This window comes from Pelmatolapia mariae, linkage group LG1 (genome assembly GCF_036321145.2).
Source record: "Pelmatolapia mariae isolate MD_Pm_ZW linkage group LG1, Pm_UMD_F_2, whole genome shotgun sequence".
NCBI classification, from domain to species: domain Eukaryota; kingdom Metazoa; phylum Chordata; class Actinopteri; order Cichliformes; family Cichlidae; genus Pelmatolapia; species Pelmatolapia mariae.
Window position 1 is genome coordinate 14,413,165 of NC_086227.1, and position 108,944 is coordinate 14,522,108.

At 40.0% G+C, this 108,944-nt stretch overlaps 4 protein-coding genes and 1 pseudogene across 8 annotated transcripts; 2 read left to right on the forward strand and 3 right to left on the reverse strand.

Annotated features, from left to right (window-relative positions):
* Positions 1-12,870: 12,870 nt before the first annotated feature.
* LOC134636605 (uncharacterized) lies at positions 12,871-15,355 on the reverse strand. Its single transcript, XM_063486702.1, has 3 exons — positions 14,304-15,355; positions 13,877-14,159; positions 12,871-13,749 (listed from the first exon to the last, which is right to left on the reverse strand). Exons 1-3 carry the CDS (start codon positions 14,729-14,731, stop codon positions 13,078-13,080), a joined length of 1,383 nt encoding a protein of 460 aa, XP_063342772.1. The 5' UTR covers positions 14,732-15,355; the 3' UTR covers positions 12,871-13,077.
* Positions 15,356-26,243: 10,888 nt separating this feature from the next.
* On the forward strand, positions 26,244-39,589 carry LOC134627304 (phosphorylase b kinase regulatory subunit alpha, liver isoform-like; annotated as a pseudogene).
* A 6,412-nt stretch (positions 39,590-46,001) lies between these two features.
* ppef1 (protein phosphatase, EF-hand calcium binding domain 1) lies at positions 46,002-57,858 on the reverse strand. Of its 2 annotated transcripts, none has more exons than XM_063486910.1 (18): positions 57,804-57,858; positions 54,640-54,767; positions 54,497-54,557; positions 52,979-53,142; positions 52,774-52,888; positions 52,262-52,308; positions 51,776-51,942; positions 51,633-51,669; positions 51,362-51,511; positions 49,335-49,434; positions 49,281-49,297; positions 48,928-49,164; positions 48,638-48,823; positions 47,468-47,610; positions 47,210-47,316; positions 46,936-47,099; positions 46,439-46,523; positions 46,002-46,347 (listed from the first exon to the last, which is right to left on the reverse strand). In XM_063486910.1, the coding sequence occupies exons 1-18, from the start codon at positions 57,856-57,858 to the stop codon at positions 46,118-46,120; spliced, it is 2,193 nt and encodes a 730-aa protein (XP_063342980.1). In that variant the 3' UTR covers positions 46,002-46,117. The 2 variants fall into 2 exon arrangements, with proteins under 2 accessions (XP_063342980.1, XP_063342900.1); XM_063486830.1 differs by adding an exon at positions 56,761-56,793 and having other exon boundaries at positions 48,928-49,168; positions 49,283-49,434.
* A 2,915-nt stretch (positions 57,859-60,773) lies between these two features.
* rs1a (retinoschisin 1a) lies at positions 60,774-66,382 on the forward strand. The gene is made up of 6 exons (XM_063473309.1): positions 60,774-60,900; positions 61,121-61,146; positions 61,370-61,490; positions 63,544-63,685; positions 64,287-64,482; positions 65,223-66,382. The coding sequence occupies exons 1-6, from the start codon at positions 60,846-60,848 to the stop codon at positions 65,373-65,375; spliced, it is 693 nt and encodes a 230-aa protein (XP_063329379.1). The 5' UTR covers positions 60,774-60,845; the 3' UTR covers positions 65,376-66,382.
* A 44-nt stretch (positions 66,383-66,426) lies between these two features.
* On the reverse strand, positions 66,427-108,630 carry cdkl5 (cyclin dependent kinase like 5). 4 transcript variants are annotated; one of them, XM_063473278.1, is made up of 21 exons: positions 108,339-108,630; positions 105,046-105,413; positions 101,394-101,428; positions 89,922-89,967; positions 89,707-89,843; positions 89,199-89,319; positions 88,826-88,885; positions 87,848-87,938; positions 85,352-85,454; positions 83,018-83,104; positions 82,478-82,558; positions 82,165-82,340; positions 78,676-79,520; positions 78,113-78,453; positions 76,719-76,820; positions 76,287-76,392; positions 75,934-76,069; positions 74,025-74,130; positions 73,466-73,627; positions 71,775-72,032; positions 66,427-70,315 (listed from the first exon to the last, which is right to left on the reverse strand). In XM_063473278.1, exons 2-21 carry the CDS (start codon positions 105,080-105,082, stop codon positions 69,905-69,907), a joined length of 3,441 nt encoding a protein of 1,146 aa, XP_063329348.1. In that variant the 5' UTR covers positions 105,083-105,413; positions 108,339-108,630; the 3' UTR covers positions 66,427-69,904. The 4 variants fall into 4 exon arrangements, with proteins under 4 accessions (XP_063329348.1, XP_063329340.1, XP_063329357.1 ...); XM_063473270.1 differs by having other exon boundaries at positions 108,159-108,630; XM_063473287.1 differs by lacking the exon at positions 76,719-76,820 and having other exon boundaries at positions 108,159-108,630.
* Positions 108,631-108,944: the final 314 nt, after the last annotated feature.

Genomic DNA, 108,944 nt, shown 5'->3' on the forward strand with positions numbered 1-108,944 from the left:
CAAGTTTCCTCTTGTGGTCTCCTTCTGTTCCTGCAACAGAAGACACACACAGAGATGCGTCCACACCTTTGTCAGGTGGGGGTTAACTTCACACAATGGTGTTAAGTCAGTCAATCTTGTCAGCTTTTGTCAGTCAGTTTTTCCACTCATTCTTTCATTCTTTCTTTCTTTGCTGATAGTGGAAACTATCGTCGAATTCCGTTTCCACCCACAGCAAAGTGACGTCATTTCAAAAGGAAAAAGAAAAACTTTAAATCGGATTACCTCTCTGAATCCTTTTTGGCAGGGACTTGTTTTCTGATTGTCCCAAATAAGTGGCTTTCTCCTAAGCCTATTTAAATTTTTGGAGAAACTCACTTTTACAACAGTTTTCTTGACGACGAGTCGTATAGCATTTCTGTTCTAATCGTGCATATGTGCTCAAACAGAGATCACCAAACGAAACTTTCAGTGCACCATGAAAGTAACAAAATAAAAAGAAAAGAAAGAAAAGAAAGGAAAAAGAAAAGAAAGGCCTTGTTTAAATCATGACACGTGTTCTTCATGCCAGGGGGATAAATCATAACAACCCATTTGGCAGGCTCAACTTAGTAACAAAAGACAAATCAACAGCTAGATCAATTTCAAACATTCATCCAATCAGCCACACACAACATACAGCATAACCCTGTTGTCTCATCACATAATAAGTTTCTTCTCATGTAACCAAACGTGTGCCATGGTAAAACTTCTTCACACACCAGAAACTCACAATCAGCTCACTCATTTAAAACCCCTCATCAGCATTCTGTTTTCTCCCTATGATGCGGTCATCTGTCCTCCTATAATATTCAGTCCACTAGTCTATGTATCACTTTCATCTTACTAGTGACTTGGACAAGATGACAAACAGAATCTCATGCTTAAGATGCTGTCTGGTCTTCATGAGTATCATTTATTGTGTATGTGCATGTAGGGTTAGTATGGTTGATGCATTTTCTGTATGTTTTTGTGTTCCTCTCATCACATTTTCATTAATCTCATCACTGCTTAAAACAAAACACATCTCTCTCTCTCTCTCTCTCTCTCTCTTTTTTATTTTTTAACTGTCCTTTTCTCCAAAACAGAAAATAGCATTACAGCTGTTTCAGGCTGAGAAACACCAAACACTCTTTGTGTTATCATTCATCCACACAACTATGTTATTTCTTTGTCCGCTGGGCAGGTGACCTACAGAATCACGTCTGCCCCAGCTGGACACCTTTTCACACACACACCGTGACGTCAGACACACTCACACTCACTTCTGCTTAGAGCACAATTTCACTTCATTCTTCAACGATCCACACAACACGTGCTGCCCAATAAAAACTTTGCAGTGTATTTCATCCTCTTTCAAGGCAGACTTCTTTTATGTTTGCAGCAGGCAACGCGACTTACACCAAAACCCAGGCTACGTGTACACAACAGGTCACAGAATTCCATTAACACCGCTTAGGTTTCCTTCTGTGCTGCTGCGTTCACTTACTGGCACTCACACACATATATGCTCATTCACACTCTTTTTAGGCCCATAATCCCCCTTACTGCGGCGAGCTCTTTCCTCCTTACCATTGGTGGAGAAACCATACACTCAACGCCCTTAACTGCGGAGAACCTTTTTTTTTTTTTTTTTTTTTATCTTTATAGAGCTCTATCCTCCTTTCGGTGGAGAAACCGTCCTTACCCTCCTTCTATTCGGTGGTGAAACCTCTTTAAACCTCCTTCGGTGGAGAAACCGACTTAACCCTCCTTAAATAAATCAAAAAGATTAATAACAAAACAAAAACACTGGCGGAGAAACCAGGCAGCTTGTGTCTACACGCACAGCTTGCGCACTCACGTACCTGCTTTAACGCACGGGCACATAGCCGCTCTCTAAGGCCTTCTGTACTCACTGTTCGTGTTGTTTCCGTTCATGGGAAGAGTCTCTGTTCCCCATCAATCGCCATCCAGAGTGCATGTGAGGGGTGGAAAGTGTCCTTCACACGTCGGATGATGTGTTTGTCATAGAGTTGGGAGATGGGCGGGAGAGGGCCTCCAATGATCCTCTCTGCTGTCCTCACTATCCGCTGCTGACCTCTGAAGAAAATGAAGACAATCAAAATTCAAAAGCCTCAACAGTAGAGAACACTTTGGCCTTTTCACATTTACAGTCTCTGATGCCCCGTAACATTAATAAAAATAAATAAAGTTCTTTAGTTAAAAAGAACTTTTTAACTAAAGGTTTTTAGCTCGTGGAATTTACAGATGAAAACATGAATATATTTAATGTAGAGGGTCAATATGCATAAATAATTAAATATTTAAATAATGAATGAAAGGTCTCATTAACTAATGTATTCTTTATAGTTAGTTTCATCATGTACAGTTAATAGTAGAATATTATTTAGTCAATTTTAAAAAAAACAAAACCAAAAAAAACCATACCTATTAAATTGTTTCACTATTTCAGTAGTTATTTCATGGTGCCTGTGCCATAGCACCTCACCCATCAAACACAGCCTACTTAGCAGGTACACAAAGTTCACAGTGAGACAGCAGCTTGGCTGTTTACTGCCTTTTCACCCTAATGTTAACAAAGAAAATAGTATATAACAGCGACAGAATGGGTGTTTTCTTATTTTTATTTAGCAGACTGATTAAAATAGAGAGAAAAGAGTTGGATAATTATTTTTAAAAACTGATAATATGATCATTTCTGATGCAGTTTGATATCTCGATATAGGATATCCACGAACTGCACCAACATGCTGCTCCAGATGACAATGCTATCACTTTCCTCATTGTAATAAAATATTGTTTTAATAGTTAGTTTAAATTGAACGTGCACTAGTAAACAAGATTCAGAAATTATTCCATTCAAAAGACTTTAATAGTAAATATCATTTCAGTGAGAAATCTCATAGACACTGAAATTACAATGTGAATAACATCAGTAAGAAACTGTTCGAACATTTGTTGTTTCCTGAAAGTTAACTATTATTATCTTTCAGAAACAAGCTACAGTTTGTAAGCTTTGTTTCCCTATCCTTTAAAACATACATACCTATTACTGCCAGCCAAACTATCAATATTGTGAGAGGAGGAAAATAATACAGGGCTCACAAACCAGAAGGAATAACATAAAACTACATGTATTTCAGGCATTGGGTCTAAAATACAAAATCCTCGATTTTAGAAGCTAAGCGAAGTAAATATCCATGATGAAAGGCAACTAAATATCTTGAAAGGCAGGGAGAACACAAGAAGAGGGCAGGACCACAGACTATTAATACAAACTGACACACTTGGACTAAGCAGGAAATGGGAAACAGGTTTGGAACAAGGAACCCCTGAAGACAATTAAGAAAGCAAAACAAAGGAACCTTGAAAAGCATATAGAACATTTTTCAATATTTGCATTTGCAAATATGTTTGTAAATATCCTCTTTGTGCCAAATTTGATGAATAAATATTAAGCACCTGTTCACCTGACATATTCGGCAACTATTTAAGTTTAGCCATTTAAAGAGAACATGTGCAGTATAGGTTGGGTTTAAACTTTTAATTTGGGCAATTTAAATTGTATCATTATTATTATTATTATTATTATTATTAGTAGTAGTAGTAGTAGTAGTAGTAGTAGTAGTAACATTATAATTATAATTATTATTATTATATTTACTGATAACTGTACACACTATACCAAAAGGACAGCATACTGTTTTGTCCTACGTGGTGCATTGTTCATTAGTCTAAACACCAAATGGCAACTCCTTGGCAAATAAATAAATAAAATAAAAATGATGAAATAAAATGATGCGACCAAGACAAAACCTGTGGTATTTTGTAAATATGACAAACGCGAATTCACTGTGTATAACTTTATTAGCAGTGTCCTCCAACAACATTGAGACTAACGTCCTCCTCTCTGCCCCTTTATGCTCTCTGGTCGCTATGGTAACGCGTAAATATTTCTTTAAAAATAAGACACACAACTACTACACGGAAAAAGACCCAGGGAAACCGAGTTAACGACAAAAGCAAAAAGAAACCCTGAAAACCATAAATTTTACGCTGAGCCTCAACTCTCGTGGTGTGGTACCAAACGACGCACGGGCCGGACCGGTTGGGGACCGCTGATTTACACAGTATATTCAAGGTTACGTTACGTCAGTCCCACCAATCACGAGTTGCAAAGCGAGAAATACATTTGACACTCACCGCGTTGTCCAATTAAAACTCTGACTTGTGTTTGGTGGTTGTAGAAATCTTTTTATGAGCTTTTAGCTGAGATTGAGAAGTCTGAGTGCACCACACATGCCTGTCTATATTTACACAGCAGACCTGGCATTACAGCCGGTAAAACCATGCGCAGTTGCCCCCGCCCGGTATCGCGGGCCTTGCCCTAGGTTAGCTACCTGACGCCATCTTGATAGCAGCGCTATCAAATGCTAAGACTAGCTAAAAGTCCATGGTGCATAATATACACATATGCTACATTTCATACCCCAAAAAACGCTTACCTGTATGTTCTTAACCCTTTAGCGCATCCATTAGGCTGCTCCGAACACGAGGACATTTAATGTTCAAACATGTCTTGCTTTGCATACTAATAATCAAGGAACTGACCTCACTGTTCATTCACTGGGCTGGCTTCAGTTATTGTGCAAGTGTACTGTTTATAAGGTTGGGGAAAACCTGCAGTCAGCTGAGACTGAAGTCCCTTGGATGAGTGACTAAACGTTTCTCTCACTGAAAACAGAATCAACCTTTTGGAAAGGTTTAAACCAATGACTGTTGGTTTAAACACCTACAGCGGACGGCCTTTAGGCACCGCCCAGCCAAAATGTCATGTGACCTTTTCTTTATGACATCATCACTCCTTGGTTTAGAGTGATGATGTCATAAAGTCAAATTTAGAATCTTAAATCCTTTGAAGTTTTTCCTTAAATAGGACTGAGAAGCAGCAATGTTTAGTCAGTGTTTTCACAGCATTCAAACATTCACCAGAGAAACGTCTGAAAACCTTTTCAAAGTCACTGTAGTGTATACAGCCATGAGTCCACAAAAACACCAAAAACGACAAAACACATCCCTGTCCTCTCTTCGCTCTGTCAATCAAATAAAAAAAGTTGTAAAACGCCCAAAAAGAATACAGAATAAAAGAAAAAGAATCTTAAACATCCGAAGGGCATTAGAGACAAGGAGGAAGGAAAATTACGATCTACAAAACAAACTTAAACGAGCTGAAGAAGAGATGCTTGGACTTCAGGAGAAGTGCATAGAAATGGAAGCACAAATTAAAAGCCAGCCTGACATAGAGGTCATTAATGAAGGCTGGGGAATCAGGTATGGTAAAGCCCGAGATGAGCTTTGTTCCCTGAAAAAACAGTACAGGAAACATGTACGTCTTATACAACTACTGCCCCAAGTGTTAAAAGCAGATAGTGCTAATATAGACAAGTTACAAGAAGAGCTCAAACACGAACACAAAATTAATGAGGAGCTCCAAGAAAACCTCTACAAAGCGCTGGAAAAAAATAGAGAAATCCTTCAACAGAAGGAAGAACAAGACATAAAGCAAAGAGACATGCAGTGCAAACTCAAAGACATTGAGGAAAAATACAGAGAGTCAATGGCTGAATTTCAGACTGCAGTCTCTGTCCTCATTACTCCAGAGAATATCTTACCTGCTGTCAGTGAGTGTTTCAATCGGTTCTCCCGAGTACAATGGGGGACGATTGAACATGGAGTCTGGGACTCTGATCTCCAAGCAGCACTGGCTGACATGATAACTGAAATAATTCAGACAGTTTCTACTGGCATCCTGAACTCGGCACTTCCCGTAGTTCAGAAGTTTATGACACATGTGTCCCAAACAGATATTAGCATACCTGTGGTAAAAATAGCTCCGTCGCTGGGAGACTCTCTCTCAATGAGCATTGCCATCTCTCTTAACATCCCCCATGACAAGTATGAGTCCATTAAGACGCTGACAAAACTGATTGAAATGGAGATTTCAGAAAAGGTCAACTCGGCTGTGACTCTACTTTTAAACAACCCGGATTTACGGTCAGATCCCGCTGTTTATGTCAGCGGAAAAATTACATGCATAAAAAACCTTCGACGCATGGTCTCTCATGCAGCCTCGTATCTGAAGAAATGTGCAGGTAAGCTAAGCTGCCTGTGCATGCGAAAGGGGGCCAGTTCGAGTTCCCCTAGTCCCTCTGATTCAAGTGCAGAGAGTACTAAATCAAAGATCCGTGAGAGGGTGACACGTGATGAGGTCAGCATTGCTCTCACCAAATGGAGCACAGATGCAGCAATCACTGAGGACAAAATGGAAAGTCTAACCAAAGTGATCGCAGCTGATGCTGTCAATAAAATACTTGACAATCTGAATTATTTAGCTGAAGATGCCACAGGAATAGAGCAGTGCACAGATGCTGTGGCTGCTGAAAGTCTGCAGCCTCCCAGCACGCCAGAAGAAATAGCTGCAGCTGATATTGTCAACACAGTAATTGATAATCTGCAGTCTTCTGATGGTGAAGATGTCACATCTAGTAACAAATGTGGCTCTTGCAAACCTTTTAATGTGCAGCTAATTATCCAAAAGGTGAAAAACTTTTTTGCCTCATGCATCCCACCCCTAAAAACCAATGAACAAAAGCTGCACAAAGACCACTTCTGCAGCTTTGCCAAAAAGCAGTTTTATAAAGTGATAAGAGAGATAAAACACCTGGTGAAGAAAAACAAAAGGTTCTTCATCTGTCTCCAAGATCCGGTCAAGTCACCTGATAATCAGAGAGCAGATTCTATGGACAGCTACAGTTCTTTCTGTAGGTATGTAAACACACCAACTATGCATACCAGGTTTAAAAGTTCTTCCTCAGTTGATTTTACCAGTTTCAACCCTTATCTTGATCAACTGTTTAATAAATTAAAACAGACAAAACACCTTAACCTTATCCAGAAACCCATGGAAAACGTAAATGCATTTGTTGAAGTTGAGACGTTTTGCAGGGAGTTGACAGATAAAATTTATGACCATCTCCAGTCAACTCAAAGATATTCACTCCCTGTGATGCTACTGGGAAGAAGTCTTTCAGACTCTGTGATTTCTAGGTCTCCAGAGCCAACAGGTGAGTTACCCTTTTCGCCCGAAGTCCTCTATGTAACTGTAGAAGACTCAGTGCAAAAGTTTTTGCAAAACATTCTTCTGTGGTTAGAGAATGATGCTTTGGATGAAACTGTCCAAAGTGACAAAGTTTCTGGTGCCGTGGAAGACATCCAGGATGTGATTTTACGAGCACTAACCCCAACAGAGCAAAGAGAATGCGACAGACTGTCTGAACCAGAGTCAAGTCCAGTTTCTCCTCACAAAAATCAACCCATCTCCTGTGTGAGTGTACTAGAGCAGGACCTACCTCCAGAAAAAAGCCCTGAGCCTGAGCCAGTCGCTGACACTGGGCCTACAGAAGGTCAAAGTCAGCCATCAATCTCTAAAAACTTACAGGAGGAACCTTCAGAATTTTTTATATCACCTTTTGCTGCTGAGAAAATTGCCAAAGACTTCAGCGCCGTTCTGTTACCGAGTCTCCTCGAGAAATGCAGTTTTGACACAAGAAAGACAGTGAATACAGAAAAAAGAAAGGCCATCACCAGGCGTCTTACACATCTGGTTTTAGATAACGTCAGAAGCTCAGAATATCTGAGTGCTCTTGAAAATAACAAACTTCAGATTGTAAAGAAAATGACTAAAGCCCTTAGAAAGGAGCTTGGCTCTTTAGATCAATTCGTACATTCTGTTCTTACACCAGATGATTCAACATTTGCTCAACTTTTTCTGGCTCATCTGGAAATCATTATTGAGGTTGTACTCAATCCCCCAATAAAGTCTAAAATTGCTAGGTTCTTTCGAGCAGTGGGAAAAGCTTTAATGAAGCCGTTCAGCTGCTGCTTTAAGGGCAGCAGTGATGACTAAATGACCATCTTGACTTTTTTCCCCACTAGCATGCTTCTTTAGAGATCTTGAAGCATTTGGCCATCAGAAGTATACTTCATCTTGTCTCCCTATATTTTCTTTTCACACCCCCAACCGGCCGCAGCAGATGGCCGCCCCTTCTTGAGCCGGGTTCTGCTGGAGGTTTCTTCCTATTAAAGGGAGTTTTTCCTCCCCACTGTCGCCAAATGCTTGCTCAAAGGGGATCTTTTGATTGTTGGGTTTTTTCTTGGTAGGACAGGGGTGGCCAACTCCAGGCTTCAAGAGCCCATGTCCTGCAGGTTTTAGATGTGTCCTTGATCCATCACAGCTGATGTAAATGGCTACATTACCTCCTCAACATTTCTTGAAGTTCTTCAGAGGCCTGGTAATGAAGTGATCATTTGATTCAGGTGTGTTGACCGAGGGTGTTATCTAAAACCTGCAGGACATCAGCTCTCGAGGCCTGGAGTTGGCCACCCCGCTGTAGGGTTTTCACCCTACAGTATAAAGCACCATGAGGAGACTGTTGTTTTGCCGTGATGCTATATAATCTTGAATTTAACTGAATTTTAAAAACATCTATTATAGCATCAAAGTAAAAATAAACGACTAAAGTATACTTCATTCAAATGAATCAAAACCTGACATGAAGAAAATATTATTCAGCATCAAATAAAAATCCAAATCACAAATACATTCTGATTTTCTTGTGTTTTATTGTGTTGTCAAGTATGAAAAAAAGTGTTGCATTTGTGCGCTCTGATCATCAGTACTGGCAGTGGCGGCTATGGTTAGTGTTGCAAAAAGCAATTTCACCCCGGTTCGTGTATTCGTCAGGCCTCCAGAAAGAACACCGGGACTCAGTAGTCAATTAACAATATTTTTATTAATACACACTTATTGATTATACCTTCTAGAAGGGAGATGTACAGAAGGGAGATGTACAGAAATCTGCAGATTTCCTCTGCAGATCTCAACTCCTTTGTCTGTTACATGCAGTTTTGTATAAGTGACCCCCCTTCTAACCCTTCTACGAGGTGCCATAAAACTAATCACCATGTTTACATGTTTGTGTGTGTGCGAGCACGTGAATGCCTACATGTGCGTGCTCCCACGTAGCTACGTGAGTGTTCGTGAGTGACTATGTGCGCCTACCTGTGTGTATGTGTGTGCACGTGAGTGAGTGTGCATGTGGGTGTGGGTGCGTAAATTAAAGCACTGTAGGTGTGTGTCTCAATGTAGTGACTTCCCGGAGGTCATAAAAACCCATCTCCGTTCCAGACCACCGTTATCAGGTCACAAATGTTGACACCCCCACCTAAGTATACCCTGAGGAATTTCCACTTTACTCCTTTTGTCTTAGTTTCACAACTCAAGTGGGGGAGGGCCTCCTAAAATCTACTTCTAAGTTCATGACACAATCAGGCCTTTATTACATTGAGGGCAGTGTCAGTGTCTTTACAATAATTCTACATTCTAACTAACACATTCCTAAACTTCTAAAATAAGCTAAACATCCCTACATTAGCTAACCCTAACAGCTGGCTGAAAACTTCATTCAAGTAATTGTTTTTTCCTTTAACGTAATTCTATGATGAAAATTCTGAAACTGTTACATAATTTATTCTGTTCATTGTTCATTTGGTGTAAAAATATAATGTTGGGTCTAAACTCAGACCCCGCTGTATCCAGGACTTATTCCCATGAAAGAAAAACAAGGCTACAGCGTTCGATTGATTACTTGCGCAAGGGAGGCCTCATCTGTGTCCAGCACGAAAGAGACCCCAAATCCGGCCTCCTCTCGCTGCCTTTTATTGAGAGACAGTTCACACAAAAAGTAATGCCCACATAGTTTCTAAGACAAGGCATTGTGTGTGAACTTCTATATGTATGTAAGTGTGTGTGTGTGTGTGTGTTTAATTACAATCAATAATTTGACTGTTTTTAAGTTATACATTAAGATTTTAAACACCATTATATTTCAAGAGACAGACTTGCTAACTAGAAAAAAACACGTAGCACATTACCAGCCTTTTTCTTCAGGCCCGTCCTTGGTAGTGCAGGGGTCCTGCAGAGCAGCTCGACCTCATTCACAGGACAGAAGAGAAGTGAAACTGTGTTACCGAACACGTGGCAAACATGAATAATAAAACGCCGGTGTAGCTTTCGGAAATGGCTCCTCTCTCTGGTTTCTCCTCACAGAGTCACACTTCTGATGCCTGCGTTCAGACCCGCAGGGAGTCTGACAAGCGGAGCTCCAGGCTGGACCGCCGGCGGGCTCGATCGGCTGACCTGGAGAAGATAAGACGCTCGCAGCTGATGGTGGTGGACGACCACTGGATGACAGAGTACATGCGCTGTTTCTCCGCCCGGCTTAGGTAGAGATGGGCTCCACCTAGAATCCCTAAATAACAAGTTTCCTTACGTGCAAATATCAGGAGGAAATCATGTATCATTTTAATTAATAATACAGAGAGAGAACCGTGTTGCCACAAGCAAACACCGCTCGCTGCGTTGTCTCCTTAGTTGACAGAGAAATAACAAATAAAGTGAAGAAGTGACACGAAACAAATCTAATTAACTTAAAATTAATTTAATTCCCTTCTCTCTGGGATCTTAGATAACTTCTCTCAGTTACTGGGTGAATTAGCGCTTCAGCCAGGAGGGTGTCACTCCTCATATGAGAAAGGAACAGTGTTACACGAGTGTGTCTGATCATTGAGCAGCAGTTATCAGCTAGACTGCAGAGTCCTTTGGAAGATGTTTGATGTAAGATGTGCCCTTACATCAGCGTTTATCTGCATTCACGACCTTGCTGCTTTGGCTTCCTGATGGAGACAAAAAGCTCTTAAAAGCAACTGTAGCAGAGGACAGACACAGCTCGCAGTTGTTAATGCGCCCCCAAGTGGTCAGAAGCTGCAGCTTTAAGCGCTAAAATGCTCCAACGCTCTTTTTTTAATTCAAAATATTTTTATTGAGTATTTGTGGATATAGTTTACAAAGAAAAAAAAGAAGACGGAAAACACAAACTGTTTACAATGAATACAAAACAGAACTTCTCATGTTGGAACATTTTTCCCCCTTATTATTTACCAAACAAGCAACGAGAAAAAAGAAAAAAAAAAAAGAGAGAGAAAATAAACGAATAAACATTTATTATGACTTGTGATGGTGTGGTATAGCCTTTCCCACATCTTCACTTGATGTCAAATTACACGGGATTATTTATGATAAACTGTCGAGACAACAGGAACAGTGTTTTTTTTGCTCCAGCATCCTGTCAGAGCGAATCGCTGCTGTCGAGAGAGAAAGAAAAATACTATCCTTAAATTTCAGACTAAAGCCCATTTATGCAAAAGTTATTAACCATCACCTTTCTTTAATTTTCTTTTTTTGTTGTTGGCTTTCCCTATGACAGTAACGATTGGATCTGCAGGAACAGTTCAGATTTCTGTTTCTAAACACTTTCAGATGAAATTGACTGAACTGTGTTTCTTTGGTGTTGTTTTTTGTATGAGAATGAACAATAAAAATGACTCTTTCTTAGATTTTCTATACATATATCTACAAAAAAAAAAAACACATCCACGTCACTTTTGAATGTATTTAGTTTCTCAGCATGAAAGAAAGCTCAACTGCTCTGCTTTCATTTAGAGCTCATTTCCAACACAAATTCTTTTTTTCAGTTCTCTCTCATGAAGCCAGCTGTGTATTTACACCTCAGAGAGTTTGATCGGAGAAAGGCCCAAACTGGAATTTTTGATATCTGTGTATTTTGGATATGAGGAGCTCAGCTTAGATTAAAAGAAGTTAGAAACACATGATATGTCAATTAAAGCTCAAATCTAAGGTATTTTAACAGAAAAGGTTAGTATATTAAATTGTAATCATTGTAATTATTTAGATCAGGTAGCTGTTAAGCATACAGTATATTTATTGCAGAGTGTAGTTGGTGTGTTTTCACTTTGGGCAGCTTCTTTTTTTTAAATTGATTTTTAATCAGAAATAACCTGCGATTTTGACACAGTGTGTAGTGAATACTCCACAGGAAAAAAGCTTTTAGGGTAATTACGCAAAACTAGATGTTTCTAAAACTTTTAAGTGAAATAAGGAGCAGTCATTAAAAAGTATCGCTGTACTGCTGTCACTCTTATTTTTTTAAAGACAGCCAGAGCGTATCAGAATTCCAGTTTAAATCCAGGCGTTTCTGCAGCGTCCTGGTCCACCAGGGCTGAAACAGAGACCTACATGTTTCCATCAGCGTGAAGAAAAGCGCACGTGTTAAAGCGTTCTGAGTTTGTGGCGTCTGTTATTTGTTGATTTTAACTCAAGATTGTAAATACACTGTGAGGTCATGGCTGTGTCTCATGACTCAAACTGAGGGCTAATCGTCATTACGTACCAAGTTTACAGTTTTGCACTCAAATTCACTGAGAATGCTTGTTGTTTTCACACCAACCGAACCTCCTCACTCTGAATGTTCACAGCTCTTCATGTTTGTCCTGACACCACAGGAAGACTCTAGTATTTTCTAACAGTCCAACTTGTAAAAAACAGTGTTTGTGCTGTAGGTGGTGACGGAGATGTCCACACACTTTACTGAAGTAAAAGCACTAATGGTTAAAAAAAAAAGACTCAGTCGTGACTAAATGTTTTGTTGTGTAAGAGTAGCAAGTATGATTTTGCAATTACAGTTTTTCTCGATTGCTAAAACACATTTCTTGAAACTACTCCTCATATCCGCACAACAGTAAACACAAATCCATAACATCTCACTCAATTCCCCAAACATCCTATTTCCAGGTCAAAATGAAGCTCTACACCCAAAACTATTCACTCCTGCTGAAAAACCAAACTTTGCCCTCAGACATCAAACACAAGCCCTCAAAAACACACACACTGGTAAAAAACCACAGAGTTTTGCACACTGGTACAATTAATTCAAAACAATAGTTCCAAAACAATTAGGTTGCTTATGGTTCTCCCCTTCAAAACCCTTGTCACATGATAAACACAAAAGACGCAACCAATGTATGTACAGTGGCACATTGTCATTCATGTACTATACAGTACAACACACACCAGAAACATTATCCCACCACAGCATCTTGTCTTTGGTCTGGGTCAGGCCAGAGAATCTCATCCACATCACAGGCTATATTGGCCCCAGCCAGGCAGCGGGGGTAAAATCCTCTTGCATGCCTGATCCACCCCTGGCATGCATCTACTGATATGTCTAGGCAGGCCTCTTCCATGGCCTGAAGGAGGTGAACACGGACATAAGGTTCTCGGTCATACACTTTCCACCGCCATGCCGAAAATAACTCCTCTATCGGGTTTAGAAAGGGGGAGTATGCAGGCAGAAAGATATTAGAAAACCTTGGGTTATTGGTAAACCAGTCACGAACCAGAGCAGCGCGATGGAAGCTGACGTTATCCCACACAACAACGTAGTGAGGCTGCTCTGGCTGTGCTGGTTCCCTGTAGTCCAGCTGGAACATATGTTGTCTTAAACCATCAAGAAAAGCAAGGAGAAGCATAGTGTTATAGGGTCCTAGTACGGCATGGCGGTGGAGTACCCCTCGTTGGCTGATGGCTGCGCACATAGTGACATTCCCCCCACGCTGACCAGGGACATTTACAATAGCCCGATGGCCAATTATGTTCCTCCCCCTTTTCCTTCTTTTGGTCAGGTTAAAACCTGCCTCATCCACAAAGATCATTTCATGGGGAACAGGCCGTCCTTCAATCTCAAAGATTCTCTGCAAAACACATAACACAGTAGAGTCAATCGGTACCCTGAACCAAAGTTCAAGAGTGCTGAGATGGCAGCATAAACTGCCATGCTGTGATGGTACACAATACCTTATACAGTATCAAAACTCATACCTGAACATATTCCACACGTTGGTTTTTCACTCTGTCAGAGTTTCGTTCGAAAGGGACTCGGTATGCCTGTTTCATCCGGAATTGATTCTTTCGGAGGATGCGGTCAATTGTGGAGAGGCTGATGGCATTTATGCCTCGAAAAAGATGATCATCCTCAATCACTCTCCTTTGAATCTCTTGCAGGCGGATTACATTATTTGCAATTACCATGTTTACAAGTTCCCTCTCTTGCTCCTCCGACAAAAGCCTTAACCTGCCTCCACCAGGTGGTCGTCTCTGTGTCCTACAAAAATAGAAGCACTCATTACTGTAACTGTCACACATTCATTTTACAGGAAAATAATGGAAACATACTGAAACTCAAGACACATAAATTCAGTAACTTAAACGTTACTGTACAAAGCAGTCTTACTGCAAGTACACCTACCTGTTTTCCTCCCTGAAGGTTCTGATGATGGAGGCAACAGTGAAGCGACTCAAATTTGGTTGTACTCGTTGCCCAGCCTCCCTCATAGTCATCCCATGGACAAGGACATGGTCAACTAAAGTGGCTCGAATTTCATCCGAGACTGACTGTCTTCGTGCCCTTGCTCTTCCCCTTCCTTGTCGCCGTCGTTCTCCACCTCCACCTCCTTCACCACCTCCTCCTCCTCTTCCACCACGTCCTCCTCTTTCACCACGTCCTCTTTCTCCACCACGTCCTCCTCCTTCACCACGTCCTCCTCTTTCACCACGTCCTCTTTCTCCACCACGTCCTCCTCCTTCACCACGTCCTCTTTCTCCACCACGTCCTCCTCCTTCACCACGTCCTCTTTCTCCACCACGTCCTCTTCCTTTGCATCTCTTTGGATCCATTGTTTCAAACCTGAATGAGCTGACTTTGGCCCTTTTATCTATCCATCGCAGGTTCTGATTGGTGTGTGCTAAATTTTGACTCCTAGTGTTTCCACCTGGTTAATTGTGTGCTAATTGGGCTCAAGCTATGCTGACTTAAGTTAACATTATTGCATGCTAGTGCTTTCTACATGACTACATGGTGTAAGCACTGTAAAATGTAGGGATTTGTGTGTAGAGTTTTGCAGTACCAGTTCACCAAATTTGAGTCATGTGTCAAAGCAGGGAATAGTGTTTATAGTTCAGGGAAATGGGTGAGCTTTTTGACCAATAGCGTTTATGGTTTTGAAATTTTAGTTTAGAGGCCTGGTTATAGTGTTTAAGCAATCGAGAAAAACTGTATTGAACAACAACCATGTTCTCAATGAACCCAAAAAACTCATTAATATCAAAGCTGAATGTTTTTGGAAGTAGGTTTTAGTTTGTTTTAGCTATTTTAGGGGGGATATCTGTGTGTGCAGGTGACTATTACTGTGCATAATTATTAGGCAACTTAACAAAGAACAAATATATACCCATTTCAATTATTTATTTTTACCAGTGAAACCAATATAACATCTCCACATTCACAAATATACATTTCTGACATTCAAAAACAAAACAAAAACAAATCAGCGACCAATATAGCCACCTTTCTTTGCAAGGACACTCAAAAGCCTGCCATCCATGGATTCTGTCAGTGTTTTGATCTGTTCACCATCAACATTGCGTGCAGCAGCAACCACAGCCTCCCAGACACTGTTCAGAGAGGTGTACTGTTTTCCCTCCTTGTAAATCTCACATTTGATGATGGACCACAGGTTCTCAATGGGGTTCAGATCAGGTGAACAAGGAGGCCATGTCATTAGTTTTTCTTCTTTTATACCCTTTCTTGCCAGCCACGCTGTGGAGTACTTGGACGCGTGTGATGGAGCATTGTCCTGCATGAAAATCATGTTTTTCTTGAAGGATGCAGACTTCTTCCTGTACCACTGCTTGAAGAAGGTGTCTTCCAGAAACTGGCAGTAGGACTGGGAGTTGAGCTTGACTCCATCCTCAACCCGAAAAGGCCCCACAAGCTCATCTTTGATGATACCAGCCCAAACCAGTACTCCACCTCCACCTTGCTGGCGTCTGAGTCGGACTGGAGATCTCTGCCCTTTACCAATCCAGCCACGGGCCCATCCATCTGGCCCATCAAGACTCACTCTCATTTCATCAGTCCATAAAACCTTAGAAAAATCAGTCTTGAGATATTTCTTGGCCCAGTCTTGACGTTTCAGCTTGTGTGTCTTGTTCAGTGGTGGTCGTCTTTCAGCCTTTCTTACCTTGGCCATGTCTCTGAGTATTGCACACCTTGTGCTTTTGGGCACTCCAGTGATGTTGCAGCTCTGAAATATGGCCAAACTGGTGGCAAGTGGCATTTTGGCAGCTGCACGCTTGACTTTTCTCAGTTCATGGGCAGTTATTTTGCGCCTTGGTTTTTCCACACGCTTCTTGCGACCCTGTTGACTATTTTGAATGAAACGCTTGATTGTTCGATGATCACGCTTCAGAAGCTTTGCAATTTTAAGACTGCTGCATCCCTCTGCAAGATAGCTCACTATTTTTGACTTTTCTGAGCCTGTCAAGTCCTTCTTTTGACCCATTTTGCCAAAGGAAAGGAAGTTGCCTAATAATTATGCACACCTGATATAGGGTGTTGATGTCATTAGACCACACCCCTTCTCATTACAGAGATGCACATCACCTAATATGCTTAATTGGTAGTAGGCTTTCGAGCCTATACAGCTTGGAGTAAGACAACATGCATGAAGAGGATGATGTGAACAAAATACTCATTTGCCTAATAATTCTGCACTCCCTGTACAGTATTCTGAAGGTCTAAAATGTCACTGTGTGTGCGTGCATGTGTGTGTTTTATGTATATGGATTTTTGAATTATTACTCATAATATAACATTGTCCAGACATGGCTGGTAAGGACATGAGGAGGAAACAGTAGGAGCTGTGTGAGGTTACTAAAGGCAGTGGATCCCTCAGCAGCTGGATTACAAAGAGCACAGGTAACATTAACACATGTACCAGTTGTTGGAGAGGTATTCCAGTATAAAAATAATAATAAGCACAACTGAAATGTTTTGCTTCTATAACATTTTTCTGTCATCATTTTATTATAGATTAAGTGTAAGAGTTGTTAAGTGTGGATAATTAAATAATAGTGTATTGCAATAGCAAGTTGTGCCTTGTTCTTAGATGGACAGCAAGTGGAGAGTGATAGATGAAATGAGGGGATGGAAGGAGGCACAGGCAGGGTCTAGTTTATTTCTCAGTTTTTTGTTGCCTTATGGTTCCAAGTGCTGTCACCAATCTTTGCATTTTGTTATTATCTCATGACACTTGTTTAATCAGCTACCATCTCTCCTATGGACTTTTTAATGTCTACAGTCTCAGATCAACACAGCGCTGCCCTCCAGCACTATCAGCAGCAGGAGCAGCAGCAACCCCTCAACAGCAACATTGTACCCATCAGGTAAAACATAGGCTACGTTTGCTTTGCCTCACAACAGTGATATAGTATGATGCGATTCCATATTAGATTCTTGATGAATGTGTGTTGTTGTTATTCAGCCTGGTTCAATGTGCCCCTTTTTAGCTTTGAGCACCCGCCCCTATAAACGTCTCTGCACGGCCCTGGTTGAGATGATGGATAGTTAACACAATTATTTACAGAGTTTGTCAAAAACTGTAGATTCATCAAACTTTAATAATTAGAAGGTCAGAGACGACTGCCCATAAAACAACAAATGTGACCTTGATAATGAGTTTATATTGTGAGAGCTCTCATTGTGTACAAGTTTGATTAAATAATGACCCACACTGTAGGAGGAGTAATGACTCATGTGAGCAGACAGATGGACGACGGACGGTTCCCCGTGGCAGGAGCTCATCGGTCCTGCAGCCGGATGAGCTGAAATGTGACTTAATGCTTGAAGTGGGGACTCGTCTCTCTCTCTGATTCCACTCCTCGTGTCTTGTTACCGCTCACCAGAGATACAAGCAGAGGAGTAGGCAAGCAGAGACACAGGGAGGGAGACGTTGAGGCAGCAAACATTTAAGAAAATGTTTTCCTGATTTTTGAGCCTCATTTTGAAGTTGCATGAATAGTTTGTTATAGTCAAATTACAGCTCAGCTTGATACCAGTGTCAATTTATTTAATATATATATTTTCAATAAAATCCACATCACTCTCAAGATGTTATTGTCCTTTTAAATTCTCTTTTAAATCGTAAAGTGCAAAAACTCTGAACACCTTAAACAGCTGAAACAACTTATGAATATAAAAAGGACAAGTTGTTCCAAAAGTCCTCCTCCCTCTGTGGTTTGGTGTCTGATGACACTACATGCATGATACATGCTCAATATAAATCTTGCCACCGGTAAGGATCTCAGTCACAAAGAGAAATCCTCAACACATAATACTCACAATACATGAATCACACCTGTCATCATGTGCACCAAAAAGAGATCAATAGTGTGTTTCTCAGTTCTTGCAGCACTTCCTGTCACCTAAAGTCTGTTGACGTCTCCAGACCAGCCCTAAAGAAGTGCTCCCTGATCTTTGAAATTGAATACACTGAGAGTGTCTGAATAAATCAAATTACTGTCAAGCCCCCGAGATAAAATCATATATGCTCTCAGTTTGTAGTTTAATTAGAAATCAGAGCTAATATTCTACTGAAAGCTTAGGGGCAGCCATTGCACCCTCCCAAATAGTTAGTTATCTGTCGTTTGACAAAATCAAGCTTTTGTTAAGCCCCCTTTTGTTAAGCCCTCTTTTGTTAAGCCCCCTTTGTTTGGCAAACCTTTGAGGTTTGCCAAACAGAAACTTCTGTAATAAATGTTTCTAACAGTAAATATTTTTCAGACATTTTTTCCATCTGTCTATGTGTTGTCCCTTAATCTGAGCTGTAACCAAATGAAGCAGAGTGTAATTACTTCCTTCAAGCCATCCTGTCACAGTGAGTGTAATCTACAGTATAATATACTGGCTCTTTGTGATTTACAATGTAAGCTATTCATGGTGACCTGAAACAAGTGTGTGGTTGGCAGAGTTGGTTTATTGTGGTGCTTTTCAGTGTTTCTGCAGGGTCTTGCACATGAGCACAACATTTCACAAACAGAAAACAAAGACTGAGAAATTGCTTTTCAACTTTTTTGGACAGATTAAACATCTTAGGCTACAAATAGATTATCAGTGCGTGAACTCACAGTTGCCTCCAACACAAAATCCTCCATTTTCCTCCATTTACCCTAAGCTAACAGCCTTTCCAACAACAACTACAACCTCGCTGCAGTCCAAGATGCATGTGAGGATGAAGATATAGAAGAGATGGAACTTCAACAAAATATGGCAAGACCCACGGGCGACCACACTCCGTTACCAAGTCCCAATCCCAAAAAACTGAAAAGCAAAACTACTGGGAAGCAGGTGGGCAATGAGAATATATATGAAGTCTTGCTAGCCTTCACAAAAAGATGTGAAGAAAGATTTGATTCACTTAACAAGACACTTTGAATGAAGCATCAAAGCAAACACAAAGGCAAACAAAGAAAACAAAGAGGAAATTGACAAGCTAAGGACAAAGATGGAGTCGCTGATGAAGGAAAACAAAGAGCTGAAGGAGAGCTGTCTGGAGAGCGCACGGTACCGCAGAAGATGGGACCTCAGGCCTGACAGAGAAAGAAAATGAGAATACATGTGAAACGGTGATAGGCATTCATAGACCTTGAAGGAATTAATATATTTGATACTGAACTAAAAAGACGTCAGTTCCCAGATGACACAGTAATGTTTTTGAAGGATTAATCAATGCTTGATAAAGCTTTGAATGGAATTTCAGTTTTTTCTAAAGCTTCAGACCTGAATCTAAAGAAATGTTCACTTTATAATTGTTGGAAAAAAGCATGAGGACGATTGCCGTGAAAAGTGACGTTAAATATTTAGGCGTTTATTTAAAAAAGATATCAAAAGTCAAAAAAGCTAAAAGATAAAACTGATGGTATGTCCAAAACACTAAATCATTGGCTAATGAGAGATATTACAATTTTTGGATGCAATCTATTATCAAAATCAGAGGGTGTCTCAAAGATGGTTTATCCAGCTTATTCATTATACATTACCCCGCAAAGTATTAAAAAGATGAACTCCAATCAATCACTTCACTCAATGGCTGGAGTATTTAAAATAAACTGGATAAAAGCCTTCCTCTCAAAACCTGACTCCATATCGTTCCAAGGTGATCAGCAACACAGGGGCACCACAGGGGACTTTCCTCTCCCCCTTCCTCTTCACCCTCTACACCACAGACTTCAGCCACTGCACAGAGACCTGCTATCTTCAGAAGTTTTCTGACGACTCAGCGGTGGTTGGATGCATCAGCAGGGATGATGAGACGGAGTACCGGGCTGTGGTCGACTCCTTTGTCACGTGGTGTGAGCAGAATCATCTGCAGCTCAATGTGGCAAAGACCAAGGAACTGATCGTGGACTTCAGGAAGACAAGGAAACACTTGACCCCTGTTTCAATACAGGGGGTCAGTGTTGACATTGTGGAGGACTATAAATACCTTGGAGTCCACATTGACAATAAACTGGACTGGGCTAAAAACACCAAAGCACTTTACAGGAAGGGCCAGAGTCGTCTCTATTTTTTGAGGCGACTGAGGTCCTTCAACATCTGCCAGAAAATGCTGAGGATTTTCTACGAGTCTGTTGTGGCCAGTGCGATCCTCTATGCTGTGGCATGCTGGGGGAGCAGGCTGAGGGTCGCAGATGCCAACAGACTCAATAAACTAATCCGTAAGGCCAGTAATGTTGTGGGGATGGAGCTGGACTCTCTCAAGGTGGTGTCGGAGAGGCGGATGTTGTCCAAAATAAAGACAATGTTGGATAACACCTCCCACCCACTCCATGACATGCTGGTCAGTCACAGGAGCACGTTCAGTGAGAGACTGAGAGTACCGAAAAGCACCACTGAACGACACAGGAAATCATTCCTGCCTGTGTCCATCTCCCTATACAACGCATCTGCTTAACACACTGTTTACTGCTACAACTACATGTTTCTTTCCAGCTATTTATTAATGTGTGACTTATATATATATATATTGTACTATTCTTAGTTAGCGTGTTGTCTGTTTTGTTAATATTGGTTTATAATGGAGCACTGTAACAAAAAAATAATTTCCCCCAGGGTTCAATAAAGTATTCTGTTTCTGATTCTGATATCCCCAAAAATATTTTCAAAAAGGTGGGAGGGTTGGATTTTCTTCTGAAATGTGATTTTGATATTTGGAAGTTGCCTGTCAAACTGTCAGAATATCATAAGCAAGTCTTATCTTATTGGAAGATGGTTTTTGCCCATGACCTCACGCCCCATGGCTCCACCTTGTGGAATAACAGGACCATTACAATTAATAGGAAGTCGCAACCATCCCTCCATAAATCTGAGCGTACACACTTTCTGTCTGTCCTAGTCTTCCATCCACCAGCTGTTAGGGTTAAATACCTAACAGCTTTACTTTAATAAAGAGGCAGAGATTAAAAAAATAAACCCTTTAATAATAAAAATAAAATTTTGTTTTAAAGTCTATATCTTCAGGCAGCGGCTCTTGCATGAATCCTCCGTTGTATGTGTGCAACAGCAGCACTGAGCTCTCTCCGAGTGATGACTTTCAACCTGTTTGACTTGGACAGCCGAGAAGCCTCCGAGCCTACAAGCCTGAGCAGGACCAGTCTGGGGACACCATGCCTCCTGGTCAGAAACTCAGGACTTCTCAGTCCAACAGGACTAACCTGCAGAAGAACACCAAGAAAGAAGTGCATGTGAAACCAGTCCCTCATCACATAGGAACATGTACAGGCCAGATGGAGATGTAGTTTTAATGTTAAAGTCATTAAAGATTAAAGAGCACAAACAATTATAGTGTGCGTTCTAACCTCTTTATGAGCTCTGTAGATGAGAGTGGAGTAAGCATGAATCCTCTTTTTGGTGCGTGGAGGGATCCTACGCATTACATGAACAGTCGCCTTCATGTTTGCTGTGTCAAGTTCCTTGAAGGAAAAAAAAAAAGTCATGAAGAGAAATCACCCAGTGAGACTTGCAGAATCTCTTTTATAAGGCCACTGGTGATGAAAGCAAAAGGGCGCACAGGGAGTGAAACTCGTACTCTAATCAGCACAAATTGGAAACAGCTTAGCTTGATTAGGCTTAATTATTTTTACCCACCTGGCTTTAAAACCCTGAGTGGGAGGAGGGAGAAATGCCACGCTCAAACAAAAACAGGAGCAGGGGCCCGTTCTTCGTACCTCGCTAAGTAAGTTAGCCGGATTTGAATGTTGACGATTTCGCGTGATCTTGGATCGTTCGGTTCTCCGAAGCTCATCTGGGACTTGCTGTCATAGCAACAGATCCGTAAGCGTAAACCTGCTCGGGAGCAGGTTTACTTTATGTAAACAGGATTAGATCGCGGCCACTCAGGTATGTCCGCTGCAGTTATATGAAAGCAAGAGCGATATTTCTCCACTGTTTTACCATAAATAAATATTATCAATATAACTAAAGATAATGCAGCATTTGATTCTTGTATTGATTTCATACAGATACATACAGGTCATTTCCGAAAAAAAGGGAAATGTACTATTAATCATCCTATTACATGTAGTAGATCATGTCAGATGTAATTCATATTTTAGAGTAGTAATAGTAAATTACTACGTGCAATCAAGATGAGAGACCATGACTATAAAAGCGAAGGTGGATTTGGGAAGTCTGTCGCAGCCATGTCCTGTCCGTTTGTACGCGAGCAAGGAAGGTGCAAGATTGATAAGGAGAGTTTACAGAATTTAGCGTATATTGCGGGATAGACAGGATCCTTTAGCTCAGCGCGACAGTGTGCTCATAGAGAGATATCGAGAGAGAGTGAGTGAGTTGCGGTCAGGTGTAATTTTTAAATTTTGATGATTTCTTTGAAATGTTCTTTTTCCAGGGTTGAATGATTGTACAGCGTACATCTTTAATTACTTTGAGAAAAAAAACTAGAACTGGTGCACAAGTTTGAATTTATTTTGAATTTCTGAATTTCCACAGGGTGGAAAGTACACATACAGGTTCACATACATACTTACACCCCCACTAATATCTGGTTAACTATTTGCCAGTTGCAGCTTGACCAGATGCGTTTGGTTGCCATCAACAAGCTTCAACAATGCTGCATAATTTTGGCTCGATATTTGACCACTCTTCTCGGCTGAAATAGTGGAGTTAATTTAAATTGGTTGGTTTCCTGTCACGGATCCAGCTTTTAAGCATAGTCCACAAATTTTCAAAAGGATTGAAGTCAGAGCTTTGGGAAGCAATGTTCCCTCTAAGCTGCGCACGTGCGCAATTGCGCACTGTTGGCACGGTCTCTGCGCAGAGAAAATCTGCGTTGCGCACACAAAAAAAAATTCTAACCTGAATTGAAATTAAAGTAAATATGTGCCGACACCGGTGTTTTAGCTAGCAAAGCGTGGCTGATGTGGAGTGAAGCCACGTTAATGACAACGTGTACAACCATTGGAGATGTGAGCAGGACAGACGGAACAATTGACGGAAAAAGTGTGGACTTTATACCAGTTTTTAAATTGTGTTGAAAGGCCACGTAAAACCAGAGTTATGATTTTAAAAAAAATGCAATGTTTGGTTTTCTTCCTGAATACTATCGTTGTTTATATTCACTGCGTGAAGAAAGGGTAAAAACGGCGTTTTATAAGGAAAACGCTCGAAAGCACTCTCCGCCTGTGAGCAAAGACGAAACCAAAACACCCCACACCCTTTCCCATTGGTCGCAAAATGTACCATGTCGACCAATCAAAACATGGCATTTAGTTGTTAAGAAACGGGGGGAAGTTTTAGGAGTGACGGCGGAGTTTTGAGATGTGAGAGATTTGCGACGTTTAGCGCAAATCTTGTGTAGTTAGTGTGTGGTGTAGTCAATAGTTTTGTTGTGTGTGTCAGAACAATGAGGCGACTGCTGAATGTTACAGGTGTTACAGGAGTGATACATCTCCTGTTGTCAGGCCTGCAGGTATCAGGCTGTTGTTCTCCTTTATCTGATAGTGGACAGAAATTAATTTTTGGAGTGGCACAAATAATTTGTGTGGCATCAGATTTGATGCAGAACAGCTGATTGTTCTGTAAGTATTTTGAAATGTTTGTTTAAAAAACCGCCTTGGCATCATTATTAGGTAAACAGCTGCAAAAAAACTTGTTTGCAAAGCTCAGTCACTTTTTTGAAGAAGTAACTATATAATTAATTGCCCAACATTGGTCATTATATACTGTATTTTGCAGACAGAGAGTTACAGGACTCTCTCACAGACCACAGACTCATAATACAAGTCAGAGTTTTATTTTTTTAAAAAAGAAGAAAGAAAGAAAGTTGTGTTTTCAAAATTGGAGTTCAACTTATTTTTACTTCCAATAGTGTTAATATACTACACAGGTCATGAACAAGATTTTTTTTTTTTTTTTTAAACTTTAATTGTAACTGGGCTAAAGCAGTTAATTAAAAGTAGTCTAACAGAAATGTAAATGCTGTAATTTTATTTTATTTTTTTAATTTTAATAAACCATGTAACTTGGATGGATTCAATGCTGGCGAGACCACAGTGCACACGTCTAATGTCGCTCACAGTGATCCAAAGGATCGCTCAGGGAGTTTGTGTGTTCGCTCAGACACATGAAAAATTAGAGGGAACATTGTTGGGAAGACCGCTCTAGAAGCTTAATGTTAGCTTGCATTATTCATTTCAAAACCAGTTTTTATGTGTGTTTGGGTAATTGTCCTGTTGGAATACCCAGTTGTGTCTAGCTGTTGATTTCACTATCTGTGACCACATCCTCATTTTAGTTTTGACAGCATTTCTAATAGATAATGGAAGATGGCTTGAGCATGAATTGAGGCTGCAGTTTGGGGAACTGTTTTGCCTCAGAGGGAACTGGTGGTGGCTCCTGAGCCAGGCAGATCCCCATGTACTAATGACAAGTATATAAATTGAAAAAGGAAGGGAGGGTCAGGCACACAAAATGCAGCTTGTAGTGTCTGGGGGCCATATTTAGCAGAGAACCAGAAGGGAGGTGTATGGAGATGTGGTCCCAGTCCTGAAATTCAGATAAATTTATCTCTAATTGAGGTGAAGTTGACAAAGTTGGAAGTAGTCCTTCTTCTTCATTATTCCAAAATAGCTTCAGAGTATGATGCTACCACCACCATGCTTGACAGTTGGAGCAGTTTTCTGTAAAACATGTTCGAAAGGGGTTCAAATCCATCATCTGTCTCGGCCTTTCTATGTGGCGTTTGTATGTTGTCCTGGTGTTTGCGTGAGTTCTGAGTACTCTGGCTTGCAAATTAGTGGCTTAAGTTGATAGGTTAATCTAAATTGCCTACAGGTGTTATGTGTGTGTGTGTGAATGGTCTTCTGTCTCTGTGTATCAGATGGGTGAGCTGTCCAGGGTGTACCCCACCTTGCCTTGTGGCAGATGGGATAGACTCTAGCCCCCCAGAAAATCCAAAATAATTCTGAGCTTGTGCACCCAATTCCTGTTTTTTCTTCTTTTTTTTTAAACAACCATTAGAGACATACGCTGAGCAATCATTCCTGGAAAAACAACTTTTTATGATTTGAAGAAATCATAAAAAGCCTCAAATTACCATGACATCTTTTGACCACATATTTTATGCATTTAACTATGTATATTTAAATTAAATGCTACTTTTAACTGTTCTTTACTTTCTCTGATTTTGAAATCAAGATATACTGGAGATACATTTACTTGAGTACTGGACTAAAATACTGAATCTGCACTACAGTACTGTAATATAGACCTGGTATACATAAATAATAAACAACAAGGGAAGTTTATGTCTATTTGTTTTTTTTTTTTCTGCTGGTATATTTTTCTCAGATTATACGTAAAAAGTAGTCTAAATACTGTCAACATTTACACAATACACCAACTGTATATTCTTTACAGTGATGATGAATTTAATGGCAAAGAACAATGCATGAATTACATTTTAAGTAATGTGCAAAAGTACAGTTCTGTGGTACTCAACGAGTGTTTTCATTTAATGCTGCTTTAAAATCGAGGGAAATAAAGGGAAACTAGCTGAATGCATTTAATAGCTAGATACTTTAAACTATTTACTTTTTGTATATAAAATATAAACCCCCAAAAACCCAACAGTACATGTAATAAATCTAATGTTTATGAAACAAGCCATATAAACTAGCAGGATACTCGGTCAGTTTTCCCCATTTCTAAATAAAGTGAATACGCTTAAGGCTTAAAGCCTTGGAGTAGAAGGAACGAAAGTGATCTGGCGCCCCCTGTCGGCGAGCAGGGAAACAACAAGAACACAATGTTTTGTTTTGTTTTTTTTTACAGATTGGATGTACAGTCGCTCACAGACGTTTCTGCCCTCCAGCCTCTCTGTGTTTGTGAGACCTCACGTCCTGTCCTCTGCGAGCCCTGACTCGTCTTATTAGGCACTTTGACCGGGCCGTGTGGTCGTGTGTGCCTGAAAATTTATGCTGCTAGCTTAATGTTACATGTTGATATTGTCAAAAAACAGCTGGATGCTACCCGGCTAGCGAGCGCTAGCAGAGCAGCCTCTGCGGGGATCGAGTCGGCGAAACAGGACTGGGAGGATGGGTCGCTGCCTGGTAAGACAGCCTACCTAAGTTATTAAGCGAGAGCCGGTGGTGTTCGAAGCTTCGTTTACAAACAAGCAAATACCGAGTTTTAAGCGGTCGCTGAGACTTAAACTGTTGTTGTGTGTGCAGTGATCAGAGAGGATGAGGAGTCGCAGTAACTCAGGAGTGCGGCTGGACGGCTATGCCCGGCTGGTCCAGGAGACCATCCTGTGCCATCAGGTGAGTCCAGACATACACCAGAGACGAGGCAGCGCAGTAAAGCTGGAGCACTTCCGCAAAGGTGGATTTTCGTTTTTAGGCAGGAAAAGGGAGTGAGGGCCACTTTTTTCGCAATGTTATTGAGAAACGTTTGAATGAAGCAATAACTCAAGATCTAAATGTGGAAGCACTTATTTCAAAATGAAGTATGTTGCATACTGTGATTACAGTTATTGATGCGTCACTACCTGTGTACTAGTTTAGATGTTGCAGAATGTACGTGGTTGTATATGAAATACTGTCATACATTATTTTGGACACTATAGTCCATTTGAACGTTTAAGTCATGCAAACTTCAAACGAGACAACACCAGGACCCAGTGTTATGGATTTCAGTTATGCACATATCCTTGATTTCTCCTTCAGAAGCATGCTAGGTATGGACATGTTTTGTAGCCCATATAGGTTAGGGTTCAGCCAAAAGTGAGCTGCACAGAAATAAACAAAGTGTGGGCAAAGTTCAGGCACTGGAACAGGCTGAGGACTGGAAAGCTATGTACTGTTATCTACTGGCTCTTGAGCTCACATGAGGCACCATCAACAGCTGTCTATGCTAAACTGTGACCCAGAGAGTACTCAGCTGATAGGAAACGGCATCAGCTTTCCACGCATAGCATGTACTGACATGTCGGGGTATATATGTTTCGTGAGAGAGGAGGGGTGACACAATGATGTCTCAGGCTCCTCCAAATATAAACTGCAACTGCTGTATTATTATTATTGGGCACACATTAACTTTTAGTAACTTTCAGTGAAAGGATTCTGATACTTTTTAACAATTTCAGTTTGAATTGTAACCAGCGGGACCATGCTTCCATTCATTTTCAGCTCTGCTCATAGGAGATCACAATAACACATATAAGAATAATAGCTATGATTCTGTGATAGGTGAAGAAGAATCACGCCTCGTTGGCTTAAAGTGTGTATTGGGTCCTGTCTGTGTGTTGTAGTCGTTGGTGGAGTGTTCAGCTGCTAGCTAAAAAGCTGCAGCTGTGTATCTGTCGTGGATCTTTCACACATGGATTATAGAAAAAAGCTCCTGCTCCTTCAAGCTTGACCGAAATTTGCACCAGCCCACATGGACAAATCAAATACTCTCTGGAGAAAAATGTTGTGGTCAGATGAGACAAAGATTGAGCTGTTTGGACACAATGGCAAGATGTATGTTTGGGAGAGTAAAGCTGAGGCTTTCAAACCTAAGAACACTTTACAAACTGTCAAGCATGGTGGTGGTAGCATCATGCTCTGTAGCTATAATGCTGCTTATGATACTGGTGCATTGCACAAAGTGGATGGAATAATGAAGGATGACTATCTTCAAAATTTTCAGCTTCACGTCAGATCAACAGCTAGAAAGTTGAAACTTGGACACTGTTGGGTTTTCCAACAGGACAATGATCCCAAACACACCAGAATTGGTTTTGGAATGGAGCTTCTGTAATGGGCTTCCCAAAAAACCTGACCTCAGAAATGTTAAAGATTTGTGTTCGTGGTACAATCATTCAACTCTGAAAAAAACCCAACCTAAATCACAATTATGATCACATTCAGGCTCATGATGAGTGCAGGTAAACTATTGACCACAACTGTATCCTTCATACCACCCCTGTCTTTACTATTGGTTAACATGTCACATGTGTCTTGGTTTCAGAACCCAGTGACAGGACTTCTTCCTGCCAGTGCGCAGAAGAAGGACGCCTGGGTGAGGGATAATGTCTACAGTGTCCTGGCGGTGTGGGGGCTGGGTATGGCCTACCGGAAGAATGCAGACCGCGATGAAGACAAGGCCAAAGCTTACGAACTGGAGCAGGTGTGTTTGCAACATAAATAGAGCGAGTAAAAAAGGGGCCTGTACATTCTTTCAGTTATGACGGGTTAAATATTTGAGGATAGCAAAACATAGGAAAACTTTAATGAATGTGGGCTTTAGTTAAGCTAAAGTATCACATTAGCTCAACAGAAAATATTGTTTTACTCTTAAATAGCTTGAAAGGGAATATAAAAGAATCACATTTGTTTTGGTCAGCACTGCGATCGTAATGTTTTAGTAGGCTTTAGGAAAAAAGAGGATTAAAGAAAGAGGAAAGGATTATTTCACTCTGGCATAACATGCACTGAACATGCACAGGCTTTCACCCATACATACAAACCTACAGTGGATGTACTGAGTGCCATCAATCAACAAGTACCACTCTGCCCCTAATTATAGAGTAAGGTGTTATAATATCTAACTTTAAAATCAGGCCAGCACTGATAAAAGCTCCTGATTGAGATTCACTAAAAGAATTGCTAAAAAATTATCTAATGTGTATGAAAAAACCCCCAATTCATAGTTCTGTTAGAAATTATTAAGTACATTTTTAGCTCTTGTAACTTTGAGTCAGTGTTTAATAGTCCAAGCTGATAAATTTGCTAACCTGTTTGATAAAATACAGCATATTGCAAAAGTCTCGAGCCGCCCTCCACGAGTTCTTGTGGGAAATGTGAGAATAAATACATAGAGCCACAAGAGATGATTGTAGCTGTTTCCTTTCTAGCTTGCTAGAAATAGAAAATAAATTGCATCACGGTGAGATTTTTGCCGTTTACTTATAGAGCTGTTTTTGTTTGCTGGCAGAGTGTGGTGAAACTGATGCAGGGGCTTCTGCAGTGCATGATGAGACAGGTAAGATATACCCTGGGTTTGAGTATTGGACTGCTGGGCAAACAAAACAAACGACTTGATGACGTCACTTTGTACTGTGAAATTATTGACGTTGCTGATTAGCTTATGAAGAAACTCATTATAAACTTTGCTAAAGCTATCGACAAAAAACAATGAGTCTTTGGTCATGTGTCTCCAGGTGGCCAAGGTGGAGAAGTTCAAACACACCCAGAGTACAAAGGATTGCTTGCATGCCAAATATGATACTCCCACTTGTGCCACAGTGGTCAGGGATGATCAGTGGGGTCATCTCCAGGTGGACGCCACCTCGATTTACCTGCTGATGCTGGCACAGATGACAGCCTCAGGTACAATAGCGATGCAGACTGCTTTTTTTTATGTATATATATATAATTTTTGCCTTTTCTTTGCCTTGGTGTTGTAACATCATGTTATTAAAGAATGAGTTTTCCTTTGTTAAAACAGTCACTGAGCGCTGAACATAGTTGTTATCTCATCCCGCAGGTCTTCGTATCGTTTCCAACCTGGACGAGGTAGCCTTCATCCAAAACTTGGTCTTCTACATAGAGGCTGCCTACAAAGTAGCGGTGGGTAATGTTTTTTAGAGGTCTTGTTTGGGTATGTGGTGTCTGGAGGGTGACATATGAGTAGTTACATGAAAAGACACAGAATAAAAGCTGCTCCCAAAGTAAGTGCATGTCGAGTCTTCTACTGTAACACATCCAGATGTTTGGAAACACTTCTGGGTTTTGGACTGACTTCGGGGTAGTGTAACCACAGGTTTTTGAAACAATGAATGAAAGAAGAATTGGTAGTAAAAAGTCCGAGGTTTGTTTGTTTGTTTTTTTTTGTTTCTGTTATCATAGTTGAATGATAAATCAGTGGGATAGGCTTTTCAGTGCCATGATGAGTTTCAGTACTGGAGAGTTGCTATAAAGAAAGAAAGCCATGACCATTTTTACCACTGCAGGACTATGGAATGTGGGAACGAGGTGACAAGACTAACCAGGGCATTCCTGAGCTCAATGCCAGCTCTGTAGGAATGGCTAAGGTACAAAGGATATGTGTTATTTAATAATTATCAGCATTTATGATACACTGTACTGTCCATTCATGGATATAGGGATTAATCTGCGTATGCACGTTGCAGGCAGCGCTTGAGGCTATAGATGAGCTGGATCTGTTTGGTGCTCACGGAGGGCCGAAGTCAGTAATCCATGTGTTGCCTGATGAAGTCGAACACTGTCAGGTATCATTTTTAATTAGCCTTTAGCTATGGTAGCATCACCTCTGTTTGTCTTTCTTGTATTCAGTGTGCTGTTTTTCCCCTTCAGTCTATTCTGTGCTCCATGCTGCCAAGAGCTTCAACTTCAAAGGAAATAGATGCTGGTCTCTTTTTTTTGTCTACTACATTTCTTTGGCATATATTTCAATTAAATCACTGCACCTATTTCCCATTTTCCTAGTGAAATATACAAAATGATGGGGGACTCAAGATTGTGAATTAGTAGAAGATACAAAATTGAGTCTTTCATGAAGAATACTTTTAAAATGTCTGTTGTAATATGACATAGGAGCAGCTTTTACATGTGCAATGCTATTGTAGTGTATTATTTTATATTTTTTCAGTATCAAGTTTAACCATAATTAGTTGCATTGTCCTCTAAAAATCAAAAGGAAAAAAAATGGTTGTGCCCAAAAAAATGTTTTATTTATTATTTATATATTTACTATTTGTTTTATTCTTGTTTCACAAAATAGTTTGTCATTAAACTTTGTTGTGACAAAGACAGGGACTGTTTCAGTGTATATATCTGTTTATTAAGATACCAAAAATACCAAGATACCAAAAAATATGTACCTCTTGCAGGTTGAGGAGGAGTATAGCAATCCTCACTCAGTAGACAGGGTAGCCATGGGTCAGCTGCCACACATGTGGGGACAGTCACTCTACATCTTGGGGTGCCTTCTGGCTGAGGTAGGTCCTGAGCTACACACTACCTTAAATGTTAGCTAGCCACAAGGCAACTGTTTGTTATCAATGTGTGTATGGCAGACAAATTGGGAATAATGCAGTATTCTAACAGACATTCAATACACAAAAACCACCTCACTTTTTATACGTATAAGCATTCAACGAATGTTATAAATCTTCTGCTTCGTCTTGCCTTTTCTTTTCGGATTAAGGGTTTTTTAGCACCAGGAGAGATAGATCCACTCAACAGGAGATTCTCTACAAGCTTCAAACCAGATGTTGTGGTACAAGGTTGGTGATTAATTTGTAGGAAACAACTGATATGGGCTGAGAGTTAAAGTCTGGTACATTAAGTAAGATATTAACTAAGCACTGCTTTGAAAATAGAGGGACTTTCAGCTTCAGTAACCAATGTCGCATTTCTGAAATTAGTCATTTCTGATGTTCTAAAGTCAGCATATTTTTTTGTACACACCAATGCACCAATGTGCACACCAATTCATACAAGCACTTTTTTATGCTTAAATGCTTTTTATCTTGGGTGGCTGTGGCTACAACATAGCTTGCCATCACCAGTGTGTGAATGTGCGTGTGAATGGGTGAATGACTGGATATGTAAAGCGCTTTGGGGTCCTTAGGGACTAGAAAAGCTCTATATAAATACAGGCCATTTAACACTCACATTCCAATAAATACATCGGAGAGCAACTTGGGTTTAGTAACTTGCCCCAGGATATTTGGCATCCAGACTGGAGCAGCTAGATATTGAACTGCCAATATTTTTTAATATCTTTTAAATATCTAAATTGCTTTTTATATGTTGTGTTGTTTTTTTTTTAGTTTGTGTTCTAGCAGAGTCGGAGGAGATCCAGGAGTTGTTAAGAGATCTGGGGATCGAGGTACAGACGATGGCAGAAGTTCTGCCCATCAGGGTCATGCCAGCTCGCATCCTGAGCCACGTCTATGTTAGACTGGGTAAACAAGCACTCTTTTCCTTATGTACAGCTGTGCATGTGAGTTCATATTAAAATAAATAAGAGTACCATCTGGTGTCTCTGCCACAGGGAACAGCAAGAAGCTGAATCTGAGTGGGCGGCCATACAGACACATTGGTGTCTTGGGAACATCCAAATTCTACGAGATCCGAAATCGCTCTTACATATTCACCCCTCAGGTAAAACTAGGGCACGTTGTGACCTTGTTATGTTATCCACATTAACATTAATAATTGAACAATAAATATTTGAATTTCTGCTTGGGCCCCCCTTTGTTCAGTTTCTGGATCAGCACCATTTCTATCTGGCTCTGGACAACCAGATGATTGTGGAGATGTTACGGACCGAGCTGGCCTATCTCTCTTGCTGCTGGAGGATGACAGGACGGCCTACGCTCACATTCCCAATCACCCGTAGCATGCTGGGTAATAACCAAAGCATATCAGTCTGTAATTGTTCTACATAATATATTTAATAATGTACTGTATTTTTTTTAGCGAATATAAAAAATAAACTTAGATGTTTGGACTGCATGTTCAAACAGGAGATGACACTGCTGAACACATGAACTGTGAGTAGCTCCTAATTTTTTACCTGATGAATGTCCATCTTTTTTCTGTCTAGATGAAGATGGAGAAGTAATTGATTCATGTATCCTGTCAACTCTAAGGAAACTGCAGGATGGCTATTTTGCTGGAGCGAGGTTTGTTTCTCTCTATAGCTTAAAACAGCAGATGATGTGAATTTTGTGATTAGAGAAAAGTTTGTGTCTGAGTACTTTGGCTGACCACTACAGGGTGCAGATGTCAGACGTCTCCAGTGTCCAGACCACTTCTTTTCACACTCGTCTCAGCTTCCTGGATGAAGAGAACGATGACATATTACTTGAGGATGGAGGCGATGATGATGATGGATATGGAAAGGAGTATAATACCTGTGGTCCCTCGGGTAATTACTTATTGTCCCAGAACTGTACAGCAGTTGAGTGGCACGATTAATTTGTCCTGTGTTTAAACATGGTTCAATTCTATTTAACTCTAGAGGACTCAGAAGATGTATTTGACCAGTACCTCACCCAGCTCCTTCACAGCACCACTACCAAGTGCCATCTTCCTCCCATCCAGAGGGGGCAGCACCACGTCTTCAGTCCAGAACATACCACAAGAGACATCCTGTCTTTTATGGCGCAGGTCCAGGGCCTGAACGTTCCCAGTGAGTTTCTCAACAGTGTAATGACCAAGCTAGTTTTCATGCTAGTGCAGATACACTAACCATAGTGTGTATTTAGAAGATGCATTTGGTCACCATGATGCCACCAATTGGTTTGTGAAGCCTTGTCTTGAGCATTTTTGTTGTTTTGTTTATCTGAGACAAGCACAATGTCAGTGTGACTGAAAATGTTTGCTGAGGTCCCACATTAAGCAAGGACTTGGGTAATTTTCTCGTGAACGTCATTACAATTAGTTCAATTGTTTTTCACCCCCTGCTGGCCATTAGAAAGACAGGCAGGTTTATGGCGCTCGAGCACTGGCTTCACCCTCCTAGCACATCCGTCTTTTATAAGCAGTCTGTAATGATATAATAAGACTGATGTTAGATTTTTTGACATCAAAGACTCACCAAATCTTGTCAAAACACTAAGCCGTTGTCAAGCCTGTCAAACCTGCACAGGTCTGGTCTACCTCCTGAACCCAAGGGACGAGTCATCACAGTGCAAGCTGTTACTGCAGTAAAAACTGTGATTGAATGAATTTTCTAATAATAATCCAGTAATAATCAAAGATATCCTCCCTGTTTAACAGCAAAGCAGAGACCTTAAAAGGCATTCTTTTGTAATAATCTGCCAGTGTGTTAAAAAGCAGAGACTCTCTTTTTAATGCTCTGTTTTAATGAAACATATTTTCAGAGTCTTCCATGTATCTGCCTGTGACTCCGGTCAAGAGCAAACATCGCAAATCTCTCAACCTTCTTGATGTTCCTCATCCTCAGCACGTCCCACAGGCGAAACAGCACAAGGTAGGCACAGCATATCCTTCTACCAGCAAACTCATTTCTCTCATGACTTCAGTATTGCTGTGAGTACATTTGTCTAACCCTGGCACTTTTCCTTTACTAGCCACACTCTGCTGCTGATCTTCATCTGCCTCGAGACTCTCAGGGCAACACGGACTTTGCAGCATTGGTCAGGCAGCTAAAAGAATGCCCCACTCTTCAGGACCAGGCTGACATCCTCTACATTCTCTATGTGATGAAGTATGATCATCAAGACAAAAGTAGAGCAAACGTTTGATTAAAAAATGCTGCTTTTGTAATTGCCCATCCTGTGTTTTTGTTCTCTTGAGCAGAGGAGCTGATTGGCCGGTGGAGTTGTCAGGTCCTGGGCAGGGTGGGGTCAGTGTGCGATCACTGTTGGAGGAGCTGTACGTAGAAGCCGGAGCCTGCAAAGAGTGGGGGCTCATTAGGTACATCTCTGGAATACTGCGCAAGAGGGTGGAGGTCCTCGCTGAGGTCAGTGTCTTAGGAAAAAGGTGGCTTAGCACCTGGTTAGAGATTATTTTAAACTAAGTGTGTCAGCAACTTGCAGCAGAGATTACGTGCTTGACTTGGACACCACTAAGTAGTAAGACAGCACTACCACCAAGAGCATGATGATGCCATTCCACATGTAGCCACAAATTGACCTTACAAACATATACCATAAATCCTTTATACTTATATAGTCAGTCTTTAGCCGTGTCATTGGTATCTTCCATGTGGATCAGTCACTGTGGTCAGATTTCTGGACTCTGTTCTGATCCAGTGTTGTTGAATCATTGCTGTCTGTTTGTTGACCTACCCTATTCCTCCTGCAACAAACAGCTTCAGTCACTCACTCATGCTGCAAGTAAGAATTAGGAAGTTCCTAATAGGTGTGTTTTGAACAGGATCAACAGTGTCCATGGCGATTTATTAATAATTCACTCCACGTGTATTTGTCTTTTCTGCAGGCCTGCACAGATCTGATTTCCCATCACAAGCAGCTGACTGTAGGTCTACCTCCTCAACCCAGGGAAAGAGTGATCACAGTGTAAGCCGTTATTGCAGTAAAACAATGTGGCTGAAGAAATTTTCCAGTAATAATCCAAGGTCTCTGTCCTGATTCTTTTCAGCCCTCTTCCACCGGATGAGTTAAACAACCTCATCTACGAAGCCAGTGGTCAGGACATCAGTGTAGCAGTGCTCACTCAGGTAAGTCAGTCACCGTTTGGACTGTTTGATGATTTTTTTCACACGCTGATCTTACAGCTCTGAACTGTGCGTGTCTGTCATGTAGGAAATCATGGTGTATCTAGCCATGTATGTGCGCTCCCAGCCCGCTCTGTTCGGGGACATGCTCAGACTCAGGATAGGACTCATCATGCAAGTGATGGCCACTGAGTTAGCTCGCAGCCTGCACTGTTCTGGTAGGAAAAAAACACCCAAACACAACGTACACATACACATGCACGCATAACCGAGTGGATGAGCAAAGGAATTAAGTCTGCAGAGTGTGCAATATGAAAAGCTTGTAACGTCTTTATAGGGGAGGAGGCGTCAGAGTTTGATGAGCCTGAGTCCATTTGGCATGAAGAACCTACTGCATCACATTCTCAGTGGCAAAGAATTTGGGGTGGAGAGAAGCAGTGAGTTTTGTTGTTCCCTATGCATCCATCCCTCATCCCTCAGGAACAGCTGAACACCTTTGTAATAATCATGGTCATATATATTGTTGCTCTCACACAGAGTCTATGTATTCTACACCAGATCATGAACCTTGTTACTTAAAATGATTAATTAGGAAAAAAATGTATTTGACTTCCCCTTAAACAATCCTGAATCTTTGACCTGTGACTCTTGTTTTTTTTTCATCAGTGCGCCCAATCCAGTCTGCAGCCACTAGCCCTGCGATATCCATCCATGAACTAGGTCACACAGGAGCTACAAAGACTGAACGTACAGGAATACACAAGCTAAAGAGTGAGATAAAACAGGTGGGAATAATAGGACATAGAATTCTAAGTATTGTAATTTAAGTACGGTATATATATTTCATCTGCTTCAAGTGCCTTTTTATCTATCTATCATGTGACTTTTTCTGACCTTGGTCTAAATGACTAAATCAGTCTAAATCCATAGCTGGAGTGACTCTCATCCCATCCCATGACAGTAGGAGAACAAGACTTGGACTTCAGATAACTTTTCTGCAGTTTGATGAACCAGTCCAGACCTTCATTAAGCTGTTTTCCCCCCACCCCCATAACCCATCTTGTTATAGCATTTGGTCATGGATTGGCATGGTTTGTTTGTTAAAGGATTTCTGTTGTGATCAGCCCTGTCCAGCTTTCGTTTTGCTTACAGCAGTCCTTATCGTGTGCTGATTTTCGCAGCTCTGTTGTAATTTTTACCCATGCCCTTGCTCTGTGTGGCTCCAGCGCCATCATATTTGCAGTGTGACAGCCGTGTGAACCATCTCAAACTGTTCTCTGTCATCCATATCCATGTGTAGATCTTCAGTGGCGGTTTTTCCTTGAGTAGCAATGTCACATCTCCTCGCTCTACGGTAAACCATTTCACCTCGCCTGCTTCATATCACCTTATTTGTTTTAAGGTTGCAATAGGAGGTATGTGTAGACCAAACAAACTTCATTCGGATTTCATAGTTTATGTAGATATCTTACAGTTTACTCGTGGCTTTACTTATTTAAGGATGAGGATGCTGTTATTTTGTAATCTATTATTATTAACAATGGTTAATGAGAACACAATCGCTCACAAATGTACCGAACTAACAAGTATAGTGTGTTAGATCTCGATTGATAACTTTCATCGATTTATAAATGATGAAACAGTACATATCAAGACAAGATTCCAATTCTTTGCATTATGTTCAGTTAAAACAACATTGTTATTTGATCTCATATCAGCACGGGCTCTACTGTGGCTGAAGCCTGGGGTAGCTTGTGATCATAAATCTCTGGGTCTGGGAGACGTCTGCATTTATAATAGCTTGACAAAAATAACCCTGGGTGTGTTTATCATAATGAAGCAATGTGGCAGCTGTTGCAACAGTATACAGTATCTTTTCTGTGTTTGGAAGATAATTAGTGAAGGCACAAGCTATATCAGGCTGTTACTACGGCTACAACACTAGTTAGTAAGCTCTTTAGAGTATTTATCATTAACACCAATAATACAATAATAGCAGCCTTGTCCTTCAGCATATATACTAAAGTGCTTTGTTGCCAAGTTTGATGGAGTGTCAGTATGCATGGATAACTGCATGAAAGGTGGAAAAGCTATCATTTTGTGGTTTGGTGAGACAAAAAAAAGTGCTACAATATTTCAACCTTTTTTACATGCATTTAACCCTAAATATGCTACTGTCTGCACATTATAAATATCATTCATCATAAAGCCAAGAGTGGGAAGGTGCAGTTCTTTGCACCTTGAACTGGAAATGAGCTCAGATAGGAGAAGGTGCTACTGAAGAATCAAAGTGGCGTGATTAAAAACTGTGCTCTTGCCAAATGCGACAGTATACATAACAAATAGATTTGACCTACATGGAGACAAGGTTGAAAAAAAGAACAGTGCTCCACTAAATGTGCTTTAGCAGTGTCTTCCTTTTGGCTTGCAGCGTTGCAGCAGCCCTTCCACTCCCAGTGGAATGCTGTCCCCGGTGAGCACTTGTCCAGGAGACGGCCAGCTGCACTGGGAGGAGAGACAAGGCCAGTGGCTGAGGAGACGCAGGCTAGATGGTGCCATCAACAGAGTACCTATGGGTTTCTACCAAAAGGTGTGGAAGATCCTGCAGAAGTGCCACGGTCTGTCCATCGACGGATACGTGTTGCCCTCTCCTACCACAAGAGAGGTAGATACTCGCAGACCTGCTGCAGATTTGGACTTCCTGCATATGTGTGTGTTTAAATTCTGTGTTTTCTGTTTAGATGACAGCAGGAGAGATTAAATTTGCAGTGCAGGTTGAATCTGTGCTGAACCACGTCCCACAGCCAGAGTACCGGCAGCTGCTAGTGGAGACTGTGATGGTTGTGGGCCTGATAGCGGATGTAGACGTGGACAACATCGGCGGCATCATCCACGTGGATCGCGTGTTGCATTTGGCCAATGACCTTTTCCTCAGTGACCAGGTACTACCAGAGAAAGGTTTTTGGTCTGTTGCAAGTATTTGTTCACTGGGCTTCACTCTGCGTTACCTCTTCATCTTTAGAAATCCCACGGCGCCAGTGAGTATTTCCTTGAGAAGGACCCAGCAACCGGAATCTGCAACTTTTTCTACGACAGCGCTCCTAGTGGTAGCTATGGCACCATGACCTATCTCTCCAAAGCAGCAGTCACTTACGTCCAGGACTTCCTGCCAAGTTCCAGCTGCCTGATGCAGTGAATAGGCAGACTGGTGTGTTTTACCAACAGACTCTATAAACACCCGAAGAGGCATGTTTCATAAAACTAACTTCCTGTTATCACCTCATACTGTTCATGCGGTGCTTGTAAGTATACTCTTTAATAAGCTGTGTAGCGCTCATATAACTGATCTAACATCATAGCCTTAGCTGCCAGTGCAGACCTCTGTATTTCAGTTTATTTAGTCTTTGTGAGTCTAGACTGTAAACCTATTTATTTTGTGAACGTGCTGCTCAGACGTATGTTTATGACACTTACAATCTTACTCTGTTGTCTGTCTTGTAATTTATCGTATGTTACAGTTCTATTCAGGCCCAATATTTTGATCATATGTGCACTACTTATTCCTCATAAATCAGATCAATTTCTGCTGTTATTATTTATTTTTTACTATGTAACATTGTAATTTATTGTTCTGCTGTAATTAATGAGATAATTCTCCAGATATGTGGGAAAAAAGAGTAAAATTTACAACTTGTGCCCTCAGATTAGCTTTTCACTCTCACATGACCACATTCATAACAACACATGTATTTATTTTTAAGTGTGATAGTTTCTTTATTATTTTGTTTTCATGGCAGCCAATTATGTTTTAGTCCTAACAATACTCTGTTTGGGAACAGTTTTTTAAAAATCTGTGTTGTGTGTGTATAAAGAGTAAAAATCAGTCTATTTCTGCAAATCTCCAGGGTTATGCTACTGATGTGTCTGGTCAAATTTACCTCAACATATACTAAAGGTTTGTTCGTTTAGCATGAAATAAAAGAAAAAAAATCTTGTGTCTTTTTTAATATGCAAATCCATTTTCCTGTTTCACAGAAAGGACTGCAGTGTAGTAATTAATTTACAGCAAAAGTAAGTTAACGACTACCCAACAGGTGGAAGTTGGCCAGGTGTTTTCCTTGGCATAGACTAACAGTGGGTGTCTAGTCTGTTTTCCCAGCTGCTGAAATTATAGTAGGCCTCTTGTTGCTGACATTTTTATCTGCAATAGTAGCGCAGTAGAGTAACCACATGTGCAGTTAATGATGGCTCAGTGTCACTATTTCTTTTCGAGATAAAATTTAAAATAGGTTGTTTGCTAATTTCTCTATTATGTGTAAACACAACACCGGTTTGTCAATTCAGTTAGGTGCCATTTTTATGCTTTAGTGATTCATAGATGAGTGTTAAATATCTTAAATTTAAAAAAGCATTCCTCTGAAAATGGTCAGGTAAAAAAAAAAGTTGCAAAAAAATAAGTGAAAAAGCAGCTAATGTCCAAAGAAAAATGGAAAGATCTTCAGAAAGCCTGGAGAACTATTTCTCAAGACCACTTTAAAAATCACAAGACAGTGTGGCTCATTGGATGCAAAATAGGACTTCTCCACAGTGCTGTGAGTTTATCAAGAAGTGAAGTACAATCGCTTTGAACCAACTCACTGCTATAAAAACCAACTCACAGTTGTCTACAGTTTGAATTTTTGCATGACATGATCATGAAATAAGATGAAAAATACTTTATTCAGTCCACAGCTGTGCTCACCACAACAGTACCCTGGGACTTTATTCCTTCCCCACATCAACATCCTTTCCCAGGAAAGAGTCGCACAGTTGTCCTCTGGTCCTATTCACATTCAGAAACAGTTGATTTTCCCAAGACAACACCACAAAATCATCCACTAGTGCTCTGTACTCCTCCTGCCCAACACTATTACATTCAACCACTGCATAATCAGAGTATTTCTGCAGGTGGTATGACCCAGAGTTGTGCTAAAACTCTGAGATACAAGGTGAACAGGAATGGACACAGCACAGTCTGCAGCTCCTGTACTGCTGACAAACTCCAGGCTTTAATGTGGGACTCTTATTTAAAGCCTAAAGTCTGCGTGCATGAAGTCTGTACTAATGTTAGTGTTTGCTTTAAACTTTGGTGAAAAACAGTATTTAAGCAGTGCTCAGAGTAACAGTAATATAGTTAGTCAATTCAGTAAGTTATATCAAGCAAATGTTCTGCAACCTTGGCAGAGGCTATCTGCAATCTGAATGCTGTGGTCTGCAGGACACAGGCAGTGGAAGCTCCCAGGAGTGTTAGCATATCCAAACACGGAGCCTGTGACAGCTGCAGGCAATAGGCACTCAACCACATCTGGAAAGCTGGAAAGTGGTGTACTATGCAATGTTCATCGACATAAATGATAGAAACAGTCACAAGTGCACAAATACACACAGCCACTCACACACACCTGTACAGCAGGCCTGGTCATGAGTTAGCCTTCATCGCAGCCACACTTAAAAGAGCCAAAACATGTTGCAGCATCTCAGCTAAATCTACATTTAGACAAAACTATTTAGATGATTTGAAGACACTGCAAACAAGGTTACATCCATAAACTACATAAAGTCCTGCATTGGTTTACATGGAGCGGCACTCAGACACACACACTTGTGCATTGACAGTCTTAGAAAAAACAGCCTGCACTGAGATAAAAGAGAAGAGCAGAAGATAAAAGCTGATCATGTCCCTCACTGCTCTGAATCAAACTGGAGTCTGAAATCTCATTGATGTGTCTCCATGCTTGCCTGCTGTTGTGGTTTGTAACAAGCCATAGCAAAGATGTTTGCTCGCTTCCTCTTCAGTTTTCCCACACTTACAATTTTCTGCACATGTGCCCTTTCTTTGCATATGTTTATGTCCACTGGTAGCCTTCAAAGGTTATGAGATATCAGGGAGCAGACATAAACACATAACACATGTTAAGGAGCTTCCCTGAGGTGCTGTAACACGCCTCAGTGCACACTGTTGTGTAATCAGAAAGAGCCCGAGGGCATCTAGAGAGGAAGAAAAACAACAACTGTTCACTGGTCAATGAGCAGCAAAACTCCAGGTCAGCAGTGTCACCGAGTCCTGGTTTGGGCCTGGCCAGAACTTTGAATTTAGTGGGAGTAGGAACACATCTGGGAACAGCCTTCATTGTTTATGGTGTCAGTTCTGTATAACAGAAGAACTGATATAACTAAAAACAACTACATTAAAGATTAAGGGAAACTTATTGTGCTAATTTCCAACTCTATAAAAATCCTCATGGACTACTAGATCACGATTACATGATTCACGTTTGACAGTAATTCTTTGTACTGAACTTTGGTGCAACCTGTGCACATTCACTCTCTATAACAAGCTTTTATATCACCCTCCAAGTCAACTTCCTTTTGAGCAACTTCTCTTAGAAAACAGAAGCTTTGAACAGCGCCTCGAGGCAACTGTTGTTGTGATTTGGCGTTATATAAATAAAATTGAATTGAACAGCAGGGGAGTGTAGCTGCTGATGCATTTTGGCATCATAAAGATCTAAGACTCAAAGTGTGCATGTCCAGAACCACTCCATTTTCCAAAACAGTCCCATCTTTTATTAGAGACTTACAAAACTGTCCTAGTCATATGCAGGACCGATTTGATTATAAGACATAAGTCAGACTATCTCAGACCTACTAAGACTGCTGTTTTGCAGCTTTTAACCTTTTACTGGGAACTTGAAATGCTTGCACATGGCAAATTTCACAACCCTAGAGTTACTGGAGGATATTACAAGACTGTTACCTTTTATCGTTCCTTAAAAAAGGTCATTGTTAAGATGCAAATCAAGTAACTATTTATGATTCCTTGCCAGATAAAGCGTTAATTGAAAATATAAATATTATATTACAAATTGCTATATTCATATAGCTATTTTCTTAAAGTTGCAAAGTGCTTCATAACTGAAATTTTGTAAAACATTAAAAAAAACAAAACAAAAAAGTTAAAAACGTATGTTTAAAAAAATCTTTTTGATTCAAATAAAAAATAAAAATAAAAAATAAAAATGTTACCAGGATGTTGTTGTTCAGACATGGGGCTAAAATCCTGAGATGTGATAAAAAACAAACAAACAAACAAACATTGGGATTTGAATAACATTTGTGCAAAATGTTAACTCACTGCAGCTCGTGGACATTTCTGAATGTTTGCAAAAACTCAAGCGCAAAAAAAAATCCACCTATACCCAACCTCATACCGGTGTAATATAATTTCCCCGAAAGATGGCAGCATAACAGTGCTACTGTGATGTAAAGGTTTTCAATTGTCGCTAACTGCTACCAGAGATCCTTTGAATAGCACTGGTCTGATAAGCACACTACAAATCCCATGTCACTGGTATCTGAAAAGATCTATGGCCTGTGTCCCTGTTCTTCTTCACCAACATTAGCTTTTTTGTGTGTTGTTTGCTTCTAAAATGCAGTTGAACGCTGCTGTGTCGACACAGTTGTGCTGCTTTCAAATACTGTCTGTAAAATCTGTCGTTCAAGCGATCTCCTTTTATCATATAATTGCTTCAAATTTAAGCAAGTAATAATAATAATAATTATTATTTATTATAATTATAATGATGATGATAAAAATACACACTCCTTATTTTTTCTATAATTATAGTTGTTGGAATTGATATTTCTTATATTGTCATGTGTGCTAAAATATATAGATATATAATCATTGCCTTTATGTGTCCTCTAATGGCTATCATCATGAAGAAAAGGCCAGACAGTCAGAGGATTTATTTTCAACCTTCTAACATTTCCTTTATCTGTGTCTGTGCTGACAAAATGTGCTTTCTTTCTTTAGAGTGCAGCTTAGTGCAGAGATGAGCTATGTTATACATTTGGAAAGCACCATGTTCTGTTTCTTGAGGTGCAAGACTTCACACCTTTAAATGTTCATTTGAGATATGACCTATTGCAAGTTCCTGTTTTTATGTTTAGCAAGACACTTACTTCTGCTTTTCTGCATACCTCATACACACAGTTTAAGTTCATTGAAAGGTCGTATGTCTATGTATGGTATAGCTGGAAACACACACACCTACATGCACCTACACACACAGAATACAGACACTGATGTTGTTCAGATATGACTGCTTAAGAATGTCACGTGTATTTGTAATTGCATATTCATGAATGATTGCTTGCTGTCAATAAAAAGGGCTGTAGCGAAGGAATCAGTTGAAGTTGGCTAAGGACAGGTGAAGGCCTGGGCTGACTTCCCTCGCGAGCCACAAAGACAAAAGAGCTCTGTCTTGCCTTGTTTTGTCGTGCAGTTATTGAGTGTCTCGTGTTCCAGCGGGGTTTGTGCCTAGATAAACCCAACAATAGTTATTTAGACCAACTAGTAAATGAAGAGAAAATGTGTGTATACAAATGATGCCAAAGCAGTTTCTAGCCTACTCTCCATCTCTGACGGAGACAGCAATAGTTTAACTAAACATCTTATAGTTTTGGACAAATAATTTAGGGATCTCCTGCTGGATATTTATATTTTACAATTTAAGAAATAATCATAAAAAAATCATCAAATCATACTGATTACTTAAAAGCGCTCATATAACTTTTACATAGTATTATAGTGTGACATTTAACGACAACATAACCATTAGAAAAAAAACACACTAACAAAACTGAAACACAAATTATTTAAAAATGTTTGTATCATAAATTTATAAGGTTGCTTTGGAGGAGCCCAGCCAAAAATAGTCTTGATCTTAATCTAAATTTGGGGTGTGGGACATTTGGTCCTTGGAACTCCTGTGAGGTGTGACATAGCCAGGAGCCAGTGTCATTCCAGTGAGCATGAGTGAATAATTTAAACATGTAGGCAGTAACAATGTTCCAATCTCTCATAGAGAAACAAACTACTCGCCCATCAGAGCTTCATGTTTTGGGCCTTGTGCTCAGCAAAGTCCCAAATCCTTCCGGTGTACTCAACATGCTCTCTTTTCAACTTTTTAGTTTTCTTGCTAAATATAATCATAAGTGCTGCTGCACTGGTTAACCTTAAGACACTCGCAGGAGAACATTTCAAAGGTGACGTCAACAAGTTCACATCCATTTTCTACAAGTGACAGGGAGCAAGGTCAGGAATTAGAAGTAATATATTTCCACCCACAGCCAAAACTTTTCAGAAAAGGTGGTTATAATCTGTCCACTTTAATGCAGTAACATAAGTACCACAGTCAAGACATCTCGGTTCCTTTTATCTCCTGGTCCCTGGGGTATTATCAATCCAGTCAAATGTGTATTATTAATACATCAGTGGAGATTTGAAATCTCTGAGGCCTGCTCTAGAGTGACCATCAACACTTTCTAATTAGTGCTGTGTGTTACTGAAAAATTTAGTATTGATACCACACCACATAAAAACAGCCAATAATGCCAATAACAAGACTTATAACAGAACCTTGTGTGGGGGAAGAACAGTGTGTCGTGATTTATGAGATAAATGATCATCATCAATTTGCAAATTTTGAAAACATTTTAGTGGGTTTTACTTTCAACAATAATTATTAAATACAACAAAACACATCTTTCAGCTTCTTGTGTATTTTGTTTTTGTTCTTTGGAGACCTGGAATGTAAATGTGCCTCTCTCCAAAGCACTTTGGGTACTTTAGAGAAAATTTAAATTGTTGTGACAATCAACACAAAAAGGTTCAGACATTTTTCCATAGTGCATTCAGTGGGCTTATTTTACTTTGAAAATCCCAGGGACTTCTTCCTCTTTCTAAATGTATTTCTTGAGCAGACGGATTAAAGTTCAACAGCTGAACTTTCTATCAGCTATGAGCCAAACACAGTTGAACATTCAGTCTGTCTTAGACACCTGTCCATATTCACACACACAAATATTATTTTTATTTTATTAAGAAAAAAAGAAGAAGCCTTTTTTACACCAATACTTGTAAACCTACATTCAGTCAAGTTTATTAGGTACAGCTGTACAATCTTTTTCAATCACACCATAATTTTCAGTTCAATTTCTGTGGAAGAAAATGAATAAAAGTAAATCAAACAGTGCCTGAAGTACACAACGCCTCGAGAGCTTCTTCTGATTTTGTAGCTGATTTATTTTTAATCATCTCACTCTAAAGGTTTTTCCCTCTATCGTGCTGTTCTTTGAAATATTCATTTTACTAGAGCCAGCAGTTGTTAAGACGTTTTTTTTTCCACAGTCAGCCCCTCTAAAAAGCTGGTGGTGCAATAAAAGACATAATAAAATTAGGGATATATCACTTTATTTAAATATCGGCATTCCCAGAGCCATACCCCTCCTAACCCCAACCCACACACCACAATTGAGAAATCTGCTAATGAATCATGACCTAATCACATCCAGTGGTATTGTCTTCAAGTATTCTGAGATGTATATGCTGTCCTTTGTTATATCCTACAGTATCCTACACTGGTACTTCCACAGTTTAGTATTCAGCCTGTCCTCTTCTCTCCATCCATCTTTTCATGCAGTTGCTGATCTTTGCTGTCCAGTTTGTGTACCACTCTAAATGCCTCTAGGAACTCAGTGAAGTCTATACTGCCATCCTTATTAAAGTCAATACTCCGGGCCAGGTCATCAATGGCACTGTCGTCGATGGCAACTCCCAAGTGAGCGCTAAAAAGACGCCAAGTTTGACGAAACTCCTCAATGGAAATTAGACCTACAGGTTAAAACAAACATCACTCACATACAAGTCAGTTTTGGCTTATTTGAAACATTATCTCGAAAAAGATTTTTTGCTTTTTATTTACCTGAATGATCTTTGTCTATGATGTTGAATATTATCTCAATGTCTGTCCTGTATCTGAACAGAGTTTCAGCCAAATTTGGAGTGACCTGAAAGAAAAAAAACAGGAGTCCTTCCAGCTGTGTTTAACAGCAGCGCTAGGAATATGTACTGCAAAGCGAGAAGTAACTGTACCACTAGGGGCAGAATCCCTCCTCGCAGATACAAGTTCGACATTGTAGACAAAAGAACAGGATCAGGAGTAAAATGGACTCGTTTTAAAAGTGCAAATGAGAAAGAACTGCTATGTAAAAAAAATGCTGTGAAGAGGTAATTAGCCTTTCAATAATCTGGATGTTTGTGACTGGAGTATTGTATAATAAGACAAAGGGATGTTTATATTAAGCGTATAACTTCAGATGAAAACAGTGAACTTTAACGGTTTTCCTTCATCTCCTTTTTCCTTTAAGGTCAGTACTCGAGCGAATGTACGTGTTTCCTTTGTACCCCTTCGTTTCTGACCTGCGGCAGAGGAATCCCTGGTCCCATATCCTCGAAGCAGGACTGATACTCCAGGCTGCCATCGGGTGCCAGACGGGCTAAGTGTGGACGAAGCGTCCTCCACGGCAGGTCCAGTCTCAGTACAGACTCCAGAACCAGAGCCCACTCGCAGACCGACACACGACCTGAAGCAAGGCGTGTGCAAATGTAAAAACTCTGCATGTCAGCCTGGGAATCAAACCTGAATATTAAAACAACATGAAATTTATAAGAAAATGGAGTGAGAAGAGAGCACCTGTGTTATTCTGGTCGTACTGCTGGAAGCCGACCATCAGCTCGGAGCGGTGAGCGAACAGCTTCTCCTTTAAGGCTCTGAGAGCAGAGCCCTCAGCGGCTCGCACTCTGCAGACACAAACGTTAACTTAGACCAACTTTCTTACACATTTAATAGAATTATAAAATTATGCACAAGATTTTGTCATGATTAGTTTCAGTGCTACTACCCTGAGCATTGCTTCATCAGCCCCACAGTACACACAGACACCCGTGTTACCTTTGTGTCAGTGTAAGTTTGCGAGTAGACCGGCTGACTTGGTACTGGTAGAAGCGAGGCACCAGCTCTCGCCCCAGTTTGACATAGGCTCCTCGGTTGCTTCCCTCCTCGTAATAATTGGACGCAGAGAAGATGGTGATCACCTACAATATAGAAATAGACTCAACAAGGCAAAACCTTTAGACAGTGAACAACATTTTTTAGAATTTTTCAGAATTTCTTTTTTAATTTATTGGAATTTCAATGCACTTTATTTGAAATTATAATGTAATTATATTTACCTACAAATACCTAAAGGTAGGCACACTAGAATAAGAGGTAACAAGTCAGGGCTTCAGAGGAAATTACTATACTGTAAGCAAATTTAAGTACTGTGAAATTTCCTGGCAAAAACAAACAATATTTCCTCATCTGACATTGTAAATATGTTGTATTTTTCATGGTGTTGGCGGTATTATGAAGTGGATTAATCTCGTCTTTTACATCTTTACTAAGTATTCATTATGTTGATGCTCATGATGAATGTTTTATTATTCAACTGTCCTTTTACTTTTCCAATATAAATGAAATGACTGTTCCGCCTTAACGACTTACAAGGAAAATTCTCAGGCCTATGTGACCTTATGATGGAGCCAGAGTTAAGCCACTGCATAACACGGCTGGTTCCCCTAAATTGTACAATGTAAGATGGGAAAATATTGTTTGTTTTTCAGCAAAATTAAGAAATGATGCAGTACAAAATTACTTTAGAAGTACTTAAAATGACATACAGTGTAATTTATATCTCCTTTCCTGTACTATATCTAGAATTTAGGCACTACTAAATTTACTTATGCACTACTTAAATGTAATTACATTGTAATTATTGCTTCTTTAATGTAAAATACCTTACGTTATACAAAGTTTAAAGTTCCTCATGCGCTATTTAAAATTACTTAGACATTCATTATAATTATTTAAAGAGTACTTATATTTGCTTAGAGTATAATTATTTCTTTAATTTGTGTAAAAATATTACTTATTATCCTCTTACCCGAGGGTACCTACACTTAACTGTAACTATAATTACAGTGAAATTCCATTTAATTACAGGGGAATTAAGCTCTTAGTCTTGGCTGTATTTTAAAGTGTTAGTGACACTTTTAAATGAAATGATTGCACCTTGTCTACCTTTCCATTGTGACAGAACTCGTATCCTTCTTGTTTGCACTCATGCGAGCGGATGAGCAGCTGGAGTCCGTGTTGGAGCAGTAGTCTCTGGGTGACGTCAGGGCCAAAGTAGCAGCCTCCACCTCTAAAGGTGTTGGGACTGCAGCCATCTTGGATTTTAGGGTCACTCCACAATATATCCACTATCTGCTCCAGAGTAAAGCAGATAAAAGTGTTGACCAAGACAAAGAAGGAGCTCATCAAATGAGCCGATTATTAAACAGTGTTAATGTGTTCTCTGCTGCTCTCACCTGCTTCCATTCCTGCTCATGCTGCGAAGGTGACGGGAGGGGAACGGAGGACAGAGAGTCCAGGAAAGGCACTTGGAGGACGTTAACAGAGTAAGGCATGCAAGGAGAAGATGGAAAAGCATGCGGGGAGAGGCAGGATGGGGTTCGAGGAGAGCAGAGTGAAGAGGAAGACGAGGAAGACGAGGAGGAGGAAGAGGTGGAGGCGGCGCTGTCTTGTCGGCTGAGCCTGCATCGCTTCTTCCTAGAGAAAAAACAAACGGCGGTAGAAAAGAGGCCCTGTAGCTGTTAACAGGAGCTAACTGCACACTGACCTTACTACATAACACATGTGAGTGTCTGTGGGCTGCGGTCACACCTCGTGTTGGGTGTCCTTTGGTTCTTGTTTTGACTGCGACTGCTGCTGGGACGAGAGCTGTCTGTGGATCTCGTTCTTTTGGTCTGTCTGCAGGACTGACTGATGTCCAGGTGCTCCAAACTGCACCTGGGAAATCTCAGGGCAGATTTCACCTACAAGAGGAAGGAATGGGAGGTAGCAGTGAGGTGGAAACAACATGCTGACAAACAGCAAAATGTGAAGACATAAAAGGAACATAAAAAGAGGGTGGAAAAAAAGTATATACACATCTTTAGTGCAGTGTTTAGCAAGCAGTAAAGGAGTATTTTAATCTAAAAAAATAAACAAATAAATCAATAAAATCCACCTTAATGATAACTTTCTTACATATTAAAACATTCTCTGAGATACCTGTGATGACCATTCATGCTCTGTGCTTTCTGCATTTTAAGAGAATAAATGCCATAATTTATTCAAATACAATTTTATTTTTGTGTCATTTTCTTTCAAAACCATCACTCAAAATAAAAATAATAATAGTAAAAAACAATAAAGTAGCATAGCTACAGGACAGAGTGTTGAAAGCTGCCATTATAGAAGCATTTAAACATCGTTTTGCAATTGTCTGAGACACTCATGCCAGAAGAAATCTCTGTGAAACTGAAACTTAGTGAACGTCACCTGAGCACCAAACAGTGAAGCAAAGTCAAACTACTCTGTATGGGTCCTGCAAAATAATGTGAACCCTCACAAACTGCTTCTCTTAATCCCTGTGCATGAGTCCCTGCTTTTTTAACCCCTCTGCTGGAAACCTGGCCTCTTTGCTGCTTCATTATTCAGCTAATCCTAGTGTGAAACACTGCAGTGTCGCAGAAACCTTCAAAATTTGTCAGGCTAAATATTTTGTTTTTTTATCAAGCAGGAGTCCATTAATTGGACTTGGAGTAGCAATCTTGAATGCAGATTGATACCATAATAAAAGCCCACAAACTGGGGTTAAAGTGGGCTGGAAGTGTCTGGAAAGGCATTGCGGCACTTTAGATTAATGAGCAATTAAACGTGTCTGCTTACACCATCAACACATCCCTTTTTACCTCTCATCTCTGTGATGTGTTCAAGGTGCAGATGTGAATAAAGTTTGTTCATGATGGCCTAATTCAGAATCTAATCAGCGCTATAGAGGATGAGTGAGCATAAACAGAGTAATCATGCAGGGAATTTCAAATGCAACTTTTCAAACAGTTTAACAAACACACAAACAGGTGAACTTTACAATGATGCTGTATGTTGGACTGCAAAGCACACTTTGCTTTTGTTTTCAGTGTTCGGTTACATCAAGGACACCAGATTTATGGTGCTGATTAGATTCACTCACCAAATTCTACTTTTTTTTAACTTTTACTTTTTACCAGCTTTATGTTGTCTAGGGGTTGGAAATCAGCCAACCAGCTCACGAACATCTGCTTAGATCTTAATGAATTCAGCTGGCTAAATCCACAAGGAGCAGTGAATATTGGAACAGCAGCAGAGGCCAACTGATTATAGGCAGCATACAAATAAAATTTAACTAGAGCTTATGTGACTGATATCTAACATATACATCGTACACAGAATCACACTACTCAGGGTTTAGCATCTTGCTTAAGGATGCTTCGGCACACAGACCGGAGGAGTCCGGGATCAATCTGCTACCTTTCCAGTGGGTAAAAGTCCCATTTCACCACCTGAGCCACAGCCACCCCTACTGAGAAGTAGGGAAAGTGATGCCTTTCCCCACACCGCACTCCGACACCCAACCTTAGGGTCTCCCCACCTGCCAAATCCCATTTTAACCCCTATTCACACAGTAGCAGACACAGAAAGAAGCTACTCTAAAAACTTGTCAATAACTGAGCCTTGCAGCTGTTACTGAGAAGCTGCTGAACCAACATGTCTCGATATGAGTCTCAGGAATCTGCCTCCTGTTGCTGGATAAAACTACAAACCACTTTTTTCATGCTGCACACAGCTACATTGTTGTGTGGTGGGTATGAGTGTGTCGGCATGTAAAAAGTTGTTTTTTCTGACCCCTGGAGGCCAAAGCTGATTGATTCCGCTGACCTTGTGTCTCTCTATGGAGCTCAGGAAGTCCAGATCAGTCTGGTCTGAAATTCCTCCGTGAACGATCAGAATCTTTCCGTCTATAACTGTTGCGATGGGCAGGAGGCTAAAAACGTCCTGAAACAGCTGAAGGATCTCACGGCCATGAGTCTGCAAACAGGCGAGAACAGTAATTTTAAAAAAATCAGCAGTGACAGTCACCAAGCTGCAAAGTGCTTACTGAGTTGTGGACATAACAAAATCAGACTGACGGCATGTATTTGGACTTTACCTTGTACTTCTGCATGACTTCCTTTGTGAACCCGTATCTGAAAAAAGAAAACAAACCTTTAAACCCTGATAGTCTATTCTCCTCGTGTTCGTGGTGAACCTAGACAGGTAAATATTTTTCACTTCACCCTTTTCCAAACTTGCCTGAGGTTCATTATGTGGTCTTCATGGTTTCCTCGGTTCAGGTGCATGTAGTCTGGGTAAAGCAAAAGGAAGGCAAACAGCAGGATAACCACTTCAACTGACTTCTTTCCACGGTCCACAAAGTCCCCATTAAACACGTACAGTGTTTCTGCAGAGGGAAGGCCATTCTGAGAAAAACAAAAACATGAAAACAGTCAGATCTTCAGCTTTTACTTATTTAACCGTCTGAGGTTTGTCGTCATAGACAACCCCCTGCAATGACCTACAGTCTAAAGAATGACTGATGCGTGTCAGTTAGTTGTTCTTTGCTCTCTGACGGGCAGAAGAATTTATTAAAAAATAAAAATTACATATAGCGACTGCTTAGGATTTAACCTAGAGGGTTCAGTCTTTTATTTATAAAAAATCTACATGAAATCTGATATTGCTATGAGGTAGATGATGCACGAATGATGCTTAAGAAAGCTGTTGTACGGGCAACCTTACCTTATAAAATATAAGTAGTAAGTCATCGAGTCGCCCATGCAGATCACCTGTACAAAAAAAAAGTCACTGCAATCAAGAAACTGAAGTCCTGTTGCTTTATGGGTTTACAGAAGTGGTCTAAAACTCCCTAATCATAAGGATTGCTCCACCTCAGCCTTATGAGTGTGTGTTTTTTCATTTTTGTTACTCAAGTATTCTTGAGTTTAATGACATGCAAAGATAGGAGGAGGAAAGCTGTGCAAGAGGAGTCAAGTGGCTGATCAGTGTGCAAATAAGTAGGACTTACCGTTCTTGGGAAGCTGCCAGTAAGATACAATCAACTGTATTTAAACAACAACAAGGCATCATCTCTCATTTAAAAACTACGGAGATCATTCATTTGGTCTGTGCTTCACTGCAGTGTAGCATAGGCTACAATGAGATTAAAATATATATGTTTTTAATTTTTTGTTTTGTGGTCCTGAAAGCTTATAATTTTGAATCTTAAATTAACAAGAGACACTGAGACCCACCACATATAGTGATCTCTTTGTAGTAGGATGTCGACAAGTGGACTATGTTTGGCATCTGTTTGAGGAGCTTTTTGGTCTCATACAGCAGCTGGAGAACATATCTGGCATGGAGAGTCTGTGTGGAAAAAAGCAGTGAGCACCCCAAATCTAAACCAGCAGACAATCAGATGTTTAAGAGACAAAGTGAAAGGCTCATATTTGGTACCTGCTGATCCTTAAACGCACTCAGAAGCGCATTTGTATCGGCGACGGAGAGAGGAAACGATAGTCTAGGTCCGGTGTAGGACTCTGGAACATGGATCAAGTTGTAGCAGGTTTCTCTGTCTAACCATGGGTCGACCACTGGATCCAGCAGCTGGGAGATCAAGTCTGAAACGCAATTTACATATTATATAATTTATTTAAAATGAAAGCTAGATGTCCACAAACATGAAATCTTTCTTTGTCAAGAAAAAAAATTAGTAAATGGTATATATGTCCTGTACCTTTTCCTCTATCCTCACCTTTACATCCTTTAAATCCAAAACAGGAATGCACAATATTTGGTTATATGAAAAAATTAAATAAACCCTTAAAAACCTCAGCTAGCAATCAATTATTAATGCCAGCTCACGTGAGATGATGGCTTAGCTGATGCCCTTTTAAGCATCCCAGTGCAAAATGTTTTCTAGGTGGTGCTTTTTAACCTGCTTTAACATGACTATAGGTGCAGCACATCTGCAAGCTGCTTTGCAACCCACCCACCACACAGCTCTTCTTTTTCTGACTTAATCAATCTTAATCCTCTCTCTTGTAGTCTTAAACTACAAAAATCTCATATACAGGTGCTATACTATAATCTCATATACAGGTAATATAGGATATACTAAATATTCTTCTCATATTTGAGACCTCACTGAAGTTTCAAATATAAGAACAAATCCTGACAGTCTCTAAATTATGCAAACAAACAGTGCTGGGACAGATGTCTACCCAGAGGCCCATTTCCTTCTCCTATTGTGTTATTTCCTCTATAGTGTCTCTGACAAACAAATATAAAAACACAGATCCTGTACGTAGTAAACCGAGACAGCAGAGTCTGGCCTCTTTGCATCCCTTATGTAGACTTAACGTAAAACCCATGAAGAGGATGTTCAGGAGATGATGAGCAAAAAAGGGCTTCCCTGAGGATTAGCTTGTCAATGAAGCATTATGCTTTTGAGCTGGAAGAGCGGGTCAATACACACTTAAGCCACAGCTGTTTCAGCGCACCACACCGACACATTGGCCTCCACATTCACAGTAGTTGCTAAGCAACAGGGTATACGCAATGGGTTTCCTCGTCTAGATCAAAATATCTAAAGTACAGTGGCATAACAAACAAAATGGTGTTAATTTAAGCAATGGGGGTGTTGGAAAAGTTAAAAAGAACAATCATTAAACACCAACTGATAAGAAAACTAATGTTTCTTAAAATTAGGCACATTTATTTAGCTGCTACAGTGTGATACGTTTGTCGTTTCTGCATACACTGAAACCCAGTGAGATTCTGTCTACATAGCAGGACTAGGAAATGATATTACATTACTTCAGCAGTTCCAAATATTATAGGCAAAAAATCTCAGTTTTAGACATGCAAAATAATAATAATAATAATAATAATAATAATAATGATGATGATAGTGAAAGTAATAATAATAATACACCCTTTTACGCTGTAGATATTAGAATTTTCTCCCCTAACCTGGCCCATTCCCATTCAGCTGAGTGAAGTTGTCCAGCATGAAAGTGAAGAAACTAGAGAGCTGAAAAAACAAAAAGAAACACATGTTTAAGCTTTATGATACTTCTGAAATTTGCAAAATAGATGCCTGTAGTGAGAGACACCTGTAGCTGGTCTTGTTCCCCGGCGTATTCAATAGACTGAAAAATGTTCCAGGTGTACCTGCGTCTCATCTCAAGACGGGCCATGTAGCGCCGGTACCATCGCTGGATCAAAACAGCTGCCTTCATAGCTGCAACAAAATGTTGTATTTTTTTTTATTTACAGGCGCAACATGTGAGAAAATACACTCACTAGGCACTCTATTAGCTACACCTGTTCAACTCATCATCAACACAAATATCTAATAAGCCAATCACATGGCAGCAACTCAGTGCATTTAGGTCAAGATGACCTGATGAAGTTCAAACTGAGCATCAGAATGCAGAAGAAAGGTGATGTAAGTAACATGGTATGGTTGTTGGTGACAGACGGGCTGGTCTGAGTATTTCAGAAACTGCTGATCTCTGGGTGATGCCAGAGCTCAGAGGAGAATGTCCAGACTGCTTTGAGCTGATAGGATGGCAACAGTAACTCAAATAACCACTGGTTACAATCGAAGTATGGAGAAGAGCATCTGTGAAATAGACGGGCTACAGGTGGCATTCCTGTCAGTTAGGAACAGGAAACTGAGGCTACAATTCAAGGATCACAAAAATTGTATGATAGCAACATGCTACATGCGGAAACATTCAAATTGTAGGGCTAAAATTTGTACCCTTGTGATGGCTGCTTCCAGGAAGACAACGCACCATACCACAATGCTCAAATCCCAGCTCCCTCAGGATGTGGTGGAACAGAAAAGTCACATCATGGATGTGTAGCAGGTGAATCTGCAGGAACTGTGTGATGCTATCATGTCAGTATGGATCAAATCTCTGAGGAATGTTTCCAGCACCTTATTGAATCTATGGCATGAAGAACTAAGGCAGCTCTGAGGGCAACGGGTGTACCTAATAAAGTGCCCAGTGAGTGTATGGAGTAGCAAACAAAGATGAAAACAGATGAAAATGTTTAAAACGTTTTTTTTCCGCTATCTCCATCTCACCCCAATCCCTAGCATCGTCCTCTGTCACACCAACCCTCTGGATGTCCTCCTTCACTACATACATGACCCTTCTGTGGTCTTCCTCTTTCCTACTGCCTGGCAGCTCCATACTCAACTTTATCCAATATATCCACCATCCCTCCTATGAACATGTCTGAACTATCTCATCCTCGCCTCTAACTTTGTCTCTACTCAACCTGAGCTGTCCCTCTGATATACTCATTTCTAACCTTGTCCATTCTTGTCACTCTTAATAAAAATTTTAGCATCTTCAACTTTGCCATGTCCAGTTCCACCTCCTGTCATTTTGTCAGCACCACCGTCTCCAAACCATACATCATAGCACAAATCACAAATCACTCCTGACATTGTGCGCTGTCCATTGCTTTGCATGGCTGAACCCAAATATTTAAACTCGTGCATCTTTACTACCTGTACTCCTTGCAGCTTCACTGTTACACCTTTCTTCCTCTCATTAACACACGTATTGTCTTGCTTCTACCTACTTCCCCTCCTCTTCTCTCCAGTGCATGCCTCCATTTCTCCAGGCTCCACCTGTTCCCTCCTCTCATTACAGATCATAATGTCAGTGAACATCATAGTGTATGCAGACTTCTGCCTGAGCTTCATCTCTCAGCAAGTCCATCACCGCTTCGAACAAAAAAGGGCTCAGAGCTGACCGCTGATATAATCCCACCCCTACCTTGAACCCTTGTGTCACTCCTACTCCACATCTCACCGTCCTCATATATTTCCTACACCACCCTAACATACTTCTCTGCCTCTCCTTACTTCCTCATACTCTCTATATCCACAAAGACAAAGTGAAGCTCCTTCTGACCTCCCCATACATCTCCACCAGCACACTCAAAGCAAACATCCCATTTGCAGCGCTCACTCATAGCATGAAACCATACTACTGCTTAACCTTGCTTCAACAACTCATACCTCAGATGCCTATGACTCTTCAGCTGTTATTTACACATTGTTTTCTTTTTAGTTCTACAGAACTCCACAGGCCACAGGAATCCTCTGTTACTCTTGCAAAATGTAAAAATGCAGACAGACAAGCACACAAACGCAGATATACATGCCACATAAGTAAAAGCCTGACAGTTAAGGATGAGCGGGGTCTTACTCAGAGCCGGGCTGGGAGTCTTAACTGGTTCATCTGTATGAAGGGAAAACTACAATTCAGCGAGAAAACGTGAAACGTGTAATTGAATAAAACTGTGTGCAGATGAGCATATACAGACACACACACACACGGTATGAGAGATAACAAGACACAAGGGAGGTCGTGTGCAACAGTGGTATTGGGAAAACTAAGCAAATTAAGCAAGCTTCTGGGAGCAGCAGCACTCATTAAAGAGAAGAAAAGACAGACTGCAAAGGAGGGAAAGCATCATCTGTCAAAATCAGAGGCATATTTACTGCAGCAAAAAAATAACTATCATCACCTTGCTGCAGCAGAACAGGTTAGTAACTTACTAAAGCATAGTAGTAGCAGTACTAGCATTACAAAATGCCTTTGCATAAACACAAACACTCAATAACACCTGGAGTACACCCTGCAATTTAGGTGAACTGACTGCAGTCATTTTTAATAAGGGGCAACTGTGTGTGCCTGATGTGTAATCATTTATTAAACTATCTTGTACTCGAGTAACGGGAAATCAAAGTCTCTGTAAGGGTCCAGAAACAGTAGAGGTGGGCGGATCAATTAAAAAATATCGATATTATCACTGGTATCGGTATTGGTACAAGCGCGATGGGATCGATACTTTGCTTTCATCTTCTTTGTTCAGCATGTAGCTCACTGAATTATATTAATCATTTGCTAAGTCGCCGCTTTTCCCAACATAAGCTGTCTTTATAAGTTAAAAGTATCGGTATTGGTAACATTGGCAGTGTATTTACTTAGTATCGGATCCATACCAAAATTTGCAGTATTACACAGCACGAATAAATATGCTGTTTAACATCACATGAGCTTTGCTTTCCAATTATTGTTTAACACCTATGGGCTGTTTCGTGTGTGTGTGACGTCTTTGCATGTGGGTTTTTCCCACCTTTCACAGGAGGAACAAATCTCTCTGGAGACAGTATATTTTGGAGGGGGGGCAATAAAAATCCCAATATCCGGTGTACTCCAGCATTAAACCACCTACACATGCTTACCCTGCTCCAGCGTTTCCCCTTGCTTTTCTGTGGCGACAGAGGTGCCACATCCCATGATGGCTAACAGAGAGGGTCCAGAAGGGCTCACATTAGCCGCTTCTTCCACAGCTGTTTGGTGGCATTTGGTGACATGACACTGATTGATATGAGGACGTGCTCCCTTTATAGAGACACATCGTTAAAGCAGTACTCGATTATCATGTTGCGTTCAATGTATTCAAACAGTGCAGGATTGGCTTCAACTTACAAAAATAAAACAATACAAAAAAAAAAAAAAAAAAAAAAAAAAAAAAAGCGACAGTAAGAATTATCCTGCTAGTTAATCGAGTCAAATCATACCAAAATAAAACAAAAACGCTGCTCATAGTCTTACTGTGCGTTACCTTTTAGGACAGCATCGTATTCCAACGAGGTGTTTGGCAAAAATCATCAGTTCAAACCTACCTGTAGCTCTTATCCGCGCGACAGGGTCATGCAGTTCATTCATACCAATAATAATAAAATACGGTTGCGCTCTATATTCCCTTAATAGCTTATGAAATCGTTTTAAGCGTAAAAACAGGTCGATATGTGGACTCCGGAGCAGCTCTACATGCAACAGGAGCTACTGGTGCAGGAGGAGAGCTCACCGAAGAGGCGGAGGCATCAGGTGGAGTGAAACCTCAACCCGGGAGGGGCCGGTGTTTGACGAGTGAGAAGTCTTGTTTTTCCTTTGACAGCGTTTTAAGTTTTCAGATGCAGTTTAATTAGCTTGTTATCCAAGTATGAGAAGAGATTTCGGCCTGAAAGCGGATGTGTGTATTCTGTCCTCCTGAAAAAAAAACAAACAAACATACATTTACTCAAAATAGTCTGGTTTTCATCCTAGTTATGACAAGAGAGCCTTTATTTGGGGGCAGCCTGGAAAAATCCCCCCCACCATGACACACTTGCACTTAAGGTCATGCCACAGCATTTCCCCAGGGTTAAGGTCAGGACTTCGCCGTTTCAAAGGATGGATTTTTTCTTTTAAGTTTACTGATGTTTGAACCCTATTGTTGAATCATCCAGCCTCTCCTGAAACTTCAGATTGGACTGAGAAAGCAGCTGTAAAAACCTACTTCAGTGTTTCTAAGCCACTTTAGGGTGAGGATTTTCATACAAAACAGTATCATTTTGTTTTTGTAGTCAGACAGTGATCCTGAAGCCCGTTAACACTGATCTCACCACATACCACAGGGTGGGCAACTCCAGAACCTGCAGGACACCGGCCCTCGAGGCCTGGAGTTGCCCACCCCTGACATACCATATTCACAATTTCCCTCTATAAATGTGAGCGTACACTTTCTGTCAGTCCTAGTCCTTCCAGCCACCAGCTGTTAGGGTTAATTACCTAAAAGTTTTACTTTAATAAAGAGGCAATAAAGATTAAAATAAATTATTTAAAACAAAATTTTATTTTTATTATTAAAGTGTATATCTTCATGCAGCGGCTCTTGCATGAATCCTCCGTTGTACGTGTGCAACGGCAGCACTGAGCTCTCTCCGAGTGATGACTTTCAACCTGTTTGACTTGGACAGCCGAGAAGCCTCTAAGCCTACAAGCCTACAACCCTGAGCAGGACCAGTCTGGGGACACCATGCCTCCTGGTCAGAAACTCAGGACTTCTCAGTCCAACAGGACTAACCTGCAGAACTAAGAAAGAAGTGCATGTGAAACCAGTCCCTCATCACATAGGAACATATACAGGCCAGATGTACAGATAGTTTTAATGTTAATGTCATTAAAGATTAAAGAGCACAAACAATTATAGTGTGCATTCTGACCTCTTTATGAGCTTTGTAGATGAGAGTGGAGTAAGCATGAATCCTCTTTTTGGTGCGTGGAGGGATCCTACGCGTTGCATGAACAGCCGCCTTCATGTTTGCTGTGTCAAGTTCCTAGAAGTTTAAAAAAAATGTCATGAAGAGAATCACCCATTGAAACTTGCAGAATCTCTTTTATAAGGCCACTGGTGACGAAAGCAAAAGGGCGCGCAGGGAGTGAAACTCGTGCTCTAATCAGCACAAATTGGAAACAGCTTTGCTTGATTAGGCTTAATTATTTTTACCCACCTGGCTTTAAAACCCTCAGTGGGAGGAGGGAGAAATGCCACGCTCAAACAAAAACAGGAACAGGACACGCGCTTATTTTGTTTTTAAAAGTTGCTTCTGATTATAATTATCCATGTGCTTGTCTCTAAATTGCTGTCACCTGCAGCATTTCAAATCCCCTCAAAAACAAAATAACTAAATAACATGAAATAAAATAGATCTATAAGCAATATATACAAGCACGCATTCATTTTGAATAAAACAGAGTATGTTTATGAGAGACTTTTGCCTACAGAAAAATGGTTTATGATTGAACAATGATACATTGATACATTTGTGAAATAGTAATATCACAGTAATATGTACTTAGACTCTTAATTGAATTCTTTTTTTTATTTTCTTAATTTAATTTTTTTTTTAAATTTTTTAAAACATTTTTTAAATAAAAATAAAATAAAACAATAAATACGATACAATTTTATGTCACTCTTGTCACATCACAGCAAAGAACCAAGTGTTCTTTCCTTCAAACCTAACGTGATATTATAGAAGAAAACTGCAAACATTTGAGGATGACATCCAACTGCAGGTCCTTCTGTCCAATCATATGGATCACTAGGCCCAGCATCAGCCACCACCAGCATCCATCTCTCTTACTTTCACTCTTGTACACACACACCCACACACACACAACTCCAGTGTAGCAATTGGCCGCGCTGGTGTCTTTTTTTTTTTTTTTTTTAAATGCAGGATTTTTGACTTGACCTCTGTGACCACATGGAGATTTTCCAGGTATGATGGCATTAATGGTGATGGGTGAATAGCTGTAGGAGGGGCTTTGTTAGATAAGGATGGCATTAGATAAGGCCATTAGTGTCCCGTGGATTATTGTAATCCAGCCTTCCTATCACTACTAGCTTGAATGCTCAGTCTATGGTCAGTCTGGTCTGGTTTGGAGCGGGTTAGAAGATGGCTCTCATCATACAACATTTCCTGCTGGGCCTCCTTCTCCTGGGAACAAACGGTACAGTTTCACTCTTACACTTGCACTGATATTATATTTTATTACCAGTGTGTGTTGTGTTTATTTACCTTTTCTTAATGTGGTTAAACTAACAGATTGATTCACAGATTTTAGTATCCAGAAAGGGTGACTATGATGTCTTAACAGTCCTGTTTTTTTTCTTCTTCTTCTGTGCCTCATCAACTGGCTTTTTTTCCCTCCTGTCCATCTGGCTGAACAGTGTTCATCAGCATTTATGCTCAGGAGGTATGATAAATCTCAGCAACCCAGCAAAATGTCACAGATGATTTAACTGTCACAGTGTTAGGTTTTGCTTGTAAAGAAAAAGAAAGAAAAACAACATCAACAGCAAAACACAGATAACAGCCACACCAGCGTTATTATTTAAATTATTCTCCTTTTATCATTTGTAAATGAGCTCTATGTCAATTTTCAGCTAACAAACATTGTTTATGTGTGTCTGTATAAGAACCCTGGGGCGTGGACTAACAAGTCCTGCAAATGTGATTGTGATGGAGGCGAATCGCAGACGGAGGTTTATTCCATTGGGTCTGGCTCATCTTTGGTGCGAGGAGTGGACTGCATGCCGGGTGAGAGCCATTAAACGTCACTCTGAGTGGACATGAATCATATAAGTAGCTTAAATTTCAATCATTACTTTATTACTAATGAGATTTATTATGTGACTTTTGCTGATCTACAATTGCACCACTAAAGTGATAATAGTTCTTAAAAGGAGAAGGGAAGGGTGTGTTAGATAGACAAGAATTAACTGTTGTTTAACCTGCTCAAAACTGAAAGGTCTGTACTTAACAGTGATTTTTATTACTGATTAACCTGCTGCACAATCAGAGAATTGAAGCCAATTCAACTGAAGACAAAGTAAGACTGCAAATCTTCATATTTGAGGAGCTGAACGCTTTAATTTTCTGGGACTCTTGCTTGAAAATTGCTCAAACGATTATCGCTGCTGATACAAGTAGATGGACGGTTTCAGTGTGTGCGCATTTGTGTGTCTATAGTTCGTGTTCATGCAATGAGTGCATTAGGCTCCAGATTTGACGCCGCAGGGTGGATGGACATGCTTCACTGGACATCCTTGGAGAAAGGGAAGAAGAGGGGGGGGGGACATGTGAAGAAACAGAAGCTACCTGTGATAACACTGCATAGTCCTCCAGAATTCCCGTTTCAGTAACAGGAAATCTGCATTTGGATGTTTGTCAGAAACACTCAAAAATAATCTCACTGCAGCGCCCATTAATAGCTGATCTTGAGTTTTCAATCGTACCATATTCATCCTCAAACTGAACGCTCTCTCTCTGAAGCTCTCTCACTTTGCCGACTTAGCCTGGGATTTAGCTTTTAAACTAAATCCCAGTGAAATCTGTAAACCTGTTTTGTTTTCCTATTTTTTTGGACCTCCTACAAAGAAACTACAAAAAAGGTCTTCTGACAGCCTCACTTGAGCCTGAGAGCTAAAGATCAGATCTGAATCACGTCTGACTCGATGAGGAGAGGAGCTGACAAACGAGTGAATCCGTGTGTTTGAGCTGAGCCGCAAATCACATGGCAACCAGAAACAGATAGGAGGAAGAAGTTCTGCCGACTATCATTATATTAGAGCATGATTCGGAGATTACGGGGCTCATAATAGACCGTGCTGATCTCACAATTACAGAAACCAGCAATTACCGCTACGTGGATGAGAACTGATGAGTGAGAAAGACTTTCCTGCCCGCTCTGCGTCAGGGTTCGCAGAGTTCCTCAATCCACGGAGTCTCACCTCGCAGTTTGCCTGTTGATTCAGCCATCTGAATATGTGTTGTTTTAGTCAGGAAACACATTAGGGAGGACTACAGAGGCATTTGCATTACTGTTATGTAAACACTTATCTCCTGACTCACACAGACGCTTCTGCCGGGTGTGTTGTAATACTGGGATTAGACAGGATGCAACCCTGTGCCAGATAGGCTTAAGCCAGTAGTAAACAAAAGAGCAGCAGGCTACTTCTACTACAGTTTCTGTTCCATGTGTCCACAGCTGATGTTTTTCTCACTCATGTACCACTGTCTCTCTCTCTCATTCACATATTTAAAGGCTTTATTTACCAAGTAAAGGAGTGGCTCTCGTGTGATTTTAAAGGAAGCGAGGGAACAACACGGAGCCAAAGCCACGGAGAGCAGAACATGGCCATCTGTCCGTCTGCTGCCCTAATGGACATCACTGATCTCTTACCGTGGAGAATTAAACTGCAGGATTTTAGGATGGGATATGGGTCACACAAAGGCTCCTAACAGTGGGGGCCACGGGAGCGAGAGGGTGTGATTATGGGAATCTGCAGGGGTTAGGAGAGAGGAAAGGATAGCAAAATGGAGAATTAAGGAGAGGCTTAGTGGTTTGTCTTTCATATATATATATATATATATATATATATATATATATATATATATATATATATATATATATATATATATATATATATATATATATATATATATTTGTGATGTACTGCTTGGCTTAAGCTAGCCGTTTGTATTCTCTTCTCTCAGGGTGACGATATTAAAATCTCATGGGCAGTAAAAGAAGACATATTACCTGAAACTAAGAGCGCTCATATTAAGTTGTCTCCGATCTCCTTTGCAGAGTGTCCCTACCACAGACCTCTTGGCTTTGAGGCTGGATCAGTGAGTCAAGAACAGATTACCTGCTCCAACCAGGACCAGTACACTGGCTGGTTCTCCTCATGGGTACCGAGTAAGGCGCGACTCAACAGCCAGGGCTTTGGGTAGGTGTATTTATATATATATATATATATATATATATATATATATATATATATATATATATATATATATATATGTATATATATAGGCCAGCACCACACAGCCAACTGTTGTGTCTCTTTAAAAAAAAAGATCATGCTTACCATCTGTGAGGAAAAGGGTAGTAAACACACTCCTTATGTATATTTTGCATAAGGAGTCCAACCATATGGTCACAGAGGTCAAGTTAAACACACCAAAATGCTCTTGCTTAAAAAAACCATATAGATGAGACAAAATGGGAAAAATACATACTGTAAGAAACCATACAGAATCTAGTTGGACTTTTTAAAAATGCTAAATATTGTATTTTTTAAGCATTAAGTTCAATCCTTTCTTTCATTTTCTCTCTTTCAGAAAACAAAACATCATATCGCATGTTAAAAACTGTCAGTTTTCCTGCGAACACAAAACAACAGGATTTTATCTTTAGAGGAGATATTGTAAAAACAGCACAGGCAAAGTAAATTTCTCTGTCCTGCATTGTGCTAAACTGTCGTGACCAACTATGATATTTGTTGTAGAAATCAGTGCTCATATTAAATGTTTTTCTTTCTCCTCCAGCTGCGCCTGGCTGTCTAAGTTCCAGGACAGCAGTCAGTGGCTGCAGATTGACTTAAGGGAGGTGACGGTGGTGTCAGGGATTCTCACTCAGGGCCGCTGTGATGCCGATGAGTGGATTACCAAGTACAGTGTACAGTACAGAACAGATGAGAAGCTCAACTGGATCTATTACAAAGACCAGACTGGAAACAACAGGGTCAGTTCAGTGCACTTTGGATACACTGAATAATGTGACGTTCAACACTTCAAGTATGGAGGCCTGAAAGTCCCTAAATTAATAAATAATATGACATGAAATGTATGAAAATATAATATAAAAAATAAGGAGTCTGTAGTAATTGACCTACATTTCCTTTTATTTTTTCATCTTTTTTGTTTATGTATTTATGGAGTATTTGGTAGCTGCATATAAATAAAATACTAAAATGGAACACAAATAAACAGAGGAATCAATATAACAGTAACCTAATTCAAAAGACATTTATGTCAGCGAATTTAATTACTGCCAACATTTTTTAAATATATTTTTTCTATGTATTAAATGATTTTTAAATTTATTTTTTGAGCCATTTATTATTCTCTTTATTTATTTTTTTTTAATGTAATGCCCTTCATACTCAGACACCGGAGGTTTCTTTTTGACTAGGCTAAGAATAAGGCTACATAATTCTTTGTCCACGCCTCTTTGCATGAAACAGGCATTTTATATTTGCCTGATACTGACGTCATGAGAAGTCATATTTTAGAAGTGATTTAAACCGTTAATCAGTCATTAAAAAACCAACTGAATGATAACTGTTTGCAAGTCAGCTACCATGTACCTGTGGTTCTAGAAATAATAGCTTTAATGCAAACCCCCCCCCCCCCCACACACACACATATATGGTCGGTTTTTACTAATCTACACCTTAATCTTGCCTTTCTGTCTTTCCTCAGGTGTTTTATGGGAACTCTGACCGGTCCTCGTCTGTGCAGAACCTTCTGCGGCCGCCCATCGTTGCTCGCTACATTCGCATCCTCCCTCTGGGATGGCACACACGCATCGCTCTGCGCCTGGAGCTGCTGCTCTGCATGAACAAATGCATGTAACCCCCCCCCCCACTTCCCCCAACCCCCACCCCCTTTTAAAAATACAAACAAGACAGCTAAAACACACTTACATAAATGCATTAAACCAGGTTTGTTTGATATGTACAATGAGCTCTCATTCACTCCACTCTGCATTGTCTGTATTAAACCAGTCTCACTATGGGGACTTCAATTTGGGGAGTTCTCAATAGATTGCTCCATTTGCAATGAAAAGGCATAAACTGAAAGCAGTAATTAGGCATGGAGAGGGAGAGGTAGCGTTGCTATGGCGGTTGAATCTGCGCTCATGTTAGAAATCCAAATCGTTCTGTGATAGGTCAATAAAATTCTGTCTGCTTCTCCTGATAATCTGAGCGTAGCTGGGAATTTACACAGTAATTCTCCCCTCCTTATTTACCTTAATGAATCAGTGTGGTAGTAGTCTGCATTTTTCATATTTTCAGCAAATCCCATGAAAAGACCGACAACAACAACAAGGTCATCCTAATTACAATTATTGTTTGCATTTACAGCATTTTTTTAAATTCATATTTTATTTATTTAATTTTGAATGTTTGTTTTGTTTTTTTACATTTCTAATTAATTATTTGTCCAAATATAATATATAGTAAACAGTCATAATATAATATATAATAAACATAATTTATCATCTGGTGGGTCAAATTAGAACAAATGCATATTATTCTGCAGCTTAAACACCAGTCACCACCAGATGTTGTGCACAGCTGTTAGATAATCAGATAGGTGTAACTGTCTTTGGTCTTTTCAATGCATTTGTTAGTATGGATTTTTTTTTTGTTGGTCTTATTGCCTCATTTGAGTTACTGTTTTTGATTTTTTTGTTGTTGTTTGGTGCTGTTGTTAAAAATTCCTGATTGCTTTCTTTAATGTTATATTTGAATTTCCCATTACACTTAGGAATACATTGCAGAGCTGAATTGCTCTGAAGATGTTCTCTTTATTGTATTTTTAAACCATGTCCTTGAATAAACAAATATGTGTCTGTTTTTATGTTGTGTCTGTGCTCCAAAACAAACTCCGAGACATTCAAAAATGTACAGTTGGCATTTATTATGAGACCCTATCATTTTTAAAGTAGAACGGTCAGTATAGATACTCTGTTATTTTTTATTTACACCCTGTCAGAAGTGGGAAACAGCTTAATGACAAAAAAAGAGAATTGATGTTATAGGAAACACATTCATATTTCTGAACAAAAAGTCTTCTTCTCATCTCAGTTTTCAGCGTGTGCGACCTGCTGAGGGTTGAAGCCTTCATTTCCATCTGACGCGTTGAGTCGATAAACTAACGTAAGGCTTCGGGTCACTAGCAAGGTAAACATCATCACTTTGCCCCATTAGTGATATAAACAAACCCATGTCAGCAGTCATTTACAATCATTAGCAATGAGGATTTTGTACACACGCGCACAACATGGGGCAGTTTTACCTTCTGTGGGATAAACCTAAGAAAAATGTAAAAAATGTATTGCAGAATGATGTGATGTCACATACCAACAGTTGCCAACACTTGCTGTAATCACAGTCTCCTGCAGGAAATCCTTCTTTGTGCTATATTTGGCTCAAATCCATCTAGCTGCCGATTTGGCTAATACAATCTGCATCACTCCGAGTCTTTTTATGAGTGTTATTGCTTTCAGTCAACCATCAAGTTACTGTGATTGATTCTTATTTTCACCAAATGAGGATCCAAACTTTTCATGGACCATTCTTCTTTTCTTTGTTCCGTTTGTCTGTGATGGCATTTGGAATAAATTTTTTTGCTTTATGCTTTCAAATCACAAAGGTATAAAAGGGAATTAAGGCCACTGAAGAAAAAAATTTGAGGTCATGACTTTTTTTTCCTTCAAAATCCTGAGGGAAAAAAAATCTTAAGTCTAACTTTAACCTAAGAATTCTCTGAGAGAGAGATTTGTTTGAGAGTTAATCATAATTTTGAGAAAAATTACTTCAAAGAGTTTTGAAGAAAAGACAGATGTCTGATAAAAGTCAGATTTTTGAGGAAAAGGTCAGAATTCTTAGATTAAAGCCAGACCTTTGAGAACAAGACAGAAGTTTGAGAAAAATGTCTAGAAAAAAGATCAGAATTCTCAGATTGAAGTCAGAATTTTGAGAAAAAGCCTGAATTGCTACAATCAGAATTTTGAGAAAAACAAAAAAAGGCAGAAATTTGCAAATGAAGTCAGATTCTTGAGGAAAAGGTCACAGTTCTTAGATTACATCCAGAACTTAAAGAAAAAGCCTGAATTGCAAAAGTCAGACTTTTGAGAAAAAGTCAGAATTTTGGGAAAAAGCCTGAATTGCTAAAATCAGAATTTTGAGGAAAAAGTCAGAATTTTGGGGAAAAGCCTGAATTGCTAAAATCAGAATTTTGAGAAAAACAAAAAAGTCAGAATTTTCCAACTGAATTCAGATTTTTGTGGAGAATGTTAGAATTTTTAGATTAAAGCCAGACTTTTGAGAACAAGTCAGAAGTTTGAGCAAAACGTCTGGAAAAATAGTCAGAATTGTCGGATTAAAGAATTGTGCAAATGAAGTCAGATTTATGAGAAAAAGTTAGAATTCTCAAATTAAAATCAGAATTCTGAGAATAATGTAACAAGACTGTTTTTTTTTTTTTTGTTCCCCCCCCCCAGCGGCCTTAATACTGTTTTATATTAAGGAGGACAGAATGAAGAATAATGGAAATACTGGGGAAAAACAATGCTGTATACTTCCCCTAGGCCACAAAATGTTTTTCATTCTACACACCTCAGCTTTACATTGCCCACAGATCAGAAGACAATTAGTAAATGCTTTAATGAACAATCAAGTTAAGTAAAATCATCCCTGATTATGACTGTTAATGTTAATAGTAATGCAAATTGGAAAATCAAATTCAGATTTACAAAAGACTTTTACAAAAATCTTGATAACACAAGCTTTTAAAATGCACACAGGAAATGTAAACACATATTATAGGATAAGTCTGGTGTTATTTCATATAATTCATGACGTCAGCAAAGTCCTATGAAAAGCCCACACCCAGCCAGTGGGGGAATGTAAGTAACCACATTCACTCAAGTACTGTACTTACTATATTAAAATGAGCATATTCTCTACTTTAGTCAATAACAAATTTCCTAACATGAATTAAAATGAATCTAAAGATTTTTAGAGCACATACACCCCACTTTGGCTGCACAGACAATGCATTTGGAATTTCTGACAAAATAAATAAATAAATAAATGAATAAAGATAAAGTATTACCAGACTTATCCTTTAAGATCTTAAAGGTTGCAGGTGAGGTATGCCTTTTTGCAGAGAGCTTCCCTGCCGTCTCAAAACACTTTAAATTTTCAATGTCATGTTAGGTAAACCTCCCTCACTAGAGCTGCGTGATGTGGGCGAAGATGCCCGTTAAATGGTTTTTAAGGCTGTGGACAAAACCAACATGGCAGCAACAAGATGCTGGAAAGCTGTTTGTCACTAAACGAACTGAGGGACTGAAAAATGGGCAAATTTGAAAACTGCGACAATGGAATGTAAGATAAAATGACCTGACAATTACAATATGTGAAGCACAGAGCCTAACAGTCTCACTCTGGCTGTTCTGCTACCAAACCCTGCTAACAAATAGCCCAACTTGTCACAAAACGTCAAAACTGATGTCATGAGGGTGATGGGCAGATTTGCACTATTTGTAATATCAGATATTTTATATATTTGTCAGTATTTCTTTTTACATTTTGATGAAACAATCAGAAAAAAAGGGTAAAAACAACATAACATGATAATCTGCTAATAACATATCAAATCAAACAAACAAAAAAAAAGACATTCACCATTATTAAATATTCCTTGTGACATATTGTATTATCAACACATAAATATCTATGCATTTCTTTGTGTCGAAACTAAAGCTCTTGCAATTACACATTTAATTCTATATTACCTTATAATATTCCCATATAACCTACATACTGTGTCATTTATAGCTTATATCCTTGAATTTAAAACAAATAAATATTTCATAAATAATGTTAATATAAATCATTTTTTATGTTCTTATCAAATATCAGAGCTTGAAAAACATTTGAGTTTATTGGCCACTGCTATGACAGCGGCTGTCTAATGTTGCAGTAGCGTCCTGTGAGCAGAAGATGGCAGCAAAGAGGCCACATGGGCAGTGTCTCCTTGACAGGGATGATCAGCTTATTCTGATGTAACCTTGCAAGTAGAGACAGACAATAATATAGAGCTGATACAGTACTGGCATCTCATGAAAGGATGGGCCCTTCCCTATCTTTGCTTCCCTAAACCACACTGTCCCAGGTGTTTGGCCGGTCAACGTCTAGGCTTTTAGATTTCAGAGGCATGAGCATCGACAGATTACTACATTTCTGAATTAGGACTTGATCCAGTGAAATAGGCTCTTGTGTAGACCCTTACTGCAGTACCACGATGTCTGCATTCTGGCAGGTGCTTCCGGGATGGAGCTGCATCGGAGGTGGTGTGGTTGAGAGGTTTTAGAGGGCGGTCTCCTTCAGGTCGTTGAGGTTTGGCATCCTGGTGCGGGAGGCTCGGGTAAAAGTGGGTCCATTCTGACCCGGTTTGATGCCCAGCTGTTCAGGGGTGAACTGAGCGCCCTCTGCCCGCTGTAAAGCAGATACGTGCCAGCTGGACTCTATCTGTCCCGGCAGGGGGTAGCTGGCCTTGCGGCTCTTAGCCTGGGTGGAGCTGCTCACCCCAGTGTGCCCCCTGCTGTCGGCATGACCTCGACCCTCGGGGTAGCCTGCTTTGGACGAGGGCTGAGGAGGGTTGGGCATGGGGGCTTGGAAGCGCAGGTCTTGAGGAGGAGGAGGAGGGGGAGCCTGTCCTTGATTTGAGGAAGAAGGGGAGAGGTGAAGGAGCCTACGTAGTGACTTGAGTGGTTGGCTCTGGCAGGGGGGGAAAGAGACACCACTGATGAATTATCTTAAAAAATAAGACTATATTTTTGTTATTGTTTACAAATCCCATGACCAAGCCCAAGTTTGTGATATGTGTTGAGGCCATGTGACAGTAGTGCAGGTAACTGTCTGTTGAATTCACATTGGCTCAAGGATGCTATCCCCAGGTAGCTGTCTTGCCTAAACTGTGCATTTCGAGTAGTGAGCTTGGACCTGAGGAGGACTACCTCCTGCTGTGTGCCACATGAAAGAAAGGTCAGCTTCAGACAAAACCCCGACCTGATTCTCCTGACACTGTCTGGAGCTGATGGGTGAAAACGATGTTTTCTGTCTGTGGAGTACTAAAGCCAGTCTCACACACTGTTGGGAGAATCTAGGTCAGTCTCACATGCACCATACGGCAGGAGATAGTCTTTCCCAGCAACATTACCAGCTATATTCTTAAATTAAACAGTTGCTTTAATAGTAAATAGCTGGCAGGATAAAACTGATTTTAATATCAGACATTTGTGTTTTAATATATCTTTTGTTAGGTAGGGTGACCAGACCCCAAAAGCTAACTGTGGGTCAAACAGTATGTTTATGTCGGACAAGGTAGGATATGCTACTAATGTTTCGGTTACTTTGATTTTAATTAGTGGTTTGTGAAGAACAAATTGCAAATTGTAATATTTTAAGTCCGATTCTAAATAAATGCAATAAAAATAAATTCAAGCTTAAGGTTTGATTTTGTTGAATAGTTTTCTATCACTCATTTATTCCCTTTCTGTCCCAATAACATTTAAACCTTAATGGTTATTCCAGCTGCGGTTCTCCCTGCTAATCATCTTTGGGTTTGAGTAAACCACTTGCTTCCTTTGAGACTAACACGTGTTGACTCCACTAAATCAGAATGTGGGGCATTGTCTCACTATGTGGGTTGGGGGAACGGGGGATAAAACACTGTGCTGTCCTACATAAAGTGGGACACCTGGGCGCCCTACTGCTGGGTGATGTCTGGAAAAGTTCAGGTCTACACTGCATGTGTGGAAATAGCTTCCTCCTTCGTACTCCTAAAAGCACGAAAGTAAATGTAGGAATAATGCAGGAATGGCATTAATACTAAATGTGCTTCTACAAGGCCTGTCTTTTTTTCATTCTTAAGGTTCTTCTTAAGGTTCAGTTTTAATAAAAACCTTTGACCTTTTATAGATTATACAGTTTCCCTTTCTCTGGGCCTTGAGTCTTTGGAGCTTTTTTGACACTTTTTGTGACACTTTTTATGAGCACAGTGCTATATATTATAGTTTCGTGACTTCAATATATAATTTATAGGAAAACTTAAGTATGTATGACAAGATAAAGTATTGTTCTTTTAAAAAAATCCAATAAAAAAATCTGATGAAAGACTCAAACTGGGTTGTGATCTGCAGATAAATCTAAACTGAAGATTAAAGTAGGCACATACCTGAGAGTGTGAGTCCACTTGTTTGTCCGGCCAGTCATTGACTCTCTCTCTCTCCCTCCCTCTCTCCCTCTCTCTCTCCCTTTCTCTCTCTCGTTCTCGCTCCCGTTCCCTCTCCCTGTCCCGGTCTCTGTCCCGGCTCTGTTCCCGATCTCGATCTCTGTCTCGGGATCGCTCTCGGTTTTTCCGCCGGCTGCTGTGGTGAGAGGACGACTTGGAGCTCCTCTGCAGGGACAAGTGATCCTGTCCGTTCCCGGGAACCTGACGTTCCAGAAATAGAAATATGGAAGTGTTATTTTCAATCCAAAACAAATACATAAAAATGATGATCGCACATCTCACTAAAATCCCGGTGAGGCCCTTCATGCACTGCTCTGGCAGAAACAGACATAAGACAAGAAAGTGGCGATGATGATTGTCTTATGAAAAAATGCTTCACTCTCTACTCTGGTGTCTGAGTGTGTTTAGATAATCTTTAATATAAACTGGAGATGCAACTAATAATTAATTTCATCACTGGGCAGTTTGATAGATTGTCATTTGTTTGCTTAAAAGGTCAAAAAGAAAAATTATACAAACCAGCGACAAACAGCAAATTCTTACTGTTGGTAAAATGAAACTAGTAAATCTTTGGCTTTTATTCTTTTCGCTTCATACACAATTATTCAGCTTCATGTACCAGTTGGCTACACAAGAACTACTTAAAGTGCACTTCTTTTCCTTATTCCACTTTTGTATTTTTTGGACTATATAAGGAGTAGTTTTGCACTGTTACTTCAAAATATTTTATGGTATATTGTATATTGTACACTCGTGCAGCCCTTCTATTCATCCACTGTCTGAAACAATCTGTTTTAGCTCCTCCTTCTTTAACTCCGCCTTAGTTTAATACAACTTTCATCTGATTGGTAGCCCTTTACAAACAAAAATTCTAAAAGAAAATGGGTGGGGCTACTGTGCTTACCACCAGATCTGTCTAGCTGAGTTGACCACACTAAGAAGAACAGATCAAAGAATTTAAAATAAGTATTTGTCTATAAGTATTTGTCTATAGAAGTTTAGCCTAAGCTTTTACCTCATAGGGATTATTTGCACATAGTAGCATCATTATCAGAAAATGTAACCAGGTGCACTACAAGTAAAGAAACAGAAAATAAGGAAAAGCATAATCATAACCTTTAGGAAGTGCTGATAAGTTGAATTATCTGCCATTTTCCCTGTTTCCAGCCTTGCTAAGCTAGCTAGTTAGCCTAATCTAGCCATCAGAAAGGAGCTAAATGAGCACATTTTATGAAATAACTATTCATGATTTCAGCGTTATTACACAACATAGCAAAGAGACCAGTAATTTCTACAGCAGGAGTGTGTGTTTGTGTGCTGAACATGTTCATGACCCTCTCATGATAAAATGATGCCTTATGCTGGCCCGACAAACAGCACACTGCACGTTGAAATGTCTCACGATGCAATGTGAGTGCAACGTGACTGCATTTGACAAACGTTATAGCAAGACAAAATGGATGTGAAAACAGCGTGCAGCATTAAATATATATATATATGTTTGTGTTTGAAATCCTTTCAGCAAAAAATATTCTTTAGCCAATCGATCAGTCAACTGAGAGGATTTCAAACTGGGTCATTCCAGTGAGTGCAAAATAAGTCAACATGCAGCCACAGCGTCGGGGTTAGATTACTGGTGAGGCAGGGTAGGGCGCAGCAGGCTGATGTTGTACCATAGGCGAGGCGACTACAGGTAGGACTTTGACAGCTGAGTTGTGCTTTAAGCTATTCTTAGAGCTAAAGAGGGGGAAAAGGCTTTTCTTGATGCTGGGATTCCTCCCGTCCTCCATGTCGGTCTGTGGAGCAGAAGATGCACAGCCACAACTCTAAACACAAATCTCTGACATCCAAGAGAAGCACAACTGCAGAGAATATGTGATAAACAGGAAGCAAAAAAGAGACGGTGGAACTTCAGAGCAACTTTTGCTTTAAGATGTACTCGACAATTTTAAGAGCTTTCTAATAAATTCAAATTTCCCTTTAATCTTACTAGATGTCAGTGTTAAGCTCATATGAAACATTTTTGCAAGAAAATATTGACACTGCAGATTCTGCCTTACAATCAGTACGTGCTAAACTCAAAAGGCGCACAGCACATGGAACCAAAATACAAATATTTGATTTGAAAAACCAGGTGACAAGAATAATCTTATTAATAAAAAGTCAATACTAATAAGTCGTTAATAATCTTACTATTTGTGACTTCTTCTTTTTCTTTTTAATGGCTCTGAAGAAGCCTTGCTTTTCCTTCTCTTTGGCGGGCTCTGGAGGATTCATGACCATTGCTTCTGCAGTAGTCCTGCATGGCAAATGTGGAAACGTTTCATATAACTTGGATTATAACGTGCATGGGAGCAAACAAAATACATAATACAGTAATACATAGAAACCATACACTATGAAATAACACATGGAGCACAGTAAAGGAGTCTAACTTAATAATCCTCACGATTTACAATTTCAAACCAGCTGCATGTGAAAACAGAAACACTTAATCAAATTATTCATGCTTTGAAACAGAAAATCTAAAAAAATATGTTGTAATAAGGAATCTGAATAAAAAAGTCATTACGTAAAAAACAATATACTCTTTCTGAGGAACTCAGGCTTCTTCTGTAGCCACTGCCACCACAAACAGTCCACTTGAAGAATAAACAAAGCAAAACCCAGTTTTGTGATTTTGGTCCATGTTGACATGCTAGCATCACAGGTTCATTAGTTGCACATCCATTATAAGAATCTATGGTTCCACTACATCCCAAACATGCTCTATTGGACTGAGATCTGGTGACTGTGGAGGCCATTTAAGTACAATGAACTCAGTGTCATATTCAAGAAACCAGTTTGTGATTTTTTGAGCTTTGTGACATGGCACATTACCCTGCTGGAAGTAGCCATCAGAAGATGAGTACACTGTGGTCATAAAGGGATGGAAATGGTCTACTCAGATAGACTGTGGCATTTGAACAATGCTTTATTGAGGGTAATAAGGGTCCCAGAGGACTCCCAAGAAAATATCCCTATATCAGTATCTGGTATATCTCTACACCAGTATGAGCAGCCATAGCCATTGACAGGCAGGATGGAGCCACACTTTCATCTTTTTATGCCAAAGTTTGACCCTAAAATTCAAAGGTTCCAGCAGAAATTAAGACTCTTCAAACCAGGCAGCGTTTTCCACTCTTCAACTGTAAGGCTATGAAAACTGTAGCATCAGTTTCCTGTTCTTAGCTGGCAGGAGTGGCACCCAGTGTGGTCTTCTGCTTCTGTAGTCCATCTGCTTCAAGGTTCAGATATGCTCTTCTGCATGCCTTGGTTGTAATGCGTGTTTTTTTGATTTACTGTTGCTTTCCAGTAAGCTTGAAGCTGTTTGACCTCTTACACGAATAAGGCTCTTTCACCCGGAGGCTGCTGCTCACTGGATATTTTCTCTTTTTTGGATCTATATAAACCCTTGAGATGACTGTGTGGGAAAATCAGAGTAGATCAGCAGTTTCTGAAATGCTCAAAAAACAACCATACAGCATTCAACGTTACTTAAATCATCTTTTTTCCTCACTTTTATGCTCAGTTTGAACTTAAGCAGATCATATCTACATGCCTAAATTCACTAAAGTGCTATGTGATTGGCTGATTTTATATTTGTATAAACGAGCAGCTAAACAGAGTGACTGGTAAGTGTATATAGAACACCTGCAAGTACAGATTTTATTAGTGAATTAGTTATCTTAAAAAACCAAATCAATAAATGTGACAATCTCATGGAATAACCCATCATATATATAAAGAGTTTATATGTATTCAGTGCAGCAGCACAGAGTCTGAACAATAGATCTTAATTGGTGTTAATGACACTGTCATGTAACAGCAGGGATGATGTTCAGATCGGGGAAGGAAACTATAAAGAAGAAAAAACCATAACAAAATGTCTTTATCCATAAATGTTCTGCACGTCTGACACACTGTGTACTGGACGTGCACAATTCTAACAGCAGGCTTAACAATTTAAAAGTTTTTCATGTTTCTTTAATCCACTGTTGTTCCTACATTTACTGCACTGCTGCCTCAACATGCCACATAAAGACTACAAATGAACTCTCACCAGTCAAAAGCTGTCTGGCGTTTGGAGTGGTTGGCCATGGCGACAGGGTCTCCGGGTACAACGGGTACGACTGGCCCTCGACCCTGGCCGACGCCGTCGTGGAAAGAGGAGGAGTTATCTGGCCTGGGAGAAGGGACTGAGGAGAAACAACGAGAGGTGGAAATGACTGTTTTTGATCATTTAAATATGATGAATGTGTGATGTTCGGGGCATTACTGCCTGATAAAATCATGAATAGAAACATATGTGATAATTGTGACATGCCAAAGATTGCTCCAGCACATGCCTCAAAGAAATAATAAACAAAAGAAAGAGGAACCATACAGGTTTTACTGTTATTTCTTGCTCCTTACCTCGATAAAAGCTCCCTACTCTCCGAGGCATGGACTCAGTGAAGATCATCCGGTTCTCCTTGGAGGAAGCTCCGTCCTCAACATGAGGGTCGTGGTACATGCCAACCTAAAGAGTGCACACATCATGCAGACCCACGAACACACACAGGGAAACAGGAACATACAATTTTTTTCAGCATTTTTATCGTTTTGAGTGACATTCCTGTTTAATCTCACTTCATCCCTTATCATTAGCTATCGTAGTCTTTTCTGGCTCACAACACAAACATTCAGGACATCTTAGCGCTTTTCAGTGAGGCTACATTTATACCAGCGACAACGTGCAGTGAAGCTGTTGGCTTAAGTAGGAACAAAACAAGAAAAGCAGTCAGAAGAGCTACTCTCTGTGTTTGCTGAACTGGCTGGAGACAGGGAGGAGTCGGGGGGTCGGACCTCGTTTTTAGAGCGCTGTGTAAGAAAAGCAGCAGTGTTGTCCCGCGTAGAGTCTTTGATGGGGGCACAAGGGTGGCTCATGTCTTTAGGGGACTGCTCACTCTGTTGAGAAGACGGACAGTTGCAGGTCAAAGCAGACTGGAGAAGCAGCATGAAGCAGTGGCAATGATAATGCGAGACAGTGACACTTCCTACACACACACGCACATCAAATCATGAAACACCCATACTCACAAACACACACGCAGACAGACAGTCAGTGCACATAACAAAGGAACATTTCACCCTTTGTTCCGCTTCCATTGTTTAATATCTTCTGCGGATGAGCTTTCATACATTTCAGGAAGTGTAATTTTGTCTCTGTGTGATTTTTCACCAACCTGCCTCATCCTCTATCATCTTTCTGTAACTTAGAACAATTCCAAGAAAACAGCCCCAGTTATTATTGCCTTCAGACGGGCTTTTAAACTGCAGACGCAGAGCTTTAGTGATTGTGTTTGGGAAACAGAAAAAGGTTTTCAAGCACTTACTGAAAAGTTAAAACATTGACGCTGCACCCACCTCCCATTATCTCACGAGAAATTAAGTTAAAATGTCACCTGCCTTTTCTGCTGCCCTTAGTGCTTTCCAATCACCGTCAACATCCCTTTAAAAAAATTTTTGACACATCATTTATGCGTTATTGTGCCACTATTGCTGTAGAGGTTGAAATTTTGTGTGTTTTGGGCAATTTTACTTGTGTTTATGACTTATTTCTACTGTGCATGAGTAAGAGGCAGCCTGTTAGGAAACACCAAAAACAGTTCCTCGAATGGCCACTTGGATCGGACTCCAAAAGTGAGTCAACCCCCACAGAGTCTCCTATTAAATGCCCAGGTTTACAGCAGGAATAAGCATTCTGACAGTCTGACACAAAGCTCTTTTGACAAATATATCGGGGTGAATAGTTCTTGCACTTAACCCATTTTAGTGTTATCAAAGCTTAGTGTCTGAAAGGTGCTTTCTGAACTAATTCATGTCATTGAAATGCACCATTTGACCTTGTTTGTGGCTTGCTGTTTAATTAATTGGACTAGCATTAGGATAAATGGGTTTAAAAGTGGGGCAAACAGCAATTTTAGTTCTTTTTAATTTTGGAGGACTCTGAACTGGGTCGTTAAAATGTGGAGAGATCCTGGTCAGATGTTTCTGGCATAAAGAATGGCAATGTGCTTAGAAATCATTATGAGTGATGACTGGTGTTGGGTTTTCAGATTGGTGGGGAAGTGTGTGGGGAACTACAAAAACTGCTGTCACCATTCAACATAATGCACCCTAATTTAAGCTTTTCATTGTGTGTCTGTTGCTATTTTAGACTCAATCCCGCCACGTTCGAGGCACTTTCTGCCACTAACCCTCGTCATGTCGTCCGTGCAGTCCTCCCTCGAAGAACTCACTGAGTGTCCGGCGAGGGTGGTCCTGTGCTGCAGCTGTGGGGAGAGGAGCTGCAGGCTACTGGCTCGTGTTGGTATTGCCTGCCCCGGCGGAGGCAAGCCCGCCATCGCCGTCTCCACTCCGTGCGGTCGGTGGCGTTCCCTTCTCACGTACATGGAGTGGCGCTGCGGCCGCTGCTGAGAGGAGAAAGGCGAGGTATAGCCGAGGCCGTAATGATAAGACTCGTGAGGGGAAGGCAGAGTGTGAGTGGAGGGCATCCCAGGTCCTCCTGGGTCCAAGAGCTCCGGAGCACCAGTGTCCTCTGGAGATGAGAAAAGAAGTCAAAGTAAGCAGAGCGATAAGAAGTGAACAGTTACAAGTGTTCTACTATTTAACTGTCCAAACTAATTTAAGTGATCAGGCTAATCTTTTTTAATTTCCTTGTTTGTTTTTCTTGCTGGAATCCACTGTGATGATATGTTTTGTTTTTGTTTTTTTATAAAGCTTTTAAAGTGTAAAATGAATAGACTCTAATCAAACCTACCTGGCACTAAAGATTTATGTCTGGATTTGTGCCTGGATGAAGAGTCCAGCGTGCTGCTCTCCATGCGGGCATTGCCGCTGCTACGAGAGGCGGGGCTGTGTCCAGATCGATCACTGTGTCGAGTGGAGGGGCTGCCAGGAGGCCCAGAAGGACCTGAAGGGGTGTTGAGGTCTAAACAGCTGGCAGGGAAGAAGCGGGCACTGGGTCCCACCCCAGCTGTCGTGTTAGAGTTTGGGTCATCCGGGTGGAGTCGACCGTCGCTGAGATTCCCCACAGATTTGGCATCGCTCAGTCCGCTGTGGCTCTTGGACAGACTGAGATAAGATGCTGAGCTCTTAGAGGATGAGGACATGGATCCGTGGGCAGAGTCGGCCATACTGTGGGCATGTCGACTGTGTTGTTTTTCTGCCCCAGACTGTAGGGTGTTAGTTTTGTTTTCCAGGAAAGTGTGCCGACTGACCTGCTGCTGCTGCTGCTGCTGCTGTTGCTGCTGAGAGCGAGAGGAGCTGGGTTTGCCGTGGCCATACTTTACCCCATGTCCCTGGTCCGGCAACTTCGGGGAGGGTCCCAAGTTGAAATCAAACTCTGTTTTGCTTTTGGATTCTTTGGGGCTGAGCAGGTGTGGCAGGTTGTTGTTAACCAGATCTTTGCTGGAGGAGATAGAACGATTAAGAGTCTGGGACATGTACTGGCCCTTGGGGTGCAGAGTCGGACTTAAACTGGATGGTGCCGGTTTGTTGCCGTTGAGAAAACTCTCATTCCCGAGGTGATGGAGGTCTCCGTGGCGAGGGAGGCTGGAACATTCTTTGCTATTGGAACGACGGCTTGAACTCTTAGTGTGACTCCTGTAGGAGCAGAGGGAGGGCCGTTTAGCATGGTGTTCTAATATTTACTGCTGTAAACCATTCACAAGAAATAATCTTTTAAAAAAACACCATCTGGATATGACAGTCTATGTTTTTAAATTGAAAATAATCTCTTATACAAATATTACAACCATTTATTAAAGTGCTTGTGGAAGCATTTCCTATATGACATTACAAAAAGTTAAAATAGCTGGTATTTTACTTTAAAAATATAATTTTATTTTTTTAACCCCCCCCCCCCCAAAAAAAAAAAAAAAAAACCCAAAAAACCCCCCCAAAACAAACAAAAAAAAACCCAAAAAACCCCCACTGATCTGTCTGGTTTCTAAGACCTTGATTTGTGGCTTATTAGTTTGATGTAGTTTTACAAGCCTTGATGATCCATCATCGAGAGCTGTATCTTGGTCAGAGAACTAAAAGTGTAACTTTCAAGCACCAGAAAAAGCATCTTATTAAGAAAGTATACTTTGTTGATCCTTTTGGGGAAATTCCTCTCTGCATTTAACCCATTCACTCAGTGAAGCAGTGGGCAGGAACTGGGCACCTGGGGAGCAGTGTGTAGGGACAGTACCTTGCTTAGGGGTACCTCAGGGTAGCCGTTCAGTGGATTCGAACCATCGACCTTCCGATCATGGGGCCACCACTCTACCTACTGAGGTATCCCCGCCCATAAAATCAATCTAGTCTATAATCATTAAATCAATTTATATGTTTTTCCTGTCAGCATGGTGTCTGACAGAAATATAACTATTCTTTCAAACTCTGATTCTGTTTTTTATCCTACGAGCTTATCAAACCTTAGATGAGCATTTTAATCTAAAATATACAATTTGAGGCCAACAGTTTGTTTAATATTTTTCAGTTCCACATCTACAAGTGAGTCAAAATAATGATAATAACTTATTTTAGATTTATCCTTTTGAGTCCCAAATGAAAAAAAGAAAAAAAAAGAAGCAGAAGACAACAACGAGGGAAGAATCTGAGCAGACGCGTTGAAAGAAAATATTCTGTTAGCTCACAAAAGCATTGTTTATATAGTTATAAAAATACAGTCACGTGAAAATGAAAGCCAGTGAAGTGTTATATATCAGGACAGGTTTATTTACTTATTTAATTTAACTTTTATGAACACAGGTTGAGACTCAATGTCTCATTTACGAGAGAGACGCGTTTCAGACAAACATATTAAAATGACAGCAAAAAATAGATAAAATTAGATAAATACAACCCCAGATCAACTAGAACATGTGGCCTATGACACTGTGTCATTATCTGTTTAACAAAAACTAAATCAAAATGCAGATACAGTGTTCGAAAAGCCAAATACACTCGAACTGCTTCCATAGGAATTCGTAGGGTAAGTAGCAGCCGGGGTCTAATGAAATGCACTTGATTAACTGAACATCAGAAGGTGCAGCATTTTAGAGTAACAACTGTTTCTGGCTATCAGTATTGGAAGGTTTATAGGCCATTTCCAAACTAATTGAATTTCATCACTATACAGTGGGAAAGATTACTCACAAGTGTAAAACATTTCGGATAGCTGCCAAGAGTGGACATCCCAGCAAATTCACTCTCAGGTCAGACTGTGCAGTTCTCAGAGAATTTCAAGAAAACCCAAGAGCTGCATCTTAGACTCTACAGCCCTCTGTTAGCATGTTAAAGTTCACGACACTACAATTAGACAGACTGAATAGTTGACTGAACAGGAAATGGTGCCAAGATCGAGGTTCCTGTCTCGAAAAATAACACGGCAGCACAGCTTTGCTTTGAAAAGTCGCATCTAAACAAAGACCTCTGAAGCAATGTCCTTTGGACAGAGAAGAACGAAGTGGAGATGTTTAGTCGTTATGCACAACGCCACATTTGACGAAAACCACACACACTTTATGCCAACTGTCAAGCACGGTGGTGTAGTGGTGATGATTTGTGCTTGTTGAGCTTGTTTTACAGTCTTAACAACCATGAACTCCTCTGTATACTAAAGTAATCAGGAGTCAAACCTGAGGTCTGATAGCTAAAGCCCAATGCAAACCTGGTCAACCAACATGACAACGACCACAAGCACAGCAGCAAATCTTCAGCAGAATGGCTGAAAAGGGAATGCAGGAACTAAAGAGAGTTGTGCATAAATTAATACTGCAGATGCTGTCAGTGGCTCTGATCAAATTCTTATTTTTGGCCTTTTTCAGCTTTATTGACAGATACAGTGAAGAAATGACAGGAAAGCAGAGGGAGAGAGAGGAGGAAAACATGCAGCGAAGTGCTGCAGGTCAGACTCAAACCCAGGCTGGTCACTCTCAGCCATATGGCATGTGGTTGCCTGCTCAACTCACTGAGCTAAACTGGTTTTGCAGCTTTCAACTTGGGCTGGGATATCATTAAAATGAAAAAAACAAACAAAAAAACACTAAAACGGCATTGGTTTTACAAAAACAAAGAAACACTAAATCTTGATGTAATCAGATACAAACAGTATCTGACATTAGATGTGATGAAAAGTCCGTCACTATAACACAGCATTAGTTCCAGTGTTAACACAGAGACATCCAAACTGGGCTTTGTAAGATGACTGCATGTAGACACTCTGGCAGAAGTCTGAAATAAAGGATTGCTTTCTAACCTTGTAGGAACCGTGTTTTCTCCATGATGGTGTGTTTTTCTCTTGGAGGAGCGTGGCGGGTTGGGAGATGCAGGCGGAGGCCTCTCTCTCTCTGCCTGCCTCAGAGGCTGGAAGGCTGGATGGTTCAAACTCTGCTCTGTTAGGTAACGCTCAGTAGGGTTGAGCAGCAACAGATTCTGATTGGAAAAAGACATGCACATAAAGGAAATGATGCATTTTAGTGACCCCTGTCTCAGGTTTCATATATGATATAGCAGTCGAATCAATCATTATTATTCTTGTGTGAGAGTTGGAATGTTTCTTGGCATTTTACCTTCATCAAATCCAACATCAAACCACTCAAGATGCCTTGGTAACGTCTCTCCAAAGTCTGAGGATGAGTAACTGATGGAAACTGGCAGAAGCACAAAGACACAAACACTGGATCAAATTCATAACCAACGCAAACTTTCTGTGTATTAAAGACTACTATTACGATTTCCAACGCACAGTTTATGTAGCTGCCAGTGAAAAAAAAATAAAAGGAGCTCTCACTTCAAATCACACAGAAATCTATCAGCGGATCACGCTGAACAAACTACAAAGCGTGCGCATACACACAAGCACACACACAAGTCCTGATCGTCCCTCTGGGGCATTTTCTCTTGCTGCTAAACTGAACACCAACCACCTATCTCATGAGTCATAGCAATCCACTCAGTCATGGTGCTGGGAACACTGCCACAAAAGAGAGAGAGATTTGACACAAAGCTGAGATAGAAGGAAAGGAGGTAAAAAAAAAACAGAAGAGGAGGGCGAGGAGAAAGGAGATGAAAAAGTAGAGAAGAATTCAAGCACAGTTAGTATTTTGTACCCTGATTCCATGAAATCGAGGGTTGTTGTAGAAGAGTTTCATCTGTTCTGCAGGAAGTGGCCCCAAAACCTTCTGAATGGTAAAAAGCTGGAGACAAAAAAAGAGAGGAATATCATTAAAAACACCCTACCATAAATGATTATTTTTCTTTTAATATTTACACAAGTCTGTAAAAGATATATGCAGATCTCAAGCATCAAAGTTCATTCTTGACTTTGTAAACAGCAGTTAATCCCACTTCAAATAATCTCACTTCAAGTTGTATTTGTGGACAAGGAGTTTCCAAAGCTTCAAAAAAAAAAGTGCAGAGCATCTACAGCACATTTCTGTGACAGCCGGGCAAACTGATGAAGATCATGTAACACGATCGAAGGTGGCAGCACAACTAGGGAACAGATGATGAGCTCATTTTGTTCTCCATTATAGTTTTTTATTGTTACACATTTCCAACAGTGATGTTTTATTACCTAACAAATCTGACGATGTGCACATTTTAGACAAGGAGGAACGCTTTCGTTCACTGGAGGGGTGAACTTCTGCTAAACCAATCACACCCTTCGTCAACCTGATTCAGCACAATCTTCAGCAGCTGCTTTCTGCCGAGTAAAATAATGTTCATGTGCGTGGTGAAAGCGAAACATTAAAGATGTGAATTGTAAAATCAAACCGACAGGAAACACTCTGTAAAGCCATATATGATGGATTTATATTTTACAGTATTATCAATATAAACGACACACTGCTCAACCGCAATACAGCAGACAGGTGATTTGAATCATTTTGATCATCTTGATGCATGTGATGATCTGCTGGGACACTTTGGGCCCCTGGGCCCCGTTTTCCCAGACTATAATGGTGCTGGTGATTCTTCTTCCTGCCCCTTGCTCTCCTACCTATCTATCTGCAAACAAGTTGTGCATCTTAGTTTCTCTTCAGTCCTGGGTAAAAACTCAATTTAACAGCAATTTTAAAAAAAGCATGTTGACACCCTGATATAAAAAATGCTTTTTCTTAAAAACTGTGTGTGGTAAATATTTAGCGGTATAATATTATACAGATTTGTCTAATAAGCACAGTTTCCCAGTTCAATCCTGGAAGGACACAAATCCCTTTATGGTTGTGTCAGGTTACGGTGAATAAAGGAGCTGGATAAAACACCATCTTCACTTTATAAATGATAGCTGTTTTGCTAACATAGGCAACAGCTGCAGCTGGTAGCGTTCTGCTAAGCCTCACCTTTGATAATTCAACTCACCGAACTTGACCTGTTGACCATGTTTGTGGTGTTGGTGCCTTTCGGAGCAATGGAACTATTGCATAAATTATAAAACACACTGGCTGGAACAACCTGTTCAAGAAGTCCGTGTTTCATTTTTGGTGATTGAAATTTATCATTAAGACATGATCACCTGTTGTTTTATATCTGTCTCAATTTCACTCAGTATAACACTTCATATATATGTATATATATTTATAATTCTTTCTGGGTGTTATTGCTTAAAAATATAGTGTACAATTTATTTAGATCTTCATCAGAGGTTACAAAAACTCAAAACCACAGTATCATAAATGATACACCTGTTGTTAGATGGTTAAACACAGCATGCTGTCCAATCAACGAAACTGCTTTAAATGAGAGCACCAGCCCAGGTGCACTGACCTGAAAGTGAGGCACATTGTTTCCATAAATTTCCTACTAAACTTGTTGGAACGGCAAATTGGACACATAATCCATAAAGTGTTTGAGGGCAGGCCTGAGGCAGATTATTTATGTTAATACATTTTCTTTCTTCGATATATCGATGGGTTGTGTGCGAGCTAACAGAGAGACAGTTTCTTCTGGTGCACAGATCTCAGAGCTCTGTTGGACAAACTTGTGATTCGGGGATGAATAAAATTTAATTTGACTTGCTATTAAATTTCCAAAATTAGCGCTCATCACCATCTCTGAGATCTCCACCCGCTCGCTCTGTTGTCTCCCAGTTGCTTTATTTCCGACAACACAATTGAAATTTCTCTTGCCCAGGTGTGAAGTCCAAAAAAACCCCTGTAACTGTGATTTTTACACTCAGTAATTCTTCTTTTGTTTTATTATATCAGAGAAGAAACCAAAGTGGGCGTTCTGTCAGGTACATAAGCGTCAAATATTATGAATGCCTGTTCCCTTTATAACAATCTGAAATAAATAGATAAAACCTGTCAGCCCACCTTAAACATCACACAGTAGGAATTTGAAATGTGAGGTTTTGATTTATTTACATCAAAAGCTATTTCTGTTTTTCAGTCAGCCTGTTTAATTAGCTACATGCTTCACCCTTGTTTCGGCTCACCAACCTGATCAATCTCGCTTTCCCCTGGAAACAAGGGCTGTCCATCACTCAGCTCCCCGAGGATACACCCCACCGACCACATGTCCACTGCCTTTCCATAAGGAGCCCTGAGACGGAGAAAAGCAGACAAATATGTAATCATCAAAGACAGCAAAAAGACCTCGTTAATTAGATGGTAGGGTGATAATAATGAGAGAGGAAATGAAAATGGCGAGGAAAAAGGGTAAAAACCAAGTCCCCGAATGAGAGGAGACGATTATGAGAGGGATGACAGCGAGGCGGGGGTGATAGAATTCACGGAGGTGGTGCAATTAAAATAAAACGATCGATGTTGTGTTTCTGATGGAGAAGCTCATAAAGAAGATGGTCATTTCTGAGGGAACAGAGCTGAGAAGTCTGGTGAGAAATGGTGAGAGATCTGGCAGCAGAGAAGCAGAGGAGAGGTGGTGTTGGAGGGAGAGAGTATTTGAGTGGGCGGCATTCAAACGCTGTCTCAATAAATGTTCCAGGGCATTTACTAAATCAGGCTACAGAACCGAGGCTAGATGACGTTCAGCTGTCTCCAAGCTAGAATGGACATTAAATGCAGCAAAAGCACCAAAACAACATCGGCAAGAGAAGTCCACGAGGAAAGTGAAATTTGATCTCTGGGTATGGTGTGTGCATGGTGGCTCATGTCATAATGCAGCAGATGAATCACTGACTGTTTTTCCAGCCATCTGAATAAAAGAAATGAAATGAAATGAAAATTTTTAGCAGTGAAATTACATTTAAAAAAAATGGTTTGTTAGCTTAATTTCGTGCTCAGAAACGCACAGAGATGCAGTTAGAGCTCACTAAGTGGGTGACATTTATCATACAGGCAATAATCAGTCAACTTTTGTGTTTTGTCAACGTTTATTCAGCATACTGCAGTAATGTTTATTATATTTGCCCAGATGTAATAAAACCCAAATAAACACAATCCAGTTAGACTTACTGGGGATTTGGGAGTGTTTGTGTCATGTAAAAGTCCAGATATAGAGCATGTCGAATCATATTTAACTAGCTTTTACAGCTGAGGTCTCTTAGACTGAACGGAATGAATACATCGCTTTCAGTAGTGAACTAATTAAAAATGAAATCGGTTTGTCAATTTTCATTAAATTATAAAAGAATGTAGGATGAATTAAAAAGATGAAATCGTGTTCAGTGCAGTTTTTGAGCTGTTTGAGAGAGAGCCCGCTTTTTACAAGGAAACAAAAACAGCCTATTTCCAGACACAGTGAAAGCACAGACTTCATTTCTGAACATCCATTAATAGTTTTCTTTTAAGAGTAATTTTACAAGATTTTCATATTTATTGATTTGCCCGCTGCTTGGACAATTGATTCACTCTAAAAGGAAAAAAATCTATAGTTCCAGTGTCTTTTACACATACTCATCAGCCACTTTATTAGGAAAAAAATTATTCAACTGCTTGTTAATGTAAATATCTAATCAGCCAATCGCATGGCAGAAACTCAATGCAATTATGCACGTCGACATGGTCAAGGCGAGCTGCAGAATTTCAAACTGAGCATCAGAATGGGGGAAAAATGTTTAAGGAACTGTTGATCTTCTGGGATTTTGCCACACAACCATCTCTGGGGTTTACAGAGTGGTCCAAAAATGTTGAGCAGCAGCTCTCTGGCCAAAAATCCCTCGTTTATACCAGAGGAGAATGGCAAGGCTGCTTAGAGCTGATAGTAACTTAAATAACCACAAACAAGGTACAAGGTACAATATGCTGAATCTTGAAGAAGAAGACCACACTGGTTGTCATTCTTCTAAGAACAAGAAAATTAGGCTACAGTTCACATGAACTCACTAGAACAGAAGATTGATTTGCAACATTCAGATTGTAGTATTTTGGCATAAACATCATGAAAGCATGGATCCTTCCTACCTGTCAATGGTGTCGGGGATATTTTCTTGATACATTTTATTCATACGGATGAATGCATGCTGGTGCATATGCAATAAAATAAGTCTCATATTAGCCCAGACACTTTAAGTCTATTTTTACTGGCCTCCTGTTTAAACAGATTAAAATCGTGTTCATTTCTTCTTCTTCGTCTTATTCCAGAAAATGCAGCTGGACATTTTTGGGATCTTTGGAAAGTTTGGCCTCAGTTTGTAATGAGAAGAGATCTCTATTTAAAGCTGCTTTGATATAATAAGATTTCTGCTATAACTTGCTTTCATTTACTCATGTCAGGCTGTAGGCACGAGCTGATACATTAAACATATAATGCAAAAATGAATGAGTATTAGCTGAGAAAATGAGACCAGTACTGTGTTATTTTGTTTAAGGTATGCTGGTATCACAAGAGAAAAGCTTCCAATACCCTCTGTGGAAAAACACAGAAACATATCTTGTGCTCTGTGCTCTTTCCTTCGCTTCATGTTTCTCACTTCAGCTCCTGCATATACATGTATGCACAGACATGCACACGCACATGCACACACAGGAACTCACCCCAGCAGCAGCTCAGGTGAGCGGTACCACCTTGTGGCGACATACTCAGTGTAGTTGGCATCTGTTCCCTCAGACAGGTTACGAGCAAAACCTGAGCCAGAGTAACAGATATTCAATAAATCACGTACACCTGATTCTGTATGTTACACAGCCATCGCATTGAAGTGTGATAATATACAATTTAGACTCTTTCAAAGATCAATTAAAAACACAAAAGGACTCTCAGTGTTCAAGTAATTTGGACAGCTTAGTAACAACACGGTCTTCCCATGTGATCAAACTAATTAGTTATGTCACTGCAGGCGGTTGGAGACTGTGCTTTGGAAAAGTGTCGTACAGAGAGTCCATTTTAATCATAAAAAAGTCACAATAAACAGAACGCCAGCTCCAACAGTGAATAACAAACAAATCTCACCCCAGCTGACTAAATAGCATTGCATTAGCCAATTATGCAACGCTAACTAACCATGTGACCCTGCTGATATTGATGCTAATGTAAAACACACACCTGGAAAACAGTAAAATGGCAAAGACGTGACTTTATTAGAGTTTTACAGAGAAAATAGGTGCTTCACTAATTGGACTTCTTTGGCGGATTAATTGTGTTGAAACCCAGCAGGCTGCACTTTATAATGCTGGTTGGCTGTTTCCCAAATGGCAGAATTGATCCTTCTGATATACAACTTACAAGGTGACAAATTAATGGTGGGATTTTTCACACCGAACTAAGCCCAAGAAACCAAACTGGGCACAATGCAATCACAGAGAGAACTGCAAAAACTCAAATAATCACAATCAATTGGCAGCTGAAAGCGATTCACTGTGTTAAAGAGTTTGCTTGATTTTAAAAGCAGTTATCATCACTCGAGCAGTGAAATGTGCGTGGTCTGGGAGTTTTTACTGCCTTGCACACAGACTCTAAATCCTTACAGCACCGTGACAATGGCTGGCTGTTGTAAAGAACTGAAGAAGACTCACCAAAGTCACAAAGTTTGAGAACATCCTCGGAGCTGATAAGGAGGTTCTCTGGTTTAATATCTGGAAGAAAAATGCAGAAAAATGAGGCATTAACAATATGCTTCAAATGCTGTCCTACTACATGAATACGTAACATGACAACAATATACATCTTCTGCAGAGAGTTGAAGGTCTACTTCAGCTTCAGTTTCCTTTCTATGACAGTACTTTTTCCTAGAAAACTATTCTTGATGTGTGGAAAGGCTCACACTCAACCATCATGCTCATGTACAACAGCATAATTTGAACTGAATTTCTCCTTTTTTGAATCATTAGAATTACCACAAAAGTGTGATTTTCAGATATGACATTAGACCGGGTGACAATTCCTCACCTCTGTGCACAATCTCATTCTTGTGACACCAGTTGATGGCTTTGATGAGCTGGTAAATATAGCTGCGGACTTTGTCAGGCGGAGCACCGTTGGGCATTTCCTCTAGTAGCTCCAGCATATTCTGCAAGGTGCAAGAAATTCCCTGTTAGAAAGTGTGCTCTAAAAATATAAATGGTGTTAACCTTTAATTTCTTTTTTGTTTCTTTTTTTTTATTTTAGCCCTGACAGGGGGTGAGAGGGGACACCATGCTAAATGACTAGAGTACAGCATGAAAATAAAACCTGTCATAAAATAAACACTTGGCCGGGTACCCTGGCAACACAGTGGGGAATACCATTACTCACCAACAGCATAGTTCATATGTTGCCATGGCGACACTTTTTAATGCTTAAGTGAGCAGTCTCAACATCCTGAAACTTAGAAGTAGGCTAGATATCTAGATACGGCAGAGTAGAGAGGAGGAACGTGTGCGAAGTCAAATGATAACGACGCAGTCGCTGAACTGACCCTCTCAACATATTCGAAGACGAGGTAGAGCTTCCCCCGCCTCCGAAAAGCCTCCTTCAGCTCGACGATGTTGTCCTGCTTCAGTGTCCGAAGCATCTTCAGCTCCCGAAGAGTGGTCTCTTTGACCTCCTCATTTTCTGTGCAGAAATTAAAGAAGCAGAAATTAGACAGCAGCTTCTCTCTCCTCTCCTAACTTCCTGGCTCACTCCACTCACCTTCACTGTCTTTGAACTTCTTAATCGCCACCAGCTCATTGGTTTCCTGTGAAGACATGAGGATAAAAGTCAAATCAAACCACTTACCAAGCCAAAGACAAACACCTCAACAACCAGACCTATACGACACAAGACCATTAAGATCAAAGAAGAAGTAAGAAATAGAAAGTATCTGCAGAACAACAACGACAAAAAAAGGTAAAAAGAAAGAGAGAGGACATTTAAATTCTACTCCTGCCCACTCCTAACATTAAGAAGGAAAAGTTGCCGTGGCAGTGCCAAAACAAGAGCGATGCTGGTGCTCTCATTTCAGTTATTTTACTCAGGGCTATCTCTCTCTCACACACATGCACACAAGTGCGCACATACACATGGACATACAAAACAGCACTTCTTTGGCATAGCTAAAACGCTCTTAGGCCTCCTTCAGCTTCTTGCAGGTTGCTTGATTGACCTTGCTGAATTTTTACAACACAAGCGCAGAGATTTTTGCTGCTGCTAGACTGCCATGGCCCAGCAGCAGCACACTTTAAAAAGCCTCTTTAGCAACTACTGCAAAAGGATGGACCCTCAGTCTATACCATAGGAACTCCTTTTTCTTTGACTCTGTACTGTATGGACTGGGGCACGCTATTGGACGGAAAATGCATGATTTTTCAGAGGTAAACGCAGTGATTTACATGTCCGCCAGCTTGTTTGATGCTAGGTGATTACATTTCCCCTACATACAATAATATTGCAGTCATATAATGCAACAGCCTGACTTTTTTCACTGAAAATCAAATACCAGGCCTACTTTGTTGAAAGAAAGTAGCAATTTTAGGACTAAGTGGAATCTCCATGACTCTAGCACAGTCCTTCTCGCTGCATGCATTAATTGTTTTATTTAGCGTCTGTGTTGAAGCTAAAGCTACGAGTGACACAGTGTCTCTCAACATGTGTTACCTCATATAAAATGATGCAAAGCAAATGTTGTGCATGTCTAACATAAAGCAAAAGGTCTTGTTGCAGTCAACATGACATTGTTTGTCTATTTGGTGTTGATGCTATACCCAGAGGCTCTACGAGAATTACAACATACTGGGCAGTGTCCTTGGCCGCTCTTGTGTTCCGCTATTGTTCTTTTGTTTTCTGTGGAATAGGCAACAGAATCGGCCTCAGTGTGGGGAAAAGCCAGCGTGATGATGAGCTACGCGTCATTTGTAGTGCTTTTGCTCACACAAACAAATCGTTTGACTGCCTGTGCGTTTTTTCAGTACAAAGTTGTCTGTTTAGAGATTTTTACATGAGAGACAAATGAAATAAAACAACAAGGATTTACAGCTCTGACAGCACTTAATCCTCAGAGTAAAGTTAGAGATTTTAGCCAAGGGGGGAAAAAATCTGAAGAGCAAACTGGGAGCTTTACAGTGTTTACTAGACAGACAAAAACACACACACCAGCAGCTATGCACCATATGGGACATTTCAAGCTCTGTGGTAGCAATATCTACAGCGCTGATGATACTTGTGCTCATGTGTGGGCTCTCTGACCTCCACTGATTTACCTTTGAAACCACAGATATGTCAGCACACCCCAAAATAGCCTCACCTTTGCTAATTTGCTGATGATGATTTAAACAAGTCACACAAAGTACATGAAAAAGCAAAGCTTAAATCCCCCCTGACCCAAGAGGTACAACCCATGGATGAGCAGAAGGCCATGCTGACCAAGAAGCAGCCGATAGCTCAGTGCTTTAACGTCAAAAGAAGGAAGCAGTTAGTGAGCTGAAGATCCCGAGGAGACAACACAAAAGGAACAATACTGAGCAGTAGTCGAGACTAGCCAGACTCAAGACAGTTGTACAACATCTGGGGCTCATTAACAAAATCCTATCTAACGATGTTAACACCGCCATAGTTACCATCCCCACTGCCAGCAGCCCATGGATAAGTACAAAATTTCCGTAACTGAGGCTCTCAAAACTGCCAAACAGAGTCTCACACCTCTGGCTACTAGTCTGAAGAGATAAAGCAGAGAGGCAGAGTTCAAAAGAACAAATGGCCTGCTCTCCAAAGACCCTTTCACCGATAGAGTCAGAGACTCTAAGACCAGGCAGACCAACCTGAGCACTGCCTGGACTGACTACAAGAAAGCCTGCGCCTTACATGGACTACTGGAGTGTTTGGTGCTATAAAAGATTAACGGCGTACTAATAGCCTTCATCAGGTACTGAATGAATCTCTGGAAGACAACAACTCCATGCCAACTGCACAAGTCACCATCAAAGTTCAGATTATATCAAGGTGATACACTGTTCCCGCTGCTGTGCTGTATAGGCCTCAACACCCTCAGCCAGCTCATCACAGCAAGTGGTTATAGAAACACATTCAGGAGTTGAATGACCATCTGCCACCTCCTGTACATGGATGGCATCAAGCTGTATGCCAGGAGCAAGTGAGACATTGACTCACTGATATATCTCATCAGGATCTACAGCAAGGACATCAGGATGTCATTTGGACTGAATAAGTGTTGCTGTAAGGATGGCAAAGAGAAGGAAGGTGATCTAGACTGTCTAAATTTTGATTCACCTTCAAAATCAGACTCTAAGCAAAGTGTGTCCTTCATAATAAAACCTTGCAAACAACAAATATTGCAGCCAATTGCTGGGGCTCATAAATGATGCTGGTTCTTCTGTATATAATGAGCTATTCAATTCAGTTCAATTCAATTCATTTCAATTTTTTTTATATAGCACCAAATCACAACAACAGTTGGCTCAAGGTACTTCATTTTGTGACGTAAACTCGCTACAGTAATGCATGAATATAATGGACTATTGTGTGGATGCCATAGTGGTTTAAGCAGGATATGTTTAAAAAATCTGGCCTTTCAAAATAAGACCTACTTAATAACCAAATTCCATTTTAATACGCTTCTTTCCTGTCTCCTTCACACTTGGACATGGGGGGGCTGATGAACAATGTCTACACTTTGTCTCTCATTTCTAAAAAGACTAGCTAAATAGTACTAGACTGTCAAAATAAAAGCTTGCAAATAGTAAAGCTTCTTTTCAGGGCTGAAAAGGATAGTGGGTTTTATTCTTTCAATTATGACTACTACTGTGAAAACAGGATGCCTGCAAAAGCTTTAGACTTTCAGAATAAAATTCCTTTCATATTCTAATGACCATTCCACACCTGTTTCTTTTTTTATCCACCGTTATTTATTCATTCATTTATTTATTTATGTTTGGCTACCTAAATCTTGACCTTAAAATGTCTTACAGCTTCCCCAAAGCTATTATTTGGTTAGCTCTTACTTGTGGTGACATCTTCATGGCCAGCTGGTGCATTGGGACACTCAAAAATGTACGTCTTTTTGTTTTCTAGTTTTCTAGTTTTTTCTTTTTCTAACAATTATTATTATGCTTTCAAATTGCTTGGATTGAAAAGTGAAATTAACACATCAGGTTCTGATCACAAAGATTTTAAATGGAGAAATTCAAGTAAAACCCGCGTGAGAATCTATAACCAGTAAATGAATTGGACTGTAATGTGACAAACCACTTAAACAAGTAATCAATTATCAAAGAGTCACTGATGAATTTTCTGCTGGTCGCCTACCAGTAATTAATTAACAAGTCCTCTCAGCCCTCCAGCACTGCACTGAGATACTGTATAGGCACCAGGAAACACTGGCTGTGTAGGTTGTGCTATTGTCACTCCAAAACCACAAATTCAAGATAACACAAGCTTCTATGCACACACCCACATACGCTAATAAAAACACTTGCATAAAGTGGCGGAACATTGCACAAACGCTGGCGCACGTTCACTAGACTAATTAAATGCGCCATCAAATGCATACCGTGAGGTGAAGCATATATAATTTACACATGAACATACATTTAAAATGCATTTAATTCCTTCCTTGTACAGTTACTGTGTCACCGGGTAAGGTTTTAGCCCAGCGCACACAGCCTGCAGGCATGATTCTCTTAACTACACGCAGGTCTGTTGTAGACTCCTAACAGGGTGACCCATTTACCATCAGCGTAGTCTCCCTATTCGATACATCCCTCTGCATCTCCTTCTCTCCATCGTGCACGCACACACATTCACACATTGCTTCTCTGTCTCTCTCCCTCAGCTACCCTTTTCTCTTTTGCCCTGCTTCCAGCTGAGAAAAGTAAAAATAACTGCTCTCTTGCAGCAAAGCTAAAAAGCTTTTATTGCAATGGTCTGAATCTTTGGCTCCAAGTGTGTGTGAAAATGAATCCCTACACTGTTATATAAGTGAGAAACATGTCACATGTCACTTCTTAGTAACCCAGAGGAAGGGAAGCAATACCCAGTTTAACATACCCACACTTTGACAGCTGGTATTTAATTTCTTATGAAATGGAGATTTGCTGAAAACAACAAATCTGTGGTCCAGAGAAAGAAAAAAAAGTCTGTAACAGAAAAATACTGAATTTTAAAGATATGCTATGTTATTAGCTGTTTCATTTGTGCTATGCAAGCATGGAAATATTAACTGTTCTTGTGCCAGAGTGGACTTTGTGAGGTACACACACACACACACACACACACACACACACACGCACACACACGCACACACACACACACACACACGCACGCGCACAGAGACAATTCATGGTGTAAAGAAAGGTCATCTTTTAAAATCATAGCTATGATAAAGTAATATAAAGACTGACCATTGTCATAGCCTATGTGGGCAGGCATACTGTGAGGTGCGCTCTGTTACTGAACAAGCCTGCCAATGAGACTCGACAGCAGAACGAGTACGCTGATGGTAAATAAAATATTAGCTAAGTTAGGTGGTATTTTCACCTCTGTGCATTAAGTTAGGGTCACCTTTACTGTTAAGCTCATATCTTGTTTTCTACCACCAAAAAAATGCATATAGAACACTTGGAATTTAAAAGTCACTATTACCACTCACTAGTCCCTCAGATATTTTATGCACATCATATTTAATTAAAAGTTAATGACTCAGAATGTTTTTATGCATTAATCAATATAGTACAATAAACCTTGGAGAGTAATGGTTATGCTCCAGTGGTATTTTGCTCTCCTGCTCTGTCTCTCACTCTGTGTCTGAGTAAAGTGCATACATTAATACAAACAGTACCAATAACCAGTGGAAAGTAATTTACTGGTAAATGGTAAATGGACTGGTTCTTACTGTATGCAGTGCTTTTCTACTCTACTGAAGCACTCAAAGCACATTTATACAACCCGCCTCATTCACCCAACCACTTTTTTCTATACGTAAGTGCTTTCTTTCTAACATTCACACTCTGATGGATGCATCAGAGCAACTTGGGGTTAGTATCTTGCCCAAAAATATTTGGCATGCGGACTGAAGCAGTCACCTTCTGATTAGTAGATTACCTGCTCTACCTCTTTAGCTACAGCCACCCAAAAGATTTATTTTAATTTGACTGGGATTTACTATGCTTTGGCATTTCTCTGTGTCTCTTAGACATATTAGGATTCTGTGACCGTAGCCATAACGGGTAGACAAACATTTCTCTCACAAATGCAGGGTTTATCTTTAGAGCACAAAGACAGTACAAAGAGCCAAAAAACTTAAGCCTTCCTCCACAACAGGCCAATATGTTTAAGAGATGAGGCGCTGTCCAAATTTACATTCAGCTGCATCCTGCATGTTAATACATCTGGTTCCCAGATTTTTCTTCTAGCTTCTCTTTTATCTGTCCCTCTTTGAATTTCAACTTCCTGCCTAACCACTGTGTTCTACTTACAGTGTCATTTTGTTCATGTTCTCAGAATGCAAGTATATGCATATTCAGAATGTCACTCAATGTGTATAATTTATGGCTTTTTTGAAAGTTTTATGAAGTACAGCAAAGAAAGGACGTTATAATGACTTATATTGGACGAAACATGCTCAGACTGTATGGTATGTAGGAAAATGGACTATAGGGACAATCCTGAGTACTCAATGCTAAGTCTGCCTTTAAACATTCAGTTATCAAAAAGATTCAATTATCTGTCTATTAAAAACAACCGAAATGATTAAAAAAAAAAATCACAAAATAGCCACAAAACTATTCTGTGTGCACTGACAATATCAAAAAAGTACAAATTATAGACACATAGAATCCAAACACATAAGAAGGTCAAGTAACTTTAAATTGTTACTAAACAGACGGCAATTTCAATGTTTCTGCACATCTAAGGGTAAAGTGTCTTTAAAAACAATGTGCAATTTAGCTTCTTTAATCTTTAAATTTGCTTTAGTGTTTATATTAAAGAAAGCCCAGAAAATGTATTTCAACAGGCACAGTGTGGAGCAATCTGTTTCTCATGTAAACCACATCAGTGCTTATCAAAAAGGCCCCCCTTTGTTAGTTTCAGTGTAATTAAACTCTTCGTTAATGTCTATTTATTATTGAATGTCTGAATACAGGTGCTCATAATATTTGCAGTAATCCGCCACTAACCCCATTCCTCTCTGACCAAACCAGGATACCAGTGTGTTCGTGTGTGTGTGTTTGTGTTCAATTGTAACATGCTGATTCATCCACAGATGTTTTTATATTCCAAGATTGCTTCCAAGTTTATTGACTAATGTGCCTGAATAGCTGCATTATTTGTAGCTGACAGCATTATTCCAGCTTTCTAAAACATCAGTGCTCCACTCGGCATACCGGCAGTCAACTTGCCTAAGACTGATTCAAAAGCCTGGAAAAGCCCTAAATAAGCCTGATCAATAAACACATAAAATACAAAAAATCCGAAAAGATGAATGGAAAATACTTGACTATCAATCCAAACCACTGTGTCTGTATCATACTTTCACATGGGCTGTCTGGTCATTGTACTGCACCATGTGAAAAGAGGTGAGATATATTGGAGAAGACTATATTGTGAATTTAAAGATTTAATAAATAAAAATAGTAAATAAACAATCACACTAACTAAAACTAATTAAAACCACTGATTGAAAATCATGTTTTCTGAACATCAAGCTCATCAGTCTTAGACAAATAAAAGACATTTCCTTGAAACCATTTAAGGGATTTTTGTTTCCACTTTCTCGACAAGCACTTTAGACATTAGTTGGGTTAGACATTAGGTGCCGTTTTTATTAATGAATAACTAGTGGTTGTGAACGAAGTACTATGTAACACAACTGTCATTCATAAGAAATTACTGTAATCATTTGAATTAACAGTAACAAAATTTGCTTTTACATTAAGTACTGCTTTATTTAAGAGGCAAATATTGCACTTTTTTCGTTAACTACAGCTGCAGTCATACAGTCACAGTCACCACATTCACCAAAAAAAAGAAGAAAAAAAAAAGAAATTGAGTGCAGTTTGAATTTATTTTGCATTTCCTCTAATCCACAAAGGCTTATAAGTATACATACAGGCTCACATATATATGGATACACTCACATTGATATTTGGTTAAATATCCTTTAGCAAGTTGTAAGTCAACCAGACGGTTTGGTAGCCATAAACTAGCTTCAATAATTCTGCATAATTTTGGCTGCATATTTGACCACTCTTCTTGGCACAGTTAGCTGGTTATATTCTAAAAATTCTCAGTAGAGCTGAGGTCAGGGCTTTGGGAAAGTCATTCCAGAAACCTATGTTAACGTGAATGATTTATTAATTCCAGAACCCGTTTTGATGTGTTTGGAATCATTGTCCTCCTGTTGGAACATACAACTATGTCCAAGTTTCAACCATCTAGTTCTTGATTTGGGCTGAAGTTTAAAATTTTGGAGGTAGTCAGCCTTTATTATTCCATCCACTGTTCCCGCAAAGCATGATGCTACCACCACCATGCTTGACAGTTGCTACAGTCTTCTTAGGCCTGAGATACTCACCTTTACTCTTGCCACTGTGTCCAAAAATCTCAGTCTTTGTCTCGTGTGTCCATAAAACTTTCTTCAGAAGGTATTTCGTTTGTCCATTTGGGCAGCTGTGAATTTCAGTCGAGTTTAAAGGTGTCAATTTTGGAGCAGGAGCTTCTTTCCTTGTTGGCTTTACTGTGGACAGCGACACTGGTGTTTCAGCAGTTTCCAGTTCATAGCAGCCTTGAGACTCGGTGGTTCCTGGGTTCTTTTGGAACATCTGCACATTTCTTCTCATTGGAGGGTAAAAGTCTGGGTCCTTTTTCAGACCCTGGCGAAGTGTTGACACATCCAAATAACTTGTACTTATGTAAACTGTTTGAACTGAATTTCTTGGACTCTGTTGTTGTTTAGAAATGACTCAGAGACCTATAGTTCAGCCTGTATGTATACTTTTGTCCTTCAGCCAATTAGAGAAAGTCTAAATTGTTTTTTAAAGTCATTAAGCATACAGCAACAACAATCATTCACCCTGGAAAAAAAAAGAAATCATCCAAATTTAAAAGTTACCATGACTTCTATGTCCATGTGTGTAAACTTCAGACAGCAACTCTACGTTGATTTGAAAGCTATAGCTACATATTACTTTGCAAACATGGACAGAATTTCATTAGAAGGGGGTTAATCTACACAACTACCTTTTGTAAGTTTAAGCACATTTAGCTGCTAATTATGATCACATAGCAAAAAGATTTGTTATTTCTGAAAGATGAAATAACAGCCTACTTCCTACTAACTGAATTAATAAGGTATTAAATACGTCTTTGGTAAATTTGTTACATTTTTTTTTACCCTCGAAATTCACAGCATATAAGCAACATGCACAAGTAGCAGCGTGCTGGGCTGTCACTGTGGCCTGCTCGCGCTTCTTGACCATTAGGCTATACTTATTCTTGGTGCTAATAGAAAACAACAGAAACAATGCTGAATGGATATGCATGATGCCAAACCACAGAACTATGTGGGGGCCTTTCAGATTTGACAACATAAAAACTCTAATAAAGATAACTGACTGCACACATTTAACATGACCAGTAGATATAAGAGGTGCTAACTGAATGAGTGTGTTAGCTTACTACTTATTTTGCAGATAACTTTCAACAGCGTAGCAGCAATCATCATGCAAGTTTACCTAATGTTACATTGTGTAGGATGGGTCCAATAAAATCTATTAGACAATATCCTCCTGAGGCATATCGTATATTCCAGTGAATTGTGGCATTAATTAAAAAATATACTGGCAACCACCAGTGCTACCCCCAAGCCTACGAGCAGACACCCCTATGGTATCACTTTTAAAATCCCATGTCGCCTCGTTCTCGAGTCATCACATTCACAAACTTAGGTGTGTATGCCGCCCACCTGACATGGTGACAAAATACCCAGTCAGCCTTTTACGGATGAGGGTTAAAAGGTATATATGAGCTAGCTTGCCCTCATATCCAACTGCACAACTCTTCTGTTTGGCCCACAAGCCCATGCAGAGAGTCTAAACACATGATGGCAGTAAGAGAAAAAGGAGAGTTTTGACCTGATTGGGAAGGAAATGTTTTATTCCTAAAATTTATTCAAATATTACAAAACTGGCCCTTTGTATTTTGCCTCATTTCCTTTTGACTGGTTGGTATGCACATGCGAGCCTTATTAGAAGTCACACTGTGAAAATTTGTCCTTCGGCTGCAGGCGGTCTTTGGTTGCATGTGCACTAGTGTTTTGCAGAGCAGTTTTAATTCCAATAAATTTGGACTAAAGTCCAAAATTTCAACAATGTAAAAAAGGTCTTTGAGCTTTGTTTGAGAATTCCCAGTCATTACAAGTCAAAAAGACAAACAATGTAATTTAATCATTTTGATTTGGAAAGTTCTCACATGTTGAGAAAATTCATTTACTTTATAAACAAACTGCAGAGAAACAAGTAATAGGACCATATAACAGCTAAAGATAAGCATGAAACTGCACAGTTATATTAAGTAAGACACAGCTGGATGAGTCACACCTTCAGCCCTTTCATTCATGCATACAAAGTACATTAATGGCTCACATTTAATAACTTTGTTTTAAGAGTCACTGCTAGAATCTAACGTGATCTAACAATGTCTGTCAGAGAACATTCAGATTCATGCTTACAGCGTGACACAGTGAGTAAGCACCAAGTAAGTGATTCATATGAGGGTGCACATGTGCAAGTGGTGACATTAAAGTTTCTAATCTACCTTTAAGGAGGCTGTAATCATTCTTTCACTCTGAAGGGATTCCCTGTCTATTCATCCATCCCATCATCCGATAAATAAACCACTTTCTCCACTATTTTTTAGGACATAAATGCAATACTAACAGTTCCATCTGCCTCAGCTTTACCTTGTGTTTTATAACAATTGGCAAATGATAATAACTTGCATGATAAACACTTGCTTGGCATTGCAAGTATAAGTACCCTAGCATAAATAGCCTCACAGCTTTGAGATGTGCTTTTGGTGAGGCTGCAAATGTTGGTGTGCATGAGGTAAATTTTGCCATCTGCCAATGAGCACAGTGGTCTGTAGCTCAAAATTTGTGACCACGCACATTGTCTGCAAAACAAATGGACCAACTGTGGGTGTGTTAGAAAAGCGAAATGAACTTTATTTCGTTTTGCATTATAATTGCTCGCTGGTTGATTTTGTGCAATAGCAGAATCTTCAAAACTAAGCCATCAACAAATGTTCTCTATGTAAACAGCAGATCTGTTCCTTATTAAATGAATTAGACCTGTAAGTCTAAGCTGTGCTTATACAGCTTGTCTCCCTACTGTAAGCTACAGAAATATGGTTGTTAAAATACAGACCAGACATACGCTATATATGGAAAAAAGTAGTGGGCCACACAGTCTTTTAATCTTTCAGCTGTTTTCAGTCCCATTGTCACAGATGTATAAAATCCAGCACATAGCCATGCAGTCTGGCTTTACAACCATTTGTGAAAGAATGATTTGTTCTACAGAGCTCACTGGTTGTAATTTCTTCCCTCCCTCAGCTGTAAATGATAACATTGCAAAAGAGAAGTGTGTAAGAACCACTGCAACCCAGTGACAAAGGGTCAGACCACTGTGGAGTTACAGAGTGGGGTCACTGAATGCTGAGATGCATAGTATGTAAAAGTTGCTAGTACTCTGCTGACATCCAAACCTTCTCTGGCATTAACATCTGCACAAAACTGTGAGCCGGGAGCTTCAGGGTATCCGTTTCCATTACTGAGCAGCTACTCTTGATAATGTGTAGGTGGCTCAGCACTTCTGTCTTCATAGTATATCGACTTAGAGCCAAGCAATGGATTTCCTCCATTACTGTATGCTTTTACAATGGGTTAAAACGTGCTAGCTAACATTTCAGGGATGAAATAGGGATGAAACGTCACTGTTGACATTGTAGTTTTCGGAGTATTTTAACCATCATACCAGTCACATTTGTTTCAATCTTCATCACCGTACGATTCTTCTCAGTGAAAGTTTGCCACCATCCAAACACTTTACATCACAATAAAACAAACCAGGCATACTGTAAGACTCTGAGAAATCAGAAATACTATCTTACCTTATGCCTGCACTTGAGCACCACTCCATATGCTCCTGGACAACAAGAAATAGAAAGAAAGATGCAAATGCTCAATAAAAAAGTGAGACTCAGATGTGGTGTTAAAGTTTTGACATCTTAATTATGCTTTGACCTCCAAACCTCAAACAAACAGGTTCATGAAAAAGAAGTACAGTAGGTGAGAACCACCAGAGAAACAGCCGTTAATAGGTGAGGCGGAGGCATGCATACTCGCTCTCCCACACACTCAACACACACTCACAGCTATACCTTTCACAAGTAACACACACACACACACACACACACACACACCGTGTCCCTGTTCCTGTCTTTACTAAGACAGATGATTGTGTCAGTTTAACAAGACTGGGATGATGGCTGATATTTCAGAAGTCGAGTCTATGGCTCTGTCCTTCAAGGATGTCAGCTGGACTCCCATTTGCTAAAGTTAATTGTTTTCCACGTCTTTCCAAACTGCTCTTGTTGCTGTTCAGATCACATATGCAACGTAATGGGTTAGGTAATGCTGCTTGTCTTTCTGCCAGAATCGGTCTGTTTTTGTGGCAATGGCCTGATTTCTGTGCAGTTTTAGAGATTTTTATAGCTTCAGTCTTATGGAGAATGATGCCCTTTTGCCTTGACACCATCTGTCACTTAGCTTGCTTTCGGAGTTACTTTCAGTGTTTATTTTTTTTCTTGTTTTTCTTTTTTGTGTGAAAGGAAATTAAAAACAACAACAATTAAAACCTATTTCTTTTATAATGATATTTCTTACCATAAGATTTTTGATTCATTCAAATATTTATCTGTTTGCTATAGGGACAAGAAAGAGGTGCAGATATGAAGAGAAGCCTGTAGAAATATAGTTTATCTTTACAGAAAAACTGTAAAAATGGTCTCTGCAGTTCCAGAGTTTTACAAAGTTGATTTACTTACATGGTAAAACAATCATTTTATCAATACACATAAATTGATGGCAATAAATGGCACAGACCACTCACAAGCGTGTGCATGAGTTTCATGATTATTGAAATTAGAAGAGATGTGTTGCAAATTGTAAAAAAAAATTTTTTTCAAAAAAATCCTAAAGTTGTTTCATAATTCCTTTCTTCCTTTCTTACTTTTTCCATGGACAATGATAGGTGAGTGGTGCTAGTTAGAGTACTGAATGTCCCAGTAGTATTACGAGTACACGTACAAATGTGTTTCTTTGATAAATCACAGGAACATGATTGTGTAAATAAGCAGTAAGGAGAGAATGGTGACTCCTAAATAACATTCTTAAGAAAGATCCTTACTACATTCAAACTCCCTGTTTAGCTAACTGCATGCTAAAAGGAAACACAAGAAAAAAATATCAAAACCTAAAAATGCAGCAGCTGTTTAATCTGATCATTTTTTTTGATTCTCTGTAATGTTTGAAAAACATGTAGCAACTGTGAAGGAGTTTTGTCTACAAAGAACAAAATGTTCTGAAGTTGCTTTACCTCTGATTTGTGAGTATGACAAAAAATCTTCTTTATAGTTTTGCTGATTGAAGTTTACATACATTGGTATTAAGATGTATTTAGAGAAAAAAAAAGACACAATTTCACTGGAAGAAAAAGATGAAACAATTTTTAGTGATAGCATACATTTAAAATACAGCAAACCCATTTGTGTCAATGTTGAAGAAAAATGGCAATACAATAAAAAAGCGAGTTCCCAGAGACAACAGTTAACTTTAATATATGCCGCCAGGGTTACACTGTATATATAAAACATGCTCTGTGTAAAGTATGAAAAATGTGTACACACAGAGCTTTTAACATGAGAAAAAAAACCCAGAAAACTGTGTGAAAACTGTTATTGCGGTTCGTTGTGTACATAACTTTTTGATAGATGTAGTAACGAGTGCTGGTGTAGATCACAGTTTGCGAGAATTACCAACAGCAGAATAAACACTTGGCTACTCTGTCTTCTCACATTAGAGTAAAGCAGGAATACATGTCCATCCAGCTCAGTCAAATCAGCTGCAAATCACGCTGCTGGCTACAAGAAACAGAAGCTACATGGATTGCTAATTAAAGGGCGTTTGTGTGGCTCACTTAAGAGTCACTCACAGCTAAAAGTACAATTTTATTTATTTTATTTATATAAACCTTAAAGAAAAGTACGATTAGGAATAAAAATAGCAGAATCAAGGATTAGCTTTTCAGAAGAACCAAGACTAATTTATGCTGTTGAAAATTTCACAAATTTGATTTGCAAGAATTACTTACATGCATATTCAACATTTCAGCGATACTCGTATGGTGCTGAAAAATGTGTGGTTTCTACGATTTCTTAATAAGGCATTTTACATCCTCCAAGCTAAACACTTTGAGCCCAAACCATATATAGTGCTTTTCTCATCTATAAGCAGGATGAGGCCTTTGTCAGACAGGCACTGCTAATTTTATCATAAACAGTAAAACAAGGGATTATATTAAATCATCTCATACTAACCATGAACAAAGTAAGGCTAGAGTAACATTGAAAGTTAGAACTACCTGTACATGGCAAATGCAGCGTTTTATAGATTGAAGCAATATCAGTTTCATCAGCACTACAAATCAGTTCCTGCTCTTGAGCTTGGAGTGTCTTTTAATTCAATAAGTAATTTTAATTGAAACTAGATTTTCTAAGCAGTGCTTATGAAACTCAGCACTTTTTTCTGGCCAGGAAGGGGTTGATCCTACCCTTTGAACTAAAGGCTTTAGGCATGGGAACCCATTGGCTATCATCTGATAACATTTTGGGGCTTCCGGAGTAGCCAGACTTCCTATCCCACATGAAAGTTATCGTTTAGCAATGCAGACAAATTTTTTTTTTTAAAGTAATTGAATAAAAATGCACAATTCTTTGGACTGGCTGTTTACCTGTATGCAAACAACACCTTCTTAAACATGTTTGGTCTAAACAAAAATCTTGTCCCCGTGCCTGCAGATTCTGCATATTAATACTCATATTTCTGTCTGCTACACCAAAACCAAGAAGGGTTGGACTGCACTGATGATGATGATAATCACACAGAATAGAAGCAACTGAACGTGATTAAGGAATAAAAACAGAGACTGTTAGAGAAGATAAACTGAGCAGCAGAGGGGTGAGCATGCTTGACTGTTATCATACTGATTAAATTAGTGCTGTGGAAAGGATCCAAACAACAGGTATATGCAGGGGATGTTTTCAGTTTGCAAAACGGGAAAGAGCGAGGCTTCATAGTAAAACCTTTAAAGGTATTCTTATCAAATAGGCATACATGCAAACGAACCAAACCAAACCAAAACAAAACAAACACCCGCCTATTTCACAATCCTGTTTTAAGATAAATATGGCGACCTAATGACCAAAGCTATTACTATAACGAATTAGACATTACTCCATGGGAGACTTCACCAAACTCTGAGACTAATGTGCCCCTTTAAAATGTGCCTGTGCTCAAAAATGCTAAAGTAGGATATATACGCTCTGTCAACAGCTATGTGTGTAGGTTTCAGCTGTGCAGTGTAAGACTCCCAAATCCCATTAAAATGTACACTGGTTATGACCCCAGTGTTACCAGCAACAGTACATAAAGTCTTCAAGTTTTAAAGCATGCAGTGAAATCTGCCGTGTAAAATCCACCCACCTTCGCCCACAATGCCAAGGACTTCAAACTTATTCATTACATCACCGAGAGTGAGGGCTCCTCCAGCGGGTGAAATGAGCTGCTCGGGTTTTTAGCGAGGAGACTCCTGCTTTGACCAGCCGGTGGAGTGAACTGTGGACTCCAGGAGGAACATTGCAAGCGTCTGACTACTGCCCATCTTCACTCCCTTTACACCATAGCTTCTCTCTTTCTTTCTCTCTCTCTTTTCTGGACTTTTTAAAAATATCTATTATTATTGTAATTATTAGGTATCTGAGTCGAGTATGTTCAGATGTCCTTTGCGCTCCCTTTATTCCATGTCCTGATGTCCTTCTTCTACTTCCATCCAACACTGCATGCCAGCAAACCTGGAAGACCAGAGACAAAAACAAAGATGCAATCAAAGGGTCCCTCTGAAGGTCCAAATATCCCATCATTCCTTGCAAAGGGAGTTGCGTGCTCTTAGTCTTCCTGACACAGACAGTGAATAAGTAGGACATGTAGATATACAGAAAGGCAACATTTCCTTGAGGACATGTTTAAATAATTCATAGCTTAAGCATGACTTCCACACAGATCCCATCTATTCTAATTAGCTATACATCAGCAAGGAGGATGCTGCAGAAAGAATGTCAACAACAACTGGAGACAGCCGTTAGATTTTGTATAGGTGCTCAGAAGATCCTCAGAAGAGGACTCCTCTGAGTGATCCCCTACCTTTTCCTCTACCGTCCCTACAAAAAAAGACATTTTTGCTATTTAATAAAGTTATTGACAGCCATTGGATGGAGTGCTTTAATATCCATGGTGCGAAGAGAATGAATCCTCTTTAATTTGCCTACAGCACTCGGCAATCATCAGCAGGTCAAAGTTTTCACTTATCTGATAAAACATCTCTGCACTTACTAAATGGGTTGGCACAATTTTGGTAACAAACAGTGATGCATGATATAGCCCACAGATTTCGGTCTGACTTTCCCTCTGGAGACACCAGCTGAGTGATGTTTGTGGTTTTCAGAGAAAGGTCTCTACTTGATTAACCATCACATTCTGTGTTGTCATTCGTGTTTCCTGTCATCGGCTCCGAAAAAATTTGTCAAGTACTTTATGTAATCCCAGAAAGCTGATTGTGTTCATCATTTTGGTGGGAGAAATGTTTCGTCATTCATCCAAGTGAGTGAGACTGAAGAAGTCACTTAGATGAGTGATTAAACATTTCTCCCACTGAAAACACGACGTCCAGGTGAACACGATCAAACTTTCTGGGATTTCCTTACCTGGATGATTGAGCATGCATCAAGATATTTACATAACACCTAAATATTGCAAAACTATTAACAGTTTTTGTGTTTGGGCTAACAAGGAAGTGTTAACAAGGTAAACTGGATGTTGAACACAGTAAAAATGACACATTCTTGGTATTAGCAAGTTAACCCTCTGAGGTCTAAGTCATCACAACCCAAACAAGCAAAAAGAATATGTAATTGTGTTTTTTATTACGTTGTTCTCCCAGTTTTAGCAATCACAGAACAAAGAAAATAATCATTCTAAATGACAAACATCAAAATCTACTCTCATTTGTTCCTCAAATAGGTCTGCTTTGTCTTTCTCCAAACTATAGCATTAGGGTAAGAATTGGGTCATCATTACAACCTACACCTCAGCAATACCGTCTCAGGTCTGGTGTCAGACTTGAACTTAGCTCCGAGCACTCAATAACACAGCGTGACAACACCCAGATCATCTGAGGAATTATTGGGTGAAATTCAATCAAACGGGCTGCCTAGGAAAGCGGATGTGTAAATTCACGTCTGCGTCGGGAGGATTTAGAACAATCCCGGTGACCTCTTGGGTTTTAAGCTAAAGGATCATTAGGTCGAAACAGTTGTTTTACTTTCCAAAACCACTCTCACATCAGCAACAGTTACACTTTGTGAAGTGGCCGCTGTCTCTGCAGATCTCTGAATCTGTCAAGCTGAGATGGTTGATGTGAAGATTTAACATTCTCCCTCTTTGCTTATATTTACCCCTCAATCTTTCTGTGAGGTACATACATCTATGTACAAGTAATATTGTTATTATTTTGTTTAAGCAAAGCAAAGAAAAAAAAAAGCCCCAGAACAATTACATCTAAAGGCAGACTGTCTCTTGTCACACATCCAAAAACTGACCACGAATATTAAATGCCTCTTTTGTAATGTGAATGCTGTTGGACTGGAACCATCAAAGCTTCTCACAGTATCAGTCCAACTTCATTTGTATAACACTTGATTTATTCAGCAGTGCAAAAAAAACACTTTAACGTTGACTTGGCTCATGTGCCTGTGTGGGCGTTTTCCTATGCAGTGTACGCTCCACACAGCTAAGTCTTTCCAGGGGAAGAGATAAGGTGGACGTTAAGGCCACTCATGGCTTGTCATTTAAGGACAGTGGGTAGTGAATTAATTCGTTGTCCACATTTTAATAGGTATACGCCAGCGACAAGAGTGACCTATGAGACATTAGAGCTCATACTTTAGGGAGATAAAAAAAATATGGATACAGCATGCATTCGGTTTATTGATAAGCTGCTTCCTCTCCTTGCAAAACGAAATGGAAAAAAGGTGAAAACATCACCGTGAAAGTCCAGAGAATACTGAATGAATATAGAACGGACGGCAGCACGACACTGCAACTGAGGCTCGCTGGAGTCTGCATGCAAAGAATACCTCGGCAATAAGTGAGTTTGGGAGTGTGAATTTAATAGGCAGGTGCGTGCGTCCGCGTGCACGAGACTATGTGTGTTTGCGTGAGGTGAGAGAGGGGGGTGGGGGGAGGATAGTAATGCTGCTCTCTCTGCACCGAAACTGCGTCTCTTTCGTCGCTGCGTTGCAGAGCGCACCACCATTCCATCGCTGTCCACGCGATTCTCAGCCTACACAGCAACCAGTGCATACATTATAACGGTCCACGTTCACGACAATGTTGCACAACAACATCCACAATTAAAAAAAAGCCTTCACTCATGAACCCGTGGTAAGACACAACACATACCAAAAATCAAATCAAATCCTAGGAGATAACGAGTAAAAACCTCGTAGCCCATCCACCGTTTAAACCACGCGAAGGTTTACCTGCAGATGCGATGTGACGCCTGTACGAGGTGAGAAGGCTCAATCTGTGAAGCACGGAGCATCATGCCCATGAAAATGATGATGTGGGAAGACGAAGAAACATCATGTGGAGCGACAGGAGATGGAGGAGGGGGGAAACCCGGGCCTGTGCGTCGTGACACGATCAAATGTCCTACTCACTCAGTCTTTAGACGGACGGGAGACCGAATCCGCAGGCATAACGCCGATGACGGGGTGTCAATGTACCGTCAACAGTTCTTCAGAGGCTCCGCGTTCATAGCCTCAGCATCAGCTGGTTATAGCAGCAAAATCGTCATTCCTCTGAGCGACGCTGCGCACAGCCAATAGAAACACGGACGTCTGCGCGTTCCAGCAGTGGTTTAAGATCCACAGCGAGTCGAGATAAAATAAAACTTTGGGATGGAAATGCAGTCCAGCGCACTGTTTGTTGAGCGTTTGATAAGCCCTGTGATCGTCTCCTTCCAGCAGCACGCAGATTTTTACACCGTTAATTACTGCTGCTGCCTCCCTCCCCTCCCCTTTGGTCAACCCATATTGTGTCACTGATTAAAAATCTTCCTGCAGCTCCTCTCCACTCGCTCTCACCTACACCTCCCCTCCACCAATGCACTAATTGGCGAAATCGGTGTGAATCCACTGGACTCACGGACACTGCATAGACCGGCTTCGTAATGAGAGCAGGTGTTAGAAAGATGGTGCACATTAAATGCTGCATTATTTTGTTTGTGTGTGACCTCCCCCCCTCCTTCTGGTCTCGGTTTGACC

What these genes read in the sequence shown, in the direction of transcription:
- LOC134636605 (XM_063486702.1), bottom strand. Translation starts at nt 14,731, where the DNA reads ATGGATCCAAAGAGATGCAAAGGAAGAGGACGTGGTGGAGAAAGAGGA. An exon ending in ACCTTCAGGGAGGAAAACAG is followed by an intron (nt 14,160 to 14,303) that starts GTAGGTGTACTT and finishes CTATTTTTGTAG; the next exon opens with GACACAGAGACGACCACCTG. An exon ending in AACGTGTGGAATATGTTCAG is followed by an intron (nt 13,750 to 13,876) that starts GTATGAGTTTTG and finishes TGTGTTTTGCAG; the next exon opens with AGAATCTTTGAGATTGAAGG.
- ppef1 (XM_063486830.1), bottom strand. Translation starts at nt 57,858, where the DNA reads ATGGGATGTGGCACCTCTGTCGCCACAGAAAAGCAAGGGGAAACGCTG. An exon ending in GTGCGTTTAAGGATCAGCAG is followed by an intron (nt 52,889 to 52,978) that starts GTACCAAATATG and finishes TTTTCCACACAG; the next exon opens with ACTCTCCATGCCAGATATGT. An exon ending in AGTTCTGTCACAATGGAAAG is followed by an intron (nt 47,611 to 48,637) that starts GTAGACAAGGTG and finishes TCTATATTGTAG; the next exon opens with GTGATCACCATCTTCTCTGC.
- rs1a (XM_063473309.1), top strand. Translation starts at nt 60,846, where the DNA reads ATGGCTCTCATCATACAACATTTCCTGCTGGGCCTCCTTCTCCTGGGA. An exon ending in CCTTCTCCTGGGAACAAACG is followed by an intron (nt 60,901 to 61,120) that starts GTACAGTTTCAC and finishes CTGGCTGAACAG; the next exon opens with TGTTCATCAGCATTTATGCT. An exon ending in TCAGCATTTATGCTCAGGAG is followed by an intron (nt 61,147 to 61,369) that starts GTATGATAAATC and finishes TGTCTGTATAAG; the next exon opens with AACCCTGGGGCGTGGACTAA.
- cdkl5 (XM_063473278.1), bottom strand. Translation starts at nt 105,082, where the DNA reads ATGAATAAGTTTGAAGTCCTTGGCATTGTGGGCGAAG. An exon ending in TGATGTTGGATTTGATGAAG is followed by an intron (nt 82,341 to 82,477) that starts GTAAAATGCCAA and finishes TTTTCCAATCAG; the next exon opens with AATCTGTTGCTGCTCAACCC. An exon ending in AAGTGGACTCACACTCTCAG is followed by an intron (nt 70,316 to 71,774) that starts GTATGTGCCTAC and finishes CCCCCCTGCCAG; the next exon opens with AGCCAACCACTCAAGTCACT.